The sequence below is a fragment of the Trematomus bernacchii genome, unplaced genomic scaffold (assembly GCF_902827165.1).
Source record: "Trematomus bernacchii unplaced genomic scaffold, fTreBer1.1, whole genome shotgun sequence".
NCBI lineage: Eukaryota > Metazoa > Chordata > Actinopteri > Perciformes > Nototheniidae > Trematomus > Trematomus bernacchii.
Genome location: NW_022987429.1, coordinates 1698981 through 1820876, shown reverse-complemented (window position 1 = coordinate 1820876; position 121896 = coordinate 1698981). Strand labels below are relative to the sequence as shown.

Sequence of the window (121896 nt, the reverse complement as noted above, 5' to 3'; positions counted from 1 at the left end):
ATATCACTAGATCCTGTTACAGCGTAATATAAAAGTACATAACGATTGATGTGTACATTAGCATAATTACTAGCTAACCGCTAGCTGCTAACTGCCGCCTCGCTAATATCAAATCTATCATAATAACAAACCATTACCATGCTGTCATGAACGTGCGGTGCTGTTACGTGTACGCAAATTGACGTGCTTGATGTAAACGAGCATTTTGGGGGGCATGGTTAAAGTTGCGCATGCGCTATGAGCGCACATACGGCTACTTCTCAGGCATGCCGGGTAATCTGTGACGTTTCGCTCTCTCAAAAGTTGGGCCATTTTATCATCATGCGCGAATGAGCAACTCTCATAGGAATGAATGAGGCCCCGCCTCCCACGCTGTATCCAGTTCTTATTATACATCCATGGCTCTCACGGGAGCGTGCCGTGGTGCGTTCAGGGACCTCAGTGAAAAATCTGCCGTTTTTTTCTCTGAGTGGAAACTGCATTATAGAAAAGCGGCCCTTTCTGTGTCAGCCCCCCATGAGTCAAATTTCCTTTTATGGAGGGTTTGACGGCGGAGTGGGCCACCAGAGAGTACCACAGCTTCATAGCTGCGGCTCCGCAGCTGATTACACATCCCCTAACACAAGGTTATGGGGAATGGAAACTCAGCTGTGTACTGACAAGGTGGACGGGGCTATTCACTCCAGTTTGCAGCATCCCACCTCCTTTTATGGGCATGCGAGAGGTAAATCTGTCTTCCCAGGAGGAGATGGGTTTCCTCTCAGCAGAGATTCAGGCTCTGGTGCAGAAACAGGCTGTGTCTGTTGTGCATCCTCAGCACAGAGAGAAGGGTCTTTATTCCATGTATTTCCTGGTTCTCAAGAAAACAGGGGAATTCAGACCTATTCTAGATCTCCGGGGCCTGAATCGTCATATTTCCAGCAGGAAATTCCGCATGTTAACTGTGAAACAGTTACTAGAGCTTGTGCAGCCAGGCGATTGGTTCACCACCATCGAACTGAAAGACGCGTACTTTCATGTGGAAATTATTCCAGAGCACAGAAAGTATCTGCGTTTTGTCTTCCAGGGAATAGCCTACGAATACAACAGGCTGCCGTTCGGTTATTCCCTATCTCCACGCACATTCAGCAAATGTGTGGCCACAGCGCCTCAACCGCTGCGCGCACACGGCATGAGAGTTTTCTTTTACATAGACGACCTCATAGTCATGGCTGGGTCCCGGGAACAGGCAATGTTTTGCACAGCACAGTTGATCACATACCTAACCAAATTAGGTTTTGCGATCGATTGGAAAAAGAGCACCCCCATACCTCGCCAACAGGCGTTGTATTTGGGTGTGGTGCTCGATGCAGACGCGCTGCGTGCCACCCTGTCAGAGAGCAGACGTGTGCCCCTTCTCAGGGCGGTGCACAGGCTGCGACAGGGGGCAACAGTGACAGCTTTAACTGTCATGCAGACTCTGGGTCTCATGGCGGCTGCTCACATGGTGGTCCCGCTGGGGTTACTACATATGCGCCGCCTGCAGAGGTGGTTCTCCAGCCTGCGTTTGGAGGCACAAACGACGGCTGGTGACCATCCCTCCCCCCCTCAGTGGAGGGCAACCTCCGGTTTTGGGGGTCTCCGGACCACCTCTGGAGGGGGTCTCCACTGGGACGGGTGACCTCCTACATCACAGTGTTCACGGACGCGTCCGGAACAGGATGGGGAGGGAACTGCCTGAAGAGGGCTATAGGTGGGCGCTGGGCTCTGACAGAGTTTCGACACAGCAACCTCCTAGAGCTACGGGCAGTAGTGTTAGTCCTCCGGCATTTCATGCCCCTAATTCAGGGGAGACATGTAATGGTCAGGAGCAACAACAGCACCACAGTGACTTATATCAACAGGCAGGGCGGAGTCCGCTCCGCCTCCTTGTTGACCACAGCGGAGGAGCTGTGGTTATGGGCCTCAGAGGTGGTGTTATCTCTGAGAGCCCTCCATGTCCCGGGACTGGAGAACAGAAGGGCCGACCTCATGTCGAGGGGCGGCCCCCTGCCAGGCGAGTGCTTCACCCGGAGGTGGTGAAGCAGGTCTGGGCCCAGTTCGGGAGAGCAGAAGTGGACCTGTTCGCCAGCCGGCGCAACAGCCACTGTGCCCTGTGGTTCTCCATGGCCCTGAGCGACGACCCGCCCTTGGGAGTGGATGCGTTTGCACACGAGCCATGGCCAAGGAAGCTGCTATACGCCTTTCCACCGCTGCCCCCGGCACTGTTTTTTGAGCACACTTTCTGCGAGGTAAGCGCAGCAGGGTGTGCTCTGTCAGCCGCAGCCCAGATTTCTCCTCGGTCACAACCGGGTTAAGGGACAGTGTGGGGCAGCAGCTGCTGACCAGAAAAGCCGGTCAGGAGCAGTAGGGTGGAATGGTGTTGCGCGTATACATCAGGGCTCCACCCACTGTACCCATAGAGTCCAGTAGAGGGCGGAGCCTGTGAGAGATATAACGGGGGGTTACGTATTGTAACCCTAGTTATATAAGCACAGGCGGAGCCCTCTACTCAGGGCACTGTCTGTTCTATTCCGCTCGCTGAAGAGAGGTATAGGATGATAGTCAGGAGGCGAGGCCTCCTTTTATACGGTGTGATGCGCGCGCATTCAGGTAGGCCCGCCCTGGGCCGGCTACGTCTATAGAAGTCTCAGTGGGAGAATGCACGCGGGATAAGGTAGTACCCATAGAGTCCAGTAGAGGGCTCCGCCTGTGCTTATATAACTAGGGTTACAATACGTAACCCCCCGTTATTCCCAACTACACTTTGAAGTAGAATGAGCAACTCAAAACAGTAAATGTATAGAACTGTTTATACAATATTTACCTTTTCCTTTATACTCCAAAGTGTATGGATTAACGACGACTACATTTGGAGTTTATTCAAAATGTTGCATTGTTACCTGTGGTTTCATTTGTTGATCAGGAAACCAAAATGTATGAACTAATACTAAATGTAAGAGATACAAGGTTAGAAGTGTATATGGTAACTGGTGTTAGCTGATAAACACAAACCACTGTTAATCTATACTACGAAAGCTTGATTTAATAATGACAGGCACAACATAGTCAAATATGTTGCTCCGTCAGTAGCCCATTTGTTATATTCTTAACCTATATAAAACAGTAAAAGAGTAAGACCCAATGAGGAAAATGAGTAAATCAACTTTTGGCTAATTTTGCTTTCCAAATGATCTGGGACGATAGCTTGATCTGGATCGAAATGGTGGGCCAACAAACTGACCGACCATTCGAAAAAAAAGCCACCAACAAACAGGTGATACGTTGAGCTACGCAGATAGCATGCTAATGAAAGCTAAATTGCTAAATTAGACTAATCAGGTAAAGTACTTAGTGGACACAGGAGGTTGTACCATTTGGTCGGACAATATGCAACAGAAGGCTAATTTAACTATTAATTAAAGATGTTGCATTAAGCAATGAAACATTAATAAGGCATTACATTTTAGCATCAATAAATAATTATATTCATTTTTTTAAATCTGCGTAATTACCATAAAGGACAAAGTGATGGTGCATTTCCTGGAGAAATGCCTTACAATTAAGTTGTTTATTTTAATCAGGGTGGAAATATTGATGCTGAGGCAGAGGGAAAAGATAACTAATGTTCAAAAGAAATTGATTGCCACCATATTTATTACCTTTTTAGGACAGAATTGCAGGCATCAAACAGTCACTCTAAAGGTTTCTTACCACGCACCAATCCATCCTTGTATTATTTACAATTTATTCAAGGCAATGTGTTTACCAATATCATTGTCAGACCTCTTTACTGGCCTCTTTCATGACCGCTTTCCAGTTCTCTGCTACGGCAGAAGCTCAATTTCCCCTCAGGGATCATTAAAGTTTCATCTAATCCACCTGTCTGATCACCCATCCATTCACCCATCTGTCCATACTCCAGGTCCAGTCAGATCCTATTTATGCAGCACATTTCATCTCACAGCAGCGTAATGTACCTCAATGATCTTCCAAGTATTCCTCTGTGGCTCCCATCCCTCTATCCAGCCCTGACTTTGTCAATAAATGTGTTGTGTTGTTTTGCCATGGGTCTTTTTCATTGTAAGACACTAGCGACCTTGTCTGAAGTTCCTATTTACGGGGTTACAATTCTAAAAATAGAATCACATCTTGAATCTATATTGATATCTATTGTATTCAACTAAGGCTTGTACATTTCAGAAAAGAATGAGTGTTGGAGAAAATATTTGGATTCAAATATTTTGAAAAAGAAACACCATACATTTTCTTGTTGTTTGGTATCTAGTCATTTGATAATTATTTATAATTTTTTTTTTAAAGCATCATAAGGAATCTGATATTTGGGGAATTTTAGGGAGACAATAGTAGGAGTTAAAAGAGAGGATGTAAAAGTTGTTTGATCGTTGGATAGAGAGAAAAATAACTGAACAATCAAAATGATTTTATCCTACATAAGATTGGTTTCCTGGCGACTCGGCAGCAGTCTGATTTTGAGATTTTTTTTTTTTTTAGATTGACGACAGATAACCACTATACTGACATTTTTCATTTCATACAAACGAGCTGTGAACGAGCTCTGAAGCTGTCCTACTGTTTGCTGCTCAAGAAACCTTCTACATACAGGAGATTAACATGGAAGACTTCTTGAACAGTGTAAACATGTGCAGGTCTTTAATCGAGGATTGTACCTCCCATAAATGGCAAGTTTTTAGGAATTAGGAAAAGTAGCACTTCATTGGCTGTCCAAGGAGTTACATAACACCATGAGCTGTAAAACCTCAACCCAGTGTACATCACATAATCCTTGAGTTTGAATCTTAAAATCACCCAAAATGGGCAACTTCCTTCTTAGCGTCTGTGTACACACATGCATTAACGGGATAGGAATCCAGAGACACCTCCTTGGCGATCGTATAATTGAATCTGTACGACTAATACGATTAGGAGAATCCCATTTCAAAATCAGATGTCCCCCCTCTTTTATTTAAGGGGAGTTAATGCTGTAGAGTCACTGCCGCAGGGGGGGGGGGGGGGGGATGGGTTTACCCAATCTGTCCGAGAACGAGGGGTGTTTAGGGTGGGCTGCACAATAACTAATGACCCACAGTGGTGAACACCCCTGTCTAAACATGACACATTCAGAAGGTCTAAAATCACAGCTCAGTTTCTAATCCAAAGTTGTGCTCTGTGTTCTAGATTTGACATTTTCCACACACCTGCCTCTTAATCAGCACCCCCCGTCACACATGCGCTTTCCTGCCTACCATAGAGACCACCCTCTGCTCCATCTAGCCCCCCTGCCCCCCTCCTCCTCCTCCTCCTCCACCAGGGACCAAGGAGGGTTTTCAGCACTTGCCACGGCAGCTCGCAATGGACAGCATCACAAAGACTCAGTGATTCCTCACATCGCCCCGGACGCTTGACAGAAACCACAACTGACAGGCAATCTCGGTCTTCAGTAGGGACATCTAGAGAAAGTGGAAAAGTGAGACAGAGGCAAGGAGAGTGAAGTGCTTTGTGGACTATACCCCTTAAAAACAAATAAGGCTTTAAACCTGCCTATTTTCTTTTACTTTTGTTGATTTGCAAAACAGAATCAGCACAATGGAAGAAGACATGGATGAGGGGCAGACCCAGAAAGGTAAGAAAGGGTTTATTTGGAGATTTTCTTAAGTTAAACTGACTTAGGTGTTTTTCAGTGGTGCCTCTGCAGAGACAAATGTTAGCCTTTCCCTTTATGAATAGGGAGAGCAGCTGTTTGTGTTAATTCCTTTGTCCATTGAGTGTCAGCCCTCCACTGAAGAGTGCACGTCTATATGTGCTGTTGGGGTAGTGAGAGGGGTGTGAACCGCTTCAGCGAGGGTTGCACTGTCTTTGTTTGCTTGATAAGGCTTTCATGCTTGTCGTGATGACTGAGAGGGAAACACAGAGATCCAAACCGAGCTCCTGCACTCATTAATCCATCAGCGTTCACTCCTGTCCTTTGTGTACAAACACACAGACATCCTGCAGCAGTGTTTTGCCACATTCAGTGTGCATTTGATGCAGGGCTTTCCTTTCGCCATTCGTGTTTTCTTTGTGCAATTGCTATTTTTACTTCACACACACACACCACCACCACCAACACCACCACCACCACCTTTTCTCTGCATGAATGATTTAGACTTAGAGTATGGTTGAAAGCCACACAAGTAAGAGAATATTATCGTTTTCATGCGGGCAGCAACATTTTCATTATTGCTTCTATAGCTACCCCAGACAGGATGCTGTTGTCATGTTTTGTGGAACACACCTTTGTCTCTGCCCACTCCCTCTCAGGTTCACTTCATGTGACAGGCATGGCTTCACATGTTTGTGTTGCTCTTCCCTCCCTCTTCCCTCCCGCCTCTCCCCCCCCCCCCCCCCCCCCCCCCCCAAACCTCACAGGCGCAACACACACATGAGCTGGAACAGTTGCCATGGCAGTGGCCAAGTGTAGTCATTATTTATTCTCTCTCTCTCTTCTCTCCCACTCCTGCTGATGACATTTCAGTAACACAGGAATAGAGGAATAGTTCACTGTGTCTGAGAGTGTAGGAGGAAGACACAGAAAGAGGTACAAAGGACGAGTCTAATTCCCAAATGGAGAGATAATAATATGTGATAATATGTTAGTTGTTCCCATTGATTCATACGATTTTGCTGCATGATCATTTATGACGTCGCTGTTTCCATGACAATGTGTAATGTTTGGCATATGCACCGCCAGCCTTACAGATTTCCATCTAGTAGGCTACTTCTTGGTCGCCATTACTAGGTGTGTTCTCAGGCATTACTGTTCAGAAAGCAAAATCTGTCAGTCTTGGCCACTAACACAAATGCTCAGCCAACTGAAAGATGCAGCCATGCAAGCTGTGCATGCATTTGTCTTTGCCATGTCCATTTATTGAGGCCACGCTCAGGTTTGTAAAGAGTTAGTGCGCACTCATACACTGCGAGCTCTGTCGCTGGAAATCATTTTTCTTTTGAATATCTATAAGATTGCACAGGGCTATAGATTTATAGTTGGTCGGCAGGAACCATTTCAGAGATGCAAAAGAGAAACGTCAGTTTTCTTTTTTGCAGGTGACGTCATTGGTTTTTTTCTGTCACTTATAAAATAAACTATTATTGATAGAAATGTTAGCTTGGAGATTTTAACTTAAACAGAGAAAAAAGGTTTAGAATAAAATGACAGATGCTTAAAGAAAAAAAGAAGAATAACCAAATACACTCTTCATGGCGTTTAATGCTGGTGTTTTCTGTGTAAAACATCATTGACAAAGTTTGTTAAAAAGGTAAATCACCAACTTATTACCTCAGAAATGTCCTCAGAAATGTATGCCGCCACCAGGCCGACACAACTTCAAGAATTGTATACATGTTAGGACATTTCTTTATTTGTTTTCTTGAGTAACTTAAGTGACTTGCATCCAACTTTTTCTATAATATCATTGACATACATTCTATTGTGTAAACAATTCAAAACTTCAGAAAGGACCGGTTAAAATAATTTATTTTTAATAATTAAACAAATATTCTGACTTACAATGTGTAATATGCTTAAAGAAACATCCCAAAGTTGAACTAATTCAAATGTTCATAACGCCAGCTAAAACCGTAGATGAAACGGTGAGATACATACTCCATTTTAGATAACATTTAAAGGTTGTTTCGGCACTTAAAGTATGGAAATATCTAACTCAACATAAACAACAACAAAAATTGGACAATTAGATTTGAAAAATATATTTAAAAGAAATCATCTGACAAGATTTCACTGGGTTTTGGGCGTCATGCTTTTTTTTTTCTGTGGGTGAAAAATGAGGGCTATTAGTAGATTTATAGACAGGGCCTCATTTTGTACCAGGAAACAATACGATCATGACATTTCAGGAGATCTTTTTGGTCGATAAAGCATGGCTCAATGAGAGACAGATATGTTAGATGTTCGAACAAGGCACCAGGGCTCACTGATCACCTAACCATGTGGGACTTGAAAACCGTCAGCTCCGTTCCTGGTAACCGAAGACAACAGATGATTGAAATGATTGCTCAGATGATGCATGATGAACAATAAAGCCACCCTGTCAGGCTTCGTTCCATGTCACTATGATTTAATGCCAATCATCCAATCGTTTGTAGGGATCACTACTCATTATAAGGAGAGGTTAACCCCAGCTTTAAAAGTCACATATTTAACAGGAAAATAAATAAGTGAAGCAATATTTTAAAGTGTGAGCAAACAGGAACAAATCATACTGGCTTATGTTGCTTTGATGAAGGCCCAAAGAAAGCTAAAGTCCATCGAAAAGCAAGTGAAAAGGTTGGACATTCAAGCGAACATTGCTCACAGCAAAACATCTCTCAAACACAAGCACTATAACAATATTGGTTGTTCAGCCATTACAATTTTAAACAATTATAAAAGTCACGCAACATTGTTTACCTAAGAGAGGGCCATTGTCCCTTGACATTTACCGGGGGCTTTATTGCCAATTCTGTAGTGGGTTTACAATTTATTAGACATTTATGCCACTGTGAAAAGAAAATGTAGTATGTTGTTGGTCAAAATGCAATAAACTTCCGGTAAATAAACTGCAAATAGATCACTTCAACACAACAAAGGCGTAGGTGTCAATGAGTGCACTCGCAGCACGCTAATGCCATTCTGAGGCTGCAAATCTCAGATTATGAGTCAGATGCACCAGGTGGACACGGCTCACTTCAGCTGCTCGCCAAATGTAGCTGTGCACACTGTGTGCCACAGGGGCTTAATCAGCAACAGGAAGCAAACCAACACCCTATGGTGGAAAAAGGCACGCTTTCATTACTATACACACTGAGCTGAATTGACTTTACGAGTCACTCTGCAAAATAATCTCAAGTTCGATAATACCTTTTAGGAATAAACCATGAACATTCTGGTTCGATTGTTCACGCTGGTGTTGTCAATTGTCGCTGAATGGAAAAACTGAGAATGGCGCACCTGTTAGCGTTTCCTGCGCCAAGAATCTACTCTGCAAGGCTCTGCTTGTCCTTCTGTTTGATCAGTTTGATCAGGATATTAACTTGGCAAGATGACGAGAAGTTATTAACAGAAATGTCCAAACAACATAGCTTGAACACAGCAGCAGAATGATATTACAGAAGTTGTTTCAGTTACACTGCAATTATTAATGGTTCACCGAGTTTCATGCACTTTGAATTAAAAGCTCCAATGGTAAATGTCACATTTGCATTGATATTAAAGCAGAGTGAATTCACCAGAGGCTGCTTAGAATATAGTTGCTGTGGCTGTATAAAGGACTACTCTTGATTCTTTATTTAACGGGATAAAAGGGAAAATAATAAGGTATATCATTAATTATTTTTATGAGAGCTAAATACAATAATTCCTAACAACATTCATGAATGAATTCCTTCATTTCCAAATGTCTTCTTGTCAGTGGGGTGTTCATCTCGCTTTAAAAAGCTTCTAACACTGGATAATTCAATTGGCAAAGACTTCAATAGAGAGTGTCTCTCGATGGCCTGAATGCTTTTTGCCCAGGCTACACCACTCTGACATAATATCAACTCACAGTGCAGTATCATTGCTCAGTGAGTGTGTCATGCTACAGTACCTAATAGTTCCCGTCTCCCTCCCTCCCCCACGCATTGTTCTGAATCCTAACCTTCCCCGACCCCGAAGAATTCCAGGGAAATCCACCAATTGTTCCTATAAAATTAGTTGGAGCTATTAGTGGAAACCTTTGAGGGGTTTTTCCTAATTGTTTTCAAGCATGCATGGTGTCAAAAGAATACATTTTGACAGCATGCTTGATGAGCTCTACTGGCTTCTTACGATGATGATATACTAAAGTCAATGCGATATGGTAAAGATATGTATATGTTGAGGAATGGTTTAGCCAATACATTTGTTTGTCATTGTTTACTATAGGAAAGACACAAAATATGGAAACAGAGAAAAAAAGACATGTGGATCAAGCTTAGATATTTAGGTTGCTCAAAGTAAAATGCATTTTGAAAAAATAAATGCATTTGTTTTCTTGTGTTTTAATCATGAACCAAAGACAAGCTATTAGTATGTTCTTTTGTTTAGGAGTCAGGACTTAAATCCCGACCACCCATTGGTGCTTAGCGTCTAAAATGTAGGCAATCAAAACAAGCTGAATTCACCCAGCTATGTGCTTTAAATGTAGAAACTGAAAGTAAAAAAACCACCCCTCGCCTCTTCTCTAGAGTTTTTGACATTTGCCCCTCAGTTCCTGGAGTCAGCACAGACAAAAGACTCTTTGCTGCTCTGCAGTCACGCAGGCTCTCCATCTCTGAGTGAAAAAGAAAGAGCGGAAATCAGTGGCGGAGCTTTTAGACCTGGCCTGTAACGTCCTTTCACCCAGAGGGGTTATCTGTGTAATGTGTCTCAGTCACTATTGTCCCACTGAATTTGTTGACATACAGTAACTGGGTCATAGCTCTGAAGTACCCGGTATATTCCCAGATTTTGTGCTGCGGTTGACATGGCAACCATACTGGTTGATTAAACATGCGCAGAGGAGATGGGGGCGTGAAAAAAAACCTGCTCGCTCCAGGGGAAGGGGGGCTGCGTATTAAATATAGGAAAGCAACGAGACATGTATTCACCCATTACTCTCAGACTGACACAGACACACCATCCCCCCACTGAGATCTCTCTCTCCCCCCCCGCCCCTCCCTCGCTCTCTCTCTCTAGGACCAGGCTCACTGCCACCCCACCCCCATTCAAAACTCCTCTGGTAACAATGAACTAATAACTGCTAGTTAAATGCGCAAAAATGGAGTCTGATTAGATGTAATGTGTTGTAAGTCAACATGCGGCAGACAGAATTTTAGATCACTTTCACCCCCTTTATTTCATTTTTTTCATTTCATTGTCTCTGTGGCTTTAACTACATCAAAATACAGCATATGTTCTATGAAAAGGAAAAATCCATTTTAATTAGGGATGCATCAACAAAGACATATGGGACAATAGCATCTTTAAAATGCAATTATTATTATTAATTAATTCTGCTCACTGCAGAATAGCACTTATGTCAAGGGATATATCTGTCAAATTAGTAAAATAAAATAAATGATAAGGATAATAAATAATACTAAATAAAATAAAATAAAAAACACATGGGTAATCCAAGTCAGAAAGTATTATTGCATTTAATCAGGTCCTAATCTCAGCCTGCAGTGGGATGAAAAGTGACAGTTCTAGGAATATTAAGCGCGTTGCCATTGGGCCAAACAAAGCTACGGTATAGTGAAAATCACTTTTGTAACTTAACTCAGTTACAGCAACTGAAAAACTGTTTTATTCCAAACATGATATAAAGTGTCTGCTTTTGGCAGTCTGTCACTTTAATCTCCACTGCTGTGTCACAAATAAACTATTACAGGGTCATTTAGGATTAACAAAATACTGATAGGCCAAAAAGTGTTATTAACTGACACTGTATGTATACAGTATCAAAATTGCAATGATTGAACATGAAATGTCTCATAAGTAACTAATGAGAAAGGACAAAAAAAGAGAGAATTGTGAAGATGAATTACTGATGTGTGAAAACCAATAAATTACAATAACTATATTGACTGCTTAAATCCTTAGACACTTAACCAGACCTGCTGTGAATTGGTAAAAAGCTCAGGAAACGCACACATCTAAGACAACTGATTACTTTTAGGAAAACGAGAAAATAAAATTTGGCAACATATTGCAATTTTTTATACAAACGTATTTATTTGGGCAGGACGTCCTTCGTTAATTAACCCCAACTGTCTCCCGGATGTTAGAGTCATGTTTTCTTTGGAGCACGTCATAAAGCTCCAAGCGTTATTTAAGGATAACCTCATGCGTTGCCTGGGTCAGTGAGAGTGTGAGTGTGTGTGTGTGTGTGTGTGTGTGTGTGTGCGTGTGTGTGTGTGTGTGTGTGTGTGTGTGTGTGTGTGTGTGTGTGTGTGTGTGTGTGTGTGTGTGTGTGTGTGTGTGTGTGTGTGTGTGTGTGTGTGTGTGTGTGTGTGTGTGTGTGTGTATCCCTTTTGCCTGTCGGATATGACACTGACAGATGGAGGAGAAGTTGGGGGTGGGAGGGGCCTCGGGAGGGGTCCATCCTTTCCCTTTGTATTAGGGAGATGCCTTATGTTGATTGGACCTCTGTGTTTGGGGTCATGTAGGCTTTTTTCCTTCTTTTTTTTTTATATATGTAGGATAACATATCTAAAACCAAATAAGCAATTTGCCTATTCTGCCATGAAAACATGTATTAATAACAAAACACTAGAATTACTCAATTGCTTCCTACCTGACCCAAACACACATAGAATCCTCAATTCTTTCTACTATTTTATTTCAATAAGCTTAACCAAAGTCAATTACGCCAAATACCCAACTCCATTTGCAGTGTGTCAGGTCTCTAAAAGACAAGCAGTACTACACCTGTGATCTGGATCAATTGAAATACATGTACATGCAACTCCTCTTCAAGCAGGGGTTATTTTATTTTCATTGCAGGTAATGTTGGGCTAAGCAGAAGGCATGAATAATGAATGTACTCTGTTGCACTGTGCCGCTTCTAAATTATGGATCAAGCATCTCCAAGCTCTCCGAGTCGCCATCGCACCATCACTCGCAGACTTCCACAGGCTTGATCTGCAGACCGTTAAGATCAATGGATAGTTACGGGGAGGAAATGAGAGGATGTGCTGGTATGAGAGGAAGCTGATACAAGTCCTCGCTGCATTAATCAAACACTGTATCATAACAGCCATAAAGCAATTATAACATGGTCCAGTTTTAATTATCCTCCAATAATTGTGAAACAGAGAACACAATCCTGAAGCCTTGAGTGAATATCCAACTCTAGACTATATATGTCTTTCCCTTAGACCATAATATAATATGTACTATTCAGAAGTAAGGAATTTCCTTTCCAAATACACTTCTGAGAAGTTCCCCCCACACAATTAAAAGCAGACAATCAATAAAACATAACTATTGTTACATCCACTCACTTCTGCTCCCATCACACCCTGTAACTTCAACTGTTTCCATGGAAACAACACTTCCTTTCAGTAAATTCACAAGAGGACTTCTTTTGTTGTTGCTCGCAAACTATTGTTAATGCCTCTGACTGACAATTCATTTGATTGGCGCTGCTGTACATCAGGGAGAAGTATAATATATATTTAAAATACAGAACAGCAAATGCCAGCTTCAACTGGTTTAATTTGTCTGCCCAAATGTAAATAATGCAGACGTAATAAACCTTGATTGAGGCCACGATATAAATCATTTATATTACTCCTCATCTTCCTCCATGTACAGGCTCCGAACATCTACAGCACCAAATGTAACCAGCATGACTCAAGATGGGGTGATAACAAATGATAACAGCTTGCTTACAAAGCAATGTTGTATTACCTGATGCGACTTTAGGTGATTTGTAAAAGAAAATGTATCTTATTTCAACAAACAAACCCTAAAACCACCAGTTAATGCTTCCATTTGACATTAAGGAATACATATCTGCCACTCTTCAGTATTTAGTCATCCAGTCACTTGTCTGTTTTGCCCAGTATTTATGAGTGGACAGTTTGATCTTTCACACTTGCTTAAACAGGCACGCTGACCCAGAGCATGGTGGGTAAATGTGACACTCTCTCTTATCTTGTCAGAAAACAACACCGCATCAATAAATCCTGTCACTGCCTGTTCCCGGAATTTATACGGCAACTGGAGATAATGAGTCTGAGGGAAGGACTGATGACAGAATCACTTTTAGTCTTGACATATTGAAAAAATACATCTGGATACAGTCTTTCAATGGAACAGGGTTTTCTTTTAATGGAAAAAGACAACAGTAGATTTTCAATATAAAATATGAGTACAAAAATTCACCAACTAGAAGAAAACAGATCAGAAAGCAATGCATCTAAAAGAGATTTTTAATACAGACAGTCCTAACGCCACTGCTGAATGACAACACTTGCAAGCCATTTAAGTAAATCAACCTTTGATTAAAGCGAAATGCACACAATTATTTTAGGAAACATCTACAAACTGCGCAGACAAGGCAAGTAGAAAAATGTATGACAATAAATTGGGGGGGATTCATATTTTTCCTTTTAACTTCTGACTATTAAAACTACACTAGCCATTGGGCTTAAACGTATGAATTCATTGGCTGGCAAGAGTGAGAGCTGATAGGAATCCCTGCCATTCAAACCTACTGCAGATTGTCACATGACTTAAGGTGTGAATTGGTGTGATGGCGCCTGAGAATGGATGACAAGATGGCCCCGTCAGAACCTGATAGTGTGAAAGCCTTCACTAGGTGAGGTGTCTCCTGAACTTGATGTCCCTTGCCAGGTGATGTCCCGTCCCCAGGGTTAGGGGAGTGGGTGTGATGGAGAAATACCAAGGCGTTGCAAACAGTTGCCGTCACAGCAACCCTACCCTTTAGAAAAGCACATACAAAAAAACAACTATCCAGGCGTTTTCCCCCCGTTTTAAACTATCCCTTTAGCATAAATTGGGCATATTTCCTACTCTGCACAACTGAGGCCAGAACACCCCAGAAATAGACACTAAAAACAGTGGACAGAATATTTTTTCAATAGACATTACTAACTATTCAACTGTGGTATTTAATCAAACTGTAGATGAGCAGGTAGGATTCTAATACGTTTGAAAAGCTGCCGAGGTTATTATCATATATACGTATATACTTTCTCAGCAAAGCTTTCCTGGACAAAAGAGGTAGAAAATAGCGTGTGGAGGAGGAATAGACATGTTACAGTCTGGCAGTGGATTACATCAGTGAGGATGCAGAAAATCTAGGCGAGTCTGGGCGAGGGAGCTGCACCAAGCTTCAGAGAGCGAGCGCAGCCCAGCAGGCGGACGAGCTACTTGGTATTCCACTCAGGTTCGGATCAGAGTCAGAAGCAGAGAGTTGAGGACGAGGAGGAGAAGGAGAAGGGGAGAGGGAGAGGGAGGGGGGGGGGCGGTATTTGATCAGGCTCTTGCTTTGTAACTCAGGTGAAGACAGCAGGATAACCATAAAAGAGATGATGCTAAAAACATCCCTGATGGATGATCCTTAAATATCACCTCTACAACAATGACGACGAAAACTGAATGTGCCGTCATGGCGTCTCTTTAATAAACGAGGAGAGTCGTGCAAAAGCAGATTAATTATATCACGCGCCAATTTTAAGAACATGTATTGACTTAGGCTTCAGATTGTGCATTTTTAGGATGCGGCTCTCCATTGTACAGCTTTAAATTAATTATTACAAATGGATTCAAAATAGTCTGGGCTTTGTAACACATGTGTTTGTGTGGTTAATATACTGCAATGCACAGCAAGACCCAATAAAGTCTGGTTTTGTAGGGTGCTTCCACACGAAAATAAAATCCACTAATGTTGTTGTTACTGGCGAATGGTGGCCCCAGTGCCCCGAAACACACACACTAATACACACAGGCGCAACAGGGAGACTCATGAATCTAAGCAATTCATACAGACACACTCGCATGCGCTAGTATTTACAGACTCAGCTTCTCTGTGAGCAATCTGTGCGACAGGAGATTGAAGTTGGGGCCGAGCAGCGATTAGTCACCTTAAGGGCCCCCGGGGACAGGAAGCTTGGTCAAAAGAAGAATGGGGTTAAAGGTCAGGTCTATGTACAACGCAGGCAGAGGTTTGGGTTATGAATAAATGTCAGCATCCTCTGTAGGGCTGAACAACTGACAGAACGAATCTGCTGCAAAAACCAAAAATACATGGGCAAATGTGAAGATCACGGCATAGATACAGTAGACGTGGCCAATAAAGTCTTACTCCATTTTGTGGCTTGAATATTTAAGATTTCCAAAAAGTAAATGGCAGAACAGTGTACTTTTCCACCTGAAAAGGTTTTATTGAATTATTCACATTCATCAAAACAGTAAGAATCCTGTCTTTGTGTGTGTCACTGCACAGAAATGTCCACTCATCCTGTATTTTTATTTAATTGTTTAACGGCCCTTTTCAGTATTTTTTGACTAAAAGTGGATTTTTTGTGTTTCTCTCTGTGTTTATAGGATGCCTTGAATGCTGCATCAAATGCCTGGGTGGGATCCCGTACCCATCTCTCATAGCCACCATCTTGCTGTACGCGGGCGTGGCTCTGTTCTGCGGCTGCGGACATGAGGCCCTGTCCGGCACCGTCACCATCCTCCAGAACTACTTTGAGGTGGTGCGGAGCCCTGTGGATGCACTGGATGTCTTCACCATGTAAGTGGGAAAGGAACTTCCTGGACTTAGGTGTTAAAGAAAAACAACTCGCCCTGCACTACACTTTCCATACCCTACCAAGTCTCCAAATTCAGACGTCTTATGTAGTCATTATCAAAATGTAACATTGTGTTGTTGTGGATGTTTTCAGTGCTTCTCTGTTCATTCTCCAGGATTGACATTATCAAGTATGTGATCTACGGCATTGCTTCGGCTTTCTTCGTCTACGGCATCCTGCTGATGGTGGAAGGCTTCTTCACCAGTGGAGCCATCAAAGACCTGTATGGAGACTTCAAGATCACCACCTGTGGACGCTGTGTCAGCGCTTGGGTAAGACTAGCCTTTCAGGGCAAATTAAGAGTTATTTTGTTTCTACAGTTAGTTGCTATAATAATGAATTTTTTTGTACAAAAGCTTCCATTTCAAGGAATCACTTAAGTAATCTTAATGTCCGGCAGAGATGGCAAAAGTACACACATCCTTTACTCAAGTAGAAGTACAGATACTCGTGTTTAAAAATACTCTGGTAAAAGTAGAAGTACTGACTAAACTTCTTTACTCAAGTAAAAGTAAAGAAGTGCTGCCTTTGAAATGTACTTAAAGGTAGGGTAGGTAAGTTTGAGAAACCGGCTCGAGATACACTTTTTGTTATATTCCATGGAATGCTCTTAACATCCCGATAGCAATGAATATCTTAAGTGCTTTGACAAAACATCCATAAAAACATTTCATCTGTGGAAGCCGTAGTACTGTAAAAAGTACGACCAATCATCTGAGCCGGCCCGGCTAAAATAACTGGATGGCCTACCTGCCTGTCAGCCTTCCATCTGTGCACAAACTTATCTCGTGCCCTCATTGGTCATGTGCGCGTTCGTGTGTGTTGGAGGAGGGGCTCTGTAAGGAAGTGGCAGATTTTTTCCGGCTGTGTATTTTCTAATTCTAGCGCACTCGAGCTGGTTTCTCCAAAATTACCTACCCCACCTTTAAGTAAAAAGTACCCATAACTACCAACTGTTTTAAAGAGTACCTGACCTCCCTTTATATTAATAGAACAATAACGTCATTGTTAGCTAATGAATGTTTCCATGCTGAACAACGGCAACATGACAACGTTTTCATTGGTCCCTCTTCTTTAGAGAAGACCAGGAAATGATGGATACACGGATCGTGTTCAAATCAATAGGCACGCAATGACTCTAAATAATAATGATCACGCCGCCAAACACAGATTCAAACTAAAGTAACCAGCCTGATTTGAAAATGTAAGAAGTAGAAAGTACAGGTATTTGTGTTAAAAATGTAAGGAGTAAAAGTAAAAAGTCGTCAGAAAAAGAAGTAGTGGAGTAAAGTACTGATACCAGAGAAATGTACTTAAAGGAGAGATGTCATGGCCATTTCCACTGATCATAATTCCATTGTTGAGGTCTACTAAAATAGATTTATACTGTGCATTTTTCCAAACTCACATTGGTTTCTCATACAGCATCTCTGTAAACTACGTGTATTCACTGAATTTCACTCTCTGCCTTTAACGGCTCGTTGTAGCTCCAAAAGCTCCAGCCCCCACCCTCCCTGTGAGCACAGTGTGCTCTGATTGGTCGGGACGTTGTGAATCGCGCTGAGCTCCGTGGAGGTGTTGTTTCCTTGTTTAGGATACATAGCGAAACACAGCCAAACTCATCCTGAGCACATACAAACTCACATCCGAAGTAAAAACAATAAGTGTGGCTTGATATTGAGTAAGAAAAAGGTTGATAAACGCTGTGAGAATGGGTCTGCAGAGAGAATTTCGCCGCGATCCCAACTGTCTGTTATCAGCCTGCAGCCAGGGAGGAGAAATCAGCTGAGCTGCCTGCTCCCTGCACACAGATGTGTGTGTGAGGAAGTCCGTGGATTGGTCAATTTGGACCAATCAGCGGGGGCTTAACGTAACGGCTCCGCGGACGTAACGTAACGGCTCCACGGATTGGTCCATTTCGTTCCGGGTACGGCTTGACATCATGCCGTCCCGGAAGAATCAAATGGACGTATCTCCAACGAGGCGTTTTGGGGAGGTATTTTCTGTGTTAGAGTTTTACTCGCTATAGGGTGTACTTTGAGGGTTTTGACTCTGCACACCGTTTACATGCATAAAAACCTTCATAACACACAAGGGGACGGGTAATAACCGGAAAAGCATGACACCTCTCCTTTAAGTACAGTAACGAAGTATCTGTACTCCTCTTCCCACCTCTGATGTCAGGTCACATCCCAGGGAGTAATACTTGAAGGGTCAAGTAGGTCTTTATCTATCGTGGCAAACACAATGCTATTTGTCCAGCTCTTTTTGTATTGGTTATAAACAAATCAATGTAGCCATACACTGGTATCTTTAACCCAAAGTAGAGCAATATTTAACAGAACCCAGTATAGGCATTGTTATTGGGTAACGTGAAATGTTAATCAATTATAATGGATTTTTAGCTCATTTCAAGTCAACTTTATTTGTAGAAAATGTAGGAATCTAGCTGTCTTGTAAAGCAGCAAATATATTGTAGGCTAAAGCGTCTGTGCATTAAATAATGTGTTAATTTGCATGTGCCTATGTAGATCATTTCAAAGAATAAATTATGAATACCCATAATGTGTCACATGCCGGTGAACTGCTCTGAAATTATATTTTAAAAGGTTTATCAAAATAATTGTATTATACTGACATGACAATAAAACATTTGAAACATTCTTATACGGGGCATATTAGAGAGCCTGCAGCAATCCTAATAAGATTATCTTTGGGATGTAATTGCTTCGTAAATCTGACGCTCCACAGGGAGGCAGAGGAAATGAGCCATGCTGGGGTATTTGTGGTCACTGGGGTCATTAACTTTGTATTCACTAATCTTTTGCCCATGGAAATGCCAAAAACAAAATAACACTAGTTGGATGAAATGAGCAAGTAGTGGCTTGGGAACACCTTATAACCCAAAAGCTGACAGGATCACAACAAATGATTGAAATCCCCCAAAATGTCCTGGAACCAATTGTGCAATATAGGCGACATCGGACTCATTTGAAACCATTTCACTTACAAATATAGAATGTTAAATCTAGGATATATTACATTCAAGTTGTTGAAAACAGTACCTAAATGTGACGTGTGCTCCTCTGTTGCCATTGCAGTTCATCATGCTGACATACATCTTCATGCTGGCTTGGCTCGGAGTGACTGCTTTCACCTCCCTCCCAGTCTTTATTTATTTCAACATCTGGAATATTTGCCAAAATGCTACCACGCTGGAGGGGGCCACACTCTGCCTGGACCCACGCCAGTATGGTAAGGATGAATATTCTGTCTCCATTTCTTCACCTCCACTGCTGAACACCTCTTGTCTGTGTTGTATACTGTCTGAATTGCTGCTATTATTTCAGCTTCTTGGGGACGTTTTTCTTTCCCAACTCTTTTTCAAGACGTTAACGCTTATTTAACGTGAAGTATTCCCCATAGTTGTTTAATCTCCTTTTCAAATTTAGTGTGGATAATTGAACTTTTAAGACTCCGGATAATTGAAATGAAAAACTGTAAATGACCCAATCCTAAGATTACGTCCCCATTTTAAAATGTACATTATGTTGGACCCAGTGTTACTGCACAAATTACTATCCTGTAAACTTTAATGATCCAGAATAACGTTATGTTAAGCTGGGATGAAGGACCATCACATCAGTAGCTTATATGGCTGTCTCATTATTTTTAATTAGTGCCAAATCTTTCAGCCCATTAGCCACTGGCTGATACTAACACGCCTCTGTGTCAACAACCATTTCAGCTGCCACCATTAGAATATAGGCCTGTGCTTTGCCTGTGTGGGACATTGACTGCATTCTGTCTTTCTTATGAGTTCATCATATGAACATTTTGGCACTTCTTGCCCCTGTTGTTGTTGACTGTTCTTTTTTTCCAATAGTAGCACACTAGTAGCACACTAGTAGCACACTAGTTTCCATTCATGCTTTGTTTTTTATTTAAGGTATTGTGCCAATTAATGAGGCGAAAACTGTGTGTGCTGGATCTGAGAAATTCTACAAGATGTGTGAATCAAATGAGGTAAAGTATAAATATACAAATATCTAAAAATGTTGGATATTACTTGTGATAACATACATTTAAAATGATGGTAATACATAACTGATAAACACTGTAAGATGAGTCATAAACATTAGACAAGTGATAATGAGCAGTTTGCCAGTTTGAATACAAACAACAACTGAACAGTTGGGCAGTTATCAAAACATCTGCTGCTCCCCACACTGACACATTAAACACACACTAATTCACACACAAAAAACACTGCCAATGTGCCCTTGAACAAGGCACTTTATTGATCTACTCTGGTGGAGCTGCTCAGAGGCAGATAGTAAAAGATGCACCAAAGGAGCCGTTTCCTTGCCTGTAGTAACACATGCATATTGAATTATAAATCTTTCATAATCACATGTTTGTGGATAGAAAACAGAATTAAGTGAACGTTTACGAGCACAATTACATAGATGATTTTCATTGGCTGACACGTTCAGTAATGCTTGAAGAGTAATATGTGCTGTGATTTGTTTTTGCTACAGCTGGACATGACTTTCCACCTGTTCATCTGCGCCCTCGCTGGAGCAGGAGCGGCTGTTATTGCTATGGTGAGACACCCATACATCTCTCAGGGGATGAAAAATACGAAACGCAATTCAAAACATCTTAAATCTTTAAAATCAGCCACATCAAATAATACATTCTGTGAAATATATATTTTTAATGCGTATGCCAAAGATTGCACCTTGGCTTTTATTCATATATTTTGAAGATAATGTAGCACTTATAATCCTATTTGGTGTCAGCATGTCATTTCGACAGGCGTAGGAGTTTACCGTTTTTTGAATTGTGGGAAAATGATGTGGCTGTGTTTTGTTGTGGCTGCCTGATGGCGCGCCTGTGTTGTGTTTGCCTGAGAGAGAATAGCTGTAGATGGGAGAGAAGGCATTTTGGCGCAGTGAAAAAGACAGGGTTTGTCTCCCTCCCTCTTTCAGAGGCGCCAGGCATGTCATGGCCGTTGTCATGGAAACAGGGAGAAGAAAGGCTCTGAGATAGTTGCAAACATCACTCAGTAATTTGTGAGGAGCCATTTTCTGAGAAACAGAAAGTGTTTGTTATTCGCGGATGATGCTGCAAATTGTGGCACGACCATTTTCTGTACAAACTAGTTTTTTTTCCCAATCTGATGACAATGATGAGAAAATCCATCTCGACAGACACGCCGACACATTGGAAGAATGAGCTGCCCTCAAAACAGCTTCAAAGCCAAAAACACAATCAGTGATAAAAACATAAAAAGTGTTTTAATCTCAGTTGCTAAATGGTCGCAAACAAAGAGCAGAGCAGCTATAAAACTGTCATTGCTTGTGAAAAGGAAATCTGTGTTACAACCTCGGTCATTAAAGCACAATACATTCATTATATTCTTAGCTGCCATGGTAACAAGTCCAAGACATTTTGCATTATGCTGCCACCTGCTGGATCTTTGGAAATGTTCTCCTTAACTTTGGCATGCATTCCAAAACAAGCTTTACAATCATATTCATTGCATTTTAAATTACCATAAAAGTAGTCAGACTACTGAGAAAATGTATAAATTATATTTGGATTAGAAACTATGGAATACATAACATTACATTGTGTCATTAACGCACATCATGTGAGCCAGTATTGCTCATTTTAATACAGTATACCTTGGATATTTGCACATTTCTGCAAAGGTGTACACATCTTTTCAGGAATAATTGGACATATTGTCCTAGTACTTAGTTTTCTGTATATTTATATTCTTGCAAACATTTATTTGTATTTTATGATAGTTATTATTTTCATAATTCTTCTATATTTGTTCCTCTTTCATAACTCTTACTCTGCCTATGTATGCACCATTATATACTGAAACAAATTCCTTGTATGTGTGAACCTACAAAGCATGAAAGGCAGATCTTCTGGGATTTTCAAAAATCGGTTTTGCATTCGTGTCACGCTTCATCCTTTTCAACACCTCACAGATCCACTACTTGATGGTGCTGTCTGCCAACTGGGCCTACGTGAAGGACGCCTGCCGAATGCAGAAGTACGAGGACATCAAGTCGAAGGAGGAGCAGGAGCTCCACGACATCCACTCCACGCGCTCCAAGGAGCGTCTGAACGCCTACACATAAAGACCAGCGTGAGGCCTGGCCCTGCCACTCCGGCCTCTCTCCCTCTCTCTCTCCTCTGTCTTTCTATCTGTCTCTCTCTACCATCCCCTCCCGAGGGGGGGCGGATGGCGCCTAGGGCCCTCGCCACTGCTGATGTCACTGGTGCGTCATATGACAATGTGGTCTGGGGGGAAACGTCACACAAACCTCCCCAGTCACAAACAGCATTTCAGATGAAAAAAAAAGCCCCTTTACCTCTCTCATGGATGGTGTTATGATTATCATTATGGCAGTTATATAGTTCTTGATAGAAGTTGTTTAGTGCTGATAGTAACTATAGTGTAGTTTGTAGAATCAGAGTTAGCAGTAGTATTTCTTTCTTTTTTACTTTGAATAATTTGCGTACAGTTGTTTTATTTTTCTTATTTTTTTATTTGATGCTACGTGTCATTTTGCTCTCATGCATAATTTATTTTTGCTTATTTTCGAGGGGGTCAACAGGGGCTTATAAGGGTTTTCAAGCACATTTCTCGTGTTGTGTGTCTGGAGATTTCATGTTCAAAAACAATGTACTGTATGTGAATGGGTGGTTAGTTTTGGAAATATTTTAAATGTCACAACGCAACCATAAAGCATCATAAGCCTTTGTATTCCCAGGGATCAAAACCACTTTAACATCAAAGTAATTCAATCAGTTTTTCTATTTGAAGTTATACCATAACAAGACAACACAAGAATAAATACCAAATCTCGAGAACAGCAAGTATTTGCTAGATGTGCCAATCCTGTTAAACAGGAAACAATGACTTTAATTGATATCAAAGAAGTGATAGGTCAATTAAGATAAATAATTGGTTATTTTATTATAATCTTGCCAATTAAATGTATTTTAGGACTGTGAAGGATTCCATTGTGTCGTATCACGAGCCACAAAAGCACATGCAAACATACTTTCATAAGCCCTATTTTATTTCTTTAAAGTGGAACTTTATGAATACAAAACTCCTGCAGAACTCTGCACTGTATATACTAATATATCAAATCATTCCTATATGTTAAGCACTGACATTTAAGGACAATTCATGTGAGAATAGATGGAGGTCACTGTGGGTCATTCCGCTCTGCATCTTTCTGTCTCAATAGAAAATAAACCCTGACAGTTGTTGGTGTAATGGCACTCCTTGGTGAATCGTCAGACGTGAGAAAAGTGTGTGTCACAGTAATTTTGTTCATGACAGTAACTGTATTGCTTACACATCCTGATGCCATACCACTGCAAAGGTGGCTTGTCAGTTCATCGCCTGGCAAAACCTGTTTTTGTCGGTATTCCTTAAAGCTAGTTTCATGCACTTATTTGACCATTTCTGTGCTCTCTAGATGTAAGCGCATTGGTGTTCAACTCAAAGTTGGATAACTGTACTGTTAGTAAAGACTGTGAATTTAGATGTTTTTCGTGGCATGGACATGCATTAATATAGTCTTAATGACTCAAAAGTGACTTTACTCCGCTTCTTTATTTTTACACTTATGACTGTCTTGCTGGATCAACCCTTTGTTTATATGTGCAGTACTAAACTTCCCACGCTTACCGCGTTATGCTACTGATATTAGAGACTGTAGTCTTTGAGTTGTGTCTATTTAGTTTGTGATGAGCTCTCAACCATGTCTTAAAACTAATACTTGTACCAACATTGCTTACTCTGTAATGATCTCATAAATGCTTTCAGCTTTCTCCTCGTATTAGTCTTTTGTACTTTCACTACGAATACTTAGTAGCAAGCTTTAAATTGAATATGTTTTGTACATTCATGTGCCATCAGCTTGAAGTGGCTTATTTGACCTGTATGATCAAATTTGCTTGCATTAATAAAACTCACTTGTGTACTTGTTGATAAATACTCTTGTGTCTTGGGTCCATTTTGTGTGATGTTTAGGTTAAAATCACTTAGTAGTCCTGGTAGTAGAGTTTTGTAATAGCAACCATATGAGCCATACAGTATATCACTGTTAATACATGTCCGATGAAATATGATAAGGCAGGATTAGATTGCTTTAACATGGATGATGTTTTAATAGAAGAAAGGAAATGTATGTTTATCATGTATGCATTCAGTACAACCTCCTACCACTAGATATCTCCCTTTCCTCTGAGTCAATGACAATAAAGCGTTGGCAGCCAAAAGTGAAGACTGAGAGATGAGTAAGATTATAAAAACGCACATTAGTATATTATTTTTTAATAATACAGAAATAATATGGTCCTTTTATAATTGACGTGATACATTTTTGCAAATAATTATTTACTTGTGTTTTGTTTTGTTAAAAACAATATTGTACTGCAAGTCAGGAAGTCAGTAAAAGCACAATAATCAATGGACGTACAATAAGAAGTAAAAGTAAATAATCCTACTAGTCTAATAAAATCAACTTTACTGTAAATAGTGCTTAATGACTGTCAACACTGCACAGTTTCTAAGTTAACAGATGTGGGGGTGATATACTCAATTTCTACCATTTTGTAGCTAAGACTAAAGAAACGAGATGGCCAATACATAAGAGGCCAAATCCCAAATATGTGATTATAATTTCAAATAAAGGTTAAACAGGAATAGAGTCTCTCGCTATAGTAACAATATGGAGGATTTTCTTTCAAATGCCTTAAAGTTAGCCATTAAGGTTAAGGGTTATGTTGGATGATGTAAGAAGCATGTGCTGTAAACTGTACAATGCTTAGATGTCTATCAACATAAGACTATACTAGGTAGGAGCACAACATATGAAAGGGATGCACGTCATCAGTAGACAGGTTGAGTTTGCCCCAAGCCACTGGAGCACCCAGTCAGGCAATAAATCACATCCAAGATTACACTTTGCACCATAGTGCCAGACATAACTCACTCACACATCTTGTATATGGCCTCTAGCCCGATACATTTAAATTGTAGGAATGTCTAGAGAGTCAGCGGATACCTAGAATGCAAGAATTGTACACAGAATTGTACCCAGACATTCTCGAAGAAAATAAATGTCCCCACAAATGCAGAAGAAGATGGAGTATTTTTGTACGGGAACACACAGTTGTAAGAGCCAGGGTTAGGACATAAACATTAGTGAGGTTGGGAACTGAATGTATTAACAGAGGCGTGGCTGGATCACCTCACGGGAAACCTCTCTAGGATTAGCTGATTAGCGACATGTTGAAGTGACTGCATCTGCGTTGTAGCCAACTTGCGTGGCCCAGTCAAACCCAAGAAATCCTCTACTAATCCCCCCCCCTCCCCCTCCAACAGTGTCAATCCGACAGGTGACCTGTTGTGTAATCAGGTCCTCAGCCTGCGTACCGGTGCCTCGTATGGACTATGGAAGCTCTTTTCTTTATTCTTCATTTTTGGAAATAATTATTCTTCAGGCTCTCTATGAATCCGGATGTCTTTTTATCTGATCTCTTCTCAATGTGAGAACTGTGGGTGTTTTTGCTGAAACAATGCGTCAACTTCTATTAGTGTATGTAATCCTATGCGGTCTCAGTTTGGCTCATCCCTTCTGTCCATCCCAGTGTACCTGTGTCTTACATGGACATACCGACGGAGCAAGAACAAGGTACAGTTAACTCTGATTCTCTCAGTTTTTGGACACTATTGATATGCCTTCATTAAACAAATAATAGATTTAAAAACGAAATCTTCTTTACATCACTGTTAGTCTTCAACTAAGTTTGTGAAACAGTTCTCAGATGCTTTTTATACAATAATGACCCTTTTGAATGAGCACAACATTTAGTATGACCCGTGTTAAAGGAGTGAAGAGGACGCACTTAAGTTATATTCACATCTTTAGTGTGGAGCACACAGCTTGTTTCCATCGGTGTGTGTACATGTTTTGGAGTGAAACCCTATTTGGATGGGATAAACGAGCTGAAATGCAGAGCCATTGTACTGTAGCTTTAAAACTCACTAATCCAAAGTCTACATGTACTGTGAACCACAACAACAGTACAACTTCTATACATGTTATTGCCTGTATTGACATAATGTGCATGTCATGGGATGATACCAATCGAATTATCCTTAAAAAGACCTAATGGACCCCTGCATAATCAGTCTTATAAGAACCAAACCCTATTCCACAATGCATGCTTTTCCTAAAAGCCTAACAGCAGCATTTAAACAAATACTATTCCAAATTCCTTGGGCTTGGTTGGTTTCCATAAAGGGATTTTAACCAACAGTGAGAAGTAGGATTTGACAATTGCAAAATAGGTATAAAAGTGACCCTTGGCCCTCATGATACTTAAAGGTCCCATGTCATGGCCATTTCTACTGATCATAATTCCATTGTTGAGGTCTACTAAAATAGATTTACATTGTTCAATGTTCCAAAATCACATTGGTTTTCTCATACAGCATCTCTGTATAGTATGTGTATTCACTCTCTGTCCTACACACCTTGTTGAAGCTCCTGCCCCCCCCCCCCCCCTCCCTATGAGCCCACTGTGCTCTGATGTGTGTTTATGTGTTACAATGGCGTTTGTTAGCAACCAGAAAATGACATCAGGAATGACAAACAGATGAGAATGCTGCGTGGGGTCTGACTGGGTGCCGTGTTGGCGGGACGTTGCGGGGCTCGCTGCTCCGCCCTTTGAGACTCGAGGAGCCGACAGTGTGAGCTGTATTACTGGTGTTGTTTCCTGGTTGCGTGGGGGTCTGTGAGACATCGAGACATGGCGAAACTCAGCCTGAACTCAGCCTGAGCACACACACGTGAGTGTGTGGCGAACTGTGAGTGGAGATCCACGCAGCTGCGGCTGAGAAAAGATAAGGCCGAGTGTACCGGCGAAACTCCGCGGAGTATCGCGGCTGAGAAAGGATAAGGCTGAGTGAGTGTGTGTGTGAGGAGCTCCACGGATTGGTCCATTTCGATCGTCGTTACGTCACTTGGTACCTGGATGAAAGAAATGGAAAAAGAGAAATCTCCAACGAGGCGTTCTGGGGCAGCATAGACAGGTCTTTTCTGTGTTAGAGATTTACTCGCTACAGGGTGTACTTTGAGGGTTTGTGACTCTGCAGACCGTTTACATGAAGAAAAAGCTACATAACACACAAGGGGACGGGTAATAACCGGAAAAGCATGACATGGGAGCTTTAAGATTATATCATATTTGTAAATAAACATCATCATCATAGTTTAGTAATAGCTAAAAATCATGTCATTAAAAACTATCCTATTGAAAGTTATTTAACTAAATTATTGTGTTGCATATATATCTTATAAATTGTTCCAGATATTCCAACCCCTGAAGTGGAAGTCAATCCAAATGATCACTCACTATTGAGATCTGGAAAGTGCCCTATAGTAGGACTACAGTCATGTCCGACTTCCATTTCATTTGAAATTGAGTATTAAATACCCTTTTAAATCAATTTTGTTATCTGGCTATACATTATGTTCAAACTATTTAACTTATGTATCTCTCGTTTCAGATCTGTGGTTTGCAATGATCCAGACATGGCTGACGTCCCAGTCAATGTCCCTGTGGACACGGTCAAACTTCGAATTGAGAAAACCATGGTACGGCGAATCCCAACAGAAGCTTTTTACTACCTGGTGGAGCTACGGTACCTGTGGATTACATACAATTCCATAACCTCAGTGGATTCTGCAGGTTTCTACAACCTCAAAGTGCTCCACGAGCTGAGGCTGGATGGAAATATGATCTCCGTATTCCCTTGGGAGTCTCTGAAAGAGATGCCAATGCTGAGGACACTGGATCTACACAACAACAGGATCACTAATGTTCCCAATGAAGCAATACCGTATCTCTTCAAAATTACATACTTGGATCTATCCAGCAACAAATTAGCCACCCTGCCCTCTGATCTAATGGATATCTGGCCGCCCTTCAATGGAGCACCCATCTTTGCTAACACCTCCCAGAAAGTTGTATTAGGTAAGGATAAAAAGGCTTTGCCAGGATTACTTTTATAGGATATACAGGGCAGGACACTTTTGGGGTTGTTGGTAATTACCTGAGGAACTCCCTTTCATCCCCAGCTGGTGACTGCGAGGGCACTATCAAATTGGCTTATTCTAAGCAGGGCAGAGTTGACACTTAATGTAAATTATCAAATTATTGTCCTAATTAACTGTTAAATGTTTAACACACTCAGTCTGGGCAATCCAAGAGAGGATCAAGTTAGCAAAGCAAAACAAAGAAACAGCATGTGCATCGTATTTCGACTACCCATGCAGTGTATTAAATGTACACAATGAAATACATGTTCATTGACGTATATTGCTCAAAACAGGATGACCTGTAATGTTTTGATAAAACATTCATCTCAATTTAAACGGTTGGTTGCTTAATTTCTGCTATTCTGACACACCTCAAATTCCACTATAAGGTTTCATAGTTTTTTTCTCTAGCCAAAGTCAAGTGCATTGCCAAAATTAAACCTTTGCTAGATATCGTTATAAAAATGTTTTGACCATCATTGTGGTAAAATAAACCGTAAATCACGGTATAAACATCGTGAAAAAATGTGCATTTGTTGGCTAGCTTTCTGTTGCAAGACATTGGTTATATTGTTATAAAAGTGCCAAGACCTTTCTGTGCATTCCTAAAAACTGTAGTGAGGATTGTAAGAAGCAGATTTACATTATTTGGGTTATTTAGAGTAAACTTACATTGATACATCTTCTATTCAAAATAAGATAAAATAGGTTTAGACAATAACAAATGTTAAAGGTTTTCTCTATTTCAGTTAAATTAATCTGTGTTTGCATCTTCAGAGGATAGCAGACAGTTAATAACAGAGAAGTGTTCCCTACTTGAATTAGCAGTATTTACATTTATGAGCAGATTTGTCAGTAAACATGTATTATTGACTCTGATCAAAGGAATAGATTACAGGGATCAAAAACTGCAAGAAACAATACGTGTTTGTTTTTGGCATGAACAGACATGTGTTGGCAATGTCACTGAAATAGCTTGTACCCAAGGACACTTACTACTTACTGTAAGTACTATATTGATAGCAAAATATCAAGTTAGAGGTAAAGACGGAGGAAATATGCAGATGGGAATTTTAAGATGTTGTTTTAAAGCAGGGCAGAATTTTAAAGATAGTTTCAAATCCATAAATCAGAGCTTGTCATTATAGGAGGTATGCCAATATTACGTTATTGTAGAGTTAAACCAAAATGTTTGGAATATGACGGGCCCAGCGTATACAATAATGTATGTTTGTTTATAGTGTCTGTGTTGCAAGGACAGTGGGAGGGATATTATTAATAGGCTACGAAAGGGCAAGCTAGCTTATCCGTGTGAAAAGAGCTGGCAGTGTGCTGTGGTTCACCTGAAGGAGGAACGGGATTAAGAAAAAATAACAGTCCATGGAAAATCACACAAAAGCTTCTGGTAGCCTAAAAGCAGTTAATGTTAGTTTTATAAGAGTGATATGCTCACCTTAACAGCTTTAATTAACATTATGTATTCTCTTTTTTGATGATACAGAATATTAAATAGGGGTTTGGACTTAAAACAAAAATTGCAGGGACCACTTCAGACATGCAGAATTAAGGGTTAAAGTTGTCAGTGATCTGTTGACATATCCGCCAACAGAAAGGCTAATGGAAAGAGAGTGTTGCCGCAAACTGGAGGGAGGCCAGAGTAGGCTTAGGTGCTTCGCAACTGTTAAGACAAACTAATCGGGTTAAAGGGTTTTAATATGCACAAGTACATGTGCTTACCTATTGTGTGCACAAGGGGTTTGCAGCTATTTGTAAGGGAGTATATATAGGTTACGATGTGTTCACTTAAACAGCCCTTGCATTTCATTATCATTTGCATTAATCTAAAAAACACAAAGAGAGTTTCGGCTTTAACTGAATGTCAGTGAGCCATATTCCACATGTGTTGTGTATTGCTACCTGTATCCTCTTTCATTTCCAAAATAACTCAAAATGCTTTAAAGTACTGCACTGCTGTCAAACAGCAATACATTACTGTAATGGATCTTATCTGTTTTTGTCTTCAGGGCTCCAAGATAACCCCTGGTTCTGTGACTGTAAAATTTCCAAGCTGATTGAGCTTTCAAAAATGTCTGGGACGCCAGTTGTTTTGATGGACCTGTTCATGGCCTGCAGTGGACCAGAGAATCTGGCTGGTTTCCCTTTTCAGCGTGCTGAACTTGACAATTGTGTAAAACCATCCGTCATGTCTTCAGCATCCAAGATCACATCTGATTTGGGAAGCAATGTTATCCTGCGATGTGACGCCACAGGGTTTCCAACACCAAGTCTTTCCTGGGCTAAGTCTGATGGCTCACCCGTCGACAACACAGGTATAATATGTAATACAATTGAAAGTATTTTAGTAAGGAAAAACAATAGCGTTTTCAAATTAATTGCATTGAACCGTTTATATTACTGTGGCCAATAATTCATAATTCATTGGAAAAAGCTTTGTAAAACTGTATCCATGTTCTTTTGTGTTCTTGTTCCACTCTAGTCCAGGAGTCACCTGGAGACGGCATCAGATGGTCCATCATGAGTTTGCACGGAATTTCGTTCGAAGACGCGGGGAACTACAATTGCAAAGCTAAGAATTATGCTGGCAATGCAGAAGCCACCATATTGGTCTCAGTTGCAGGTGACATCAGTACCACCATGGTTCCACTAAGGCTTAGCAATAAAACTGAACCAACTAAACAAGTCACAACAGTTATTCCCCCAACGGACACTCCCATCTCAACCACTATGATGACAACAGCTATCCCAACAACGTCAACAACGTCAACAACGTCAACAACGCCAACAACGTCAACAACGTCAACAACGTCAACAACTTCTGCGGCCCCCAAGAGGCCAAAAACGACCACAAGCAACAATCTACAAAAAGGCCCATTGAAACAAGCAAAACCCCAGCCAGGAGGCAATGGGAGAAAGCTTGCAGCAGATGAAAAGAGCAAGATAATCGACAAATCAAAGTCTGTCAAAGACATTAAGATTGTAGAGGAAACATCTGACACTGCAGTGTTGCTCTGGAGAGCAGATGGGTTACAGAATGATGCCCCACTTACAGTGGTATACTCACCCTATGATGAGGATGACATGAAAAGGACGGTGGAGACGAAAGCTGGCAGTGGAAAAGTGCTCCTGGAGGGATTATCATCTGGGATGAGGTACTCAGTTTGCCTCATAGTAAAAGGTAGTGCGGCTGGAAAAGATCCTTGCACTGAATTCTACACATTGAACGATGTAGAGGATGGTGAGAACAACAAGCTTTTCATTTTTATAAGCGGCATTGCCTGTATTTTGGTTTTGTCTCTCATTGCCCTTTTAATGTACAACATTATTGATTTGTACTACAAGGGACAGAACACAGAATATGACGAGGAGGAGCTTGAAAAAGACAGCTATGTCAAATTTGAGACAATTTCAATGAAACAAAGGACTGTAAATTCTCAACCAACGCAACTTTGGGCAAGAAGAGCAACTCACGAATCAGAGCGAATGCTCCTGTGCTCCAGGTCGAGCAATGACTCCCAAATGACCTCCAAGAGTGACAGTTCCCGGTGTGAGTATCTTTGCTGACGCCAGGAATCCATGGCGATTCTTGAAACGCCATGCTAGTAACAACTTATATAAAACTCTCTTTATATGCCTTATTCAATACAGATCAAGGTTATGATATGACATCATTAGGTAACATGAAAACACATCAGAACAGTCGATAACCACCTGCTATTCTTATTCTTGTCCTTATTAAAATGGGGCCTTATATTTGATTTTTTTGAAGACATTTGAATGATTTGTCACTACCGCACGGCACCTTTGTTGGACTTATAAGATATAAATAGTAATGCCATACAAAGAGCCTGTCCGTTAGCTGTGTGTGGGATTTTATTTGACACCCAATGCCAAAGTCTCAGATGTGAATAGTATGTGGTGGTGTCAAAGAATATCCATTATCCACTTCCCATCACATTGACAATATTATTATTATTATTTTAAGCATCAAGCTAATTGTTGCCTTAATGGACAAGTAAGTCTGGTCATTGTGTTTATTAGAATATGTGTCTCTGATAAACATTGCCAGTTCCTATGACTTGATGTATATGTGTCTATTGATGGAGATTTACATTTGTTTTTAATAAACTAAACAATTGATGAATTATATTCATGTTGTGTTTTATGCTTTATAAGAGTAGGTGAACACATAAAATAGGTTGTAGGTATTCAATGGGCACATATTTGTATATAAAATAACATTAATGCCATCAAAAGCATGAATATTGCATGCATCTCAGTAAATGCAACTCAGTTGTCAAAAGACCACCCCTCTCTGGCTTTCATTGATGAACATTTAAAATCTATGTTTTTCAGAACTTTGCCCAATTGTTATTTCTCGGATAATCCCTCAGGATTTTTACATCAGCAACAGATTGTAAGTCTTTTTTAGGCTTCACCTGAGGCCTGTACTACGAAGCCGGATTTTCGCTTAGCCGGCTGACTTCAGGGAAAACTCGGGCTTTCCGGTCCTACGACGCTGGTTCTCTTTTTAGCAGGCTAGATTTCCATGGTAACTTATGCTGAGCGGCAAACCTGCTCCGGAGCAGGTTAGGTGGCAGGCTAAGAGATCAACTCAGTGAAAGCACTGCCTGCTGACCAATCAGAGCTCCGTGTGCGGAGTTTAAAGCGATCAATTCATATTACAGGATGGAGGAAATACAGAAAAACTGCCGTTGCAGGAAAGACGGCCGGCCAAAATCAACTGACTGTGTGAACGTGAACATTAATAGAATATCCCCTCCCATCTTCAGAGCAATCTGACTATTATAACATTAGCGTTAAGAAAGCTTACTTAAATATCTGCCACGACATAAGTAACCGGATCAGAGTAACATTAAGTACAGTCCGCGGCACTGTGAGTGCAGACGTCGATGTGTCCCATTATCATTCATATCATATCACATCATAATGTATCATATATTTCCTTATTTGAGTCAGCTTCTTGAGCCGTATCTGGCTGTGCAACACTCACAGTGTCACATACTGTATGCAGAAGTATTATTTTAAGCAACACATTAAGTTGACGAAACACTCGAGTCAAATGTAATTAAAGTCAGATCCACTCGTGTCTTGGACGGGGCAGTGATTTCATAAACCTGTTAATGTACGCATTCAAACACTTTTTCTTTTACCAGCTGTATTCACCTTGCAGGTGCAGCTATGTGGCTTTTATCCTGGAGAAAGTGTTTAAGTCATGGATGTTTAAAGTTTAACTTCTTCATATTTGACTAATATTAAAGTTCACTTTTCATTCAGGAAGTATGGCGCTGCGCTGTCAGTACGCTTGTCCGTGTTTGAGATTGGTCGAATGCTCCAAATACCACCCCTTTCATGTGAACGCGCACCTAACTAGATAGGACACGGCTGGCTTGAGCGATCCACTTGATAACCAGCGTCGTAGTACAGCTTAGCCAGAGCGCGTATGTTTTGGATTGGGCCAACCGCCTAACTCAAACATATCCAGGCTAGGTTGAACCAGCTTCGTAGTACAGGCCTCTGGTGAAATCAAATCCCTGTACAGTGTTTCCTACAGAATTTGATTCTTACATATATATGCCCCCCCGGCAAGAAAAGCCAAAGGCCCCTTAACCTATTCGGGTGGCCCACGCATCCACCCCCCCTCAAATAAGAAAATACATGCGAGTTCATGGCTACTGTAGACAACGTTCTTGTTGCTCTGTGTTGCGTTGTTAATGAATGAGACACACCGGAGTTGAGGATCTGTGGGGTTTATTCTCCCAAAAATATTATTTACAATTTAGGCATTTAGCAGACGCCTTATTCCAAAGTGACTTACAATGACCAATTACAGGGACATTCTCCCTGGAGTAACTGAGGGCTAAGTGCCTTACTCAAGGGCACACTAGTAGTGGTGTTCCAGGCGAGATTTGAACTCACAACCTTCCGATCATCAGCCCACCTCACTATCCATAAGACCAACAAAAAAACAAATCAAAACAAAAAATACTGCTGTATTACAATGTAGACTGTAGACCACGTACTGTATAAAGTATCCTCAACATCATATACTATTTAACATATACACCCTTCATTTATTAATGTGTTGCTAGAAGACACACACAAATGCATATCATTTATTATGAACCAAACACAACATTTAATTCAGAAGAAATATAGATGTACAGAGACAGATAACATATGTTTGTTATGAGCCAGAACAGACATGTTCATCCTGAAAATCAATGGGTCACAGTTGTCTCGCTCTCTTAACATCTGTACCGCACTGACATAAATCCTGCTCAGATGATGTGTGGACCTGGGAAACTGTTCCCATGGATACCTCTGTGCAACCAGCTGTATAACCATTCGTTACTAAGTAATATCTAATACCAGCTGTGGTGTTATTATGCAAACATTCAGATGAACAGCCTGTAGACAAGGGCTGGGCTGTAAGTGGAGGAAAAACGTTGAAAAGATAGAATGGATTAGTGGATAGATGGAAAGATGGATACGTTTCAGAGAAACAAGGGCTAGCAGGATGGTGAGTGTGAAAAAAGAGAGATAACAACACATCAATGTACAGACTGATATAAACAGATACGATCCATTTCCTCTTTAATTATTGCTACCAGGCTGTGGTCCATCCTGTAATAGCAAAGATCCAGATAGGGCCACTTGAAGTGATATACTTCACTTCTCAAGGGGCTTTTCAGTCACACCACAAATCTCCTGGCAACCATGACTTGGCACCATTACATCAGTCCAGTAGAAAATTGGCCACATGTAAGTATTGACAGAATATGTAACAGCAAGGCTAGAAAAAAGACATTGCTCAAAGATTGCAGTGGTTGTTGAACCATTTTGTAACATAACAATGTCACAAAGGTCTAATTTTCAAAGATTTGCTTTGTTGAATCAAACATTATTTTTATAAATAGTTATTATTTACTGAAATCATAAAACAAATGGTCTGGTCTGACATGTGAGCTGAAAAATCGACTAAACAGATTTGTACAACAATATAGTAAAATAATGTTTTTTTTAAATACAGACCACAGATTTTAGGCAAGAGTAAACGTTGAGTGATGATTTGGCATCATGACATTATTTAAATCAAGAGTTAGTATTCCAAAAATGCTTAGGCTTTCCCATCTGCAATTAAGGGCTGGAACTATGTATTGTACAAAAGCACAGACTCTAAGTGGCATTTAATACGGCAGTAACACTTAGAAATCGCTGTTTCCTAGTAACGAATGGTACCTAAAGGGTCAAACCCATGTGTGATTGGTATTCAGCACAGTGGTCACATGATGGGAAATGATAGACATTAACATGTGCATTGTTATCTGCCAGGGGCTGAAATCGTGGGAAAAGGTCACTGCCCTTCAGACTGCTCACATTAGTCTGGAGACAAGGCAACTTTCTCAGCCATGTAAATCGTCTCCTGCCCCTCTATAAGCTTACTGGTGACAATTTTGCTGACAATATCCTACTCATGGAGAGTATGAATAGAGGTTTTGGTTCCTGCAGTCTGTTAGTTGTTCTCCTGGGTAAAATGAGGACAAACTATGTGATGATTATTTACTTGTCTCCTTCATTCTCTATAAATTACTCATCCTACCGATTCGCCCTGAGAGCCAGAGGAACTTAAACAGGAGGCAATAGAGACATGGCCTTGGCCTTTTTGTCTGTTAAACTGTATGTGGTAAAAAACAATCATGCTGTAAGTGAATGTTCATATATGAATGCTGGTATTGTTTGAAAAAAGATGGGTAAATTTTTTTTCCCAACAAACATTATATGTGTCCAGCCTAATAGCCTTATATGCCATGTTGTTTTCGTTTGTCTTCTAGACACAAAAACTCAGTCGTTCCAGACAGACGCATCAATCATGGGTCAGGGGGTGGAGTGAAGGATAGATGTTTTTATTAAGTGGGACCTTTCTTCAGCCCTGCCTCATTTCTTGAATATTCCACATTCTGCTTGAGACACTGAGTGCAGCCTAAAGAAGATCTTGCTCCAATGCTGGACTAGCATGTGCAAAATTTACCACGGGGGTGTCAGGAATTTCAATCTTTGCTTCCAAAACAGACTGGCAGCTTTGGGGCCGAAGCGGGGAGTGAGCAGGATCCCACACCCTCTTCATTCGGAGTACTCCATCGTTTCAGTGGAGTTTTGCTTGGTTTTTAGCGCGACGTATTTTGGTATGTAAAGATACACTGACTCTTTAAGGTTGAAGACTTGGACAAGGATGCCAACAGTCCATAAACAAATGTTGCTTATCTTTGGGGAATTCTTGTGTGCCACTGCTAATAGTGGAAATGCCTGAGAAAAAGTGAACGAGTGCAGCTACCAAGGCAGGGACCGAGTGCAGGATTATGTTGGCTGCAACGATCATAGCAGCGCTAATCTATTTTTTGGTTCAACGCTCTGGAGCCTTGGCCCTTGGTACAGCATGTTGGGACGAACGGCTTTCGCGAGCAGGAAGAAACAACAGCTGTGTGGGTGAGTTTGGTTGACACCACTCCTGTCTAGACTGATGCTCCCTTATCATGGTATTAATAAAGGAGATGTTAAAACCACTGAAAGCCACTGAATACTCTGCTGTATAAGAGGTTATTTTGATCTTAGACCATGTCTGTCAAGCACTGACTTAGCAAAGAAAAAAGTTAAGATGAAAATCATAACAATCAAAAACAGTATCTCCTGGGTTTAGTTAGTACTTCTGATACAATTTCAAAGGTTTGCAAGATTACATTATAGGGCAGGTTGGCCATGGAACTACTTCCACAAGGCACACTGGTTAAAAGTGATGATGCTTAATACTGTACATGGTAAACACATGCAAAGCGCCACACTGCCCAGGGATTAATATTGTTGATGTACAATCCTAAAGCAAACCAGTGTTGGTTCATGGTTACATTTGTTATGTTATCAGTCTTATGTAACAATTGCAAGTGAATAAGTAGAGTTCAAAGTTTATGTAGGGATATCTACATTTTTATTTCAACATACAATTTTGATTTAGTGAAACAAAAAATATATGATTTGCTCGGTTGGTAGAAACCCCCATATGCACAAATTGTAGCTTTTATGTTCATGTAGTTATACAACATAATAGACATAAAAGTGCAAAGTACGAAAACAACAAGTGCTATAACTACTATTCAGTCATGGGCTTGTGATCAGTATTGAAAAAAAGCTGCAATCAAGTGAAATTCCAAAAATTAAAAGGTTGCTCACCCACTTCCAATCTAAAATAAGAGCAGAGCAACAGGTCAGTGGTGAAGTGAACTTGGCAGACAATAACATGCACTGTAGCAGAGGTACAGTTAACTGCTCTGTGCTCGAGTGGGTGTATCAGTATCTCAAACGGAGCCCAAGTTTTTTGTGGGATGCCACAAGGACATCAGTTAAAGCTTTCAGATGCTGATCGCTGGTGTCCAAAACATTGTGGAATGACTGCTGTCATGCCATATTGGCAAAGTTTAGCTTTATCCCAGCAAAACATAAATTATAATGTTTAAAACTGAATTGTAATAATGTGAAACTTTCCAATCCCCATTGAAAAGTTCCCGTTACCTTTCAGTGTCTTACGCACAGAGGTCAAAGGTCATGGTCAGCTACATAAAATCTTCCTTTGGAGGGTTTTAGTTTACTCTCCACTTCAGCAAAGCAAGACCTGAAGCCTTATGAAAAAGGTAAATTACTTGGACAAATTGGTAAACCTATATGTTGGTATAAATGCCAAAATATTGTCCTATTGCCAATCCTGTTTCTGTCAATATACCTTTACGGGTTTGAAAATGTATCCACAGCTGAAATACTCAAGCAGTTGCATATTTGATCATCGGCAAACCCAAGGAACTGGCTTAACATCTTAAATAGCCACTCAAACAGCCCTAAATAATGTTACCACAATGTAAAATGGGAAATCAATCTCCATTTTGGTTCTAGCTGTGCATTGGGAGCAATTGTATGTATGGCTATGACTCTTTAGACTCATCTGTATTGACAAATTGAACATTTTGACTGAGCTCACTAGGTCAAGAATCATGCTGACCACCATGTGAACTTGTCAATGATTCATCAGGACGCCTCCTAGCAACTCAGCAACAGCAGCCATCTTAGAGATCTCACGTCAGACATTTCTTTATATTATTTGTCTGGTGCTTCTCATTGTTTTCTTCATTCCACTGAGTTAAGAGCAGTATCCATGGTTGCACATGGCAGGGTTATTACCAAGATTGATAAGCCCACCTTCTATCTCTAATCAACCAGACAGCTAACAGAGATTTTGTTTTTTTGTGAACAAGTTAAGTCATGAAGCAAACTACATCAATGTATTATGAAACCTAACTAACCGTTTCCAACAACATACCATTTGTGAAGGACGTCAATTCATGCCATTTATAAATGTGGAATGGTTGCCATTTCATTGCTGCTTATTTAGAAGCTTATTGTATAAATGTGGTGTACTAAATTCTAGTAAGAGAAAACACTTATCACTTCAGCCTTTAATTTCATGTAGAGTATTGTCAGAGTGATTTGTTGCTAAGGGATCATGTTGGATCCAGAAGCAGTTGAGCCCGCCTTGAACTCATTTGACAAATGTCTCTGCAACGGAGTGACACAAAGAGGCAAAAAGACGCTATTGAAATGTTCAATGCTGCCGGGGTTACCTTCCTGTCCCTGGGATAATTTAGTTAAACTGAGTAAAGAGTGAAGGGCTGAATATTACACAAGCAATAACCTGCACCTACTCAAATGTAAAAACACGCTGTTGTAAACGTGGGGTTAAAAAAGGGTTATTTTACTACAGCAACCTCTTCCAAGCAGTTTAATGATATCAGTTATTTTAAAGCAAATATGCCAAGTATTCTTTATTCTCAATGTCCTCTTCTAAACTGAAAGGAGTTGCTGCTTTTCTTTGTAATAGGACAGTAAACTGAATACATGTTGAGTTTTGGACAGTTAGTCAAGTTGAGTTAATGTGAAATCTTGACAAATCCTATAAAAATAAACCCGATATGAGGGTCAATTGTAGCTTGTAGCATGGTAGCTCATTCACTGTTAAAAATGAGCTAGAACCTTTAGGTATAAACCTAGCATGAATCACTAAAGCATGCAGACATTACAAGGTTTTGGCCAGTGAAAAAAAAGCCATACATAATTTGTCATTTGCTGTTTTAAGACCCTAAAAAGAATGGCATTTTTACAATTTATGAAACACATGTCACGTTTGTTTTCTTAAAGCCTCACAGCCTTTCCTGATATTCGGCCATGGGAAAGCTATTCATCGGATGGACCTCGATGGGAAGAACCAGAGGAGGATTCTGGCTGGGGTGGGAAGACCGATCCTGCTCGACTTTCATTATAGAGAGGAGAGAGTTTACTGGGCTGACAAACAAAGTGGGGTCATTTACAAAGCATCAGCGGGTGGAGCACACAGACAGGTGAATATGTAACTATTACTACTCATTTGTACAACAGCTGGCACATATAGATTCCATTCCCTTGCATGAAATGTATTTAAATGCAATGACATTTAATGAAATCTTAAGTTTTATTTTTCTTAAGATTGTACAATTATGTTTTGGTCTGGCGTTGAACTTGTTATAACATTTGTTTTTCAGAAACTTTCATCTGACAAACATATCTCCGGCCTCGCAGTTGACTGGCTTTGGAACAGAGTATATTGGACAAGTGAAGAAAAGGGAAAAATCAAGGCAATGGATATAAACGGGAAAAATGAAAGGACTCTTTTAAGACACTTGACCAAACCAAGTAACATAAACGCTGACCCTACTAACAGGTATTACATTCTTACAATTTATTAAATAATACTAGATCAAAAAAGCAAAATGAATATTTTAACAGCAACTGATTTGGGTGCATTTCTATTAGTATTCATTTGTAAAAAAAAAAAAAAAAAATTCAACTGTTACTATTTTTTAACTAAACAAACTTAGCAAATAACTTCTGCAAAAGAAAGTGTGCTTCCTCGGTTTAAATCTTATATATTGCAGGTTTCTTTTTTGGCTCTCTGGTGGGATGACTCCGAGTATCCAGCGGTGTGATGTGACAGGACAGATGAAAACTACACTTATAAAGATAGCAGAAAAACTGGAAGCACTGTCCATTGACCGAGAGGAAAAAAGACTGTTCTGGGTTCAGTTTGGTCTACAAGGAGAAAGTGCCATTGCTTCTTGTGATTACAACGGGAACGTTCTGCACATCATAGATCAGCCTCTTAGGTGAGCAAATTGTATTTCCATTGTCTAATTATCACTTTATTTTTGTTGGCAAACTTGGATACAAACACTCTCTTCTGTTCAGGTCTCAGTCAATGGGGATATCCGTTTTTCTGGAGCACTTGTACTACACTGATGCTGCTACTCGGCTTATAAAACAAGTAAACAAATACACTGGCGGAGCACCACTGAACTTAAAACAAACCGCAAAACCCCCAGGTGCTATCAAGGTGGTACACCCCCTCAACCAGCCAATGACAGACTACCAATCATCATCCCCAGGTTAATGCTCAACTCCGACACTGAAATTACTCAATAACATGTTGCATTAAATAACTTATATCTTAAGTAAATGTAAATCTGTCTGAAATGACCATGTTTGAGTAATCTATTGGTGTTAATTCTTTCAAACAGGTTGTGACGAACAGAGTGGAAATTGCATGAATGTTTGTTCCAGTATAGCCGAGAAAGGGATCTGCCAGTGCAGTGAAGGCTTTGCTCTAAATAAGCAAGGCACTCATTGTGAAGGTTGGTATCCATGCCATGAAACCAAATTATCCAGGTAGTTTAGATATTAAGGCAGGTCACAGCAATCATTCATTATGTGTTTGTGTGTGCCATAGACGTGAATGAATGTGCCCATTGGAACCACGGCTGCTCTCTTGGTTGTGAAAACATCCCAGGCTCCTATTTCTGTAGCTGCCCTAAAGGATACGCTCTCCTACCGGACAGGAAGACATGTGGAGGTACAGTGGAAACATATGTTGTATTGTAGTATTCAATAATACAATGTGACATTTTTGTCCTTAATGTGAAGCTTTGCCAAGTTCAGTGCAAAGGACTTTGTAGTACAATAAAGAAAAACAATTAACAGAGTTTCCGTTAAACAAATGTAAGCATTTCTGAACGATTCTGTTGCCGGTTTTTGCAGAATCCCTGAGTGGAATAACACCACGTTTTATTTATAATGTTGTGACACTTGCTCTTTGTTTTGGTCAGCATAATGAAAGCAGCTCTGGCTCACATTAGACCCTCTTCTTTTTGTGGTCGTGTGAAAGGTGGCATTTGTCCCCCAGACACTCCTTTGACCCTGCAGAGCCAATAAAAAGGCCGGGTCATGTGCTAGACGAGACATATATGTGAGCTGCCAATTGTGTGTTACTTCGGTCCAAACACTGACACTTGTTGTCACTAAAGGTCTAGTGGTGCTGAGATTGAGGGGCTGTTTCAGGTGGATGGAAGCAGAGATATTATAAAGATAGTAGATAATTGTTTTCTAGGATTATACCAATAAATATGTTTGCTCTGCTCATTTAAAACCAAACAGCCAATTTTCAGGTAAAAAGTAGTATACTCAAAAGTTCGTTATTTGGAGGCCTATCTGTCTGAACAGATTCCTCATGAAATCTAATGTTTTGGCACAGATATATGCATTGCAATCATTTATAGTCGTTCTGTTTTTATCCCTGATACGGTAGTGTTTACACAGAGATTAACTTTACAACCTTGTTAAATACATTATGGCAACGTCTTAATCTCTTTTTAGATAACTGCTATGAAGCCACGAGAACAAGGAAGGTTCACAAAGCGATTAGATGATAACGTGACATACAGTACCTGGTCAGCAGCTTTAATGTCAAAGCAGTCTCACAGACATCCTTAACCAAGGTCTAGGAAAGAACAAACATGCAGCCACATGGCAGGCTAGACAATGGAGCCGACAACAGAGATTACACACTGATTACAAAGCCGGGGAACTTTCGTCTCATTTGTTATCATTTACTTAGTGACAGAATACATTATGAGCAAATATGCCTTAAGATCTCCATTGGGTATACAAATGATAAAATAATGATAGACACATATTTCTATATCTTCCTCTTAGTTCATTTGTGTTATTTCTTCTCCCTGCTGAGCCCCAAAATAACCTGGACATTTGTTAAAGCATTTCTTTGATCTGTTTAATACAACCCTAAATTAATGGTGGTATTTTATGACATTATTTGTACTAACTTTGATTTAGCTGTTTTTTTGCCAGATTATTGTTTTGATATAAATAAATGTGTTTGAAGAGATTTTGTTTCCACAATCAGAGATCATCCCATGCAGAGGGAATATCACGTGTGGCCATGGATGCCTGACAACAGACGAGAGGGATGTGTGTGTGTGTCCGGAGGGATCGTCTCTGCAGGAGGATGGACAAGCCTGTACTGGTATGGATCACAGTTTAATCTTTAACTACAAATATAACCTTCACAGCTCTATGTAATGACCCATTCCCATTATATCCATCTTTATCTTATTTGAAAGGAAATTATGTGTAATTTAGTGTTTAAGTTTTCACAAATGTAAACCAGTATATAAGCTCTACACCAGTGATTCTCAAACTTTTTTCAATAATGTACCCCCTTTGAAAAAAAAATGCAGCCAAGTACCCCCTGATCAGCGTAAAAACAATTTGTTAGGGAAAAAATGCCTATATGTACCTGATTTATTAAAACAACAACATTGTAACTGAGAAACACTTAAATGCTACATTTCAAATGTTTACAATCCATCACTAAATTCATGGCAAACCAATTTTAACATCATGCAATAACACTGAGACGACATTAGTTGCATTGAACTGATCTTTTTAATAAGTTGTACTTACAATTTAGTGAGAAATATGGGCTTGTGCTTCACTGAGGATCTTCTCAGTGACAGGAAGGCCACTGCAGTTATTACACTTCGCTTTTGAAATGTGTAACTCTGTTAATATAAAACCCACACTGCTCAAACTTCGTTATTTTTCCTAAAACATTTATTTTTTTCATTAACATAAAATAAATCTCACGTACCCCCTGCAGTACTCCAACGTACCCCTAGGGGTCCGCGTACCCCCATTTGAGAACCACTGCTCGACACTATGGTATTTCTAGCGATTGTTAGATACAAATCTTTGAGTTGGATCATCAAAGCAGTCATAATGAGGTCAGATGGATCAAACGTCAGGCACAGCAGCACAGTAACCAGGACACTTTGCATTACTATTCAACAGATGATATTGAAAATGATTGAATCAATTTAGAATAAGACATCATTTATGAAGAGTCAGGCGTTATTCTATGTTTTAAATTGCCAGCCAATATTTACTAATATGGTACAGGGGACAGCTCCCTAGTGTCTACTGTTAAGCCTAACTGAATAAGAATGAAAAACATAGCCTCAGTTTTACTGTCTCCTAAAAGAAGCAGGTAAAATTAGGAAAAAGCACATTCCTACGCCACATACAAATGTTGGTGTGTTCACAGTAATATGACAAGATATGTGACGTAGGATTAAATCAATATGCTGTATGAGTCATGGTAAAATAAAATGGGGCCTCTATGTGAGGAACACAAAGCTTATCTGTGCGAGGATGTGTAACACAGTTTGTCGGCGTTGCAGGCTGCTTGTCTGCAGACAGAGGGGGGTGCAGTCAGCTCTGCACTCCTGTCACTCCTGCTAGGTGGCAGTGTGGATGTCTGCCGGGATACCAGCTCCACCAAGACGGCAAACGCTGCATCGCCACTGGTGAGTCATACTACAGCAGAGCAGTCAGCTGAGGCGGATAAACCCACTCAGATAAACACTGTGTCTATGTAATCCTGCAGGGTGTATTCTAGCGTGAATCTTTGATGAACACATTGTATTTTACATTAAGTACAAAATAAGCTAATAATGACAAGTTTAGTAAATATACACTAACTACTTTTTTTTTTTAATCCTTCAGGTCCACCACCATATCTACTAGTTGCTAATTTTGACAACGTACGGCAAATTGATCCTGATGGCTCTGGTGATCAAACAGTTGTGGAAGAGCCCAGAGGAGCAATCATAGCTTTGGACTATGACCCTGTCCAGCAAAATGTAAGATGAAAACTCCTTAGTAGAAAAAGTCTTAATATACAATCATATAGGCACTCTGGATTGACAGAATGTAGGGAGGCCAGATTCAGACTTTGTTGCAGACATCTAGTGACACCTAGTGGACAGAGAATGTAATTTGATTTCCAATAGGGTTCAACCATGTTAAATAAAAAAACGATATTTCTACTTTTTTTGATAGTTGCCTACAGAACATACTTTTTACTGCCCACATATTTCCTATAATGACTGTATTTCTTTATATATTTTTGTATGCATTTCAAGGTGTACTTTGCTAGTACAAGCCAGAAGACAATTGAGAGTGTTAATTTGAACAGCGGGTCGAGAGACATTCTCGTCTCTGATGGTTTGGACTCTCCAGAAGGACTGGCGATAGACTGGATCCACCGCAGGATGTACTGGACCGATACAAGGTGTGTGGTGTTTGCAGAGAACACGTGATCGTGAAAAATGTTCCTTACCTTCTGGTGATGAAGATTTATACATTAGATATTCGCTTTTGAATGTATTTTATGTAAGACAACACCTCATTGAGCTTTTGATACTTAGGTCATATTGTACTTAGTTAATCTTTTTATTTAACATCAAATAAAATATGTATTTTTATGTAATATTAACATTGAGATTTCCTTAAACAGCTTTATTTGTATAGTATGTTTAAATAACAGGTATGAGGCTAAATATGATCAGATGATTTATGTTTTATTAAAACACTTCTGTATATTGTTGTCCCCCAGCCAGTCAACTATTGACTGCAGTAACTTGGTTGGACTGAACAGAGAAACCATTATAAGCAAAGGGCTGGAAAAACCAAGAGGAATTGCAGTTCATCCTTTGGCAAAGTGAGTGTGGCTGTATGTGTATGATAGTTTCAGGAATTAAAATTACAAACTAACTGCAACTAACCTTAAAGGATGTCATCTTAAATCAATAGCACCTAGATGTTGTGAGCAATAGATACATCTGCTATGACTAATTTTCAATTCTCTTTTTCATTTTTGAGGAAGTTATTCTGGACTGATATAGGGGCTGTGCCTGTCGTGGAAAGTTCCTCTTTGAAAGGGAAGCACCGTGCTGTCATTGCTAGCACTAACCTTGTGTCACCAAGCGGCCTGACCATCGATTTCCCGGAGGATCGTCTGTTCTGGTGCGACCAGAGCACGGGCCTGGTGGAGACGGCTGCTCTGGACGGTTCAGATCGACAAGTCCTGGTAGAGAACCAAGTAGGTGAGGCTTGTGTGACACATACACACACATATACTGCATATCATGCTGCTGTCTAGGCCAGTTTGGCTTGTAAGAGATTTTGAATATTTATGAATAAAATAAGGGTTTAATAAAAAAGAAAAACACATACAATAGCAATGTGTTTTGCTTGTCAATATGTACAAACTAAAACTTTCAAAAAACACATCTGACGTTGATGAACTACAGCCTAGATCGGCAGACGCTGTCATGAGTCCGTCAAGGTGACTAAAATAGAGCGGAGACTGAAAAAGTAAAGCTAAACCTGACAAACTGAACTTGTAATTTACGAAAGAGGCTTTATAAAAAAGGGATAAAAATATAACTGCACTCGTAATTCATTCAGTTATGTCCCCACTTAACATCTATTTCCTTGAAACATAATTAAAATATCTTGAAATTGCTCTTTAACCAGCGTCCTTCACAGTATTCCCTTAGATAATACGAAAAAAGATATACAATAGTTCTCACCTTGTGTCTTTCCCTCTATTCTGATTCCTGCAGGACGACCTTTTGACCTTGCCGTATTTGAGGACAGGTTGTGGATATCCGATCGGGAGCACCAGCAGCTGAGGAGCGTCCACAAGCGCACTGGGAGAAAACTGCAACGTATCCATGGGAACATGGTCCAACCGGCATCCATTGTGGTGGTTCATCCCCTTGCTAAACCAGGTACAGAGAGACAACCGAGAGTTATATTAGGTTTGATAAGAAGTTACATACTGAGGTTAAAGACACTACATGAAGCAACTCCTGAATCTTCATCCTAGATGGCTGAAAGAAAATTATTTGCCAAGATAGGTGTAGGCCAGCAGCAACAAATCTTATTAGGGAGGCTGTGGCTCAGTGGATAGTGTGCTGGACTTCGATTCAGGGGGTAGCAAGTTCGAGTCCCACTGCAGTCAGCATGTCGTTGTGTCCCTGGGGAAGACACTTCACCCCAAATTGCTCCTGTGGGGATTGTCCACAGTACTGAATGTATGTAAGTCGCTTTGGATAAAAGCATCTAACAAACGACACGTAATGTAATATTAAAAATTCATGATTGAGACTCAAATGGTAATTTTGCATCCTCCTCTTCAGGGGCAGATGTTTGCCTTCACCTGAACGGAGGTTGTGCCCAGGTGTGTAAAAGCAAACTGGGATTGGCGCACTGCTCCTGTCTGCCACGCTACATCCTATCATCTGACGGGAAAAGCTGCCTGCCTGAGGATGCAACTAACGGAACAGCAGGTGATTTGTTTTAAGCTAGCTTACTTAATACACTTGTATTTAAGAGAAGCCTTTATTGAGCTCCACAACATCTCGGTATATGTGTTTATAATGTATAAGCTCTGAAGCAAAACTAAATTGTGAATGCCTATTTTACTTTATGAATTCATTGTGTAGAATCTGGAGACAGTGAGTCCTCAGATTTAACATCTCTCAAAAACAAAACCTTCAACGATGAGGGCACCCCCTTGACCCCGGAGCTGTCAGCGGATAAAGCCCGGGATGATCTAGACTCTGAAGAAGACAACGATCCAACTCGCTTCACAGACAAGATGGTTTCCGGTAACAGCACAGCAGTGAAACTTTTTCATAGTTGTTCCTACTTAAGATCTTACTCTAACTTAATGTTATGCTTCCATGTGTTCCCTTCTCCGTCAGACCAGCATGAGTGTTACTCTCTTCGCTGTGATGTTAATGCAGAGTGCCTGCTGAGTGCTGGCAGCCCGACCTGTCTCTGTCTAGAAGGTTTTACAGGTGATGGACAGGTCTGTGCTGGTGAGTATGTCTGTTCCTGTTCTGTGAATGTGCCTCAGGATGAAGTTACACATCCTGAGGAAAGCTTATGGATTACATTAGATACAGAGTCACTTATCTCACTTACAGAAGCAGTGGTTTGAATTGTACATTTGGCATAGGTGCCAGTAGGCATAAAAGGGCAGTAAGACAGCACTGGAAGCTAAGTAGAAATTCGTTTTAGATATACAAATATTTCAGAGGCAGAGCTGCTCTGGAAGCAAAGATAATCAAGCCAGAAGGCACGTCTAAAAAGGGAGCTCATCCAATAATTCATAATATTTAAAATATGTATTAAATATTAAATTCTTAAAAGGTTGGCACCTTTCAAATCTGTATGTAGCAGACAGAGGCCATGTGCCAACTAATTTGATAGATAAAACAAAACGTTCACCCATGTATCAGAGAAGTACAGTCCTAGTTAAAGAGAAATTGTCCATTATAATCATTTTTTGTTTTACCATAACGCTTATAAATAATAATACATTCTCATTTAGATGAGCTGTTAAGTGAATTATTTTGTTGTTTTACTATTAATACTTATGTACCTCTCTTTTTAATTTGTTGTAGATATTGATGAGTGCAAACAGGAAAAGCACAAATGTGACAAAAATGCAGAATGCCAAAATGCCATGGGAAATTATCTCTGCAAGTGCCAAGCTGGATATTATGGCAACGGGAAGACATGCCAAGGTGGGTCTCAATTATTTGCACATACAATTTCTATTGTAGAATATTAGAACAACTGTGTTCGACAAGATTAGTCTATTTTGGCTTGCTACTGATCATCAGGTGTACTATTGAAAGTATTAAAACAGTGGAGTTTTGTATCCAGTATGACACAATATAAATAACACTAGTACATATATCATTACTGGGCTGTAATATAATCCCTTTTATCATACAGGTAATATTACGTTTACACGAGTCACCTAGAAGGAGGACTAGTATTCTGGAGCAGACTATGATTACATTTATAAGAGGGGAAACGGTGCCATACTGTATAGTTGTCCAATTAACATAATTATTTCCCTAAATCCTCTCAAGAGTTGGAGACCACGACACCATGGCTGATGACCGGTAGTCCAGCTGATGTCACCACCGGGCACCACAACAGTAACTCCGTAGAGAGTTGCCCCTCCTCCCATGAGTCCTACTGTCTGTACCAGGGTGTCTGCGTCTACTTCACTGAAATGGAGTCCTATGCTTGCAAGTAAATAACCTCTCTTTACCCCTCAGTATGACCCCTGATCTACAAGTTTAACAGCTTACTGACATCTTGTCTACACAAACAATGCTCGCTGTCCTAAACTGAAATCCTTTGATCATCTTCTGTAGTAGATGAGTTCTGGTTTAAGCTTTTTTTATATATTTTAATTGCACTCTAAAATATGCGGTTACTCAAAAGTAATCAGGGTCATATTAAGCTGATTTCTTTAAAGTATTTTTCTTTTCAAACAACATTATACAAACGCATTGGAATTGCACATTTTGCAGGTTCTTTTGCGTCTTATTTCTCATATAATTTACTACACATGACAACCCGTAGGTGTCACTGTTGTTTCATGATTAAAGCCATTGCCTCAACACAAAGTGGCTATACAGACTATTCAGAATGTAACTTGTTCTTACTGAAACACGTATACAAGTATCTACAAACACATTTTTGAAAACCTAAATGTATTTAACATTTGTGTTTCTCAAATAAATGTTGCATTGCGGTATATTTATCGTGTCATATGTACGTGTGGAAGTTAAACTCTTCCACACTCACTTTATAATAGATTGTGCAAATGGACTACACATACTCATGCTGTCTTCTCTCCTGTTCTAGTTGTGCACCAGGCTATATGGGGGAGCGTTGCCAGTTCAGTGACCTGGAGTGGTGGGAGCTTCAGCAGGCCGAGGAGGAGAAGAGGAGGAACGTGGTGATCGCGGCCTGCATGGTGCTCCTCGTCTCCCTGCTCTCCATCGCTGCCTGCGCCACCTACTGCTACGGGTGAGAGGGGGGGGGAGGAAAGAACACGTTAAAACTGTGAGGATGAAAGCAGGGAGAGAAGATAAAGCCTGATAAAAAAAAAAGCCATAATAAAGGAAAGGTTGGGAACAGAACAAGAAAGGGCAAGAACATCAAAGCAAAAGAAGTTCAAAGGAAAATGGGACAAAAAAATATAAAGTCAAAGAAAGAAAAAGACGGCAACCAAAAAAACATAGTGGTGACAATGGCTGGAAGAAAAGGCAGTGGAGACGGAGTTTAGCTGGGAAAACAAGAATATTGAGTTTCAGTTATAGTGAAATATCCATAGAATGCGTAATGTTAAAATGAACAAGCGTCAACTATTTTTGTTGCTAAAATGTTCTATAATCAGGCTTAATTAATATTTTAACAATTTTCTCTAGACTACATTTCAAATTCCTAAAGTGGTTATCCCAAAGGATAATATGATGCAAAGAAAAACTAACCTTGTCTGAATATAGCAAGATAATGTCCAAACATTTATTTTAATGCTGTTATGCGGGCGGGGGGGTTGCAAGTGGAGCCTCGCAGCGGCGAAACTGTGGCGCTTATACTGTAGGTGCGCCGCATTTGGGGGTGTGGGTGCTAGTGGAGCCTCGCAGATGGGGGTGCTGCAGCCCCCTCAGCACCCCCCCTTCCCGCATCCATGATTACTGGTGTCATTTTCTGGTTGCCAACGCCATTGTAACACATAATCACTGATGTTCCGCTGTAACGGTGGTGGACTCATCAGAACAGAGTGGGCGAGCTGACCAATCAGAGCACAGTGGGCTCATAGGGAGGGGGGGGCAGGAGCTCCAACAAGGCGTGTAGGACAGAGAGTGAATACACATACTATACAGAGATGCTGTATGAGAAACCAATGTGAGTTTGGAACATTGAACAATGTAAATCTATTCTAGTAGACCTCAACAATGGAATTATGATCAGTATAAATGGCCATGACATGGGACCTTTAAATGTCAGAAGCATTGCCATATTATTGTATAAAATAAGCATTGTTTGTTGAGTCTTCTGGACACTGAAAGCCCAGAGCAGCACAGAGGGGGAGGAGCTGCTCCAGCGATGAATGAGCTGACAGCATTTAGAGATGTCTATCAAACCCAGGATGGCATGAGCCGTGTAATGTAGGAGTCTCAGTCTGACAGCAGGGGGTCACATGTGGAACGAATGGCAGCATGCAACCCTGGTTAGCGGAGAGGGGAGCATACGTAAACTACACACTGCCACCCCTCCTCCCTGTTATTTCCACCTGAGCTGTCTCTAAGTAGCTGATTTGTTTTACGGTTGTTTCGCTGGCTTATGGACAAGGCCGTTGGCATTCTCCACTCCTTTGAATCACAAAGCACACCCCTCCCCTCCACCTACGACATCTCAACGTTTGCACTCTTGGTTCCCCTATGGAAGTGGCACGCTTTCAATTACATGCTTGGTTTAGCTTGTTCTACAGCAATTACACATAAAAATAGGTCATTTCTCAGCTACAGAATGGAGCCGCTGAGGTATGACCCCAGAGGAAACGCTACATAGCCGCCAATAGCTCTTCTTCAAATTGCCTTCTGCACTTGACTGCAAGTGTGCATGCAGAGGAAACTAAACCAGCAAACACTGTGCAACACATACACACAAATAATATATCATACAGTACACAGTGATGTCAAAAAGCAGCTTGTTTCATTTGATGTTTTTTTTCCAGTTCAAAATTCTAATAAATCCACTTAAAGCATAGACATATTAACTACAATGTTGAATTTAAACATAATTTCTCTATACAAGGGCACGTCTTTCAATTGATAACCATGTAAACACCATGCAAGTCTGTGAATATTTTGTACAAAAATTATAATTTACAATACTGCATGTTTGCTTTCTCTTTCTTCAACGCAGAACTAGAAAATTCTTCCACAAACAGCCCTCAGTGGATAATGTGAGTGAGACCAGCGTGACAGATGAGAGCATGTCAGAGACCACCAGCGTGCCTCGGGTAAGACCATCATCACAAGATCTGTGCTAAATACAACTTTAAGTAAAGAAAGTCATCTAATGCAACAGACATAAGTCAAAGTAGAGCCATCATGGTCTTCACGATATCATATTTCAAAGCTCACGTTAAAGAAAATACAAACCCCAGTTAAGTTAAATCCAACTTAACATATAAATACTAGCGAGCAAGATGTCAGAATAAGACAAAAAAAAAAAAAAAAAATTTGAAACAACACAAGAAATGGAGATATAGTTCTAGGATGTTTATAAAAACTCATACATTTTGACGAATACCTGTATGTATCTGCAGTTCTACATGGTGGCAGAAAACGGCATGATGGGAAAGATCATCCCTGCCATGGGCTGTCCCAGAAGAGCCGTCTGTACATCCTGCTCTTCAGAAACAGGTACCTGAAACTAATAAAAAACACCTTGGCGTTAATCTTTGCACACAAGGACGTTAGTCCATTTTCTTGTTAGCAATTTAATATCTTAATGATTATCTTTTTTTGGCCAGGTGACAACCCTGTGTCTGAAGGGTCGGGAACATTGTCCCAACACAACAGAGGGTACGAGTGTTCCATGGTGTCTGCTGTTGCCATGGAGACCACGCATCCACATGTCCATCACTCAAGTCAATCACCGTCTAGCTCATACCGAGTGGTGCAGGGATGAAGGTGTTACGTAAGCCGACCAAGAAGTTAGCATTTGGAGGAGCTCCCTCGAAAAGCCATTGGATTTTCTATTGGATTTTAGATAATTGCAGAAAATAAGCTCAGTGACAAATCAATGTCTATGATACGTCAGGATAATCTCCACTTATTAACCCTGCTTTCATAATTGTTGTAAATGCAATAGAAGCTAACGTTAGGCTATGAAGGAAGTGCATCACAGTCGGATGGCTTCACGTCACCACTGCTAAGCTAACCGCGGACTGGAGTTCGGATTGTTAACGTTACATCGTTTCATTTAGACAGTAACCTCCATTTTACAACCCATAGAGACTCACCAGTATGTTGCAGAACAAATGTGAAACATTCTTAAGCTTTGGGTAACCACAAACTATGCTAACCAAAAACCCATTAAAAAAAACTGATAAAATGTGAAATAATTTCCTGGATACAGGACTCATTCCTGCACCACCCGATCCCTTTATTTCTTGAAGGTTTTATAAAAATAAAACCTCAAAAATGAAAGAAATGTCATGGAAGATGTTACTTAGTACCTAACCCTAACCTAAATATATCTGCCGATTTCTTTAAAGCTCCCATGTCATGCTTTTCCGGTTATTACCCGTCCCCTTGTGTGTTATGAAGGTTTTTATGCATGTAAACGGTGTGCAGAGTCAAAACCCTCAAAGTACACCCTGTAGCGAGTAAAACTCTAACACAGAAAATACCTCCCCAAAACGCCTCGTTGGAGATACGTCACTGGCCATTTGAGTCTTCCATTTCGTTCCGGGTACGGCATGATGTCAAGCGGTACCCGGAACGAAATGGACCAATCCCGAAGAGCCGTTACGTTACGTCCGCGGAGCCGTTACGTTAAGCCCCCGCTGATTGGTCCAAATTGACCGATCCACGGACTTCCTCACACACACATCCTCCCTGGCTGCAGGCTGATAACAGACAGTTGGGATCGCGGCAACATTCTCTCTGCAGACCCATTCTCACAGCGTTTATCAACCTTTTTCTTACTCAATATCAAGCCACACTTATTGTTTTTACTTCGGATGTGAGTTTGTGTGTACTCAGGATGAGTTTGGCTGTGTTTCGCTATGTATCCTAAACAAGGAAGCAACACCTCCACGGAGCTCAGCGCGATTCACAACGTCCCGACCAATCAGAGCACACTGTGCTCACAGGGAGGGTGGGGGCTGGAGCTTTGGGAGCTACAACGAGCCGTTAAAGGCAGAGAGTGAAATTCAGTGAATACACGTAGTTTACAGAGATGCTGTATGAGAAACCAATGTGAGTTTGGAAAAATGCACAGTATAAATCTATTTTAGTATACCTCAACAATGGAATTATGATCAGTGGAAATGACCATGACACCTCTCCTTTAACATTCACATTTTAATAATGCCATGCCAGTTTATTAAAGCACATCTAAATGGAAGCACCAGATTTAAAAAGGTTGATTGACATACATGGTTTTAATATTGCAAGATGTAGTGACAGCAGTTTGTTTGACCAGTAAATCAAACTGGACGTAAAGTTATGCAAGTTTGAAGGAAACTATATGGCACAAGACTGAGCAATACAACTGTATTCTATAATGCCCCGTTTTCTGAAATAAAGTATTCAAAAATGAAACCCTCTCTGCTCTAACATTTAGGTCATACTAATAATGTGGCTGAAAATAGCGTCATGTAAAAAAAAAAAGGGTCTATGCCTTTATCAAAAAAGCTCCAAAGTAGTTGTAAAGTGTTATAACTGGGCAACATCTTGTTATACATTTCCGCAAAAAAAAAAAAACTTCCATTGCTAACTTTTTGAAATAAATCAAAGAATAAAGCTTATGGCACAACAAGCCGTTTTTTTTTTTTTAGATGGACCCATCAGAAAAACAGCGTGTTTGTGAAGCATAAAGCAAAATACTGACAAAAAAAGTCACGGCAATTTTGTTTTATAGCTCTTAAGCACAGTTTTGCCTAATGTGTTTTCCATGTTTCTTTTGCCACACAAGTTGGCTTTGCTCAGTACGGGATGGCCTACAAAAACGTTGTAGTGTAAGGTTTGTTGGGATATTTTTATGCATTTCAGCTTCCACTGAATAATTGACGTTGGTTGCCATCTCTAAGAAGGATCTCAAGTCTCCCATCAAATAGTGCAAAATGTTTGTGCAGCCTTCTCAATAATGCAATGTGTTGTGTTTCTGGCGTGAGCAAGTCAACAGGTTTAATAATAAACTTTGAGCTACAATTAAAACGTATCTTCCCCAATAACAAATAACTACTTCTGTTATAAAAAGGGATGCATTAGTTTTAGTGTTTGGAAATCCCCAATGTTTGCCCATGTGTTCTTTATTTCATGGATTAGTTTCATTTAAAAAGTTTTCCTTTAAGGCTGTTAGCTACTTTAAACTCCATGATATGTTAGATCCAGTTTGAGATTGTATCATCAAGCTGTGTGAAAGAATGTTTTTCTCATCTTGTCAGTCTGATGTTGTGATGTTAAAAATATAAAAAACTGAAAATCTACTATATAGCAACCTGATCATAGTTAGCCAAGTATGACAGCTAGCACATCAGCCTTAGCTCAACTAAGCTAACACGACTAACCTGACAACTGTGATATTGTTAACAATTGTATATTTTTATTTTTATACAAAAGATCTGTGTTAACGTGTGTCAAAGCAAAATGTATATGTACACATTAAAAAAATAAGGTAGGAGAACACTGAGCTGGATAGCCGTTTAGTTGAGGACTGAATTGGATAGCTTGGTTTCAAAGGGAGGGAACTTGTAGTTGATTTCCGTTTCATGTCTTTGAAGGTTTTTAAATCTAGACAAGCAAAACTATGGTAATATTTTTTATTTTTTTTAAATACAACCACCTTCAAGAGAGTTGATTCACACTGTATTATATTATATTTGTTTCAGCCCCTACAGTATGTGCTATAACTGGAATTACCAAATTGCAAGATTGCCATTTTATCCATCAATAAAACTATATTCACCAAAATGGGCTTTGTTAATAACTGCAAAAATGTTTGCATCAACCCAAGTTAACTGTACACATAAAAACTATTTTCATTACTAAATGTTTGCTGTTCTTTGTATCATACCCTTTCCATAGTATAATACACTTTCTAATTATATTATTTGTTCTTATAATTGGAAGATTATTTTGGCCATTCACCGCTCGTCTCAATTACACTTCACCACGCTCTTCTCAAGCTCTTGCCCCTGCTCCACTGATGATGCTTTTCTATCCTCCACCAAATCTAACGCTCTAGTGATGTTGGTACCGGAGCTGCAGCCCTTCACTACCACCACCCCATCTGTCACTTTCTATTTCTATCTGTGACTGCCTGTGACTCTGTCTCAAGGTTGACTGAGGATTGTTAATAGAAGCACCCATGGCCTCTTTGTTTCGAGGCGATGGCAGAAAACAAAGCACTTTAATGCAAAAACCATCAGGGGCCACATCGATATTGATTTTCCTGGCAAGACACACTTATCTATATATTGGCCTCCATTAAGGCTAACTGATAGGTTAGGCACCACTCTAAAACAGCGGCAGCTCAGCCTTCAAGTCAAGATAAAATTGGGCCTAGTGTCAATTTATCTTGTATTACTCCTCAATTGGGGCAACAGGGGGCAATAGAGTCACAGATGGTGTAAATAACAGAGGCCTTAAAAGGTACTCACTGTTGTATCAATCTTCTTGTTTAAATACTTTCATAAGTATACTCTTACATCATTAGGGTAACCTAAATACAATTAATGCAGTCTAAAACAAGAGTTTTGGAATACATTGGGAAGAAAATGTTTTACTTCACTTTACGTATAATGCAAAACACACTACATCCTCACAAATAATTTTATGAAGCATGTATAGTTCCAACAAAACCTAAAACTAGTTGTAGCTAGGCATTCTACTTATTTGCTACTTCTGTAGGCCAGCAACTGATATTAGAGCTGACATTTACCGTCGCTTTTAGTAAAAAAGGGAAGGTTCTTGAATCAGATCAGAGAGCTTGTGGTTATGTAATTCAAAGCTCACACACCCCTCATAATGCATACATTAAACTTGAATATAATAGAAATTAGGTATTCAAATCAAAAAACGTTTTGGTTTTAGTTTTTGCTTCATACTTTAAATATCAAATAAGAGGGGTGTTGTGAAGGGTTGAACGTATCAATGGATATCTGGTAGAAAAACTGTAAGAAAAAGGCAAACAATTATTATAATGGAAAGGTACTAAAAGTAAGTTTAATGCGCATATTTAAGAACTAGTGTTTTCTAACAACACAAAAACGCATAGGTAACTACTACAGTAGTTTAAAATCTTCACTATTGGCTAATTGTGTATTTTCCTGCCAGATGGGGCAAGCTTTGCTTCATCGCTCACGCCTCCATCCCAGCCCGGAGGACAGCTGATGAGGGCTAAAGAAGGAATTAGCTACCCACTCAAAGGCTTTGCTCTGATCCTCCAGGTCAGTGTTTGCTCCCTCCAGCTCTTGAGCAGGACAGAGTAACACTAGTTTGCAAGGATTTGGGAAGATTTAAAATCAAAAGGGGGGGGGGGGGGTCTAATGCATGTATTGGACTCAGACACATGAGCCAGAATCTATGGATGCACCACAGAGGAGGAAAAGTCCCAAATCTGGGAGCTCTCTCAGTTGTTTGTCTCCTGGGGGCTAGTTGGAGGTAACATTTTGAGTTTTAAAGCCTAACGTATACTTTCCCTCAAGGGACAGCTAATCCCAAGATAATGTATATCAATTATTTTTTCCTTTAAAACAACTTCAAAACATAGCTTTAAAATGTTGATTTCCAAATATCCAGAAGATAAAAGGCTGTATTTGAGTGCAGTCATAACTTACATGTAAATGTTTTTATCCTAAAACCCCAAATAAGATTCACAACTCTTATTCATTATGTTTAAATAGATATTCCCATGCAAACTTTAAAAAGGATAAACAAAAAAAACTACATTTTTACAGAGATTGTAAACATTTTAAGACATCATCGGACTGTAAACACCCAGCTAAAACCAATGCTCACCATCTCAGTTTTGTTGAGCAGGTGATGCTTTCAGGGTGACACCGAGCCTTGTTTTCATTATTCTGGTCAAATAAGAATCATCCTTGTTACTCTAAAATAAATGACAATGACTAACGAGACAAGCCATAATCTGATGTTTTTGGTCCAATGGGTGTTTCTGAAATGGGTGTAAAACAAAGTTGCTCTTGCAGTTTACATACTCACTCTAAGAGTTGGTCTTACAGCCAGGACACAACAAAACAAAAAGTCAAAACATGAGAATTTTAGAGTGAAATCATACAAGTAATGGTGGCGTGTGGTGCAGTGGATTGTGCGTTGGTGTTCGGATCAGGGGGTCACAGGTTCAAACCCCACTGCAGTCAGCATGTCGTTGTGTCCCTGGGCAAGACACTTCACCCCAAATTGCTCCTGTGGGGATTGCCCACAGTATTGAGTATGTAAGTCGCTTTGGATAAAAGCGTCTAACAAGTGACATGTAATGTAATGTAAAAAGTAATTACAATTGGATTCCACCAGGAATACTCAAAGGAAAATAGGTCTGGGAATACATATGTGTCATGGCCATTTTGTGCCAGCAGATGGCGATAGTGCACAGTGAAAAAAAGTCAATTTTCAGAAACTGTGACAGGAATATTTATATTACTGTATCAGTATAAATTGTAGTACAGTTTCCAGTTTGAACTGTTTAAAAGTGATTGCTTGGTCAGTAACTCATTGGGGGGAAAGAATCCTAGGACAAAATCCTTAAATTCCATGTAAATGGTTGTTACCTACTGTTGCCTTTAATGTGCAAGCAAGTCTGACAGGACTGAACTGTTTCAGTGTAGATTTATAAAAACAGTGATGTTAGATGAATCACTTCAGTTAAATAATACACCTTTTGTCTGTTCTGCAAATCTCAGCACAGTAAACTAGAGTTTAGCTGTATATATTGGATGGGATTACCAGGGCGTTAACCATTTTCTGGCATAGAGCAGCTCTATTATGGCTGTCTACAAATGTCATATAAATCAATATTAGTAATCTATTCTCTTTTGTATGAAACAGGGTCAGGTCCTCATGAGAATTGTTATTTAATTTTCTGAGACTTTTTTCTCAGAATTCTGACTTTTACGAAAAAATGTAATTGTGCAAAGCTGTTACAAAACAAACTCTGAAATATGACAAATGTTTTCTTAATAGTCCATAGTTTGCAGACTCACATGCCTGACTTATGTCATTTCAAAAGCTTCTAGTGAGTCAGACCCATAACATTTGAATTTTTTTTTTTTTTTTTAAAGTTCACAGCAATGTGCACTTTATGTACTTCAAACTGAACTTGTTGAATGATACTGTACAGAATGTAAAGCATCCATGTGTTCATATCCTTTGCACCCTGCACAACAACATTCACTACATTAAATGTGACAGTCACGTAAAACAGGAGGTATGTTAATAACAGAGGGTAATAAAATGTACTCTGTGACAAAAACAGAGACAATCGAAAAGCCTACCTCTTGGTTGAGACGACATAATCCTACAACTCAAATTAAAGTTATAACAGAAATACAATATTACCATACTAAGGAAATTCAGGGGGATAAAAGGTTGTGGATTTGCATTTAGTAATGTGACAGTCACTGTTTTAATTCTTCAATTTTAGGCACATAGTATGCAACACAACTAAATAATTGTCATAACTTGCTAAGCAATAATTGGTTTAAAGGAGAAAGGTTTAAATAAAACTGATTTGTGAATACAAATAACTTCCAGGTAAATTGACTGGCCTGACATATTTCTAGATAGCTAATGCTCTGCTAATTACAACTATGTTGTTCTGTAAGCATGTTCATAAACAATGCTATAGGCTATGAATAAAGTAGGCTATACTATCTCTGTATCACATGCTTTGTCTACTAGAGTTAATAGTTTCGATAATGCCATTGCAACACTCACTATTTACACACATGTTGAGCTGGAACAGCACAGGTGTATACAGATATCATTAATTATAGCAGTCATCAGTGTCATTATACACACCTGTGCTATTAAAAATGGTTTGCTCATAACCCCTAAAATAATGCACTTGAAGCTGGAGTTAATGGCAGTATTTCAAATTATGTAAAACTCATAGCACTAATGTTTTGAGTTGTATTGTTAATGTGATATTGAGCTCACCTCGTAATGTTGAAGCATGTTTAATTTTTCCCAACAAGAAAGTTCGTTCAGCTGAGGCTAGCTAAAACATTAGCATTAGCCACATCTGTGACTTCACCATCACAGCCCCACAGTTTGTCAAAAAAATATATATATATTTCTCCTTGAGCTATTTCCTAGCAGCGGGTTATATTTTAAATACTTGTTTGCGATGTCATAATATACGATATGCGGTCAAAAGTGGGACTAATGGCAGTAACAGTTAGCTAAACCTGTTTCTTGAAGATGCATTAAATTCATCGTTTGAATTACCATGCAGGTCGTTTGACAACACTTACCGATTATAGAATACATTTCTCAGACTTTTTTCCAGTGAAACAAATAATGCCGTTTGCAGCAAAATAAATAATGGTTTTAACTCAGTCTTTACGAACCGAATAAAAGCTGTAGCCGGAAATTACGTGTTTTATAATGTGAGGGCGAGAAGAAACGGAGACTTCCGGCTACCATGTTTACTTCTCTTTTTCATCAAATAAACATTAGTTTGCTGAACAAGCCACAAGGAAACAAATTTGGCTAATTTTTTTCTTTTTGTTAGAGTAAAGCTTTAGCTCAAAGGTGTGTCTCTAATGTGAAATCAAGCAAGGGTGATTTGCTTATGTTTAAATCTCAAACAATTCATCACAGGAAATAATTTAACAATCTGTTGTTGATCAAGATACCCAGATTAAGTTTTCTTGCACAATATGCAAGACTAGGGATTGTTCAGGTACAGCGGATGTGGACACTCTTGAATACATGAGAGTAATTTGGGAATTGTTAATTGGTAGAGCACCTCAATTACTCAGGTCATGTAGGCTGTTTATACCTGACACCAGCCAATTTAATCCAGCTTTAACACATATTGACTTGTGAAACCAGAAAAAGTCATCCTTAATATGCTTAAGAGCTAATAGCAGACACAACTTAGTGTGCCTAAGTGTATGCAATGACTGCTACATATGATCCACTGAATCAAGCATGCAAGCTTACACTTTATTCAACATATCTGAAAGTAATAATCATCCTCTAACCTTTCTAAATATTGCCGTTTCTAAATCTGCAATGTAAGCCCTAAACAGGCTTTTCAGGTTGAGCACCTAAAATATTAAGAATGACCAAGATGTTACAGATGTGACAACAAAAAAACCAGAGGCATTTCATATTTTTTCACTCTTTGTTCTTACGTTAAGTTTTTCAGCAACAATTGTTTTTGACATTGATACAGTGCAAATGCACAATAGCACAACAGACACCATCAGGGTACATACTATTTTCAAAGTCAATACAGCAGATTTTGACAATTTGTATGTTGTTGTTTTTTCTTCTGCTAAACATAAATTTGTTTGTTCTTCATTTAGGCCTTCAATGTCCAAAATACACAATTTCTTCACTGGTAGGGACCATTCAACAGAGTAGCATTTGGAAATCAATGGCAAGTCATTTTCCAAGCGTGGTCAGCAACCTCTGCATTTGGTGAAGCAGGGCACTGTTAGCATCCGTTTCCCCCTCATGCCCAGGAGTAGAGTGATCATCCGAGTCATTACGTTCAATCAGCTTCATTCATATTTGTTTCAAGCAAACTGAAGTCATTTTTGCCATACTGTAAACCATTGCTGATTTTAAACATGTCTACTTTGTCTTGATATGCATATTATATTAAGAAAGAGATAACCTAAGACCTGAGAAAATATCGCATTTCGCAATGTAAGACACAGAAGATACAGTGCCGTTCACCCCATCAGTTCACAACCACCAACACTTACCAGTGTTTCAAACTTTTTCTTTGACAGATCAAAACAAAACAAAAAACATTGACAACAGACGGACAAGACACACTCAGATGGCCCAAGTTAACAAACCTATACATCTTCATTATGTACCAATTAATATATTTATTTAATATCAAGTAAACATATGCTTATGGCATTTTTCTTTATCTGGTCATGTTGTACTTTAGGTACATTTAAGATTTTAAAAACTGTTCATCATGAATTTAAAAAAGGGCTTTTAAACACCAGGTGGACATGTTGTAATGGCTCTGATCATGGCAATGCTGCTTCCTCCGTATCCCTCAACTACATCCATTGAGGGCTTTTAGATCTGCACATTAGTAGTAATGCTCAAGCACAAACAGTACTCATCTCTTGACTCTCCCACCACTACCCCAACCCTATGCCTGCTCCGCATCAACCATCTTTCTTTGCAACAAACTTTACACCAAACAGATTATCTCAAGTCACTGGTCCCTGCTCTTCATTCCCAATTACCTTTTTCATCATTATCTCCCTTCTTCCCGTACTTATGGCACTTGTTTATTCGCTCTTCTTGGCGACAGTTGTTGCCGATGATTTGGACTTGCCAAAGTAGGCCTCAATAAAGAACTGGATAAAGAGCACAAAGTAGCTTAGGTACATGAGGGAAGACCACACAATGTTCTGCATGTGGGATGGACACTCCTGGCCCTGCTGCATCCACGAGTACACAAGGTAGTTGACCACACAGCCCATCAGCATCTGGGTGATCTGGGTCAGTGTGATAAACATGGCAAACTTGCGTGACACTTTGAAACCAGCTGCACGCAGGGCATAGTAAGAGTACATGACGGCGTGGACCAAGTAGTTCATGGTCATGAACCATCCACCGCCGGCCACCATGTCCTTGTAGGAGTACCAGGAGTAGAGCAGCACGGTGATGTGGTGGTACCAGTGGAGGAAGATGAGCTTCTGCTTCCTCAGGACAATGAAGAGGGTGTCACCTGCGGAAATGATAGAGAAAGTAGGGTTGTCGAAAAGAAGCTGGAGTTTTGTAGAGAGCACGTACAGTAGTAGATAAACACCTGCTTGAAACGGTTAGAGAATGACCATTTATGCCAGTCCTGACTCACTCTTTTGCCACTTAGTGCATGTGGTAAAACAGTCACCAGGAGCTTCTATTTGTAAGGTTACACTCATATAATACTATAGGCCTGTTTGTAATGCCTAACAACCGTAACGACACAGCCTCTGCCCAAACCAACTCTGAGATTCTCTTCCCTTGTCATTAACATTTAAAAACTCCTAAGAGCATAAACAACATTATACTACAAGACGCTGCAAATCCTGTCCTTGGCAGGGTCAAACTGTCATGTTATGGTCTTAACAAAAAATATTGTTTTATGGTCATATCTAACGACAGCTGTGGTTGAAGCCAAAGCAAAAAGAGACAGCCTGCCTTATCATATATACCAGTAGATACAGCTCTCTCAAGGCTGTTTGCCTGAGCTTGGAGAGAGGAGTGAAAAAATAGGTAAAAGCTAAGATGATTAAAAGTAAAACTAAGGGCCCTATGAGTAATTCCCTCTCAATTATGACAAAAACTAAACCTTACTTGGTGGCCTGTTAATTTACATAGCAAGATGGTTTACGCACAAGCAAAAATGATGCCCAGTGGACAGACACTATAAGCAGGGGTGCACACAACTTTCTCAGTGGAGAAAGTGCTGGAGTACAGCTGGAGTACAGCGCTTCACAAGTACGTCGGTACGCAAATGCGCTTTGTGACACAAGTGACGGTACGCATTTCAGATTGTTGCCGTACCTGCGTACCAGTTATGTGCACCCCTGACTATAAGACATGAAAAGGTCTCGACTTACCCAGTTCTGGTGCTTTACTAAGTACAAAGGCGTAGGCCCAGAACTTGCTGACAGGCCCGTTGTAAAAGCTCTGGTCACAAACTGACTGTTTAAGCCCTTTGGTCATCAGGATGTACATCATGTAACTTCCAGTACGGATGGCACCAAATATACTACAAAGACAGTGAGAAAAAGCAAACATAAGAAATCCTTGAAGTAGAAAAATGTGTGGTTATTTTGTGACTGTAGTTGATATGTGAAGTATATTCTATGTGAATGAAACCTATTTTTGTTGGTTTTTAATGTTTTTTTTTAATGAAGTTAATGTTACAAACATTATTATAATTTCAAAGTCATTACACACTGTATTTATATGTACATAAAGGCAAGAAAGTTAGCACTGATTTACTGGTCAAACTAAGTAGACTATTGCGGATGCAAACGCCACTGCAACCATTGCAAAACATAGATAATGAATCCACTGTCTGTCTACTGTGCACCTTGATGACTCGTGAAAACTATGGTACACCAACTGAAAACATCGATTTTATTATTTGAAATAATAATGATTAAAATGTATATTTATTTAATCATATTAATAATATCAGCGCTGTCTCACCTGAACACAGCAAGTGTGAGCGACCATAGCACCAGTGGCTTCCTCAACTCAAACTTCTCCCTCGGTTTCATGACATGGCGGCCGCCGAGGATAACGGCAACGTATAGTGCAGCGAAGAGAAAAGACTTCTTCCTGCAAACACAAAAAAAAAAAGATTAACAATATTTGTATTACATTTCATTGTGTTAACATAGCATATTTTAGTTAGCTGCATAAGCAACCTCTTGCAACAAATCAGAGGAGTCAAGCAGATAAAATAGCATGTTTTCAAAGGAACTTTTCCTTTATGGATTTCAGTTAAAAACATCTCAATGGTTACTAAGGGAATATAGTGTGACTCGGGCACTTTTAAACCATTCATTTCTAGGTTTGAATAGAAATGTATTAAACCAAAATGATGCTTCTCTTCCAACAGCGCCACTATAATAAGTACAGACAAAATGAATAGCTGTGCCAACGTCATAAGTAAAGATTCAACATTTGGGCCCAGATCCATTTGTCCCTTAACACTTAGCTTTCAGTTTACAGTATATGCTTCTATTCAGTTCCAACTCCCACCTTCCTGTGACGTCCGTTTGCTTTAATGACTTGTCAGAGGACTTCTGCTGAAACATCACATGGCCCGACTAAATCTAAAGAAAAGCTTCTCCCAGTGCTCAGAACAATTACAAAGTGCAGGTGGTAAGACTTGACGGACTGGGCGCTGAGTAAGACCAACAGAAGATGTGTGCATGCTGCCTAAATCTAGAGCAGCTATGTCCAAAACAAACAAAAGCTTTGGTCTATTGGATAGGAAGCAGAGGAATAGTTTGGATCAACATTAGCAAAAAAAGTTAGATCAATTAAACGTATATTGGTAAGGTTGCAATGAGCAAGGCCTAACACCTGCAGTAGGGTTCTCAAAGGAGAGTGAATTAAAGAAAGCTAGTAAGAGAAATAAACGAGATGAATGAGGCATTGTGGGAGCTCTTTGATTTTAGCCCTGGGGATGATGAGATGCGTACAACTAGCCCAAGGTAGCTGTTTTTGGGTAGCATTTCTTTCAGAGGTTAAACAAAGAAAACCATATGATTTCATAGTTTGTGACCAAATAAGAATGTGAAACTCACACTAAAAACGCAATCATTTCTCACAGAACCGTGACATATTTCACCTGAAAACTACTTTTGCAGCCTCAGCAGAGCACAGCACAAACAGCACTTTATTTTGCTTATCAAGTGTTCAACTAGGCTAAGAAAAAGAGGGAAAATGTGCATTCTGCTTAGCCAGTTAATTAAAAAATATGATAAATGTGAAAAATATATAAACAAGAAACATTCAATTAGCAACATTTAGAAGATATGTTTTAGTCAATTCATTAAATATTGTGAAGATATGCCTGATACCCGTAATGCAGACTCTTTTGGGGCATTTCTGACCTGTCTTTAAAATACATTTAAAAACGATAACTTTAAGTCACCATCTGAGTGAACTTGCTGAACTGATCAACTCTTAAACTATTGTTATATAAGTCTATAAAGATAGCAACAACAGTACAATAACAGTGACAGTTGTTGAACACAATCGACTTGATTGTTCTTCAGTATTCCAAGAATGACAGATGGCAATTTTCTGTTCTAGCAGGAAGCCCACAAACTGATCCAGGCCACCTCCACAGAACAAAGGACAAAGCAGCCCAGTCGAAGTGGAAAGGAGCATCTTTCACAGAATGACAACAGGGGCGGACTGCAGAATGACATCACTGTTCTCTCAACTACACATGGAGGAGGACAGAAGAGAGCAACACAGACCACATTGTGGCCTACATACTGTAGAGAGGCCGGCTGGATAGAAGGAGCAACAATTTCAGCATTCCCTTTCTCTGTACTGCCATCGAAGTTAAAGAGTCAAAGGTCAAAGTGATGTCTGGCTTGAGCTTCTGAGGATCCAGGGTTGCGGTCGAATAGTCCATTTAGCTTAGGAACCTTCCTAACGGAGTGAAATTACCCGGAAGTCCCTCAGTGGCAGCTAGGGATGGGTATCGTTAAGGTTTTAACGGTACTACTACTTTTATCGATACCGCTTATCGGTCCGGTCTTTTAACGGTACTCTTATCGGTTCTTTTGGAGAGAAAAAAATGAGGTAAACTAACTATATGTTGTATGTCAGGGACTACGGATGGAAATGAGCTCAAAGCTAAAAATCCGGCATATTTACACTTGGAGCATTATTTGTCTAAAGTGTTCATTAATGTGCATTGTCCCTATTCAAATAAACGATTAAATGAAAATTAACAAATTGTGAACAAAACTAACATTGCTTTTTATTTAAATTAAATACATAATATTTCACATCAACAGAAACAACAACGTTTTAACAAATCATATTAAATAATCTGATGACAGAACTGTGAACAGAATGGCTGAAACTTTAACAAACTAAATAACTCAGTTCCCTCTAATCATCAACCCATGTTTGTATCATTGAGTTAGCTCCGTGTGTTGCTGCTAGCATACATAATATACCTGACGTGGAAACGTTACTCGTGGATGGGGCTACAGAGCTACTAGAAAGACAGTCGAACACGGTGCATTCCTCCGTCTGAATGTGGAGCACTTTTGCTAAATGTTTAGACAGATTGCTCGTGTTACCGCCCTGACATGCTAAACTCTTATTGCACTTTAGGCAACGAGCGAGACGGGTAAAGTTTAACCACACCTCGGAGCGCGTTCTCTCCGCCATCTCCTCCGTGTGTGTGTGTTGCTGCATGTAGCAGCTGCGTGTGTGTAAACTGCCCCGCCCCCTCGCAAGCAGGCGGGGGAGAGAGATCTCTCGTCTGGATTGGAGAGATCGAAAATACTAAAAATGACGCATTTTGCAGTCTTTTTGCGTATTAGAAACGGAGTTGGCGACACTAAAACTGCAATATAATGTTTGTGTAGCAATAATACACATGACATATTTTTTAGATGTCTCCAGTACCGATAAAAAGACCGATAACGTCGGAGCTTAACGGTACCACGGTCTTTAATAATTCAGCCCCGGGGCCCGTTTAATACCGGGGCTCGATACCCATCCCTAGTGGCAGCCATGATAAGTGCCGTTCAAATTCTCTCAATGAAAGGAAAGGAGGTTTCAAACTTCCTTTATAACCTCCTTTAGCTTAGGAACCACTGGACCTCCCTAACCGAAAGGAGAGGAGAAAATGCTGCCCCACAATGCCTTGCGGTCGCGGCATTTGCCATCACACAACATTCGGCCGTTCACGGAAACAACCGATTATGAACGACAAATGATATCATGAAAGTTACGGTTCTTATTAAGCATTTTAAAACGTATGTGGTAAGTTGCCAAAGTGCTTTGTTTTGAACGTTCATCAGTATTATAATCAAAAAGAGAAATATGAACGTTAGTTTTTACTGAAATGATCAAATAAAGTCAACATTTCACAGTCTTTACTGAGCTGTGTGGGGTTTGTTCAACTTTTAAAAGATGTTTGAATGGTGATATACACAGTGATAGATGTTAAGGACTAATGTTTATAATAAATACATTTGTATTGATTTTAAGATCTTTTCATACACTCATACGTATTGATATCATTTGTATTAATGTGGACCGGAGGGAGAGGGTGACGAGCATAAGTTTCACTTTCCTTTTTTATTTCAATTCCAACTTTGGTCATGAAGAATATGTTTCTCTGTTGTCCACGTTCATAAAGCATAAAACAACAGCATCAGAGCACGGTGCAGAGTCTCTAGATGAGTTTACAGTAGTCCCTCGTTCTTATTAAACATCCATGTTGTAGTCCGCTGTATAGAAAACGGTAGTTTCCATAGTTTCCCCACAGCAGCAGGCGCACATTTATGACCTCCGCTGGCGCATCATAAACACGTCGGATAGTGAAAGTGCAGTCGGATTCTCTAAAGTACCGCAGTCTCTTCTCCTAAATCCTTTTGAATTCTCCTATCCACTATCCCTTAACCCCGTGACGTTTCACTCAGAGGTCAAGGGATAGACGATAGGGTTAGAACTTAGGAGCTGATTTTTGGACTATTCGACCGCAACCCAGGACACTTTATACTTGGAATTCACTCAGACATACCACATGTTGTTGTGTAGGACAAACAGGCCAATCCCCAGAAACTGTGTCATTACTTTCTTTGACAACTTGAACAAATTAATGTATCTATAATGAGAAAAGCTAAGTTGTATCCCTCTTGTTGAATACTAACAGTGTTTGCCTGTAGCACTCATTAAAGATACAATTAATTATGTATTGGTGTCATAACTTTACAATGTATTCACATGAGGCTCTAGTAATTATCACCTCATTGCCCTTATGGAAATGTACCAACAAATCTCATCTATGGTATCTATGTAAGCCATTATCAGGACAAAGATAAACATTTCAAAAAGTACCCATGATTGTTGCAGATAAGAATGTTTTGAATGCCCCGGCCCAAGCATAAAGATGTGGAGAAATGTCCCTGTCTTGTTCTCTGTGTTTTATCATCACCAAGTACAAGCGGACCTAGCCAAAGGTTAAGATGTGCTCGGCCTACTGTGTTATGTTTAGAAGATGGAGCACACTGTCTGAAAAAAGAAATAAAGGGTAGAGAAAGCCGAGGGCATGGTCAAAGCTGACAAGTTGGTGAAGGGTGGTGGTGGTGGTGGGGGTGGGGCCGCTGCTGTTGTCTTTGCAAAGGCTGTGAAGTGCCAGCTGCAGCAAAGCTATGTCTACTGTCAGGAATCTATTTGAGACATCAGTGTGAATTCACATCATCCCTTCATGCACCCTGGTGCCTCTACAGTTCTACTCCTGACCTGGGATATAATTGATTTTTTTCAAACAAGCTGCACTTGCCAATGTGAAATATAATGACTACTTTGACAAACTGACAAATGATAGTGAGTCATGTTTATTTGTCAGTTTGTTTTAAGAAGAGCTACAAAGCTTAAAGTTTGATTTGTAGACAAGATCTGCGAGCAACTCTGGCTGGCTGTGGTTGGGATAAACCCTGTGTCATGGGCTAACAGTTTGATCAGTTTTTTACTTCCTTCAGTTGCTTCAAAAATAATGCCAACAACTCATCTGAGAAACTATTTTAGGAAGCACAATCTTGAGATGAAACAAGATGGAGTACTAATTTTGAATGAATACATATAAAGAAGCCTATGGAATACAGTATCACTGACAACATTTCAATGACAAACCAAAAATAACGCAAAGTAAACACAACCACCAGTTCCGAATTCTGTCTACACAGGATAATATAGGAGAGGGCAGTGTTTGTCAAAGTGGGGCGAGGCAGCACAAATTGGAAAACTCCATCATCAGAGCTCTTTCAGGGAGGATCAGCATGGAGCAGTTACAGAACCAGCAGAGATGTCATGCTTGCTGCAAGGTTGGAAATCAGCTGCGTCTCTCCAGCCGAGATTTCCTCCAAATAACAGTTACAGCAGTGGCTTCATTTAAAAAAAGCCCCAGTCCCAGATAAAGTTAAAAACTAAATATGTGTTAGTATGAGTACAATTGTGTACCAAAAGCTTAATATACTGTACAATGTTTGAAATGTCTGTGGCTACAGAAAGTCAATAGGGTCAAAACAATAATAGAACACTGTGTACACTTGTTTTGGTCAAATAAGATATTCATTAATTTGGTAGAAAAGGATTTAAAGAAAACATTCCATAATTAAAGTATCAGTTTACAAATTAACTAAAAGAATGTGTGTGATATGTCTAACCAGGACAATATGCCAGAACTATGAATGTATCATGAAAGCTGCTCAGTTGGGTAGGCATGGCATCTCCGGCCTCTCTTTATCCCATGTGTGATTGTTAACAGAGGGTGAGGCCCATGGCACTGTTTGATATATTGCCAAATCAAGCTCAAATCTGAGATAGAAAATGTTTAAAAAAAGAATCTAAACTCAAGTGGTGCTTGTTACAAGTCTAGATCAACAAAAGAGTCCAGATACAACTTGTTTTAACATGAGCGTTTCACTGGTATGTTGTTTAGCAGGCTGCTAAGGCATGTTACTTTAACTCATCCAAACAACTGCCACTGAGCAAATATATACACAATTGTAAAGTAACTAACAGTTAAATACATAATCTGTATGATAGATACATAGTCTGTGTACCTGCATGCAGTCTACGTTGTACAGTTTGTAATATGATGAGGATGTGCAGCCCCTCCCCCACTCGCAGTGTTTTATAAAGCTGCTGGGAAACTTGGATCTGTATTAGCTGGAGGAGCAGGAGATTTCAGCCGTTATGTAACCCTGTGTCTCACCAAACTGTGTGCTTAACAGTTTTAAATATGCATCTACAACTGTGTTAAGAGTGTGAATCGATGTGTTCAAAAGCACACAAAGCACTCGGGGGGTGCAGCTTATTGGGCACAGTCTGTATCTATACATGTAAAAGGCAATCAGAGTTGCTGTGCCAATGTGTAGGATGATCCGCAAAACTCTAAATAAGTCAAATGAGGTGCTGTAAGTAAGATATCTATTACAAAATAGGAGCACCCGTTTATCCAGTTATTGACAACCACACACACATACTTGTGCAAGTAACTGCATGCACTTTCTAATTGAACTTAAAAATAACCAGGCTAGAAAAACCCTACCACGAATTGATTTAGTAAATGCTGCATGTGATGGCCCACAAGAAGGGACAAGGTTTCTATTCAGGAAACAGAACAGTTATTTAGATTTGTGTTAATTATTTTAGACTGTTAAGTGCTTAAGAACTTCCAGAGCCATGCTTAGTTAAAGCAATACCGTTAACAGTGTAAGCTAGGGCTGTGCAATTAATCGTATTTTAATCGCAATTACGATTTTGGCCTGCCACAATTACGAAAACAACATAATCGAAAAAAACAATTATTTTGCTTTGCTAGGTTGTGACAGTGCACTACGACATATTTGATCTAATTAATTTTGGTCTCATTTATTTGTATTTATCATATTTATATATGTTTAGTAGCTTGTTGAAGTGCGCGCCAAAATATTTGTTGATCTTGTTTATTGGTATTTATTATTCTGATATTATTTATTTAAATGTAGATATAAATGTATAATTTATTTAATTTATTTTTGTATTGGTTTTTCAGTTGAATTATACGTTCAGGGTAATCAACAGTTAAAAAGATACTGTTCAAATTATTATTTGTATTTGTTTTAAAGTTCAATAAATGGATGTTTTCAAAGTCAATGAATAATCGTATTTAATAATCGTGATATCAATTATTGACCCAAATAATCGTGATTATGATTTTTGCCATAATCGCACAGCCCTAGTGTAAGCACAATGCCACACACCTAATTTCATCTCTATACAACCCACTTATTGTATCCTCACAGTCAAAAATGGTAAACCGTTATTGTTTTGAGGAGGGCGTGCCCAATTATTTATTCTATTGGCTCAATTAGCACTAAATAATGAAATGCATGTACACAGCCAAGAACAAGAAATCCAATACACATTCCTGGGACGGCAGAAAGAAGTAATGCAATTATGAACTGCATGCAAGGCATGCTATTCCACTGATTGAAAGTTGATGGAGATAACGTGCTAAGAAAAGATGCAATGAACTGCCTAGGCAAGGAAGAAGGCCGCTATTCAAAGTAAGCGAGGAAGGTTTCAAAAATAAACCATACAACAAACTGCTCTTTCATGTGATTTCACCTAAGCGTTTCCTTGACAGCTAGATAAAATCTAAAAAAGTAAAAGCAGACGAAGCAACACTCAAGGCAGACCTTAATTCCTGAGGAGCCATCCCACATCTTCATCTCACCAGTCGTGAGAAGGAGAGCAGCCCAGCGAACATCAAGCCTGGAGCGGACACTGGGTCAACACAGTCGGAAATGATCAGCGTCGTCGTGTGCTACTCTCTTTAAAATGGCACCAAGAAGCAAGACCATGTAATATTAACTTCAACAGCATCAAAAGGAACATTTCGAATTGCACTGGGAAATACATGTTGTTTTGTTTTGGGTTGTCCCATTTTGAAAATTGCTTTAAATTAACTATGACCACTTCTTCACTGTATACTAGGGATGCTCCGATCGATCGGCCGCCGATCAATATCGGCCGATACTCACACTCTGACGATCGATCGGTGCTCTCTAAAAAAGCCGATCGCGAGAGCCGATCGCATGACGTAAAATACATGACACTTTTCTCTGTGCGCGGCAAAACAAGCTCGCCAAAATGGCTTCACCAGTCTGGCAGTTTCTTAAGGTGTCCGAAAAGGACAATAAAATAGCGGTATGCAACGTGTGTGAAGCAGAAATCCTGCAGCTCCACCCGCTGTGACGGACCGGTGACCGGGTCACTCATTACTGGATCAGTGAGCTGCATGAGACGATACTGACAGGCTGTCAGGAGAGAGAGAGAGGGGGAGAGAGCTTCCGCTCATTTCTCCCGTGTTATTATCCAAAGTTAATGTAAACTTGAATAATGTACTTCATTTGAATGTAATAATTATGTTGGTTGTTGTTTGTGGAAGCGCCAGTGAATGAGCCCATGGAAGATCCCCATAGGCCCCGCCCACTCGATCGGATCGGCGATCGGTATCGGCCGATACTGATTCCGGCTATCGGCCCCAAAATTGGCGATCGGAGCATCCCTACTGTACATTTAGACATTTATTATTTCTGTTGAATGCAAGCAATATTGGAAAACGTCATTATCCAAGTTCTTCAAACAAAAAAGTAAGTTACAAACATCCTTTAACCAAATATTCATTAAGAGAAGAGAGAACAAGCTCTGTAAGGATAGGAAGGATGCCTTGATTCTACATTTAAGATGGGGGTATCTATCATCCATCCGAACTCGGGACAATAGGCTGGATAGCTCTTGGAACTGAATAAGTAACATGAGACTTGGAAGGAAGAGACTTATCTCCTTTACTCATCTAGTACCATAGGAACCTGACATTCAAGACAAGTCAAAGGGCGGTGATTAGGGATGCTCCGATCGATCGGTCACCGATCGAGATCTGCCGATACTCACTCTCTACCGATCGATCGGTGCTCTATAAACATGCCGATCGCGAGGGCCGATCGCATGACGTAAAATACATGACACTTTTCTCTGTACGCGGCAAAACAAGCTCGCCAAAATGGCTTCACCGGTCTGGCATTATTTTAAGGTGTCCGAAAAAGACAGTAAAATAGCGGTATGCAACGTGTGTGTGAAGCAGAAATCCTGCAGCTCCACCCGCTGTGACGGAGCGGTGAGCGGAGCGAAACACACAAGAGTTAGACCTAACACACTTAGCTATTTTATCTACCTCTGGAACAAGCTAAACTAGTTATAAATATGTTTATTCTTCACTGTCGGCCTCACACATTACTGGATCAGCGAGCTGCATGAGACGATACTGACGGGCTGTCAGGAGAGGGAGAGAGGGGGAGAGAGAGGGGGAGAGAGAGGAAAAGAGAGCGCTTGCTCATTTCTCCCGTGGTATTATCCAAAGTGAATGTAAACTTGAATAATATACATAATTTGAATGTAATAATTAAGTTGATTGTTTTTTGTGGAAGCTCCAGTGAATGAGCCCCATTAACTGAGTTTTAAACATCACTTTAAATGGAAGATTTAAAGTGATGTTGAAATCTTCCATTTAGGCCCCGCCCACTAGATCGGATCGGCGATCGGTATCGGCAGATACTGATTCCGGCGATCGGCGATCGGCCCCAAAATTGGCAATCGGAGCATCCCTAGCGGTGATACTTCTGAACAACATTGTTACATCCCAAGGGCAGGTAGATTATATAAACAGTGTGAATAAAAATTAACTGACAAAACAGTGCACAACAAACACGTCATTATGCATTCTCACTGGTGCATCCATTGTTATCATTCCAAGGCTAAAACAACCATAAATCCATCAGAATTGCAGAGACCCACAGCGATGCTATCTGCCCCAGCAGCTTCTCAATAAACAGAGAACGCAACCTGCATGGCGATGGGAAATGGTGACGTTTGTGGGAGTACAGAGTGATTCAGCAAGTTAAAGATGTGTGCATAACAGAGGCTAACAGCTCTCTTTTAGATGGCAAGGTACACTATCAACAAATAACAGGCTGTTTTGAACTGCCAGTTTTTTAACCATCACAGAGAATCCCAGCCAATGCATTTATTACTATAAGGAAATAAAAGACATACTAAATGCATCTATTCTACAAAAAAGCAAATGCTCATGCAAACCAGTGTGATATGCTGTCTGTCTGAACATAGTTTGTTAAACTATGTGATGTAGAAAATAAAAGTGTACTATATGCATGGCCAAAATAGTTGTATGCATCTCCACTAGATCTCGAGTCCATTGTATTTTTATTGTGTTTGATATAGGATGGAAAGAGGATGAACCTGTTGTCGCTATATTACATCATCTGTGTCCCTGTCCACTCCTTCCTTTTCCTTTTCCCAGCCATCTGACGAATGGTTACTCAGTCACAATGCTGAGCTGTCTGCTGCCGGTCTCAAGGGAACCAATCAGATCAGTGTACCAGTCTCCAGTTTTCACTTCAGAACAATGATATGTACAGTAGGCTGCATATACAGTGTTTAGAGATGTCTCATCATGTCTGTTTTGCAACACATGTATTACTGTAGCTTAAAACTAACGTAAAAGTATGTTGCAATTCGGGCCTAACCTCAGTGATGTCACAGGAGGCATTTTCAACAGCAGTCAAAAGGTAGCACACATGAGTGTTATGCAGCAGTAGTTCAGACCTACTCAACCTTGGCCTACATCGGTGCACACTGGTGTTTAAAGTGTAATGGACCGGCACTTTCGAGAGTGTGTAAATTAGCCCTAAATGAATGTGTGTGTTGCCATTTATTACTGTAAAACTGTTAATGGCCTGAATCTTCGGAAATATTTTTGCTTTTACTTTCCTTATTTAAATGTGACAACAACTGCACCCGAAATGGAATTTAAAAAGAGAATCAGAAACAATGAAAACTTAACAAACAGTCTTGCTTAGCAGCCCTTTGTCATCCAAAAAGTAAAATAATTATTTGCTTTTGGCTTAGCCTAGTTGAAAGAGCAAGGCAGTTTTATTTCATTATCACACTGAATTAAAGCTTATTTTTTACACTTGCTTTTAAACTTGTTTATTTTGTTCCTTTCTCTGTCTTACCCTTAAGCAATACAAAACATGTCATGCTTAATCAGTAGCTTCCTGAACATTTAAAATACAATAAACAACCTATCAAATCATATTTTCTGTGGTTGTTCCCCTTCAGCCATGTGCACTGGCCTAGTCTGACATCCTCCACTATATGAGCAGCTGCCGAGAAGTCAGCACAGATCAGCTGCAACCTGATTGGCTAATTCTCCGTCAGCCGACATCAGAAGACTAACGTGATTGGTCAGTTGTCAGTACCAGGGTATGGACAGCTCCCTCACACTGCTCCCACACAGTTCCCCTCTCTCTCTCTTACATACACACACCCAGACTGCATTCCAATGAATAAGAAAAAAGCTGTTCTAAGATAGGCTCTGAATTTGTGGCAAAAATGAGATTCTAACAATGACTCTTTTCTACACGCAATTTAAACGGATGATAGAAGCCAGATGAATGCCTCCTGCTCACCGTATGCTGCTTTATGCAAACTCAGTGCCACTGAATGCTTAATGAAGCCCACCGCTATCTTAACGCATGAGTCATTTTGTTTTGCTCAGTACCATTTATTTGCTCAACCTATAGACCTGGATAATAATGACCATTAAGTTTGTTCATGCAAAGGATGTTTGGATGGACCAGCACATGACCTACATATGAAATGCATTAATGGTCACAACCACAAAGCAATATTTACTTAACCCTATAGCCACTGTAACATATAATTCCCTGATATTGTTGTGTACAGTCTTGCAGACACTGCCCTGAGCAAATATGACACTTGTACATAAGAATGTCCTCTTATTTAATGCGCAGTTCAACGCCCATCTCTTTCACTTTCTTTTGCTCTGAAATGAACTTAAATTCTCAAATTGTTGATTTTATCTCAGTATGGTTTTAGGTTTTGGTTTTATCAATGCCATTAGAATATCGTTTACGTTTTGGACTGTTTGTTTGAGCAAACAAACTTTTGGAAGACCTTAGACTCTAGAGTCTGGCATCTTGTAGTTTCTAGTCTTATGGTTCATTAAAGACTATCGATGGATTCATCAACAATACAAATATGTTTTAATTTGAGCCCTTAACATATGTATACAGAAAAATAATGAACATAAACTATTGATAATGGAATTTGTTTGAGTGACTTGTATTAAGATGTTTTCATTCTCAGTTAGACTACATCACTATAATTATACAGTGATATCCTTTCAATTTACAGTACATGAAGTTACTTTTACAACAAATCATGACCATGACCATGACCACTTCATGTTGAGGAGAACACCAAGAGGTTCAATAGGCCATTGGGGTAGTTACTAATTAAATGAATCAGGCAGCTAGAGTCATGCATGACCTTTATAGGGGAATGGCGGTAACTGACGGAAGAATAAATCACAGGAAATCAAATAGAAACCCCATGAGAATACCCATAAAAAGATGCACAAAGCATTATCGGAGAGCCATGAAGGAAGTCACTAGTTCAGACAGACTTGAAGTGTGGCAGAGCATCGCTTTCACACGCTGCTGAAGGCCTCCATGAATTTGTTCATTTCATGAAGCAGAAGCAGCAATTTGCGGATGATGACAGTGGGTCTGATATAATAGGATATGGCTAGGTTTAATCCCGGTGAGCGAGGCGGATGCATGTGCACGGCTACAGCCTCCAATTCACTTTAAGCACGTACTTATGCAGAGTTTTGCAGAGGAATACTGTATTGTGGGATTAAAAAACGAGGCGCTATCACAATGTAGCCTTACCAGTTCTCCTGCATCCATCGGATGGCTTCGTCCTCGTTGAACTGTCTCTCGAATTCATACTCGTGCAGAGCTAATTGCACCGACATGCTCACTGTGCAGTGTTTGTGTAATCGTTGCTAAAACAAGACGATGTGGTCGAGGTGTTTCTGTTTGTTAGTTTGTTTCCTCGCAACACTTAACTTGCATCGCTCGTGATGCTGTCTGGACCTCGCGGTTGTGCGCGCGGGCAGCTAGGCGGTCTCTGCACCTTCCTCTACCGGCAGACAGAGCCTACGCCCTCATCCTCAGGAAGGCGGACTCCAGGTCCTAACGCTAACCATTTTACTTTGCTCTCTAGATCTAGAATGCTTTACATATTGAGTTGAGTTCGATTGTATTTTACAGTTTTTTTCAATTGCTAAAACACGTTTAAAGCAGGGCTTATTTTCTCAAAACACTTAACACAATTCACAAAACCACACACATCAAGTGCAAAACACCGAATATATATTGCAAAATGAAGCACTGTCTGCACTCAAAACTACATAAACACTTACCAAAACCAAACTTTTGCACCAAATGGCACACACTTCCCTTATAGTACAAGACACTGTGTCCAACCAACTACACACTGTGGTGCTCAATCTAAAGCACACACATTTTTTATGGTGTTCTGTATGTAGAGAATTCTGCATATAAAGATTGTTCAAGTCTACAAAAATATGTACAGAAACAAATATATACTGTTGTTATACTTCTGTTTTTCTCCAAAACAAATTGGTGCAACATTCATGCACAACGCATAGTTACAGTTGTGTAAACAAAAATGATGCCTCTGTCAAATACTGGAAATGGAAAGGAAAACTTTTGTCAAAATATTTTTACAAAAAACAGAGGAAAGAAATGTGCTGAGGCTGCCTGCATCTCGCCACCTAGCTGGGTCTGGCCACAGCGCCTCATCACATGCAGAAGAAGTATGCATCCATTGACCTGACGGTCACACAGTTTCAACCGTTATGCTGCAAATAATTGTATTGCATTTGCTTAATTTTATTGAATATTCTTTAGAAACTGTTTATTTTTTAAATGATGTTCTATGGCCAGACACATTTTTTAATATACAGCCCAAAATGTTCTACAAGGCTGGGGATTCGGACCCATTTCTCACACAATTTGAGATATGGACTAGCTGCTTTAACCACTGAGCTATACAGCAGCTTAAGCAGGGAGGATTGATTTGAAAACATTAGAACACATAACCTTTTTTTTTGTCCCTCGGAGGTAGTGGGTGTCCCCTTTAGGCTGGCAAGGACACAAAATCCCTCAAAACATGAAAACTCACAAAGATTATAGGAAATTAAAACATAAAAAGACCTATACCTTTGTGTATGTTTCTTTCGTAAAGCAGCAAACAGAAATATTTGTTCCCTTTTATAAAACAAAATGTGTTATTTTAATTTCTTTTTATTTGTAAAACATTTTTTAATTCAATATAATTGTCAAGTTTTATAACAAATTTAACTAAAAAGTAATGAATTTAATTCCTATTTTTATCACTTCATTTTTTTTTGTTTTAGTATAACTTTTTTTCATATTTTCATATTAAATATCTTTGTATTTTATTTTTCAAGTTAGTTTTTATGATCGTATTATGTATTATATTATCATTTTATTTTACATTTTTAAATGTATTTTCTTATTATTCTTTTATTTGATTATTTACTTATTATTTTATTAGTATTATTTAATTTTAATATTTTTGGGCCATTTAGTTATTTTTCATATTAAATGTCCTTAAAGTTGTTATGACTATATTATCTATTTTCCTATTATTATTTTACTTTGTTTAAATTAGATATCTTTTCCATTTTATTATTTCAATTATTTTCATATTATTATTTCATTATTATAAAAAAAAAAAATGCAGGAGTTGCAGGGTAATCTGTACTCATGTTGACCCAGGTTGACCACCCTCCCAATTCACGTGATCCCCATGTCACACCATGGCATCTTACCTCACACTTCGCTCTGCCATGCTGGGAGGCGAACCAGCAACTCTCAGGTTGTTAGGCATCCATTTACCCCTTCAGCCAAAGACACCAGTACATATTGCAGTCACATTTTACAGGATTGCCTTCTACGTTTTTTAAGGTTACATGGCGACACAAATATATTGTTAAAGAACATTTGTTTGAACTCATCGCCAGAAGTAACTATCAATTTTTCACATTTGTTCCAGAAAAACTCAAGACTACCAGGAGTGTGGAGCCGGGTTTCCTGAATATGTCATTTCGAAAAAACTGGACTTAAGCCTCTGTTTCTTTCTAGCTTTACCAAACTTCAGGGTTTTTTCCCCGTTTAAAAAAAACCTCCATTCTAACAACAAAACCGTTATCTCGATTGGGACATTCTGGCTATGACTTGATCATTTCTGAACAGCCCATATTTCGGCTGTGGCTGAGAGGAAAAGCTGTAGTCTAAGAGTCAGAAGGTGGTGTGTTCAATCCCAGCCAATGGGTTCAATCCCAGCCAATGGGTTCAATCCAATCCCAGCCATGCAGTTATCATGTTGATTGACAGTTTTTATCAGTTGCTAACACACTAAAATGACACATAAAGCAAAAAATGTGTTTGCAATTGAAAAAAACATAGGATAATATATAAATGATAAAAGTGTGCAAAGTAGTTGCAGTTTTCTCAAATGTGAAATGTAAATGAGGTGTGTCAGTGTGAGTACAATATGTGAAAAATGGTAAAGAGTAAAACAATACATTTTGGTTAAAAAATAGAATAGAAAGTCAGAAGGTGGTGTGTTCAATCCCAGCCAATGGGTTCAATCCCAGCCAATGGGTTCAATCCAATCCCAGCCATGCAGTTATCATGTTGATTGACAGTTTTTATCAGTTGCTAACACACTAAAATGACACATAAAGCAAAAAATGTGTTTGCAATTGAAAAAAACATAGGATAATATATAAATGATAAAAGTGTGCAAAGTAGTTGCAGTTTTCTCAAATGTGAAATGTAAATGAGGTGTGTCAGTGTGAGTACAATATGTGAAAAATGGTAAAGAGTAAAACAATACATTTTGGTTAAAAAATAAACGTTGAAGCTGCGAGTTCTCTGCTCGCCAGTGGTAAGGTGTTGCACGGAGTTATCGCTTTTGGCAGGAAGGATGTCCTGTATCGGTCCTTGTGACATTTAAGCTGAATCAGGCTGTTAGAAAAAGAGGTCTGCTCTCTGTCCAGTAGCTGTGGAGGATGCACTTTATGCATCTCTTGTATCATCTCTTGCACTTAATATGTCGTTGCTGCTATAGTGTACTGCCACGTAGTAAATACTTGTGTGTGCTGCTCTTGCTCTTTTGCATATCATGTATTTATTTTTTGCTATGTTTACAAATGTCATGTTCTTATATGTTGTATGTCAGGGACTACGGATGGAAATTAGCTCAAAGCTACAATCCGGCATATTTACACTTGAAGCATTATTTGTCTAAAGTGTTCATTAATGTACTATTCAAATAAACGATTAAATGAAAAAAAATGAAGAGGTGCAATTCTAGAACTGTTGTGGCATGATGAACGATATTTTCAGGTCTACCTTCTTCTAAAGCATTTAAAAAAACATGTTATAATGCAAAAAAAATGAACAAACACTTAAGCAGCATGGCCTGACTGTGGTTGTCCAATACTGCAATAAAAAACCTCGGACAATTAAAAGTGCATGATGTGGCATTTTGTTTTACAGTCAATATAATCCAAATAGTTTAAATACAATTTATCAACCGTACAGGTTGGACCTATATCTACATCTGGCAAAAAGACAAATAGGTGCGGTGCGCTCTATTATCACTGCCTCAATGAACCTTCACCTAGATACTCTTGATGTGCCTGCAGGCAAACACAGATGCATGCACATTCACTCAAACACGCACACACCATGCTCTTTCCTTATTTGAACGTTTTCACCACTGAGTTGCATGCTGTACTCTCTGGCACACTCAAATCTAGATAGTGGGCTGATGACATTGTCTGATAATATTTAAACTTGAAATGGAGTTTAAGCACATTTATCCATTTTCTAATACACACATATGCAATTGACGAAGTGTATTGTTGGTTCATCAACAGTAGGAGATGTAAGCATTGCCTTGTTTTGTAACCCTTAATCTTGCCACACTGCCATTTGTCACTGAACAGTCACTTTTATTGCATCACTGTGGGCATGGTTAAAGTCAAAGAGAGACTGGTTGGCAAGTGTTCAAGGAAAGTGGTTTTACACTAGTAGTAGTTTGCACATCACACCGTCTTGCTTTCCATATAGCACCATCTCTTACATTTTGCCATGCTGTGTAAGATATGGTGCTATATTAGGGTTAGAATTAGGGTTACAAGGGGACATCAAGATATTGTTAAAGAACATTTGTCTGAACTCATCACAGCGAGTGATGAGTTCAGACAAGGCATCAGCACATCTGGAGCATGTCAATTGAATAAACTGGACTTCAGCCTCCGTTGCTTTCACACTGACTTTTCATTTCCGTTTTTTACACCACAATTACCACAGCCTTGTTAGTTCCATAAGATATGACATCCATTTACCCCGTTACAACTTCTTAACTGCGAACTAAAGAGGCAAAGCAAACCCGCACATATATAAAACATGTCTCTCCGAAATTCACTTTGCCATGCTGGAAAACAAACCACAAACCTTCCGACTCATAGACATCCACTTACCCTTTGAGTCAAAGCATCCTGGACATGTTTTTGTATAATTTTACCAGCTGCTATTCTACGGATATTATGGGTTAGGGTTATAAGAGGACTTGAGATATTATAAAAACATTTGTTGAAACTCATCACAGGAAGTGACAGTCCAATTTTGTACATCTGTTCAGGAAAACTCAAGGCTACCAGGCGTCTGGAGTCCGGTTTATTTAATATGTGGAACAATGGAATTTTTACCAAACTACAGTTTTCAGGCTATGACAGCATCATTTCTGAACAACAGCCCATCATTCAGCTGTGGCTGACAGGAAGAGCTATTGTCTTTGAGTCAGAAGGTGGTGGGTTCAATCCCAGCCAGGCAGTTACCGTGTTGATTTATCCTGGTGTGTATTGTTAATACATTAATAAATATATTAAAGGTGGGGTAGGTAATTTTGGAGAAACCAGCTCGAGTGCGCTAGAATTTGAAAATACACAACCGGAAAAAATCTGCCACTTCCTTACAGAGCCCCTCCTCCAACACACACGAACGTGCACATGACCAATGAGGGCACGAGATAAGTTTGTGCACAGATGGAAGGCTGACAGGCAGATAGGCCATCCAGTTATTTTAGCCGGGCCGGCTAAAATGATTGGTCGTGCTTTTTACAGTACTACGGCTTCCACAGATGACATTTATTTATGGATTTTTTGTCAAAGCACTTAAGATATTCATTGCTATCGGGATGTTAAGAGCATTCCATGGAATATAACAAAAAGTGTATCTCGAGCCGGTTTCTCAAACTTACCTATACCCCACCTTTAAACAGATAATTATAATGTCTGTTCTGTTTTATTCTCAAATTCCATTTTTACTCATGTAATGTTCTGTCCTCCATACATGTGTGGTCGTGCATAAAGATACAAATTCACTCAAAATCACATCACAGCAAGACCTATAGTTGGGAGTCCATTTTAAAAAAACACATTGGTGGTCCAGAGGTCTGTGCATTGGTTTTTCATGCAGGTGATCGAGGTTCAACACCCAGGGGAGGGGCATATTTTGTCTTCTGCCATGCTGATGTTAAATCTGGAGAAATTGTCCCACATAGACCTGATAAACCTAAATTAGGGTAAAAAGGTAGGCTTGTCTAGTTTAGATTATTTGACTTTTGAACAAAATTACTTATCTTTATAACATATGGCAAACACATTACAAACATTTGAAAGGTTGTAGGCCCACTATCTCAGGGAATACATATTGTTAGAGTGAGCATTTCTTTTTTTTAACCTGCACCCTAGTCAAATAGCCACACAGAATACACTCAAGGCACATTTGTATTAGGCTCTTTTGTTTACAGTGTTTTGGTGAACTACTCTTTAAATTGCGCGCGCTCTCCCTGCCAGTTCAGGAAGCAGTGATGCACGCTCACGTGACATTGCACACCTGCTGCCACTTGTAATTAGCGCAACTTTAGCAGTGACTGAGGCGGGCTATTTAAACTGGCAGTGCCCGGCACTCTGTTTCGGTCAGCAATGCTGCTTAGAAGCTAACTCTGGTGCACATTTCTGTTACTTTAGCTGTTAAAGCTAATTGGCATCTTGTAAATAAGATAACCTTTTAACAGTCCTAGTCGCTTGGAATTTGTGGAGGAATTACATGTGTTGGTGTTCCCCTAATACCGTGCTATCAGCTGTGGCCTGAATGCTGACCTTAAGCCTGGACTTTCCTGTGCTGTTTGGAACCCCATTCCCTGAGAAACTTTTCAAAGTAAGTTATTGCTGTTGGTTCTTACATCCATATATTGTCATCTGCTGTTTGAGCTATGGGACATTGGTTTGTGTATTCATGGCTATCATAAAGCAATGAGGTGGTGACCAATGCTGCAGGTTGTGGATTACTTGTGGTTTCTGCCTTGAAGGCCGCTGTTTTCTGCTCTGCTGCTGCTGCTGCTTTCTTCATTGTATTCCACTGCAATGCTTGCTTAAAGTTTTATTTGTAAATGACTTCAATGTTGTGACTTTTGCTTGTTTGTTTTCCATACTGCTGAATTACATTGGGGATGTGATTGATTATCCGTGCTGTTTAAGTTGTTAAACAGTCACCCTCTAGTCTAGTCTAGTCTACACCCTGTTTTAAGTTACAATTATTTAAGGCGTTTGCTGATGAAACACTGCAAATCAGGGCTTGAAGATGGTGATATACAGTACGCTTGGTTGCCTGTTCATTAGTTTAACTAAGCTTAAACTGTGGTTGAAAACAACAGTCCTGCTTTGAATTATCATTGAGGGATTTTGGAGGATGCAGTTTGCGGTGCTGCTGAGTTGTTTTGTGTTTTACAGAAAGTGTCTCTCTTAAGCCTACACTCATTGATATTCATTGAGTGCTCAAAGTAATAGAAACACTTTAACATTTTTTATATGTTGCCACAGACTGCCCACATTCACAATTGTATCCTTCTAATTTTAGCTTTATAGGAATAAACATCATTCTCACATTCAGGATAGTTTTCCTCACACACTTTAAGTACAGCTGAACATTAGATAAATGGCACAGCTCAATATGTGTCAGGTAGTTCGCCATCATTTTCATAATCTTACCTGCTCAGGTGGAGCTGCTATTCAGTTTGATCCAATTCAGGTCTTATGGTTATATCCACCAAATGGGCATCTGCTGGTAACTAATGCTACATTGCTGTGTCTGCTCGAATTCTGAATGTCAATATGAAAACAAGTGAATGATTATTTGCTGCATATAGCTACCATGTCTTGGCCTGCTGCTGCATGACATGTTATTTGCTGTGTTCACGTGTTTCAGTTCATTATATAATCCCTGCAATGGTTTCAGATGCTTGTTAGGAAATGCCACATTATGATGATTTCAGGTAATTAATGGCACATGGCCTTCTATGGTAAGTGTGTTTTTGGGTGGTAGGAGTTTATAATTGGCAGTCCACAGTTTGTTCTATGCAGAATTAAAGGCATGTTGTTGCAGAACCTGGATAGCAATTGTTCTTTGTTCGCATTGATTGATCTGCTCAACCTGAGCTGAACTGCTCTCATGTTCCTCCTCACTCTTGCTCTTTTTCTCCCTTGTTACCTAATTATGCTCCCAGAAAATATCTAGGTTTTACACTTCATCATGGCATCATTAGTTTCCCACAAGTCTCTGGGGTATGATTCTGCTGAAGAATGAAAGGTGTGACCTTTGACCTTTCAGTCTAAACATATCATCTTAAGTTCTCCCAGTGGGGTATCTGCCTCTGAGGGTGGCTGTACTACAGGAAAATCAGCTGGGATTTCATCATCTCCGTTTGTTCTCTCTGCATCAAAAACACCTCAAGTGTTATTGTGGAAACATGAGGGCCATGTGAATGTATGTGTGTCTTCATACACGCTCTCCTGCATTCCTGTATGTTTACGTTGCTTAGTGAGTGCACCTGTGTATAGGATCTGCACTCTCGGGAGAAGTTTTGGCAGGCTTGTCAGGTGGAGCCTTGTTACAGAGAGTTCTTGCTTTCATAAGTTGTGTGCTTTTTTGATCCAGGTACTCACTCATGTGAACATGTATAGAGTATCTGTCCATGTGCCTGCACTCTGCGTGGTATTCAGATTTCAAGAGATGTGTTGAGGCAAAACACCTTTAGTTCTGATTGTGCCTTTGGTTCTTGTTTCAATATTAGGACATATGCTTTTGGTTTGTGCAAAATAAAAGTGAAAGCTTTTTGACTGGGCGTAACGAAAGAAACACATGATCAACACTAATATTTCCCTCACAACACAATCATGTTTACTTTTGAATATTTTCTGCAAAGTTTCTTCAAAGCATAAAGAGATCTTTCTCTGGATTGCGTTAACCCACACGGAGAAAACAAGTCACAGCAATAGAAACAATCAGGATGAAAATGGTATCCTTCAGACTGCAAAAGAGAAAAAGAATGTGGGGCGAGTGTGGCAAATGACTGTTTGAGAAAAAGAGGAAGGCTGATTAAATAAAAGGAGAAGGAAGGGATAGGAACTTATAATTACTTTTTCTGTCAGTGCTGTTCTACAGAAACACGTTACCTAAGCTGTAAAATGAAAGTACAGTGAACATTGAGATAATTCAATCATGTTTAGGACTAAGATTGTCTAAATGGTTTATTTGTAATGAGTGGAAATAGATGTATGAGTTTGCAGGGGCTATTCAAATGTTCCTCAAGTCTGTATCTTTTAAAGATATATATTTGTATTTAACCTTAACCTAGTACCTTTACCTTGCTGTAAGAATAATAAGACTGAATGTGTCATTTCCATTTTATCTGTCGTTATCTTATAGATATTGTGCCTTGCATATACCACCAGGGATGAAAAGACACTTGTTCTGTATCTTTTGAATAGTTACACAGCATGTATTTTACTAGCAAAATACATAACACTGGTGCCATGTTAAAAACAAAAGGACACCTTGAACCGTAGCTATCGTTTTAAACCAAAACATGGATTGGGTTTAGTTTGATAGAATCACAAAACAAATGCTTCTGTTTTCGCTCGATATCAGGGGGACGTCACTAGTGAAGAGCAGAGATACCAGTTACAGTTAATCTCATAACACATGACCATCAAATGACCTTGACACTGTCCTGTGCTTTAATTGGCTGATGTGTATCTAGGTAGAAATGCAGTAAGAGGAATGGATTTCCCCTTTTTTAATGTGTTATCTCCTGTAGGGTTTTCCTCTAAAAAAAGACTGTTCTCCTATCACCACTAATCATACATCATGACGCAAACCGTCTTCATATCCCCGACCTTTGCGTTTGTAGAATCAGCACTTGCTAACATAACACCTTGTTATAATGTTTTTGCTCCGTGTGCTTTAAATATGCTGTGTCCGTGAGGCAAAGAACACATCTGTTCTGAAACACAAAGTTTGTTAACACATTTCTCTGGCCATCTGGATGCACTGAGGTGCAAACATGGGTTACATTGTAGTTGTGTAAGTGTAAGTGCAGTAAATGCATTGTGGTAAAACACTTTCTTGAGTAATACTTGCAACAATATCAAATAAAATGCAATTATTGCTTCTCGATTATAAGAATTTGCAGCTTCTCTCTATTTTATAATATGTTATTGTAAATTGAAGAGTTTGGGGTTTTGGACTGGTGGTTGAACAAAATAAAACATTTGAAGATGAATGTCACCTTAGACTCTCAGTGCTTGTGAGGGCTTTTTTCAATTTGTTTTAATAAGGTTCATTAGGGTTCATTATTTTGATTGAACTAACAATTTATCCAATAATCAGAGAAAAGTTGACTTATGTAATAATAACAATAATTGTAAGTTGTAGATCTACTGTTTTCAGAAAAGAAATCAACAAATATGAAATGAATACATGTACACAATGAACTGTTCTCTCTGGACACGTGTTTGACAGTGACTTTCACTTTCAGCGCACATGCTTTATTAAACGGCTAAAGTGTTAGATAAGTTGCCATCAATAAAACCTGTCATTGTGAAAGTTGTCTCAGCTGATATTATCCCTCGAAGCCTACAGGACTCGCATAACTACTTTTTGAAAAAAAAGAAATGAAAGATTCTGTACCGACTGATAGTGTCAGTATTTCAGAACAGTTGTAGTCTGATGCAATAACCCTGCAAAGCTTATGGCTTTAGATAGTTAGTTGATACTGATCTGAACAGAAATGTGTGTTTGGTTACTGACTGTATTTCATTGTGGTGTTGCAGAGAATGAAGGTGTGTCTAATATCAAATCCCTTACCACAGCTCGTATACAATGCAGGGTCAAGATAACATTAACACCTCACAATATAATATCAATGTATGTGGGATTGCATCATCCACACTACGGCTTCAAAAAAATCAGATCAGAGTTTAATCAACACCTTTTAGACACAGCAAAGAATATTGTAAATGCACAAAGTTTAGATTTACTGAATTTACATAGTATAGGTATTCTCTATATAAGTTTTAATACATCGTAGTATTTGACATTTTCAGGGATATTGCAATCATACTCCGATTGTATTTCAATAGCAAAGTAGGCTTTGCATTGCTTTTTATTTTCATAAAGAATGCCCCATAATCTAAAAAAACATTCAATCTTGCTTCAGTGGAGCAAACCTTCATTTTCTCCATCATGCTGCCATCTAGTGGTCTCAGGGTGACTCTCCAACCGAGTAGATGTGTGTTTTCTGATCTGGGCCAAACAAATTGGATTCATAATGTATGGCTTACATTACATGCCGTTTATATCATATCTGAGGCTGAGGACGAACCCTTGCAGTAAATGTATTCTGTAATATCTCCCAGCCCTCTGTGTGACATTGCCAATAAGATGGAGAATTGGTGATCTGATGTATGAGTGGCCAAGGTGAATGTATTGTTTTAACCAAGAGGGCACAGCTGCAGTCACAGAGTTGTGGCGTGGAAAGTGGAAATGTGACCTATTGGTTTAGAGCGGATAAAAACACATTCCCCCTGACCTTTCCGCTTCATTACCCGCCATGATACCTCATAAATTGAAGGGAATACAGTGCTGGTGTCACGACAGAAGCACGGAGGCTTTTTCTCTCCATTTCTCTCTCACTTGTGTGAGTGTGGTTGAATTTTTGTTGAATGTGTTTTGTGACATTGTAGATGTGTAGGCTGCATGTTAAATTAGCATAATATCTTAAATGACATGGGTTATAAGTAATACCCTAAATTAAAAAAACAATTGTCCATGGCTATATATACAACAATTATATAACATGTGAATATGATGAAATATTCTAATTAAAAACTTAAAAAAGAAAGGCCATTTAATACTAAAACTATGAGGTTTAAGTCAGAATGGGGAACAGGCTTGCTGAAAAGAATATCTTGTGAATTTTGTTTTTCAAATCTTCAAATACAGACTAAATACTGTTTAAATAGATGTAATTATATTTGGTGCCCTCTGCTGGTTAGTTGGGTGAGACACACAAACTGAAAAAGTTCAGGCATATGCACCAGCTCACAAACCAACCAATGACGAATCATCAAGAATAAAACATTCAAACATTAAAATTGTCATTGTTAATTGATCAGTTTTTGGAGTCATGTCACAACATTTTGAAGAATATGTTAAATATTTCAATTCTTACTTTTTTGTGAATTAGTGGACAAGTTAAGCCACTGTTAAGCACTATTAAAAATCTGTAGACGTATATACACTATTTTAAGAGAGGTCATGAGTAGACCATTCCTGCCATAGGAGGCCATAAGAAATACAAAAAAGTATACAACGGTGGTTTTTGCAGACACAAGAGCATTACACAGAACTAAGCAAACAGCATTAGACCTCACAGCAGTGTACCACACAATATATAAATGACATTATGAACAACAAATAAGAGCAGTCATGCCTATAAATAACTACAGAGGATATATCTGAGCCGACATAGCATCTCCTGCTGAGAGATATAAACCTTCATCTGTTGTCTACAAGATGCTGCTGCTGCTGCAACCATTCATCTCTCTCAGTCTGTGGATGTACATATGTGTGTGTGTGTGTGTGTGTAGGGTGTATATCTTCTGTTTCATTAATGACAGTATATGGTGACGCCTTCCAGCAGGGATTACCACACCGTGCGCTCTGGCTCTCCCGCCGTGCGCAGTAATGAAGGAGGGCCGTGGAGACTGGAGGCACAGGCGGCAGGTCGCTTTCCACCAGAGTTTACACGGCAGATGACAAATCTAGACGTGACTGTCTTACCAGAGATTACAACTGTCTGAGAGAGAGAGAGACACAGAGAGAGCGTTGGCAGGCTTTATGCACTTGTTCCATCTACCTGCTTGTGCAATTTAACACGAGAGCGCTGGCTAACAGTCCAGCAAATGAAAGAAAACTGAAGAAAATGTTTACAGGTGTCACGCACCTTCAACTATAGGGCAATTGCAAAACAAGCACCCAAAGCTGAGCAGTTAAATAGATGCTGTTTACACCCAATATTTGGAGGACAATTCATTATCAATTTCATAGCTTTATCCAACAAAAACTGTAATTCTGAGATGATCTATCACAACCAGAAACCTTAATTTCTCATCTAACTTCTGTTTTCGAGATATCAAGACAACAAAACAGTGGTTCATGTAAATGAAGTTCTTTATTAATATGATGATAATTATCTTGTATTATTTTTAAAGCAACACAGAGATACTGAAGCAGATTGGACAGGTACAGAACATGTCAATTGCACAAACAATTTAGCGTTTGCGTCTTTGATAAACAAATTCATACGAGTATAAGTCTTAATGGAAAGCAATGAATCCTCAGATATGTGCTATTAAAATTGCCATTCTTTAGCAAGGCAGAAAAAGCATTTTGGATTTGCATGCATTTGTAGCTCAGGTGTGTTTTAATATCTAGTTGCAGAATGCCAGTTTAGAAATTGACAACTTAGATCTTACCATAGAGATCCCACAATGTGTAACTTCCACTTACAGGAGTAATCATCAAGGTTCTTGTTTTTCATTTTGCTGACATCTTTGACGCAAACTGATTATTACTGTTGTGGTTTTGGTCTTAATCCACCCATAGATCCGTTGGCAAGCAAGCAGTGAGTCAACAGTGAGTTTCCTTGGATTGTTCTGTTGTTGCATTTGCTGTAGGTGGTAGATTTCTTTCTTCTGTTCAGACCTGGTTGCTAAAGCTACTAATGCTAACAGCCTTTAAAAGCATTTGAAAACACAACATGAACAAGAAATGTGAAGCTGGCTACATGTCGAATAGTAACACTACATGTATTGAAAGATGGTGGAGATGCTGTGTGAAAATGTTCCATAGCATTACCTTTACTCTACTGGTTAAAGGTAGACCTGCGGCCCACTCCCCTCCAGCTCTCTGCGGATGTTCAGATCCTGTGGAGATCAGGCAGAGAGAGCAGATCTTAGAAAGATCAATACTCCTTAGTGGATTTCCTATATCAACCACAGTGAAATCCTACCATCTGTGACATATAGGTTGAGCGTATAAGTCACTGCTGGGTGGGATCCAATCCAATAAATCGTTCCCCACACCGTCTGTTCTGGTTGGGTTGGAAATGCTGTAGGCTGGGAGAGGTGGTGGAGCTACCTGCGACACCAGGTGGAGTGCTCACTTTCCTTCACCAGTCAGTTGTTTATCTCTCTGTTCACTGCTGTTCGTCTAGACAGATCAAACAAAAATGTATGATTCATTTGTCATCTTATTTAAACATATACAGATATACGCAGCAAGAAGTAACCGGGAGCAAACAATGACGACAATGTTTGAGTATCAGAGCTTCTTCCTAATTATCTAACAACTGCAAAAGTAAAAACATCAAGTTATATTTGATCAAGTAATTACTCTACTAGCTGTCACTATTTAGCTTCCTGGAGGCATGTTGCAACCATGAGGCTGGCAGGAAACAGCAGGGACTCCCAGGAAGTTACTGCACCTGGGCAGAAAACTATAATGTTTTAGGTATAGATTTGGATCTTGCTCGAACTAAGCAAATAAGACACAACATTAGCTTTTAGGTGGATTTCATAGCTTTGGACAGATCCAATTGAACTGTTTTCACCCGTAGCTAAGCTAGCTAAGTAAAGTTCACGTTTACTTATTGAAAAGAAAGCAAAGTGCAAACATTTTTCAATTACAAACTTTCTCCCTGAAACATTTTTAAAGAAAATAATATTTTGCATTCTACATTAGTTTACATCTTCTTAGTACTTGTATTCTGAAAATGGGCATTACTTTTCAAACCCTGGCACTCAATGAAGTAAATATGGTGCAAAAGGAATGCATTAAAACAATAACATATTTATAAAAAGATGGAAAATCACTTAAAGCTAAACATGCAGAAAGGAAAAGCTCAACAACACTGGGAAAAATAAAGAAAACCAATCAATATTAGTGTTACAACCGCAGACATTTTTGTGTAGTTTACATTTGTCTGTATATAATGGGTCCTTGTTTCAAAACAGCTGCTCACATTCAAAAAATAAACCTGTGCATCACTTTTGACCAGAGAGATGGAAAACTGAATGCCAGAATTTGAAGCAGAGAAAACCGACTCCATATTTGCACCAGAGAAAATGGAAATTGCAACATCTGGCTTTAATAGGAGAGCATCCCAAATAAATATTTTCAGGAGGAGTAAACATGTGATCAGTGTGCCGAGAACAGAGTGGCTGAAGTTTGGCTATTGATGGATACCCTGGATGATGGGAGGTGTAGGCCTGTAACCACTGCTGCTCCGATTGGAGACAAACAGCCACTGGATCTGAAAGTAGTGAACAAAAACGTGTTGATTTTATGTCCAATAGGAAGGAAGATTTGTTTAATCAGGTCATTTATCTGTGTGAGAAATACCTCTTTGTAGGCAACAAAAGCTTTATTATCTAGCTGATGCTACTCCGCTTGTTTTTTTAGCCGAAAAAGCAGGATGAACAAATTCAGCATGACTAAAAAAGTACAGTGAACTGGAATTGGCTGCATGCATAGAAAGCCCCATTTTAACATGCATACACTTGCTACGTTGTTACTTATTTATGTTTGTCTTGGGAGCCAAAAGCCCTTTAGTAAAGGGTTGCCAAAAGTTAGTGGGTGTAAAATGAGCTATACTTGCTATTTGCATTCACCATATTGCAACCACAACAGTACTTATTTCAGAAACTGGGTTCAGGGCAGGAAATGAAGACTGGAAATAATAGAGTTGAAAATTCAATATGTCTTTGGTTCACTGCTCTCTTTTTAGTCCAAGTGTCATGGTGCCAGAATTTCCTTTTAGCGAAACTACAATGCTGTACTGTTCTGCTTCGGAAGTCCACCACAGTATCATGACGGTGAGTCTACACAGGGTTACCTTTTCATATTGCTATAAACATTCACAAATAGTTTACTATTTCACATGTCCATACATCGTACATAAGGTACATTATTCTACATGATGTATGAATTACATTTCAATCATTCATTCTTCAATAACCGTACCAAATAAAAGCACATTTCATTATATAAACTCTACTTCCTGACTTCTAGCTTTGAAGTCAACGTGGCATAGGGCGAGGATAAATGAAGTAACGCTTCTTCCTAAGTGGTCCTCTCCATAATATTGTGCATTTAATGCCCAAGATGCCATGTTTGTACAGCTGACATCATCAGTGTGTAAAGTATGACACTAGCGGGCGCTAAAGGTTTTGTTTTCACTGGTGATACAAAAACAGCCTACTTTAAACTTTGATGCATTTATATATGTATGTTTTGCATGATTTGACCTTCTTTCTCAAATCTCTAATCTTACCTAACATAGCAGTTTGGGATTTATGCCACACAAAAAGCTCTGCATGCGTGCAGATGGGATTAAGATGGAAATCTTTCCATAGTTTGCTTCTGTATTTGGAGAATGTGCTTTCATCTGATGTTTGATTTTCTAGAAAAGTTAAGATGGACAGCCAGGATTTCACTTATGCCACTGAACTGACATGACCCAAGTGTTAGGTAGAAGCTACACACCTTGACCATTTCTGCAGCATTTTTTTAATTCACCCTGCCTGTGAAGGGAGCATTGTACAACATGAAATGAAAATACACTAAAACAAACAAAAACACTCAGGTGTAATTGTCTAACTGAGGTTGGAGCCTGGGAAAGTAGAGCCGGGCTGCTCATCAGACTCCTGGCGGCTGACAGCGGTGAACAGAGGTAAACGTCAATTAAGCCGTTACAGTAGATGACAGGCCTAAAGAAAACAGCGCTGAGAGATGCCATCTGGGGCAGCCTGTGTAAACTGAAGGTGTCTGAACACGATGCTTCAGATATGGCTAAAATGTTAGCAGCTTTAGACTTGTCAGCTTAACATGAAGAGGCATGAGGAAGACTGTAGGTAGCCTGTATGTAACCTATAGGCTGCCTATTTATGAAATAGAAGTATTATTTGTATTATCTCTCCACATTTCTTATTGTAGTGGATTTTAAGGCATACCGGTTTCATGTGGCCAACATGCAGGCTTGGAGGTGTTTCTTACAGCTTGGTAGGTCACCTGTATTTAGCCCTAATGCCTAATAATGCCACTTGAATGGCATTTGTATCCAGGTAGTTTGAGCTTACAAGCTCTTATTCTGCAGCAGCCCACCACACAGAAACCTAGCTCCAGTAGTGGATTTATTTTACTCCAGAGTGCATTTTCACAGCTTTTGTTTCTGTTTGAAATGCTTTATGTAGTCCAGTAATGGACCTCAGAGTGCAAAATGGCAAGAGATGCCTCCAAACATTTACATTTCAGTTCTTCAACAGGCGCTACAGATCATGACCTACAAAGGGTTCAGTAGTAGAAAGTACAACAAGCTGACAGATAAACTGTATTCTTTAGAGATGTTATATATTTTAAGATGGGGTCTTCTATCCAATAAATGCATAGGTCTCTCCAGATCATACCTCACTTCCAATTTCAAGGTCCATGAGATCGTGCTATTGATCTTTTCAGCATGCTTAATGTGTAGAAATTGATTTGGAAGGAGAACATCTCAGATCTGTGTTTTGTTTTCATCCTTCTTTAATAGAACTTCAGAGAGCAGGAAGTGTGTGCGTCATGAAATTCGCCCTGGTTATCTGCTTTCACACGCTCTGGCCAGCCGCCTGCCCTCAAACAGCACCAAGCCTCCAGTATGAGAGGGACTGACACACAACTTCATAAAAGTAGATCCACCCACATCATATGTGCAACAGACACCAGCGATGAGCCTGTGTGAATGTCTCTTTTCGCCTATTCTTCAGCATGCAGACAAAAATGAACACAAGCAAGTCAATGTTCTCACACAAAGCCCGAGACAAATGCATATACTTCTTCACATTTTGCACCGTGCAAACACGTGAATAAAATTGTAGTGTATCAAAAGTCAATAAATGTATTTGGCATCATTTTGCTGACCCACACAGATGTTTTTAAGCTGATGTGAGGTGTTTAGAGCTCAGCTGAGATGGACGGTGGTGCATCTTGTTATGCAGAACTTCTCGGGCCTTAGGTGAGGGTGAGAATGTGTGAGGTCACACCATGTGACCTTTAGCTGAAGCTGCTGGGCCGCCATTGGTCCAGAGCCAAACCCCCAAACCCTCAAGCACCCCCCTCCCCCAGACCCACAGCAGCACTAAGAGCTCAGACAAGTTGTGTGTTTGCAAGTAGACTCTTCTCTGTGGCTATTATCCTACATTTATTCTGAACGCATATAGCGTGTTTAGTAGAATAACATGAAATACACCGCTCAAAGCATATGTTAGAAATAACAGAGCAAGGTGTTTTCTTTAGACATGCAGATCATTAAAAAGCAAATATACCTGCCTGTGTCACTACAGACTGTCTTATAAATGCAATTGTTGCTTAGCAACCTACACATTACTGAATTTCCCTTTTCTATATAAATAAAGTTTGATTTTATTTCTAGTCAGTCAGGATCTTTCCATTTTGAAAGCTGCCTGGTCTTAACCCCTAAGTCCTGCTGTGATTTAATTGTGGCTGTTGATCAGAACCACCCATGCATGCTCTGAAAAATCCGAAATCTGTCTTCATTTCCTATAACCATAACACACAGCTCACACTTTCTGCTGCACATCTTCAGATACAAACACGACCAAATACTAAACTCGTTTTAAAAAAAGCTTGTTTAATATCCTCTTTAGAAGTTAATTCTGGATTTGCATAACGTTTTGAAGAGCACGCATGCAAAACAACACGTTTTCATAGCTGATATATGCAATTATAAATTAGGTCATTATAAATGAAGCTTAAATAATATTCGTGTGTGAATTACATGCAATGACTTACTGTTTACCTGCTAAATTAATTACCCTGCATTTGGTTTTAAAACAATTATTAAGAAGTATCCCACTTTTCGTTAATATTCTGTTCCCCCTTGGTTGAAATGCTGCAATGAAACATGCAAAAAAACGTGTTTATTTTTCATAAGAAATGCAATATTTGATTTCCAGGCCTCATTAGCGTAACATTAGAAAACACGCTCCCTGAAAGCTCGCAGCAGCGTTATTACCAAACTCCCAGCCCGCGCTGCATGCATATTGAGAGACTGTTAATTATTTAGATTGGAGGTGTAGCGATACATGTTTGGATATTTGCACTTGCTCGCTTTCTATTTGAATTCCCACAGGAGAGCTGTGTCTCCTCGGTGTGTTACTCCACATTCGGATTGTTTTCTCTGCTGGCGGAACGAATCTCACATTAAGATGTAGTAGTGTGCTTTAGGTGTCCGAAAACGGAGGCAGGGCAAATATGATTTTAGCTCAAACGGAGATTGTTTGTTAAAATATGAACTACATATTTTTTAAGTTCATTCACTATATTTCTCAGCTAATATTATGCATGGTTATTCATTTTTTCCTGCTTTAAAATGAGTTTGGTTTGACGCATAAATGACACTGCAGCGTCTGAATTTAGAATATTACTTTCAACTAAAAACGTGAGCAGAATTTAAGTAGCCATGGTGTAAAACAAAGCCGATTTTGTGACATTTCTCTGCGAAAATCTATAACATAAGTGAACATGCAGCTGTAAAGCTAAAAAGCATGCTGTTTTCCATGTAAACTGTAATACGCTCTTACCTTGTGCAGGCTGGAGAGAGGCTAAAGGTCTGCTGTCCTGCGCGCCGTTTCAGCCAAATGAACACTTCCCTCCTCTCTTCAGGTCATCCTCTGTTCACATGTTGATTGTGTGGATGTGTATTAGGAATGCAGACTTGCGTATTCGTCTCAGCAGCAGCCGAGACTTATCCCCTGTCAGCTGATTATTGCTCCTCGTCAGCGACTCCATCAAAGGTGACACTTTTTTTTAGCGATAAAGTCTAATTGTGTAGTTAGAGTTCAATAGTTCAGGCTGCAGGATGTGCACTGCAGCTCGGATTTTTTTGTATTCATGGATGTAAAATCCATGAAGAATGCTCTCGTGTTTATTTATTATTTTGTTGCAAAAAACATTTGGACTGATTTATCTACTAATAATAACCTTCCCTTTGGGGATGAATAAAGGCCTCTTTAAGCATGATATTAAATCAGCTCCTTTACCAACGGACAGGTTTTTTTCTTAAATATCATAGTTTATATGGTATTGAATGATTTAATAGAATACCAACAAAGATCAACATTATGAGGATGAAATATTACCGAAACTCACCCGGCAAACCAAAAGGCGTAGGCTACTTTTTTATTTGTGTGTTTTCTTTGGGGATTGTAACGGTGTCTCCTGCTTGTAGCCACGAATCTGCACCCGTCCCCCGCCTGCCCAACATACCTCTTTATCGGTGTGTTTGAGTGTCTGTGCGAGTGTTTGCTTAAGCTTGTAATTCATCGTTGTCCTAGACCGTAGCTTTGCTTTGGCTCATTTGCGCACTATAAAGCATGGCTTCAAAAGTGCCCAATTACAAAGAGAGGGACAATTCAAACGCAAACAGATAGTGTGAGTCAGTAGGCTGCATAAAGATAATTAAAAAGGGAGCAACGCTTGTTATGAACACAACTTCTAAACAATATATGTTTGAGTTATTTATATTTCACACATTGTATAGATCATCTTCATGGATTAATACGAATGTAGTAAAGAATCCAATAATTTATTTAAAGCTGTTTATTGTGAACGTTTCCATAATAATCCCCTTAAGGGAACTACAATCTCTCCTGAGTTCAAACACTGGAAGAAATAACAAACCCTAATGGACTGTTGTCGCCATTGTGTGGTCCCCCTCCTGTTTGTTGATTCCCGTGTTATTTCAAGCCCCAGTGCCCATCTTGGCCGGGCAGGCAGACATGTATTCAGCAGTTAATCTGACGGAGCATCTCGCCAATGTGTATTGGAGCGGCCATTGTTTTCCTCTATAGATTAGCCGCACAAGCACCTCACATAATCGAAAGGCTATAGACAGACTGTCATTGCTTTACACTCCACTAACAGACTACCAACACAAAGATTCAATAACATCAGAATGTTTTTGAACAATATATTTACTTCCATTAAATAAAACACAATAGTTTTTTTGGATGTTGAAAAAAAACAAACATAATTCCGTACCAAATAGTATACACAGAGCAAAAAACCAAATAATTTGTCGCAGGAACATTTTTGATGCTTCTTTTTTTTTTTTTATCCAGAATTGCTATTCTAAGTCGATATTCACACAGACATTAATAATAAATTTATAATATGTTAGAAACACACAACTGGTGCGTTTTAGTATGTACATTCCCTTTTTGTTTGCAAGCAAAACATGATTCCTTTTTAGGTTTTTTTTTTTTTTCACATGCGTTGATAAATTGAACCTGGAGAGGACTGGAGGGTTATAGCGCATTCGCTTCAACAAACAGGAGATGATAATTCAAATATATATACAACCTTTTCAGTCAACAATAAACGTCCAAAATCCACCAGAAAAAAAACCCTTACGAAGAGCTATGAAGAATAAAACAGGCCTTTGGTTTACTGTGGTGCAGTTTGAAGCAGGCCTGGACTCATCAAAGGGGAATAAACCTAAAATCTCCCGTTTCAGTTTTGACTCCGACCTGGAGTTTAACTTGTTTCAGTGGTTCAGTCTTCTAGTGCCCTTTTTTGAAAAATGAAAAAGTAGTTGTAGTAGTCTCTTGTTCCTGTGGCCGGCTGTTTGTGATTACCCACACACTGCAAAAAATGACCCCCATAACAAACCAATAGGTCTTGTAATCACCCTAAAAATCAAATGCTTTCCCCAAAAAATAAACGGATGGAATAGTCTCACTTGTTTCTTTAAGGAGTGTGGGGATGTTCAAGAAACAAGTGGCAACAACTTGATGGAAAAAGTGAGAATAATGCAAGTCACAATCCAACAAGAAAAAATCAAGAAATGTCCTGAAACACGTGTAAAAAGTACAATTATCTCACTGCCAGACTCCCTTTAGAGAAAAACAACACTTATAGCGTCACTACACCTATAATGACTTGCTAAGGGGGTCATTGTTTGCTGTGCAGGTAGGTATTAGACTGGTCTGTCCACGGCGTACTGGCAGGCGCTCAGATTAGCGGCCGGATTCTGCACGTATCCAAAACTCGAGTGCTGCTTGGCTTTCAGTCTCAGGCTGGCCAGGCTGGAGTTACAAGTGTCCCTGTACACATAAGGGGGGGTCGGAGGCGCGTAGGGGCACGCCGAGGTGGGCACCCCCGAGTTGAGGGACGGGTTACTGAGGTTGTTCAAGTTATTCAGGCTGTTGAGGCTGGAGCCCGGCACCCCGGTCACCGCCGAAGGAACCATGCTGGAAGTCATGGAGGATATGGAGTTGGGCGGCGAGAACATGTTCTGCGAGGATAAGGGGTTGACATTCATGGAGTTGAAGAAAGGGAAGCTTTTGGTAGATAAAGACGCCGACGTGAGGCCCTTGGCGGCCCAGTTGTTGTACGTGTAGCTCGGGTACATGTCTTCGTAGGGCTGCATGAGTCCATTGAACTGCGGGCCGAAGCCGCTTTTGCAGAGCTCGGCTTGTTGGTTTCTTTCCCGTTTCCTCCACTTGGCTCGCCGGTTCTTGAACCAAACCTAGAGCGAAAGAAATTAGAGAAGGTTAGAAAAAAAATATTTTTGAAATACTTAATTTACTAGCCTCTATATTTATTGAAATAGCCAATATGAGTTCTACATGTAATTATAATTGTTTTGTTGGTGCTAGTGTTTAATTTAAATCCACACGAAGCGTATATTAGTAAATAATATTATGTCTGTAAATCCTTAAAAATATATGTCTTTGTTTTCCTGTGCAGACAATTCTGCCTTGATTCATTTTTTATCTTCGCAGAATACACACTGGGGTCTCACTGCAACATCCTAATGTGTATTCCTCTGCAGCCTGCACACACTCTGACCTTAATCACACAGCACCAGGGCGACAATCGCAAAATACAAGCTTTGCACCTCTTTCACACGAACAGGAGAACACGACTGGTATCTGCCACCGACAAATGTCAACAACCTTAACTGTTAACCACCTCTTAGCGTGTAATTACACTTAATAGGCAAATAACAATTAATTAGCTGATGTTATATTTTATTATGAAATTACTGAACTGATTCAAATGTGCCCAGAAACACAAATAATTTGAAAATGCTTATTTTGCATTATATGATTAGAATTATATGGACAAAGATATACAATCTAATTAAATCGAGCTCGTACCAGGAGTTTATTTAAACAAGAGTCTGATTATTTGTTTCCCAGCTCAAAACTATGTCCTACATTATTTTCGAGAAAATTCAGCCGTGCGTAAAGTTTGGTGTCAGTGCGTAAAAATAAGGAATCATGTATTGGGAGGTTAACCGGGCACTTGGCACAAATTACCCGAAATTACACACACGGATTGTTTTTATTTGTACCCAAGGGAGTACTCACCCTGACCCGGGCCTCTGTGAGGTTGGTCCACACGGCTATCTCCTCCCTCGTGCTCATGTCCGGGTAGCGATTCCGCTGGAAAGTGGCCTCGAGCTCCTGCAGCTGCTGGCTGGTGAAGTGAGTCCTCTGCCGCCGCTGCCGCTTCTTTTTTGGGTCATCTGAAGAGTCGTCGTTTTTATTTTGGTTCTTTTCTTTTTCTGTCAAGAGGAAATAAATTGATTTAGTCTGGGTCAGGCGGATTATGGCCTGTATGCCATAGAGAGGGGGGAAACAATCCTGAATCCATGACAATGTTGGAGGAAATGCTCTGATGCACAATATAAACTGTTTTCTTTGTTTTTTTTACTTCGCTTCATTTTATTTTATTTGAATTCATAATGTTATATTATTATTTAATAGGCACGGATCATATCTATGCCAGGGTAATTTCAGTTGCACAACAAAAGCTCTCTTTACTTTGCATAACACAGAACTTTTCACACCATGAGACAAGTGTCAAAACTAATTACGTGTTGGTCTAATGACAGCGATAATCGCCTTTTTTGCATGCACAATAAACTCCCTATACGTTGATAAATATGAGCCACCTTTTGTTTGATATCGAGATGACATCTGCGGCGCCTTGCTGCAAACATCTGCCCCCCCCAAGCGGTTCTTACCGACAGACTCCGGACTGGACGTGTCCGACACAGTGTGCACCTCTAACCGGTGTTTAGAGTCCACAGACCGCTGCAGCGGCTGTAAAGTAGAGGCCATCGCCAGAGCCGTGTGGTGCGTGGAGGCAAGTTTATTCCCTGTAAGGTGGTGATGGTCTGTGTTTAAAGGATCCCTCATAGAGTTCATTGGCGGAAGATCGCAAAACTGGCTGTCAAAAGCAGAGTAAGTCCCTCTAGTACAGCAAGGATAAGCGGAAAGTCCGTCTGCGGAATTTGTTCGGTTCTCCAAAAAACGCGCACCAGAACAGTCCCTCTTGCGGTTGAGATAAAACCTTCTTTCTGTTAAAACTGGAAAATGCTTTAAAATAGGCCATTGAGTGCTGCCATACTAGCTCCGGCAGTAAACAGTGGCTACCTCGGCTGACTATCAGAGTGACAAGGACAGGTAGGTGATATTAGATCCAGAGGCATACACTACACTGCTCTCTGTTCATTTCAGCTGCGCCTCTCTCCACAGCTCCACGTCACCGAGTTGCGCCCGCCCCCTCTCTGACAGGCACACGCATGTGGATATGACGGTGTGCCCAACCAACCGGAGCTCGCAGAAACGAGATCTGTGTGCCAATGTGTTTATGCCGGAGCTAGCGCTTATTTTTCATTTCCAAATAAAAGCATGTAAAGAGAGATGGGACGCACGGTGTACCCACGGTGCTCCGTTGCGCAGCAGCCCAAGACCAAATAAAAATGAAAATAACACAGTTTGGCCTCATTTTATGAGATGGGTCCAGTGGCCCAGTAAAACAATGCAGTTCTATTGATACCCAAGATGAGCCGCAGGCTCCGTCACTGCAGTTTACTCTGGGACTCTTTGTGGATAAAGCGAGCCACCGAGCCGATTGTATTGAAAGCCGTATAAAGAAAAGAGGCACACTGAATATCAAACAATAGACTACTAGCACAATGATCCTGTCAAAAGACATGCTGTTTAAAAAATGTCTAAACGGTGCATGGTTATGCCAAACGTTATCATGTAGACCAAGATAACGGTATCGTTACTTGTGTCAGTATTACCGAAAGGCAAACAAATGCATTGAATGTAAGCATTATCTGTATAATCTTCATAATCTTACTTGAATATAAAGTACAACTTTCTGTGATATCCACTTAGGAAAAGCATTGTCATACTACTTGTCAAATGAGACGATCCTCTGGCCCTCCCCAGAGTTGACGTTCAAATACCCATTAAATGAACCCCACCGGAGCGCAGTTACCAGACTCAGGTTGTTGACGGCGGATTACTTTATCTGGGTGCTTAACTGGATCTCTCTCCCCACTTTGCGTTTGGACCCCTCAGTCTTTCCCAGCCAGCACTCCTGTAGTGTTTTTTCTTCTAATCTGATAAGACTCTCATTTGCCTAAGAATTTCTGAAGGAGGACTTTTAATGAGTTTGAGTAGATATGCCAGCACATTTCTTTAACCTATAACTCCCCAAGGATTTAATGCGTAAAGGCAAAGTAAACGCGTCTCATCAAACAAATGCGGGTTTAATTTTCAAGGTGGGAGATTCAATCAATCAAATCAATCACATTTTATTTATACAACCGTATCCCAAATTATAAATTGGTCTTCGGGGACTTTACAATACAGCATGTCCGTAGACCCTTGCAGGGAAAAACCGGTGGATGAGAGAGATATGTCAGCTGCATAACAGGTGATGGAGAGAGGACACGTCCACGCCAATTAGTGCGGTCAATTCCACTGGAAATGAAAAATGACTTTTTCATTTTTCATCTTTCATCTTTTTTCTAATTCCATTTCACGATTGCTTGATTACCCTCCTCACTAACACACTTCCCATCTCCACGTGTCCAGGCGGACGCCCATTCAGCCAGCACATTTGGACTTGGCGCTGTTAAGAAGTTATGGGCTAATCCCGTGAAAGCCCCTGATGTATAAATACCAGCAGACCATAGACAGAATTCAACATACACACAGACACACACATGCACACACGCACAAGCGTATACTCTGCGGTATAGGGACTAGACATTATTAAAACATATGGTAGCCAAAAGCGTCTGAAAGTGCATTATAACCTTGTTTGGAGGACTAAATACTTTGGATTTTAACTCATAATCATCATATGCAATGTTTTTGTCATTATTTGTATAGGTAAACAGTAGGCCTCTCACAACGTTTCTAAAAATTAACCAAAAGGCGTTTTTAAAATGAGTACTTGTATATTAAAATATTATATGGGCTATTTTATTATGAATAATGTTGTGCATTAGATATATTTGATTGTAAAAATAAAACATTTTACATTTCAAAATAAGGCTGTTTGATAAAAAACACAACAATACTAGAACAATATTTTCCTCGTCTTATTTTAAACCTAGCAGCGAACACTGTGTTGCTCCTTTTTTCCTTTACGCCGTATTGTAATACTAAACTTGAAGTGGATTATCGGTTTCCTCTTCATTCCTACCTTCTGAATGCTTTATCTCTCTTCTGTGGATTACTGCGCGCAATAGGCCTCCGCCATTGAGGGCCATTAATTAGCAATTCAGTCAATATAGGGGGAGACGACAAGGCTTTTTACATAGGATTAAGGGGACATCAGATTCCTCCATTAGTATATTCCTCCTCACGGATGGGCTTTCATTATACATTTAGTTTTCCCCGGAGTCAATCCAACAAGCGCTGCATATATTACAGCAAAACATTTGGCGCTGGTGTGTCTATCTGTGAGCATCCCTCCCCTCCATGTAATTCTGTTTTTATTTTAGTTATCCTATTATTCCTAATCGATGGTTGTTCACATTGTGCAGCCGAGGAGCTATGATCATCCTGCCCTCTGCCACATACAGCCCCATCAATGTCGGCTAAATGAAACGGAATGAGACTTATTGGTTATTCGTTTAAGACCCTAACAAGACTTGATGTAATTTCCCTTTCCACATTGGAGAATAATTAATAAATCCCAGACTTTGTCGAGCATGGGATTTAAGCTTTTGTTTAGTCTCTTTTTTTATATTTTTTATTTGTAGTTGTTTCTGGTAATATGATCAAAATATCCACATTGTTTGTCGTTGTGGACAAGCACAGCCTTCCTGTGCCTAATGCAAGTACATGTTTAATTTCATGGTCATATATGACAATATTAATTTTCCAATAACTAACGTGGCTGCAGAGCTGCATCCTGATCAAATAATCGGATGATGCTCTGAAGCTGCAGCTCCACTTTCTACCACCAGGTGTCCCTCTAACACAGCACACACCACGGACTCACACAACTTCTCACACCGACGAGCAAAAGAGGCCAGAATAGTAGGCTACCAATCATTTTGGAACAAACTAGTAACATCCACTACAAAAAGTCCAAATAAAACAGCATGTTATCATCATCTCAGAGTACTGAACTGCGAGTTGAAAATGGGATATTATTTTGTGAGACATTAACGTTATTTTGCCTTTTTAATTTAAGATAGTAAGGTTGTTTTAAGAAACCTCGAAAAACTATTAGCTCACCAAATAGCTACTAAAACAGAACAGCTCAGGTTTTAGGAAGCGTATATCCGTGTTTAGGCCACTTTTGAAAAAATAAAAATAATGATGTTGATGAAAAAATATATTAGCTGTAAATAATAAGTAGCCTACTGTTTGAAAGGCAGCAGACACGTTGACCTTTAGCCTGCATTATTGTCAACAGCACCGTTCTGTGTAAATAGAAAAACATAAAATAAAATACTTGTAGGCCTATGTAAAATGCAAAAGATAATAGATCTATTTTACTAATGACCAAACACGTTTTATTTTTACTTCGATCTGTTGGAATTGTGATGGGTGATGGATCAGATACTCACCTATTTGCGCGCAGGTGGTGGCCAGTTTGCGGCAGTGGGAGTCCATTATGGCAATTTAAGGAAACCGCTTCTGGAACAACAGACAAAAGAGACATAATTAGCCTTTAAGTCTGGTAAACAACCCCGCTGTGTTGGTCACTGACATCCAACTCTACTTCTGCAGTCAATACTTTCTGGAGTCAACAGAAGACTAAAAGGAATAGTGGTGTGCTCAAAGGATAAATATCAGATTACAAGACAAAAGTGATGGTGGTCTTGAGGAAAGATTTCAAATGGATGGAGAGAAAAAAAAATCAGACATTCAACGAGTGTGATAGCAGGCTCAGTAAAGATCATTATAATGAGGTAAATGCTTTACAAATGACATCAAGTTCGGATTTCATTGATGATTTCTTTTTAGTGAGTCTTATTCACATGTCAAAGTCTGTTTTTTTTTGTAAGAATGAGGCAGTGATTCACCTATTTAAAGTTTAATTAACACGAGTCAGGAAATAACTGCCAATATTAGAACATATAGCAGAAAGTGACTTAGTGACTTATCTCTGAATTTTAAAAAAAAGAAGCAAATACAATAATTTGTGTAGGATTTGATTCAGGAAAAATAGGAGTCAAACATTCCTATTTATTGCATGTTATGTATTATTTATTTTTTCCAGCGTCAGATTTATTTTTGTGCAGTCTGAAAATATAAAACCTTCCGTGTTGTGCATGAGCCGGGTCTTGTGTTTTGGTGCAGCCTGCAGAGGAGAATGAAGTGATTCCGCAGTAAAATCACGGGATTACAGTCTGATTGAGATGTCTGTCGGTGGGATATTACAAAATTCATTATCGCAGCCCTCATACTACCTCGATATGAAGTTACACAGATGGGGTTTTATTAGTCCAGGCTCACACTGTTTGTTTATGATAATTCAACTCGGGGGGAATTTGCATGCAGTCATGCTGTTAACCATTTTCCTCAGCTCTTCCCTTCACCTGCTCTACATCCTCTGCGAGCCTTTTTTTCTCCTATTCAGAAGATGCAGATATTGGAGGTTAAGTTTTACTGCGTGTACCGGCACAACCTTTCTTCTCATCCATCCTCTACATCCCCACTGCAAAATGAAATAGTGGGGGTCAGCCTGTAAGGTGTAAGGTTATTGCACGCGGCTCAGTGTTATCTAATCAGTGAGATTTAATGAGGGGCTCCTTCCAATATTTCAGCCTGCTGGCTGCTCCGCGGCCTCTGAAACCACAACCGGTGTTATTTATGCATTTCACTGTATTTTATTATTACTGTGTAAAAAAGAATGGTGTAAAAAAAAAAACTTATTTTCTACATTGATTTATTCCCTATTTATTTCACGTATCTCTTATTTTTGTAAAGGCATGTATTTCGTTAACATGTACATACAACTACCATTTAAAAAGAAAAAAAAAGTTGTCTATATTATGAAATGCATTTACATGTTAGTAAAAAAATCATATGTTGCTAGTTTAAAAACGCATATGGGGCAAATAGACATAATGCACAGCTTTTAACACAGCTTTTAATAGAATTGAGGCCTACAACATTTATAATAACACAATACTTTCAGGAAATGAATCCTCATTATACATATTTAGTGCTGTTTTTTTTACTTTACCACATTGAAGTACAACTATGAGCGTTTTAAAGAAATAGCTGCGTTCATTTCATAATTACTCCTATTAATCCCGTTCTTCCATTCATTCTCACTGCACCGACCTCAGCACCAACAGTTGATGTGAATCAGTGACTCACGTGGCACGAGGCCCAGTGCAGACAGAAAGCTGGCATTGCCTCGCACTGGCTTTACTTCTGAAATTAACACCGTGCAGCATGAGAGAGCAGCCTTTACCGGGAGAAGCTAACCTCCACCATATGGTCCCATATTAATTAAAGAAGCGAGACGGTGAACGTCGCCTCTTTTTTACCCAAATGCTTTTCTTCCTGTAATGCAAAACAATTCAAAGGAGGGTCGAACTCATCTGAACTCATGATACTCCTTTCGATTAACAGGGTTATTTAAACTTTGCTTTAAGAGCTTACTCACCATTTTATTTAGGCCAGTGAAGGAGAGTTAATACTTTTTGTTGTTAGGTTCACCCACACTTTTACGTGCATTTACGCAAACATTATTAATAACTTTAGAGCAACAAACTGAACTGAGACTGAGTCAGGCACGAAATATACTTTCAATTGACATTATTTCGTACAAAATGTTGCTAATCAGAAGATTAAACTACGTGACCATTTTACGAAATGCACAAATGTCTATTTATTTCAGATATTTTTATTTATATTTAACTATTTACTTATGAATTTCACAAACGGTAATAAATACAGTTTTACATGATTCCGTTTATTTTATTTCCGCGCACTCCATCACCGCTAATGATACATCATTATCATCTGGCGACCTGTAAGGCGAACCCTGCCCTCACAGCACTTCATGCTGCTTTCTGTTACAGCCATGGCTTTGAAATTCCGACAGAAACACACCGAGCAGGCAAAACACGAAGTGGAACAAATCCATTCACTTGCATTAACTCACAACTCAGTTTTATTTATTGTAGGCTAGTGCCTCTGCTCCTCCTCTGCTGCACTTACCAGTTGTAGACACCGGTGGGTTTGTCTGTCCCAGCCGTCGGCGTTTTATTCTATATGGAGATAATTCCACCGTCCAAACACACTCGGACACCAGGAATTGTGTTTATAGCGAAAATACAGGAAACTGAGGTCCAGTATAGCTTAAATCTAAGTTTCTGTCCGGAAATGTGAGTCTGGCGTGGATGTGGCTCCCCGCTATGTTATCCAAAAAAAAGACGCAGTGCTACCTTTTAGGATAGTTTCATTTATGCGCATAAATAACCATCTATTTACGGTGCGAGTAGAAATAGCGAAGGAGGTGCTTTCATCCGAGTCTCCCCTTGGTTCGTCCTCTTCTGTCTTCCTTAACTTTTCCCCCCTTGAAAGACGCTCCAGTGGCGCATTTTTTTCCTCCTTCTTTTGAGCTCAGAGGGACCCCGCGTGTGTGTGTGCCTTTTTAAAGGGGTGTGTTTGTGTATGTATGCGCCTGTGTAGTCTAGCAGAGGGCAAACTTGGAGCTTCTCAACTTTCAACAACAATCAAACAAAAATTCCGGATGGCATCTTTAAAAAGCACACGCATGTTAAAGACAAATAAACAAAACACTGATATTCCTGTCAGCCCTCCCCGCTGCGTTTACTGTAACATTACACCATGTGAGGTGCAGGCATGCAACACATATAATGCTTCAATCTACCTCACCGCAATTTGCAACAAGCAACTCAAATGCTTATTATCTAAACTCAGCGTGCGCAAAATAAACAACCTTCATAAACACGAATTCATGACTAAACCCACTTACTGGCAGTTCATTTAAAGAAATGCTGTATTTAAAGTCACAGCTACGGATTCCTATGGCAGGCTATTATGTAATCAGCAAATTAGAGTCCAATTATTGCCCAATTAGCATATTGTTTGCACTAATTTAACACATTTTTAGAAACACAATATTTAGGATATTGAGAGTAAAACAGAAACGTATAGGCTATTTAAATGTCTGCATTATAGGCTCCTCCAGGGCCAGACATAGCCCTATCGTGTTGCGGATTTATGTGCAGATGAAGTGAACAGCTGGCTCGGATGCAAATGTTCTTTATAGATCCGTTTCGTTGGATACAGACTGATTTTCCATTTCGCATTTTAAGTGAGGCGAGCAGACCGGACGTAGGCCCGCGTTCCCTGCGCCTAATCCGTCTTTTACATTTTTAGTCATACTCCCATTAAACCAGTAATTAATGCGCACGTACACACGGGAATTTGCAGGCAATCGGGGACACTGAAGCAAAGCAAGCGCATCATCCAAACCTCCACCCCCCGAACTAAATTAGGTGTATGTTTGGATCCTTGTATCCCAAACAATGTGGTGATATAATACATGCTTACTGCTGCCTTTTAAAGACTTATAAAGGAGGAATTATGAAAGTAAATATTTTAATAGCTGGTCAGGTTTATTTAGTCAAGAGGACAGATATTAAATAAAATCAGTTTAAGCACAGATAAAATCCTCTTCTACAAAGGCCCAATAAGGCCATATTTTATTAATTTTCCACTTTCGTAAGCACACGTGTGGAGAGAGGCAGCGAGAGAGCGTTGGGTGAAATGCAAACCAATATAGGAACAAATAAATAAAAATGTAATATTTGCCAAAACAGCTCGCTTAGTGCTTCAATTTCTGACCCGTGTCTCCTCATATTAGATGTTGTGATACGGCACACAAACATGTGCACACGCAAACAAAACGCAAGTAAACGACCCCTTTAGCCCGTGCAGAAAACATCCACCCTGCACCATGCATATGTTCACACAGCCCCGCCTGCCCGGGATGAAAGGAGGCTGAGCGGCGTCTGGAGAGGCGTGATGCTTCGGCTGTATTCTCCTCTTACCTTCTTATACAAAGAAAAAAAAAATTCCGTCAAGAGCCTCCTCTTTCTCACGCAGAAAGGTGCAGAGGAATGCCTGAAGTTCAGAGAAGGCTGGCGGGTATGAAATCTTTCGCCTCGGGGGCAAACCGGCGGCTTCTTTTCATTTCAAGCGCTTATCGATTCTCCGTTGTCATCTTTGGCGACGCAGAAGGACACTTGAAAGAATTTCTGATGGGGCTGTGATGTGAGAAACGGGGTGACCTGCTCTGCTGGTGCTCTCTCCTGCCTCTTAACGAGCACATCAGTACAGTTGGACATTTCAACTTTCCCCCTGCTGCATACTGGAGAGGACTTTAAAACACTCTTTGCTGTTTTCAGTGTGTATCAGCACGAAACCACTTTAAAGAGGAGAGGTGATAGATTGCCCTGCAACTCCAACAACATCAACAACAACAACAACAACAACACATACACAATCTAAAACTGATACCATTGAAGTTATTTTTTGTGAGAACTTTTTATCTAGAATGAATTAGCTTTTTTTGCTAATCATTTTCTCTGTGATTGATTCACACCCCTGCAGACTTCAGATCATCTTATGCATATTATTCCTCCGGCCATTATTAAGATCTGTTAGGCCTATATCTAATAGTTTAAGCAACTAAATATAAAACACGTATTCCTCACTATAACCTGGAATGCATTCTCTGCAGAATAAAGCCGTATATCTCCATGAGTGATGACTGTTTTGAGACATTTTAATATTTTTAATATGGGCTCTGTTGTGTGCCAAATTTCACTTCAACTCATTAGTCTCATTGTGAAATTAGGGCCTATTTATTTCCTAAGAGTTATTTTTTTATGCAGCCTTCATACAATTAGGAATGAATTAAATCAGACAGAAACAAAATGAGCTTGTCTCTGATTTTTCCCCTAATACCCTGACATTCAAATGAATTTCTATAGGCTGTCAATAGATATGAATCTTAACCTTTTTCCCACTGCATTACATACACACGTCCTGTCATCTCGATGCACTGGGCAGCTTGAGTAATGCAAATGTGAAGTGGTTCCATTATTCAGGGACGCTCTTTTACTGAGAAACCATGCAGCCTTTTTCTTTTTTTCTTCAGTTGAAGCCTCAAACCACATACGATTGTCGCCTAGTGTTCTGTCTGGCCAACACTCTGTGGCCATGTAATAGAATTTGGAGTCGAATTGGTGTTTCCAAAGCCACAAATCTTTAAACAAATCAGTTTATGTACTGCTAATACGTTAGAAATATAGTAATGGCTTGGAATGTAGTTTTATTGTGGGGTGTGACTCCACTACGAATGAAAGCAGGATGAACATGGAGAGTAAGAGTGGAGATGAAGAGAGGAGAGACAAAACATTAGATAAGTCTTTCTCCGTCGAGACAGAAATATCCTGTGTGTATTTCAATTTGTCAAGTATCACTCCAAGAACGTTATTAGCGAAAAAGCTGCCTGTAAATTAACCAAATTAAAAGGGTGGCTCTTTGATGGCTCTTGAGCTTGTTGAGCGGCTTTACGCCTGATCCTTACTATTCCAGCTCTGTCACAGTACCAAAGGGAGAGAAGCTACACCAACGCTAAGCACTCCAACTCAGCAACATGGCTTTGTGGTTTCCAACGTTATACGCAAGGCCAGTAAAAGACTTAGACTATACCTCACTTCTCCCAACATGCTCGGCTAACATGGTGTATATTTAAAAAGTACTCAGCTCCTTGTCTGTGTCTTCTTCTGTAATTATCCTATCCTTGGCTTCCAAAGAAAATGCTCAGCTGATGTCATTGTGGTTTTGGCCCCCCGACTGCTCTAATATTAATCCCGTGCATGAAGCGGCTTCAAATAAATAAGGATTACTTTGAATTAAACTCTGGTTCATGTTTTCATGTGAACACATTAACTCCTGTCATTGCTGGTCAGTCAGGCTGCCTCCATTCCTCTTGACTTTGGACATGACATGGCTTTGGTCAAGCGTGATTAAAATTGTCCCTGAGACTCGGACGGCATTCATTACTCTGACAGCCGCAGACGGGCAGCACAGCAGCGCGTTTATGGCACGTGGTTGATCTTGGGGAAAGTAATAGTCGGTGCATGCATAAACACATGCGGCCTCAGCCTTAATCACAGGTGCGAGCGGGCCAATAAATTGCTCAAGCAGGTCTCTGATCAATTACATGAAAAATCAATGGGAAGCTGCCACTAACCTGCCTAAGGGGAAATCGGCCAAGAATGAAATTGGTGTGATAAAATGACTATGATGCCTCCCTCCCCGTCGATAACATGTAAAACAGTTCAGCTACATGTTAACTCTCCTGTCAGCAGACCCGAGGAGGACCCAAAGGTCACAACTGGAACCAGCTTAGTCCTAATTGGTCTACTGTGGCAGAGAGAGGGGGCATGAGGAGAGGGAAGGGAAGGAGCTGGAGAAATATGGAGGCTGATTGAGACAGTGGAGAGTATAGGTTGGGGGAAATGTGGGTAATAAACCTTCAAAATGTATGTGCTTAAAAAAAATATATATAGAAAACATTGTTGTAGAATCAGTTCATTCACTTTTTCTGGTGCGTTCAACCCCGTGTTATGCTCTTCTTTAGTGCATGGAGTTGGCTTGGTTATGGCTCAGTTGATCCACACCTCATAAACAAATCTGTTAATGTTCACACAATCAAAATTCAGTACTTGGGTCACGTGATGACAACAAGTCATGGAAAATAAGAAACATCTATCAGATGATACAGAATTTGAGATGAGATTGAAAGCTCCTCAAAAATCTAATAATGGGACTCTGAGTTAAGATTTGTTTGTTTAAATACATATATCGATATCTAAAATGGAAACATTCCCAAATTGGCAATCTTGCACTTCAATTTTTTGCAGCATGGCGAGCTGTCACGTGATGTCTAATAACTGAAGACAACATAAAATAACGACAAATATTGAACTAGATCAATCTTTTTAGTCTTTTACTGCCTTTGACAATTCATGAGGACTGCAAACCTGATTAAAGTAACTTGGAGAAACTAACATGACCAGAGAAGTTTGGATAGATGAACAGAGAATGTCTGAAACATGATACAAAAAGATAGACATAAAATGTAGTGAAAGGAAGAGATGCATTTGAAAAGATTGAGGTTAAAATTAAGCAAAGGCGAGAGAATAATATGGATGATCCGAAGATGTGTTTGAAAAAAACAGCAACATGCATATCAAGAAGACCCCCCCCCAAAAGGTATAAAGGCTGACGATAAAGAGAGGCAGAGAAATACAGATGGAGGGAGGGAGGGTGGCTAATCTGAAATCAGGATGCTGGTCCCATGTCTCGTGTTCTCATTAGTTCCAGTGTTTCATGCTTGTCTCTGCTTTTCATGGAGCCTCATCGCCTGGCTGAACTCTACGGTCTACGAGTGTTTCACTACAACACAATGACCAACCCCATGCCATCACTAGACGAGAAGTGACACATGAAAAGCTCAGGAAGACGCAGGGTCAACATCCACTCGTGCTGTAAGCATGCGTTCCATATCTCTGTGTCATATCCCTTTTTATCTGTGGCTGATTTTAAGAAGCAGCCGTCCTTACTTGAAAGACTGTGTTGAACAGTTTCACATACAGACCCCAACAGCCCCTTTGGCCTTTTCCTTCAAATCAGTACTTCAGATTCACTAATCTGTTAGCAGGGAGAAAAGGTGAGGAAGGGAGGTGGATATTTGTACACTCATAATAACTCCTCATGCTGGATGCAAGATGTGCTATGTTATCGTGTGTGTGTGTGTGTGTGCAGGGGTTTCTGTGTAAGAGAGAAAGAAAGAGAGCGAGGACGTGTGCGAATGAGGAGGCTGAGGTGGGGGTGTCTAATCCAGTCCCAGTGTGAAACTGTTGACATTTGTGCTTTTTTTCCCTTCATTATGTGACTGAGGCTGTTTTGCGCTGGATTAGCTACAAATCTCCCATGCAGCACATTCAGCATGCCACTAGTAGTTTAACTTCATTAATAATGGATGAAGAGATTGTAATCCAGGAGTAAGAGAGCATGGAGGAGCACCATACACGGAGAGGGGGGGGGGGGGGTAGAATCAGGATTTGTTTCTCCAAGACAATCGTGCGACGCCGACCACATCACCTGTTATTGCTTCCCACATGTAATATTGCATCAATACCTTTGTCTCGGGTTGTAATTTGCCTGGAATCCACAAAGGTAGGGGTGTGTAATCGAATACGTGGAGGGCTGAATAAAAGGGGGGGGGACTTCGGAAGTCTCGGCGGTGCATATGCTAGTATCCATTGATTGTGTTTACTCAAGCTTCTCATTGCAGACTATTATAGAAGACCGGGGGACACACCCTGGCCTAACAGCAGGATAAGGGGGATTAAAGGTGAACGTATTCACTATTTCTCTGTCCACTGACATATTTTGGATTTCTGTCAACACAATGGAGATGCGACCCTAGCAAAATAAGGGCCAGTGGCATGAAGGTGTATTGAGATTCAGGATAAAGTCACATTTTTACAAGATTGGAAAGAAGAAAACACAATACCTGTTTCGTACAAATGATGGGCAATTGAAGTCTGGTCATGAGACATGTAGTGTTGGTAAGAGTAATCTCACATATATGATTTTATTCATGGTATCGAATCGGGCTGAATGATTAATAGATTTAAATTGAAATCGCGATTTTAAATGATGCGATTATCAAATCGCATCATTTCAAATTACATTTTTAAATGTTTTGTTGTTCTTCTTGTGTGTCAGTCATCCACACCAATCAGAAGTGCTGTGCTCCACATGTACCAGCCATTGTTAACCAATCAGAAGTGGCCCATGATAGTAGGTGATAGACAGATTGATCCAATCACCTGCCAAGTATTTTTGAAAGTGCCTGCCCTTTCCAAATGGCTTCCAATGGAGCTTTCCTAGATGGTTTGGTGAAACAAACCATCTGAGTCAGGTTAGTAATGCTCCATCACATGTTTTACATCTATTACAGGGTGAATCTTAAACTGCAGCTTGACTTTAAAGCAACCCAACAGAAGTTTCATGTAAGTTTAGTTCCTTCACTCGTAGCTCGGGCTGCGGGGGTGCTAGAGACGGGAGCACGTTGATACGACCTTCCTAGCCGGAGATATGGCCGCATTTTACAATAAACTTCCGTTGGGTCGCTTAAAAACAAATATCGCAAATCGAATCGCAATATCTGTCAGAAAAATCGCAATTAGATTATTTCCCCAAATCGTGCAGCCCTAGTATCGAGTACATATTTGATAATGGCATGGATAGAGGAACAACTTTTATTTATGAAAAACGGTCAAAGGGCTACTCATGATCATAAACTGATACAAGATAAAGTGATTCATGTATTTCAATTTCAGTAAAGCTTTTACGTTATGTATTTACAGTGAGGTAGACACTTCTAGGAATGGATTCCCTCAGTATAGGAAGTAATGCAGTTTACATTATATTAAATAGCCTTTAAAATACAAATATTTAGGATATTTCGATGTGCAACTTGATGACATTACAGTAATGGCTGCATTGTACCATTTATTTAAATAAGTAGATACAAAGGGGGAAAAACCTCCCGGAAGATAATGGTTACACATCATCAACAATAACTGTTTACCTTTCGCCTAGTGGTTCAAAAGAAAGGCCTGAAATCCGTATGAGTACATCACAACCAATTAGGTTGTTATGTGACATTATGCTGAAGTTCAATTATTCAAGTCAAAGAAAGATAAAAGGAAAGAAGAATAATGGAGCGAAGATTGGGTCTTTGATGTTTTGCAGTTACTGCTTCCCAGCGCACAGCCACAGAAAGCTCGAGGCACATCATGTGGTAAATGTGATTGTTCTGGTTTCTACTTGATCATTTATTTTGATACCCATTTTTAGCTTTAAAAATTGGCAAATAACAAAAAATTACTTTGAAATGCTCCTCCTTAGCCTTTCCCCAGTAACATTTAGTTTTGAATGGACACTGAGCAATGTTCATATAAAAAACCGGCTGAGGCATTTAACAGGTTGATTGAGTGCAGAGCATTTCAACATATTTGATATACTGATATTTACCCATTGACCTTTTACAAAGAAGTGGAAACTAATAAAGTCAATCAAACCTCTTTATTTGCCGACTTTTGACTCCTATAAGAAGACATATGATATCAATAAAAATGTAACCTCACGATGTCCTGTTTAAACATTTACAAAAGGTAATGATCCTTTTCATGCTATTATTTCAAGTAAAAAAGGACTCAAATTATTCAATTTCACAAGGAGGCCGTGTTCTTTTATGTGGCCGTTGTGTAACTGATATGAGCATTTTTACAGAGAAAGATGTCAAGCCAAAGACTGCCAACTTAATTCAGCACAAAACACCTCGTAGCTTCAGGGCTATTTCTAACATGTAATAGATGTTTTTATTTGAATGCTCTTACATTTCATTTGTTTAGTATATTATACCACAACAACTGTATCCTTCTTATGTGGTAAAAGAAATCAGGTGCTAAAACCTCTCAACTGCCACAGGTGGAGATATTTCTTTGCACGTTAGGAGGATGAAACACCTGAAGAGTTTTACAAAGCCACCTGTTGGTGAACTTCCTGTTTCAGTTCATCAGAAACCTTGTTTGTTCTTGTCAGTGTGAAAGGACCTGGATCGCTCCAGGACAGCTTCCTCTCCCATTTGAAAGTATATGAACTCACGGCTAGATATCAAAACAAGACAACTAATGTTTAGTCACATCTGAAGATCAAAGTGATGGTATAATTAGAAAAGAAAAACCGTATTGATCCCAGAGGGCAAACGTGGGTATCGTGTCAAAGTGTTATGTCTGATAATGTTGAAATGCTCAGAGGGAAATTATTGTAGTTCATTCTTTTACTATCTAGTTAACAAAGACGCTGTTCTGACATGCTATTACTGTGAGTCTTTTTGTGATCTAATAAATTGTGGAAAGCTTATGTCTGTTCACACATGCCATCAAAAAGCATCTCCACAATCGTCTCAAGTGACCACTGGTGATCAGCTCTCGCTTCCCGGGTCTGTATGCAAACAAATAAGTTGACTATCATCTCCGTTTGCATATACAAAACACCTTTTTTATTCAAAGTTTTAAGTACACATCTCTGTTGTTATTCTCACATAAATCACATCCAAGGAACGTGCGATGACTAATGAGAAAGCTCTGCAAACTGTCTTTGTCTGCGTGCCAATGGGCGTCGTTTTTTTGCCGGAAGGCGATATGTTTATTACTCGTTCGAATTTGGTTATAGTCTATTGTCGGTTTCCTCGTCCTCCATGCCAACGACACAAGCTAATCACCTGTCACAAGTAGTTCAATTCACGATAGGTGTCATATCAGTTTAACAATCTAAAATATCCTCCTCACATTATATCCTAAGTTTTGGTTTATGTCTGCCCAGTTTGCACATTGTTGGCCAATAAGCAGCTACTGGCTCAGTTGTGGGTTTAGCACTTTGCTCAAGGGCACAGCAGCTGTTGTTGTCGAGGTGACGGCAAACAAGTTTACTGTCCCAGCAGCGAGCATCCAGTCACAACCTTCCTTGTGTAACTATCAGATCATGTAATTAGCCGCAGGCTTTCGGAGGCGCAGGGAATACCGGGCGGACAGCTTTGATGTGTGAGGTGCCACATTACTGCAAATAAATGCTTAATGGGCAAAGCTTAGGTGATGTCATAGTTCATTGTAATGGCAGTTGCCAGCCTCATAAATAATGCTTAAGATTGTTTCCAAGTACGTCTTTTGATTGACATGTCAGTTTGCTTCAGGCTGGCACCACTGACCCCTGGCATGCTGTGAATGTCACAGGACAGTTTCCATTGTAATGAACTGACCGGACAGACGCACAGAGGCTTGACTCTCATTACCAAATGAGTTTTCCAACAGAAAAAATACATTATAAGTAGTAGTGGGGTTTTGTCATTGTCAAAAAGAAAACACCTCTATAGTTTCATATAGATAGCTAATTTCAGAACTGTACATCATTTTTCTCTCCAACATGGATGCATGGCATACAGTCGTCACAACAGATTCACCCCATGTGCACACACATTAACCGTAGAGAAGGAGTCACAAGATGAATGCCAGCCTAAACCCTTACAGATGGATACACTTTGAGAAAATAAAGTTTTCAAGACAAGAAAGGAATTTACTGACTCTTATTACAGAGAAGGCTTTTACTGTGTAGTTTTAAAACGTTAAGAGTAAAAGGCTAACTATCCACACATCATGATGTGAATTAAACACACAAAAGCTGGGACAAATGAGGTGAAAGACGTTTATAAACAAAATGCATTTACTGTAAGTGTGTCATTAATGTTGCAACTGACAATAACTGGAAGTCTTTTGGTTTAACTACTGATGAAGAATAATGACACCATCAGTGCTTAGACTAGTTTCCTGTAAGTCTGCTTTCACTTTGCCATTCGGTTTGCCACTGGTTACGATCTTTGGAAAAGGAACTGCATTACCCAGTGCACAAACAACACCAGAAGATGTCGGCGCTCTTTTTCCCCCCTGGTAGCTATCCCAAGTTATCAAGTTATTTGCCATTACAGTAGCTAAAATGGCTGAAGGTGGATTAACCAAAGTATCTGTAGAAAACAAAATGCATTGTGGGTACTTTCTAGGCACTGAGGCATACCGGAAATCAATCCAGCTGTCTTTGCGATAGCGGCGCCAACAATAATACAACTTGGGAACAAGTTGAATCGTTTTGTGAATCCACTTTAGGGATCAAACTGGTGATTGTTTTGAACACGGATAAATCGTTTGCTCTATGAATTGTCAAAATTAATCAAAAACGGCTGTTCAAAATACCCAAGAACTCAAAAACAAACAATCAAAAATGTCAAAGCTATTTGATTGAAAAGATATTAAACAAATGCAATCCTCATTGTTTTGTCAAACATTTAGTATCTTGTTAAATGGCGTTAACTTTTACAAAACAAATTGAGAGAATTTGTTGCCAAGAGTTCAACGGTTTAAACTAATAAAAAAAGTAATTAGAAAGTACACCGTGGGCTCAGAGTCGTTTTGAAGGACGCATAAACCAAGGCTGCAATCTAACCTCTAATCCTCCGGCTTCAGCACGGTCTCTTTTATCACACAAGCCCATCCCGCCACTCCTTACTTTGTTCCCACTTTCCATACTTCACCCTTTCCCCTATACATCTATATCCATATAGCAAGTCAATAAATCATACTTGTACCCAAAAGTACATTGCGGGGTCTTTCATCTCTAATACTGTCTCAAGAGCAGCCCTTCTAAAATAATACACATCGGAGCTATAACCTCGTCACGTATGGGACATTAACTTGCCGGCTTCCTCTACATGATACAAGTGCTAATGCTGAGTACAAAGTTCCATCTGGTTCCCCCTGACTGGGAGGAAAGCTAGCCTGCTGACACTGAGGCTAGGCTAAGCTCCCGCTGGATAGCTCGCGCTTTCCGTGTCTATTGGGGGCTGCAGTGCATGCAACGCTTCAGCCAAGGCCACATGAGCCCCAGAGCATTCCCCCCTTTCTCTAATGTTTCAATTAAATGCTGGGCTGTCACGAACGGTGTACTGCTAACAGGAAACACATTGGCTTTGACGTGAAAGCCCCGATTGTTGATGGATGTAATTTAGAAGTGTTAAATCTCGTTCCAGATAGTTTCACACAACTGCGCCCCCCTCCCTCTGCCTCTCTTCACAATACATGTTTGCCTAACAGGTTTTTTCTCAAAGGACCATCGAGTATAACTGTTCTTTAATATACAAAACACAGCGAACATCCTCTTGGTGACACATTTCCCAATAAAGCAAATGTAAAGTGAATTGTTATTTAGGAATTTCAAAATAATTTCACTTCAGGTGAAAAAAGGTTACAAACCATCGTGAACAGCTGCACTGGAGCCAATGAGAGCGCTCTGTTTTGCTCAAGGGCACTTTGACGGAGGTCATCATGTATTCATTCAGCTCCCCCAGCCAGGTTTTCATAGCAAATCTGGCAGATTCAGACTGTATGACCTTCCGGTCACAGAAAAGCTTCTCTAACCTTCAGGCTACTCCAGTGTTGGAATACTTGTGTAATGAAAAAGGGATGAGATAGTTTATTATTTGGAAGAAAATGTCTTGAGGAGTGTCAGAGAAAGGAAAGAATGGGAGTGGAACCAAAGCCTTCATTATATGACTGATAATGCCTGGTGTGATGGATCACGCAACGCTGTGCATCGCTGGTGGAGCACATGACTTCATATTGCATGTGTGGGGGGACAAACATTCACTGCAGTCCATTTGAAGGCTACCTCATTGCTTTTGCAGCATATTCACACATGTTGCCTTAATACATATGGCACAAGGAATAGTTCATTATCACAATGAATTGGTGCGTTGTTGGATCACATTCCATTTTTGTGAGATTTTGCTGTGGACAACTGTTTTAAATTGCCTTGTATCTTGACAAAGTAATAGGAAATTCACAGTCATAAATATATTAAGTATGATTATTATTATTATTAGGTAAACAAAGAGCAGTAATGTAGCTGATAAATAGGACTTAAGAGATGTGTCTATGAAACCTCTAAGGTGCATAGATCACATTAAGCAGCAGTTGTTTAGGTTGGACTTTGTCCGATGTCTTTGAAGGAAAAGCGATCTTTTTCTATTTCTAGGAGACAGATTGATTATAAGAGTGTTGAACTCTGCTCTGATTGGCAGACTTAAAGGAAATAACTTAGACTGCCCTGAAATCAACCAAACCTGTTTCCGTTATGGTATTAATCCAAAATATAATTGAGGCCATGTTATCATTATCAGAAAACAGATACAGATGTTACGAAAGCACGCGTCTGAGCAACACTCAAAGATACAGCATACTGTCGTTATGAAATGAAACATGATGTAAACATAACATGACACATTGAACATATAAACTCATACTGTTGCTCTTAAAGTCTGTGATATTTTAATTGAACATATTGCAGACCTTAGGATGACTACATGCAGTAGCACAGCTTGACATTGTGGCCTTGGTAAGAGGTCATTTGGCTGTCAAAATAACAACCAAGGCACTAAGCACAAAGACTTTGAAGGCAGCCTAGTTCTGTTATGCCAGTGAAGGAAAAAACGGACTTTATTGAGCGTTTTTCTTCCAACAAAAAGCACTTTCTGAACCTGTGTGTTCTTTCTTTTGAACCCTCAGATGATTGTGTGACATGTCAAAGAGGTAGCCAACTAATACACTTTAAAAGCATTCCTGTACAGACATGTAGTAGTAGTAGTTATTCATGAATGAAAATAGTCTTGGAATAGATTTACATTTTGATTGCCTCAACTAAATTGAATTATTAAATAGTTTAAATTAAGTCATTCAAACAATTATCTTTATACTGGACTACTCTTGGAATCTGTCTTTGATATGAATGATGCCTTATCTACTGTAATAATTGATAGAAAAACCAAGACAGTTTTCTAAAGGATAGCCATGTTTGCGAAGAAGATAAAATGCTTACAGACCGGATTTGCTGCTCTTGAATGGTGGGCTTCAGGTAATGATTGATTGATATTTTTCATTGGCCGGTGAGACATGAATTCAGCCAAGGTTGACAGGTTATAGGTCCATGATCCCCGCAAAGAGAACTGCAGATCCTTTAGTATGTTGAAGGCTTGGCCCTTGCTGACCAACCGAGTCTTAACCCCCTCTCTGGTGCTCATGGTTATAACACAGAGCATTCTGATCACTGGACCTGAAGGGCAGTTCAAATACCGGCAGGTCATCGGGGCCCATATTAACAGAACCGAGGCTTTGTCACCAAGCCCACTCAACTTCAAGGATCTTTAGAGGAAACAAATCGATCAACTCCTGACTCCTTAACTGGTCTATGGCCACAGAGAAGACAAATCAAATGAAAACATTTTCTTCAAGCACTCTTGAGCTGAAACTCAATGGTATACTTGAAACAACATTAACTTGGGTTTAAAATGAGATATAAATAATTAGCTTGAAATAAACTGGCATTAAATGAGCAAAATGTTTGTCAACTGTTGCCGTGAACAACATCTTTCCTGATTGATTCTCTTATTTTAAAGACAAAGAAGTTGCACATTTGAGATCAAACTAAAGCGCAGGCAAGAAAATGTCTCCTTTCTCCCCCCTCTGACAAACAAGTGAAATGTTCTGAGCGTGCCCACCTGCTCCTTTCTCTCCTGACACCCAATTAGGTATCAGTCCAATTATCTCGGCACACAAACCACAGATCCCTTTATCTTTTGAACTAGAGCAGCCAAATCAAAGAATGAGTGTGAATCAGAGCGGTCTCCCCAGCTCTAGTTCAATAGTGATGCATGACATGAGAGAAGTAGTCATTTTTTCACCAAGTCTAATATTCCCTGTGGCTTTTGGAGAAATGTCAGGTTGGAGGCTGACTCTCAGATTAAGCTACCACCGTTATCACCTTCACTCACTATAAAAAGGCCTGTGTATAGTCATTATAAAAATATATTGTGTATTTCTACCAAAATATATCCTGCAGATGTATTAAACCAAAATATCTACCTCAACCTTTTTAAATTGTCATTTTCACTTGATAAATAAATGAACATGATACTTAAGCTAAAGGATTGAAACAAATGATTTAGCTACTTCTTTTTTGGTTTCTTCTGATGCAATATGGGACGGCAGCAGTGCAGTAAAGGGCAGATAGCTATTGGTGTCTCAGAAGGTCACGGATAAGGCTTTAGTGTCTTTCCTTACTCTGTCGGCATGCTGTGGAGATCCCTGCTCCTCCAGATAGGCTGACCCCCTGCTGGGACACAAAGCAACTCTGTCCTGGCCACAAAGCAGGAACTCTGAAAGCAAAGGCGTCAGATATGCAGCGCCCAGCAGGAACAGTGGAGCTGTGAAATGGGCCGGCGGGGTGGAGGAATGAGTGCCACCTGTTCACCTCAGCTAAACATTTAACCTAGAGCAAATTGAAGGAGAGAAAGGGTATTTCCGTTTTAACACGG

The 121896-nt window shown here is 39.8% G+C and overlaps 5 protein-coding genes across 8 annotated transcripts; 3 read left to right on the top strand and 2 right to left on the bottom strand.

The window, feature by feature from the left end:
- Positions 1–5247: 5247 nt before the first annotated feature.
- On the top strand, positions 5248–24449 carry gpm6aa (glycoprotein M6Aa). 2 transcript variants are annotated; one of them, XM_034141684.1, is made up of 8 exons: positions 5248–5506; positions 5616–5662; positions 16157–16349; positions 16523–16679; positions 19509–19662; positions 20357–20433; positions 20949–21014; positions 22419–24449. In XM_034141684.1, the coding sequence occupies exons 2-8, from the start codon at positions 5626–5628 to the stop codon at positions 22569–22571; spliced, it is 837 nt and encodes a 278-aa protein (XP_033997575.1). In that variant the 5' UTR covers positions 5248–5506; positions 5616–5625; the 3' UTR covers positions 22572–24449. The 2 variants fall into 2 exon arrangements, with proteins under 2 accessions (XP_033997575.1, XP_033997569.1); XM_034141678.1 differs by having other exon boundaries at positions 5248–5517.
- Positions 24450–26034: 1585 nt separating this feature from the next.
- lrit3a (info leucine-rich repeat, immunoglobulin-like and transmembrane domains 3a) lies at positions 26035–32144 on the top strand. Its single transcript, XM_034140659.1, has 5 exons — positions 26035–26150; positions 28031–28497; positions 30587–30892; positions 31060–31351; positions 31415–32144. Exons 1-5 carry the CDS (start codon positions 26035–26037, stop codon positions 32142–32144), a joined length of 1911 nt encoding a protein of 636 aa, XP_033996550.1.
- Positions 32145–39886: 7742 nt separating this feature from the next.
- egf (epidermal growth factor) lies at positions 39887–52573 on the top strand. The gene is made up of 22 exons (XM_034141625.1): positions 39887–40039; positions 40220–40398; positions 40613–40840; positions 40923–41119; positions 41252–41365; positions 41461–41583; positions 42931–43050; positions 44267–44392; positions 44592–44728; positions 45011–45159; positions 45484–45588; positions 45750–45973; positions 46496–46663; positions 47075–47224; positions 47381–47545; positions 47642–47758; positions 48347–48469; positions 48824–48989; positions 49611–49775; positions 51681–51777; positions 52087–52183; positions 52294–52573. The coding sequence occupies exons 1-22, from the start codon at positions 39887–39889 to the stop codon at positions 52449–52451; spliced, it is 3261 nt and encodes a 1086-aa protein (XP_033997516.1). The 3' UTR covers positions 52452–52573.
- An 8079-nt stretch (positions 52574–60652) lies between these two features.
- elovl6 (ELOVL fatty acid elongase 6) lies at positions 60653–76919 on the bottom strand. Its single transcript, XM_034141444.1, has 4 exons — positions 76807–76919; positions 63920–64051; positions 63322–63473; positions 60653–62444 (listed from the first exon to the last, which is right to left on the bottom strand). Exons 1-4 carry the CDS (start codon positions 76890–76892, stop codon positions 62002–62004), a joined length of 813 nt encoding a protein of 270 aa, XP_033997335.1. The 5' UTR covers positions 76893–76919; the 3' UTR covers positions 60653–62001.
- Positions 76920–97108: 20189 nt separating this feature from the next.
- Positions 97109–107358, bottom strand: pitx2 (paired-like homeodomain 2). 3 transcript variants are annotated; one of them, XM_034140828.1, is made up of 4 exons: positions 107019–107358; positions 104408–104477; positions 99885–100081; positions 97109–99037 (listed from the first exon to the last, which is right to left on the bottom strand). In XM_034140828.1, exons 2-4 carry the CDS (start codon positions 104451–104453, stop codon positions 98486–98488), a joined length of 795 nt encoding a protein of 264 aa, XP_033996719.1. In that variant the 5' UTR covers positions 104454–104477; positions 107019–107358; the 3' UTR covers positions 97109–98485. The 3 variants fall into 3 exon arrangements, with proteins under 3 accessions (XP_033996719.1, XP_033996704.1, XP_033996712.1); XM_034140813.1 differs by lacking the exons at positions 104408–104477; positions 107019–107358 and adding an exon at positions 100472–100876; XM_034140821.1 differs by lacking the exons at positions 104408–104477; positions 107019–107358 and adding an exon at positions 100544–100876.
- Between the last annotated feature and the right edge of the window lie 14538 nt (positions 107359–121896).

Bases quoted from the DNA above. Each gene is read 5' to 3' on its own strand.
- egf (XM_034141625.1), top strand. From the start codon at position 39,887: ATGGACCTCGATGGGAAGAACCAGAGGAGGATTCTGGCTGGGGTGGGA. The intron at 40,040-40,219 runs GTGAATATGTAA...TTTGTTTTTCAG, and splicing joins CGGGTGGAGCACACAGACAG to AAACTTTCATCTGACAAACA. The intron at 43,051-44,266 runs GTATGGATCACA...TCGGCGTTGCAG, and splicing joins GGATGGACAAGCCTGTACTG to GCTGCTTGTCTGCAGACAGA.
- pitx2 (XM_034140813.1), bottom strand. From the start codon at position 100,727: ATGAACTCTATGAGGGATCCTTTAAACACAGACCATCACCACCTTACA. The intron at 100,082-100,471 runs GTGGCTCATATT...TCCTCTTGACAG, and splicing joins ATCTCGATATCAAACAAAAG to AAAAAGAAAAGAACCAAAAT. The intron at 99,038-99,884 runs GTGAGTACTCCC...CTTTCGCTCTAG, and splicing joins TCACAGAGGCCCGGGTCAGG to GTTTGGTTCAAGAACCGGCG.
- lrit3a (XM_034140659.1), top strand. From the start codon at position 26,035: ATGCGTCAACTTCTATTAGTGTATGTAATCCTATGCGGTCTCAGTTTG. The intron at 28,498-30,586 runs GTAAGGATAAAA...TTTTGTCTTCAG, and splicing joins CTCCCAGAAAGTTGTATTAG to GGCTCCAAGATAACCCCTGG. The intron at 31,352-31,414 runs GTCAACAACGCC...GGCCCCCAAGAG, and splicing joins ACGTCAACAACGTCAACAAC to GCCAAAAACGACCACAAGCA.
- elovl6 (XM_034141444.1), bottom strand. From the start codon at position 76,892: ATGTCGGTGCAATTAGCTCTGCACGAGTATGAATTCGAGAGACAGTTC. The intron at 64,052-76,806 runs GTAAGGCTACAT...TTGTGTTTGCAG, and splicing joins CGATGGATGCAGGAGAACTG to GAAGAAGTCTTTTCTCTTCG. The intron at 63,474-63,919 runs GTGAGACAGCGC...CTGTCTTTGTAG, and splicing joins CTCACACTTGCTGTGTTCAG to TATATTTGGTGCCATCCGTA.
- gpm6aa (XM_034141684.1), top strand. From the start codon at position 5,626: ATGGAAGAAGACATGGATGAGGGGCAGACCCAGAAAG. The intron at 16,350-16,522 runs GTAAGTGGGAAA...TTCATTCTCCAG, and splicing joins GCACTGGATGTCTTCACCAT to GATTGACATTATCAAGTATG. The intron at 21,015-22,418 runs GTGAGACACCCA...AACACCTCACAG, and splicing joins GAGCGGCTGTTATTGCTATG to ATCCACTACTTGATGGTGCT.